We start from the raw sequence: 144,179 nt of genomic DNA on the forward strand, positions 1-144,179 counted from the left end.
CTTGTCTCCGAGTCAGGAGATTGTGCGTTTAAATTCCACTCGAGCACTGACCACAAAAATCCAGGTTGATGGCACGGTGGCACAGTGGTTAGCATTTCTGCCCCACAGCACCAGGGAACCGGGTTCAATTCTGGCCTCGGGTCACTGCCTGTGTGGAGTTTGCACTCCGTGTCTGTGTGTGTTTCTTCCAGGTGCTCCAGTTTCCTCCCACACTCCAAAGATGTGCAGGTTAGCTGGATTGGTCATAAATTACCCTGCAGTGTCAGAGGGGGCTAGCTAGGATAAATGTAAGGGGTTATGGGGATAGGACGTGGGTGGGGATTGTGTTTGTGCAGACTTGATAGCCCAAATGGTCTCTTTCTGTTTCTGGTTTCTGTGGCTATGACTCATCTTTCATTCCCTCACCCTGCAGTACAAATATCTCCCAATTTCTGTGCCTTTTAGCTTTGACAAAGGGTTATCTGGATGCAAAATATCAGCTCTTTTCTCTCCTTACAGATCTGCCAGGCATGCTGAGATTTTCCAGCATTTTCTCTTTTGGCCTCCTTCTGTACTGTAGGCATCTGATTTGACACTCCAGTGCTGCACAGAGGGAATGCTGCATTGTTGGAGATGCTGCCTTCAATTGAAACATTAAAAGTTTATTGATTAGTGTCACAAGTAGGCTTACATTAACACTGCAATGAAGTTACTGTGAGAATCCCCTAGTCATCACATTCTGGCACCTGTTCGGGTACACTGAGAGAGAATTTAACCAATGCACCTAACCAGCATGTCTTTCTGACTGTGGGAGGAAACTGAAGCACCCGGAGGAAACCTGCACAGACAGCGACCCAAGCCAGGAATCATACCCAGACCCTCGGCGCTGTGAGGCAGCAGTGCTATCCACTGTGACACCTTGCTGCTCTGAGGCTGTATCTGCTTTCTCAGGTGGAATGTGAAAGATCACATGCTCACTATTTTGAAGATGAGCAGGGAAGATATCCCCAGTGTCCTAGACAATATTTCTCCTTCAATCAAGATAGCAGAAAAGGAACTTCCGATTGTTGTAAGATAGATGTGTGTGGGAGTTTGCTGTGTGCAAATTGGCTGCAGCTTTTCCTATATCACAACCTTCACTGCACTTCAACAGTGTTTAGAATCATGAATCCCATGATTGGCTTTGGGATGTCATGAAAGGTATTATATAAACGCAAGGTTTTTTTTTAATGTTTATAACCTGTTGCACATTAATGTCTGAGAATTGTGTTTTCTTGTCCCCTCTGCTGCCCTCTCTGTTTGGGAGCTACACATACAGTTAGTTCAATAATGCCTGTCTGGATCTGAGCATGTGCAAATTTCATTCAGTGCAATACTCCTTATCCAAGAGAAATTACATCCGTATGGAGATCCAAGTACTTTTTCACACAACTTAACTGAAACAGCTGCGGCGTTGGACAACTTGCCTGACTTACTTACTTTTATCCGTTGCTCCTGCTTATTGTATCTTTCTTATATTGGATGCTTTCAGGAATCTGATTTTCTGTCATTAATTTTCAAAGGGGTAAATTTAACGCCAACCCTTCTCCAACACCTCCCCCCCCACCAAACAACCCCCATCACCTCCTGGCATATTAGAAGATTTGAAGGCAGGGTGGCATATAAGATAAAATGGCTGGCCAGTCCTGCCCTATCATCCACCCTGACTTGTCCCACATGTTATGGGGAGAAAGGAGGTGAGTAAGGTACCAAGCAACCACACCCCCACCCCCAATCTTAGGTCCATTGTCATAGAGTCATAAGAACATAAGAACATAAGAAATAGGAGCAGGAGTAGGCCATCCAGCCCTTCGAGCCTGCCCCGCCATTCAATAAGATCATGGCTGATCTGTCGCTGCTCAGTTCCACTTTCCCGCCCTCTCCCCATAACCCTTAATCCCCTCTCCTATCAAAAACCCATCAACCCGTGTCTTAAAAATATTTAAAATATTTAAAAATATTTAGAGTCATAGAATCCCCACAGTGCAGAAGGAGGCCATTTGGCCCATTGAGTCTACATCAACCGCAACCCCACCTAGGGCCTATCCCCTAAACCCAATACTTTTACCCTAGCTAATCCCCTTGACACGAAGGGGCAATTTAGCATGTCCAATCCACCTAACCCACATATCTTTGGAATGTGGGAGGAAACCAGAGCACCCTGAGGAAACCCACGCAGACACAAGGAAAATGCACAAACTCCACACAGATAGCGACCCAAGGCGGGAATCAAACCCGGGTCCCTGGAGCTGTGAGGCAGCAGTGCTAACCACTGTGCCACCGTGCTGCTCATTGAAGCCTGTAAATGGACAATTCATGGCCACTTAAGGACCTCAGTCTGCCTCAGCTGCTATAATACATCGGGCGGAAGAAATGTGGTCAACCTGCTGCTTTGGCACCTCAGACTAAAGATAGGAGGGAAGGGTAACCTCCTTTGGGAGGGTCTGCTGTACGCACCTCCCACAAGATGGAATTACCTCCCTACCAACCTCTGAGCCTTGCCCTCTTCGCCAGTCTCACACTCAACTGCCTCCCTAGCTAACTCCCCACTGGCTTCTCCAATCCAGGCTCCACCAACATGTCCAGATTTATCTTCAAGCCTAAAATCGTGATCAAAGAACAAGATTTTAAGATATGCTTTAAGGAGGGAGAGAGGGGATTAGAGACTTTGGACATTCAAGAGGGGAATTTCAGAGCTGAAGGCCTTTGCAGCTGAAGGCACGGTGGGCAGAAGGAACTGGAAGTGAGGTGGGGGGGGGGGGGTGGGGGGGGGTGGGGGGGTGCGGGGGTGGGGGGGTGGCTGGGGACAATGGGGAGGGCGGGGGGGGATGAGGATGAAGTCAGAATTGGAGGAAGGCAATAGTTCCTGGAAGCAGACTTCTCATCTGAGGAACTGGAAATTTGCTTCTTTTATGAGTTAGCGCAACATTGATTAACAACCAATCTCTGTTTGTTTTATTCATTCAAGGGATACAGCTGTCATTGGTTAGACCAGCATTCATTGCTCATTCCTAATTACCCTTGAGAAGGTGGTGGCGATCTGTCTTCTTGATCTGCTGCAGTCCATGTTATGTGGATACACCCTCAGGGCTGTTTGAAAAGGAATTCCAAGATGTTGACCCAGTGGTATCTTAGGAAGGGCGATATATTTCCAAGTCACGGTGGTGAATGGTTTGGAGGGGAACTTGCAGGTGATGGTTTCCCATGTATCTGTTGTCCTTCTTCTTCCAGATGATTGGGGTTGTGGGTTTGGATGGTGCTGCCTAAGGTGCCTTGGTGAGTTCCTACAGTGTATTTTGTAGATCGTACATACTGCTGCTACTGTGTGTCGGTGGCGGGAGAATGAATGTTTGTGGATGGAGTGCCGATCAAGTGAGCTGCTTTGTCCTGGGTAGTGTTGAGTTTCTTGAGCGCTGATGGAGCTGCAGCCATCCAGGCAAGTGAAGATTATTCCATCACACTCATGACTTGGGCTTGTAGGGGGTGAGTTACTCACAGCAGGATCTCTAGCCTCTGACCTGCTCTTCCAACCACAGTACTCATATGGTTGGTCCAGTTGAGTTTATGGTCAATGGTAACCCCCAGGGTGTTAATCGTGGAGGATTCAGTGATGGCAATACCATTGAATGTCAAAGGGTAATGGTTAGATTCTTGTTTGTTTGAGATGGTCATTGCCTGGCATTTGTAAGGCAGTCCAGAGAAGGTTGATCCCGAATATGGAGAGATTTTCTTATGAGGAGAGGTTGAATAGGTTGGGCACACACTGGAGTTTAGAAATATGATAAGCAACCCTATTGAGACATATAGCATTCTCAGGAAGCTTGGAAGGGTTGATGCTGAGAGGTTGCTTCCTCTTGTGGGAAAAAATAGGACCAGAGGACATAATTTTAGAGTAAGGGTTTGCCCTCTTAATTCAGAGATGGAGGAATTTCTTCTCTCAGGGGGAAGTGAATCTGTGGAATTCTTTATATCAAAGAGAGCTGTGGAGGTTGTGTTGTTAAATATGTCTAAGGCTGAGATAGGTTTGTAATCAGTAAGGGTATCAGAAGTTATGAGGATAAGACAGGAAAGTGGAGTTGATAATCATATCAGGTCAGTTATAGTCCCATTGAATGGTCATGCAGACTTGATGGGCAGAATGGCCTACATCTGATCCTACGTCTTACTGTCTTTTGGGATGTTACTTGCCACTTTGTCAGTCCAAGCCTGGATAATGTGCAGGTGTTGCTCCATTTGGACATGGACTGCTTCAGTATCTGGGGAGTCGCAAATAATGCTAAACATTGCACAGTCATCAACGACTCACTTTTGAGCTTATGATGGAAGGAAGCTCATTGCTGAAGCAGCTGAAGATTGGGCCCAGGACATTACCCTGGTGCTGAGATGACAGACTTACAACAACCACCGCCTTTGTGCTCGCTATGAGTCCAAACAGCAGAGTGTTTTGCCCTGATTCCTGTTGGATTGGTCAACATGTTGACTGCGGATCTCTGGTCAATGAGAAGCTGGAAGGTATTCATGTCCAATAGTTTTCTACAGGCTATTCCACTATCCAGATTTATTTAGAAATGGCATATTTCCCAGAAATGGGGAAATAACTGGAACTTAGTAACACAAGTGGCCATTTATAAATAAGAAATTCCAATCACATGAATTTGAAACAAATTTGTTTTCTGCAGCTTCTGGTAAAATCTTGGAAAGGGAAAATCTCTGGTGGTTAAAATTTGTGTAGCTAACAGGACTTGACACAACCGTTTACATATTAGCCAGAATTTTACTGGCCTGCCCGCCACAGAAATTAGAGCAGGCAAGGAGCAGAGAATGGGAAGGTCTCGGGTGGGATTTTACAGTTTCAGGACGAGCGAGGCTGTAAAATTCCTCCTCCTGTGTCAAGTGTGGCTAAGCAGGTAGAATCTCTGTCACTCCATAGGTTTGGGTACATGACCTAGTTCGAGGCTTCATCTGGGACACATCCTGAGGTACTAATTTTGGGAAGAATTGGAATTTCCTGGTCAATATTTATTCCTCAGCGCTAAAATTTTTATTATCTGGTGTTGTCACGTTGACAGCTGTACTTTTTGAGATGCCATTAAATCCATTAGACACTAAATAGGTTCTGAAATGATAATTGAAATCAGTTTGTATTCATGCTTTGAGTGAATTAGTTGGTGTTTGGTTTGATATATTGGTATTGCTGGTATGTTTGTACTTATTCTTTTTTCTGTGTCTTGCAATCACCTTTAACTAACATTTTTTTGTTCCTTGTAAACTTTCCATTAGGGTGGAACAATGATGCAGTAGTTAGCACTGGTGTCTCACAGCACCATGGACCTGGGTTCGATTCCCTCATTCCGCACCAGCAGTAAATGTTTCACTTCATTTATGGCATCAAACCCTTCACTACAAACAGGTCAGTCAGATAGTCGCTCATTCCCTTATATTCAAAGCATTGCTATCTCACAGTGCCAGGGATCCAGGTTCAATTCCTAGCTTGGATCACTGTCTGTGCAGAGTTTGCACATTGTCCCCATATCTGCTTAGGTTTCCTCCAGGCACTCCGGTTTCCTCGCACAGTCCAAAAGATGCGCTTGTTAGATGATTGGTCGTGCTAAATTCTCCCTCAGTGTACCTGGAGTGTGGCGACTGGAGGATTTTCACAGTAACTTCATTGCACTGGTAACGTAAGCCAACTTGTGACACTAATAAATAAACTTGTGACACTAAGAAATAAACTTTACACTTTAACACCAAGCATAATTGATTTGTGTGAGATGTAAGACCTTGTAATCACACAGATTGTGTGTTCATTCCTTTAAAATTCATTTGCGATTTGGGCATTGTTGCTAAGACAACATTTATTACTGATTGCTAATTGCCCTTGCAAGGCCGGTCGTGAGCTGGCCTCTTGAAACTTGGCAATCTATGTGGCCTATGTACACCCAAATTGCTGTTAGGGAGTGTATTCCAAGATTTCAGACAAACACCAATTCCAAATCGATTTTACCATCTTTCCAGCCTCGGCTCGCAGAATGGAATTCTCCATTGGTCTCGGGCAGGATTTTACGAGCCTCGCTCGAGCAAGGTTGTAAAATCCTGCAACATGTGTAATTTGACGGGAAATTTGAATCAGAATAACAAGCTGGTTATGTTACTGGACCAGGAAGCCAGAGACCTGGATGAATGATCAGAGATACTAGTTCTTAATCCCACCGTGGGATTTAAATTCATTTATCCGAATAAAATTCTGGAATAAAAGCCTAATCTCACTTTGGAATTTCTAGATTATCAGGGTGAAGCGTTGGAGGAGTGGGTGGTTGACTCAATGCCTGTATGTGCTTAAGGGTGGTGAAGTGGGGCTGGGTCAGAATTTTCCCAATGTTTGTTGGGGGGAAGGGGTGGGAGGCTAGGTGAAAATATGATCCTCTGGCCGGAATTTTACCACCTCATCCGCCCTGGCTCGCAGGATAGAAATCTCCACTGGCCTTGGGCGATATTTTACAATCTCGCCCGAGTGAGGGATTTGATTTAATTTGATTTATTCTTGTCACATGTATTAACATACAGTGAAAAGTATTGTTTCTTGCATGTTAAGCAGGCAAAACATACCATTTATAGAGAAGGAAACAAGACAGTGCAGAATGTTGTGTTATAGTCATAGCTAGGGTGTAGAGAAAGATCAACTTAATGCAAGATAAGTCTATTCAAAGGTCTGACAGCAGCAGGGAAGATGCTGTTCTCGAGTTGGATGGTACACGACCTCAGACTTTTATATCTTTTTCCCTAAGAAGGCGGAAGAGAGAATGTCCAGGGTGCACGGAGTCCTTAAATATGCTGGCTGCGTTACTGAGACAGCAGGAAGTGTAGACAAAGTCAATGGATGGGAGCTAAAAGAGAAAATGCTAGAAAATCTGCAGCATCTGTAAGGAGAGAAAAGAGCTGACGTTTCGAGTCTAGACAATCCTTTGTCAAAGTGCCCTTTGTCAATGGATGGGAGGCTGGTTTGCGTGATGGATTGGGCTACGTTCATGACCTTTTGTGGTTTGTTGTGGTCTTGGGCAGAGCAGGAGCCATACCAAACTGTGATATAACCAGAAAGAATGCTTTCTATGGTGCATCTGTATAAGTTGAGGTGCCATCAAGGGAAATGTAATATAAAAGAAGAGTACAAACTGGAAAACAAGGGAACAGCTAATGTCCAAAGAAACTTTAATAATCTGGCACACGTTTGAACATCATCCTTATTAATGTGATTCATGGTATATTCCATTGTAATCTTAACGTTGGAGCAATGTGTTCAGAATAAAAGCCACAAACTACAGGTTATACAATGTTTTATTTAACATCTTGGTTGTTGTAACTGTACTTGCCACATTTCATTTTAATTGCACTTTCAAATCTTAGTTTATTTAAATATTTGCTTCTTGAGTGTCTCATTTATATAAACCACAAACAAAGCCGGAAACTAATGACCAGTCACTAAGAAACATCAATGAGCACATAAACACACAACAAAACCTTCAGTCAATTTCACAGGAATTACGATTATTATTCAAGCGACTGCAATATTGACGATACATTTAACCTCAGAACATTCAGGAAGCATCTGCCCTTGTATTTTGCTACTGACTGTAGAAAAATAGAGGAACATTACAATCATAAAATGGCAACTGCATGACAGGAAGCCATTCAGCCCGTCATTTCTATGTCGGCTCTCTGCAAGAGTTACACAGCTAGTCCCATTCCCTTGCTTCTACCCTGTAGCCTTGCATCAAATAATTACCCAATTTCCTCTTAAATGTCATGATTGGATCTGCCTCCATCACGCTTTCAGGGAAGACATTCTTGATCCTGATCACATACTGCACACTTAGGAAGAAGAGGAGGATACTCAGCACCTTCTGCGACATTCACAGAATCCCTCCAATGCAGAATAAGACCATTGGGCCCATTGAGCCTGTACTGACTCTTACCCAGGTCCTATTCCTGTAATCCCACATATTTACCCCGCTAAGCCTCCTAATCTATACATCTTGGGGCACTAACGGGCAATTTACCATGGCTAATCCAGCTAACCTGCAAATCTTTGGACTGTGGGAGGAAACTGGAGCACCCAGAAGAAACCCACGCAGAGACGGGGAGAATGTGCAAACTCCACACAGTCACCTGAGGCTAGAACTGAACTTGGGTCCCTGGCACTGTGAGGGATCAGTGGCTAACCACTTTGCTGCCCCATGATCATGGGTCATGGCTGAAGTGCACACCATCTCAATTCAGCCACCTTTGCTCAGTGTTCCCTGATATCCTAATTTATTCAACAGAAATTTACTGATGTCAATCTTGAAGGCCCCAATTGATCCTTCTGTATTCACAGCCCATTGGGGGAAGAGAGAGAGTTCCTGAAACAAAATGACTTACAATAACAAATAAAGATAAAAAAAAATCAAAATGAGGTCACGTTAGTCATTGTAAGGAGGACATGCCAGAATCAATGATTTGGATTGTGGCGGGAAGGAGGGGAAAAGGCTCAGAATGTATTAAAATACTTAATTTCAGCTCTCAAATACTCAAACCTTCATTCAATGCCACATTGCTTCATGAAACTCAATATTGACAAATATGAGGTATTGGAAGGAGAAATGGTTATCACAATGGATGACGTGGAAGGTGAACTGGAAAGGATTTGGACCATTAAAAAATCCAGTGCTTCAATTTCTGGAGAGAAGCAAGAATGGGAACACACGCTCGGTTACATTGCTTGAGCAGTAGGGTGTAGGTCCGAGAATGCCAGGCTAAAACTATATATGCCCCAGTCAAATGACATCTTTAAGGTATTGAGGCAAGAAAGAGAAAATGCTCAGAGTTAATGTTCAGAGGATAAAGTATAACCAGCACAGCCCAGTTGAGCTGGATGGCCGGTTTCTGTGTTGTTCTTTCTATATGAAGATAGTTACCGTACACACATCAGTGCAGACCATGACATGCACCTTGCATAGTGACTGGCATGCGCACAGAGGGCTGGATCCTCTGGCTTCCCAGCCATGCGTACTTGAGATGTGGTGCTCCGCTCGCTGGGATTTTCTAGTCCCAATGCTGTCAATGGGATTTCCCATTCATTCCACTTCACACAGTCAGGAAAACAGCAGTTGTGGGGGGTGGGGGGTGGGGGGGTTGCTGTCAGCAGGACTGAAAGATTCTGCTCGCTGGAGAATTCCAGCCAATATCACAGCAAAGAGTTTGGAGAAACTGGGCTCTTTTACCCTTGAAACAAGGTAAATCTAAGGGAAAGTTACAAAACCAAACACCACATTAGATCCTAGGGGAAGTTCACAATAACCTCACTGCAGTGTTAATGTACACTTTACTTGTGGCTAATAAATAAATTTTAACCCCTGAAATTCCTTCCCAAAACTCCTTTGCATCACTATCTCTCTCCTCCATTAATATGCTCCTTAAAACCTATGACCTTGGTCAAGCAGTGTCCTAAGGAAGTCCTTGTGTGGCTCAGTGTTGAATTTAGTTTGGTAATGTTCCTGTGAAGTGCCTTGGAATGTTTAATTATATTAAAGGTGCCATATAAATGCAAGTTGTTTTAACATATGGTTAATTGGGCAAGCCAAAAAGAAAAACTAGAACAAGAGACTCTGTGTGTGGGGGGGAGGGAGGGGGGTGTGTGTGTGTGGTGGTTTCCCATCCTACCCACCAGGGGAATCATAGCCTGGTTGTGGGGAACAGACCATCCAAAGGTCTGTTGACTTTGGGCAAGAATTTCCACTTTCGGGGTGAGCGTGGCTGGAAAATCCCGCTCTGAAAATCCTGTTATGGTTTAAAACTGATGAAAGGATCTTTTATGACACTAAGGATTTCTTCATGCATAAGGAATCACCCCAGGTACAGGCTTCTTGGTAGCACTGTGAAAGGGGCACCAGCACTCAAGAAATAGGTGGAAATCAGGAATCACTCCCTTCAAAAAACTGGGAGTCAATGGAAAATGTCAAAACTGAGACTAAGATATTTGTTTGGCAACAGAATTAGGGTCACGGAAGGCAGGCAGATGGAATTAAGGTATCACATTGAAACATGGAAGATCATGAGGGGGGCTGGATCAGGTGGAGATAGGAGGCTGTTTTCTCCTGCTAGGGGAACCAGAAGTCCAGGATATAGTTTAAGAATAAGATATGGTTTAAGATTTGGAATCACGAGCTTTCGGAGCACTGCATCTTCATTAAGTGAGTGGCGCCACTCACCTGAGGAAGGAGCAGCGTTCCGTAAACTCATGATTCCAAATAAACCCTGTTGGACATTAACCTGGTGTTGTGAGACTTCTTACTGTGCCTACCCTAATCCAATGCTGGCATCTCCACACCACAGTTCAGGACACACCAGGCAAATTTGCAAAGGAGAGGACAATAATGAGAAGATCAGAACTTTCACCTTATATTAAAGCAGACCTTAATCATTTTAATGAAGAAAGTGGTTTGAGGGAATGTTGAGACTATGCAGGCGAAGCTGAGACATTTAGTAATATGCATGAATAATTTAGGTGGAGATAGAGGTTAAACAGGCACAGTTGTTTTATTAAAATTGTCTGGTTAAATTGTACTTATTTGTCAAACACTACTAATTCACCACATTAAATTGTGCGATTAGTTACAGTGAAACCTCAGGGATGGAAATAGCGTACTGCTAATCTGGGCATTCTCTCTTTCTGATGACAGAATACAGTGTCTCTCAGTTCTTACATTTTTCGACTGAGTGGCTCCTGAAGGTAGCGACAACCTAATGTCTCTTTATCTTGGAGGGACATCTTAAGGTGTGTCGAAATGTACTCTGTAGATAATTTGGGGCCTGATTCTAATCACAACTCGTTACCTAAACCCACTCAATGCAAACAGGACAGGCTATCGTGAGATAACGCGGAATAAGCCAGTGCTGAAACCCCTAGCCTTTTAGTTGGTAGGTCGGCCTTCAAAATTACTTCACAGCTTTATCTGAATGATGACACTGAAGCAACAGGTTACATTCAAGCAAGAAAGATTGTGTATCAGTTGAAATGCACTTAACATAGTCCAGTTTTGCAAACTGTATGAAATGCAATTAAGACTTATTAAGGCTAGGGGCATCGACTAGTGACGATTATGTTCAGACAAAAGTCAATTGCACAATTACACTTACGCTACATCTAAACAAAGATACATGATTCGAATACAGTGTTCTTAAAACATACAGTTCTCAACCAAAACAGTCCTCTATATAATCAGAGTGTGCATTAAAAGGCAGAATTTTGCTACTCAATCCTAATCTACATTAGTATATTAAGCCCAACGTTTTTTAAGATGTATGATACAATACTTGACGCAGAATATGACACATATTGTCAGTACAGGAAGTTGAAATTATTGCACACCTCCAGACGCTGTGTGCACGAGACATGGATTGTTGCAAAAATAAGATAATAAATATATTTAACTTTGGCTTTATGAGAACACACGAGAAGGAACGTGCAAATTTTCAGGCTAAACTGAATGTTACTGATAATATAATGGGAATCCAAAATCTGACAAGGTGCAAACATGTTCTTCAAGTAAAAAAAACCCAAACGTCCCTAGGCTAAGTGGTCCGTTCTCGTATTAACTTGTGCTGGACACAATGACTGATGTCCATGGAAGACTAGGTGCTTCTAAAGACCATAAATGCTACGCAACCTTAGTTTTTACATGTATTTTAATTTGAGGGAAGCGTGGGGTGGCAGAGTGGCACAGTGGGTCAGAGTACCATGCTGCAGTGCGAGAGAGTTTAAGCCCCTGATCTCAGTTGTGTCACTGCAGGGAGGCACTGAACGCAGATCTCTGGAGTGGAGGGGTGCCAGGCAAGAGACAAATCAGAAATTCAAAGTTGCCACAGTCCCAGTTGACAGGTGGTGATTTAACCCGAGGATCGCCACACCTCAGGCCAGGGGCAAGGTTGAGAAGGTTTGTGAGTTACCTCAGCCAGTGCGGGAACTGAACCCGCGCTGTTGGTGCTGCTCTGCATCACAAATCGGCTGTCCAGCCAACTGAGCTAAATAGAACCCCACTGGCAAATTCAAAAGGGGTTGGCCTTTTCTTGTGTGCCTCATTGCAGCTAGTTCATCAAAGTCCTGCTGGACGCCCCGTGAATAAGTTATAAACCTGCTTTCTTGGTTTCAATTTGTGCATAAAACCAGGAAAAGGAGAGCGGGAAGGAGAGACAAATTTGGTCTTGCATTTAAAAAGAGAGTTACAAGAAAATATTACTTATGTTTGAGTTTTAAGATTAATTCAAAAAAAAAGGCTTGCATGCAAATTTGTATCTCCCCGAGTATTTTGTTTTCCTGCCATAAATAATACATTTCCCTCACCATATCCTTTAGGACTGAAGGTCACTATTTTAAACTATTTTGTACTTTGTATACTCCTAGTATATTTTAGCTCGACCCCAGGTTGAGTTAGAACTAGATAAGAAAGCAAAAATAATTTAAAAACCTCTGTTGCTCCATAAATATACATATGATTTAACAAAAATATACATTTTCAAAATAAGGTATTTTGGGATTCAGGCTGTAAAAATAGTCACAAAAATGTACTCAGATTTTAGCACTAAACGCCCTCAATTGATTATATTATCAGTAACATTCTTCATGTCATCCTGACTGTGCACATTCTTCACAAGATGAGATTCCTTTCACCGGACTGCTGCAGTGGACATGAATGTAGAAAAATGTTGCTTGTGTGGTGGCAACATGTGTCCCTGCCACAACACACAGGCAAGCACAGACTCAACCTCAGACCAGTCACCGCGGACAGTTGCGCGACATGAATAAGAGCACACGGCGGATACCATTCAAGCGTTCCTGAAGTGTCGTCATTGCCAGAAAGGGAAGTTGAGCCCGACTCTCCAGCGGGAGGACAGCCAGCAGCCACCAGCACCAACCTGGGCCGTTCGGACTTGCCTGGGAGACAAAGAAAAGCACAAAACAAAAAGGTCAGCGGCCAAACAAAGTGGGCAGCCCGGTAGCACAGCGGTTAGCACTGCTACTTCACAGCTCCAGGGACCTGGGTTCGATTCCCAGCTTGGGTCACTGTCTGTGTGGAGTTTGCACATTCTCCTCGTGTCTGCGTGGGTTTCCTCCGGTTTCCTCCCACAGTCCAAAGACGTGTGGGTTAGGTTGATTGGCCATGCTAAAACTGCCCCTTAGTGTCCTGAGATGCTTAGGTTAGAGGGATTAGTGGGTAAAATATGTAGGGATATGGGGGTAGGGCCTGGGTGGGATTGTGGTCAGTGCAGACTCGATGGGCTGAATGGCCTTTTTCTGTACTGTAGGGTTTCTATGCTTTCTATGAAAGGGATCAAAGCCATGGACATGGGAGATCTGAAATCAAAACAGTAGGCGTCTGGCAGCACCAGCAGGGTTAAGACACAGAACTAAGGTTACCAGTCCCATACAACTCCTCATCGGAATGGCACGGTGGCACAATGGTTAGCACTGCTACATCATTGTGCCAGGGACCCAGGTTTGATTCCCGGCTCGGGTCACTGTCTGTGTGAAGTTTGCACATTCTCCCCGTCTGCATGAGTTTCCTCTGGGTGCTCCAGGTTGATTGGCCATGCTAAATTGCCTGTTTGTGCCAGAGTGATTAGCAGGGTAAATACATTGGGTTACAGGGAGGGATTGCTGTTGGTACAGGCTTGATGGACCAAATGGCCTCCCCCTGCACTGTTGGGATTCTATGAATTAAAGACAGGCAGAAAATACAATGGATTTTATGCTGTTGAAAAAGCGAAAAGAAACTTTTTCAACAGGTTAAAGCCAACACATTTCTGCCTCTCACCAATGGAAAGGAGAAATCAAAATAAATTCTGGTCCTGAGTTAACAACCATCCCAGATTGCCCTAGAGCCCCCAGGAATTAAACATTAACCTTTGGGACACGTCTTCAGGCAACAAAGGAGAAGAATCATAGGTCTGTATTATTCAAATCTCACAATAGGTTAGGAGTCTTTTCTCTGGAAGAAAAGGTTGATAGGTATCCTTGTGGAGATCTTTAAAATGATGAAAGAGCTCGATAGGGTTGATATGGAGATGATGTTTCCATTGGAGGTAAACCATATTACAAATGTATCTCATGGAGAGTTCAGGAGATAATTCTTGACTTGGAAAATGGGTAAAATATCTGTTTCCTTCCAGCAGAAGAGTGAGGTGAAATAACAGAAACATGTCAGGGAAGCAATAAAAGCAAATGAGAAAGAAGAAGTTTAAAGTTTATTTATTAGTGTCACATGTAGGCTTATTTTAACATTGCAATGAAGTTACTGTGAAAATCCTCTAGTTGCCACACTCTAGTGCCTATTCAGGTACACTGAAGGAGAATTTAGCATGGCTGATGTACCTAACCAGCACGTCTTTTGGACCGTGAGAGGAAACCGCAGTACCCAGGCAAAACTCACACAGACGCAGGGACAATGCGCACTCTACACACAGACAATGACCCAAGCTGGGAATCAAACCCGGGTCCCTGGCACTGTCAGTCAGCATGGCTAACCACTGTTAGCCATGGAACAGAAAATGATGTTGCTGAAATGGAGACGCCAGCGTTGGACTGGGGTAGGCACAGTAAGGAGTCTCACAACACCAGGTTAAAGTTCAGCAAGTTTATTTGAAATCACAAGATTTTGGAGAACTGCTCCTTCATCAGGTGAGTGGAGGAAGGTTCTTTGCCGTGAGTTCAAAGGGAGAAAACGTTATCGATGTAAGGCAGCTCCACTCGTCTGATGAAGGAGCAGTGCTCCGAAAGCTCATGAATCCAAATGAACCTGTTGGACTTTAACCTGGTGTTATGAGACTTCTTGATGTTGATGAAGATGGCTGAAGAGGGTTGGGAGCACTCTAGTGTGGAGCACCAATGCCAACCAGCCAAACAACCTCTTTCTTTGCTGTAAGTACATTACGAACTGCTTTTTCAAAAAAAAAATGATTGTGCTTGTTAAAACTTCTGAAACAAAATCTCTGGTACGTGTACAGTCATGAGCTAACACACCTGTATATCTGTATCCTTCCTTGGCATTGGTCCAAAGTGGCTCAGAATTCGAGTCTTCAATACTTGCTTGAGGGAGCTGAACCACATGTATGCTTGATCATACACTAAGTCATGTAGGCGAACGAGCTCAGCATAATCCTCTCCCTCTACCTGTTACGTGGAAAAGTTCATGAGATGACAGAAGAGTTAGTGACACATTGAAGAAATTCCCTGGCTGATGATCAGATAAATGGCATGTGTATATAGATACACTCATACCACCTCCACCTTCTTAATGTTTTCCTCATATTTGCCAATTGGAAAGACATCCAGAGCAGGATTGAGGAGGAATGTTTAAGAACGTAAGAACTAGGAAAAGGAGTAGGCAATTTGGCCCCTCGAGTTTGCTCCGCCATTCAGTAAGATCATGGCTGATTTCCACAGAATATCTGGAATGTGCTTTCTTAAAGGGTGCTGGAAGCAGATTTGACAGTAACTGTCAAAAGCAAATTAGATAAGAAAAATTTCTTGCAGGGCTGTGAGGAACAGCCAGAAAGTGGGGATCAAATTGGGTAGCTGTCTGAAAGAGCCAGCACAAGGACAGTGGGCCCAATGGGCTCCTTTGGTACTATACAATTCTATCAGTTTATTCACAAGTTCTCCTGTGGCATCAGAATCCTGTGAAAAATAAAGTTCAAGTGTAAAAACGGTCTTTCATATTAACTCCGTCAATAACCGCCACACAATTGTCAAAGGATCATGAAGCAAAATGCTGATATTTGACTAAAACAAGAAAATGCTAGAAAAACTCAGCATGTTTAGGCAGCATCTATGGAGACAGAAACAGTGTCAACGTTTCGAGTCTGTATGACTTCTTCAGGGTGGCACAGTGGTTAGCACTGATGCCTCACAGTGCTGGGACCCAGGTGCAATTCCTGGGTGACTATCTAGGTACAGTTTTCACTTTCTCTCCATGTCTGCGTGGTTCCTCCAGGTGCTCCGGTTTCCTCCCAACTCCAATGATGTGCAGTTTAGGTGGGTTGGCCATGATAAATTGCCGCTTAGTGTCCCAAGATGTGTGGGTTAGTCATGGGAAATCTGCAGGGTTGCGGGGATGGGGTGGAGGCGGTGGGGGGGCGGCCTGGGTATGATGCTGAGCCTGTGCAGACTTGATGGGCCAAATGGCCTCCTTCTGCACTGTAGGTATTCTATGGTTCTAGCTCTGAAGAAAAGTCATACAGGCTTGAAATGTTCATTCTGTTTCTCTGTCAAAACATAATGATTTTTCAGATTTATCCTTAGTACAGTTTCACCTTTTTATCTTCAAGGTATTCAATATCTGCAGTGCTGTAGCCATCCTTTTCACTGTGTCGCAACACCTTAAATCTTCGTCTGCCAATAGTGTCCACGACGGAACGACCATCCGAAAAGAACTCGACACTTCTGACCTCCAGCATACAGCCATAATCAGCAAAACTATGTGGGATAAAATGAACACAGTTATAATATGGGGGGAGCATGGTGGCACAGTGGTTAGTACTACTATTTCACAGCGCCAGGGACCTGGGTTTGATCCCTGTTTGGGTCACTGTCTGTGCGGACTCTGCGTGTTCTCCCCTTGTCTGCATGAGTTTCCTCCAGGTGCTCCGGTTTCTTCTCAGTCTGAAAGAAGTGCTGGTTAGATGCATTAGCCGTGCTAAACTCTCCCTCAATGCGCCCGAACAGGTCTTAAAATGGGCACACGCCAACTATGAAGAGTTCTAAGAGGCATTGAAGATGTGTGGATTAGGTGGATTGGCCATGCTAAGTTGTCCCTTCGTGTCAGGGGACTAGCGAGAGTAAATACGTGGGGTTATGGGGAGAGGGCCTGGGTGAGATTGTTGGTGCAGGCTTGATGGGCCGAATGGCCACCTTCTGCTCTGGAGAAATGCTATGAATCTTGAAGTGGCTCAATGGATAGTAATGTCCTTTCTGAGTCAGTATGCTGTGCATTCAAATCTCACTCCAGGGACTCGGAATCATGGATTCCAGCTGTTCCCTTAGTTGAACAGTCAATTATGAGGGGATACAAGTTAAAATTGAGAGGTGGGAGGTTTAAGGGGGATTTGAAGAAAAATATTTTTACCCAGAGAGCGATGAAGATCTGGAATGTGCTGCCTGGGACGGTGGTAGAGGTGGGATGCCTCACATCCTTTAAAAAGTACCTGGATGAGTACTTGGCACGCCATAATATTCATGGCTATGGGCCAAGTGTTGCAAGTGGGATTAAGTGGGCAGGTCAGGGCCTTTTATGCGTCAGTGCAGATTCGATGGGCCTCTTCTGCACTGTAGTATTCTGCGACTCTATGACTTCAGCACATGATCTAGAGCGACAAGCACGATGCGGTGCTGAGGGAATGCTGCATCTTTGGAGGTGTTGCCCTTCAGATGCAACTGAGGAAATGGCTACCTTCTCAAGTGTTTGATCCCGTGTTGTGGAGTTTGCACGTTCGCCCTGTGTTTGCGTGGGTTTCCTCCCACAGTCTGAGAGGCGTGCCGGTTAGGTGCATTGACCCAGACAGGCACCTAAGTGTGGCAACTAGGGGAATTTCACAGTAACTTCATTGCAGTGTTAATGTAAGGCTTACTTGTGACTAATAAATAAACTTTAAAACTTAAACAATCTGAAGAGCAGATGGTCTGGTCTAATTGCTATTTGTGGGAGTTTGCTGCACCTCAATTGGCCATCATACTTCCCACTTTATAAAAATATCTTACACTTCAAAAATATTTCATCAGCTGTAAAACATGTTGGAACATCCTGAAGTGGTCAACAACACAATCCAAATGCAAGATCCGTCTTTCAATAATACTGCATCAAAGAGATTCCCAATTTGAAAGCATGCATGACTAACTTTTTATTTATTTATGGTATGTGTGGAAGATTGGCCAGCTAATATTTACTGTCGATCCTTTCTGTTCTTAAGAGTCAAGTAGGCCGGAAATCTCCCGTCCCGCCTGCCACAGGAATTGTAACAGACGAGACAAAAAATTCGGCAGACTATGTAAAGACCCATTGAACTTGGGTGGGAACTTCTGGTTTTTGGGCATGCACAATTGGAGAATCCCGCCCCAGTTGTGTGGGAGCGGAGTCAAACACTCCTGTTCCTGAAGGACGCCGATGAACCAGTTGGATTTTTAATGACACTTCATTCACTTTTATTTCCAGGTACTAGCCTAGAAATTGTTACTGAATTCCATTTCAGAAATTTGGCATGGTCAGATTTGAACTCATGACCTCTATGTTGTTAAATGAGTGACGGAAGTGCTGAGCTACCACACCCATTGCATGATGCTTTGACAGCGACTTGGAAAGTTTTCACTTTGGCTCAATATCTTGTACAAAAAAAAAAGGAGCCAACTGTGAATTTCCACTTCAGAGTTACACATATCTAACAAGAGAGATAACAGCACAAAACAAACTGCACAGTCACTTCCAATATTCCTGATCTAGAAACATTATGTGTGTGTCCAATTATATCCAGATCATAAACAGAGCTAATGAGCAAGGAGATTAAATTCCTTCTGTTAACCAGCTGAAAAGTCAGCATGAACGTAGAACAGGACTCGTGACTGACCCTGCCTTAGACAGAAGGTACAGCGCAGAAACAGTCCATTCAGCCCAAGTGGTCTATGCAAGTGGTTATGCTTCACGTGAGCCTTCTCTCACCCCTCTTTATCTAACCCCAACTTTCTGTTCCTTTCTCCTGGATATGTTTCTCTAACTCCCCCTTAATGATGGTGTTTTTCAGCTCAGCTTCTCCTTATTATGATGAAGGGTATTCTCTGCACCTCCCCGTAGTGTGATTCTCACGGTGGGGGGTGGCGTGCCATTTACTGGAGGTGGGATCCTCTGGTCCCACTGCTGTCAATGGGATTTCCCAATGACTGCACTCCACACCGCTGGGAAATCCATGGCGGGGGCACGCCATTGGTGGGATCAGATAATCCAGCTGGTGCGAAGAGCCGGAAAATCTGCCTCGTACATCTCTTTTAAACCTTGCCTCTCACACCTTAAACCTACGCCCCCTAGTAAGTGACTCTTCCACCCTGGGAAAAAGTTTCTGACTTCCACTCTGTCCTTGCCTCTCATAATCTTGTAGCCATCTATCAGGTCTCCCCTCAACCTCCGTCATTCCAGTGAGAACAAACCAAGTTTCTCCAACCGCTCCTCATAGCTAATGCCCTCCATACCAGGCAACATCCTGGTAAATCTTTTCTGTACCCTGTCCAAAGCCTTCACATCCTTCTGGTAGTGTGGACAGCATTGAACACTATATTCCAAACACAACCTAAGGTTTTATAAAGCTGCAACATGACTTGCCAATTTTTAAACTCAATACCCTGGCCGATGAAGGCAAGCATGCCATATGCCTTCTCGACTACCTTCTCCACTTGCATTGTCACTTTCAGTGACTTGTGTACCTGTATACCAAGATCCCTTTGCCTATCAATACTCTTAAGAGTTCTGTCATTCACTGTGTATTTCCTATCGGTATTAGCGCTTCCAAAATGTATTACCTCACATTTGTCCGGATTAAACTCCATCTGCCATCTCTCCGCCCAAGTCTCCAACTGATCTGTATCCTGCTGTATCCTCTGATGGTCCTCATCACTATCTGCAAATCTACCAACCTTTCTGTCATCCGCAAATTTACTAATCAATCCAGTTACGTTTTCCTCCAAATCTACTATATATATTACAAAGAGCAAAGGCCCCAGCACTGATCTCTCAGGAACTCCACTTGTCACAGTCCTCCATTCAGAAACGCATCCTTCCATTGCTGCCCTCAGTCTTCTTTGACCGAGTCAGTTTTGTATCCACCTTGCCAGCTCACCTCCGATCCCATGCGGCTTCACCTTCTGCACCAATCTGCCATGAGGGACCTTGTTAAAAGCTTTGTTGAAGTCCACGTAGACAACATCCACTGCCCTACCCTCAACAATCACCTTCATCACTTCCTCGAAAAACTCGATCAAGTTCGTGAGACACAACTTTCCCTTCATAAAACCACGTTGCCTCTCACTAATACATCCATAATAGCCATAACCAAGATCACTACTTTTAATTCTTTACGTACTATTACCCCGAGATCCCACTGTTCCTTCGCCCTTTTGAATTGTTATTTTCCAAGGGGTAAATGGCTTCCTTGTCCTTCCTACTGAAATACACTTGCAAATTTTTACACCCATTCTGCAAATTTATTAGCGTTTTCTTGTATTTGTTGCAGTCTTCCTGAGTATTAACTAAAACCCCCAGTAGAGTACCTTTGTCACTCAACGAATCAAGAGAAAGAAATTCACCTAATTTCTCACAAGTTGTACTGACATTTATCTCGAACATTATAAAATAGTTTAAACCAGAAACACATTACATCTTATTTAAGATAACCAGCTCCAGAACACAGGAGAATTATGGATGGGAATAGGGCATTCAACCCATGAGACTGATCATCTCTGCTCAGTTCAGATTTTCCAGTAACTCGATCCCAAATAATAATTTCTAATAACTTTCCTGCCACAGAGGTCAGACTAATAGGTCTATAGTTTCCTGGCTTCTCTTTCACATCCTTCTTAAATAATGGAAAGACATTGATAATGTTCTAATCCACACAGATAATAATTAAACCAAGATAGTTTTAGAAGATCATGGCTAGAGTATCTGAATACTCTTCATCTGCCAAAGACCCCATTTTTGGAGATAGGCCTCAGAACAATGATCTCATCGAATGGTGGAACAGGCCAGAAGGGCTGAATGGCCTACTCTTATGTTCCTACTGTTTAGAATATCCTGGGTTGCAAACTATCAATATCTGAAGATATATCAACCTTCAGTCTCATCATTTTTTCCTATTTCATTTCTTCAAAACTGTTAAGCTCTTTCGCTTTGATTTTAGTTTGCCCTAGATCTCTGGTACTTTACAATGCTCATCCAAAAGATGATTTTAACAGGAAATAATAAAATAGAAGCTGTTAGAAATGATGCAGCAAATTAGTCAACATCCCTAAAGAGGCAGGTTTAAGTCCATGGATATTAGGCAGTGCCAGATTTAGACATGGTGAGGCCCTAAACTGTAGCTTGTTTAGCTTATAGAACATAGAAAAACTACAGCACAAAACAGGCCCTTTGGACCACAAGTTGCACCGATGATATCCATACCTATTAGGCTTACCTATAACCCTCAATTCTATTAAGTCCCATGTACTCATCCAGAAGTCTCTTGAAAGACCCTACTGAATTTGCCTCCACCACCACCATCGATAGCAGCCGATTCCACTCACCCACCACCCTCTGAGTGAAAAACTTACCCCTGATATCTCCTCTGTACCTACTCCCCAGCACCTTAAACCTGTGTCCTCTCACAGCAACCATTCCAGCCCTTGGAATAACCTCCGAGAATCCACCCGATCTATACCTCTCAACATCTTATACACTTTTATCAGGTCACCTCTCATCCTTCGTCTCTCTAAGGAGAAAAGACCTGGCTCCCTCAACCTTTCTTCAAAAGGCAGGTCACCCAATCCAGGCAACATACTTGTAAATCTCCTCTGCACCCTTTCAATAGCTTCCACATCCTTCCTGTAATGAGGCAACCAGAACTGAGCACAGTATTCCAAGACAGGTCTGACTAGGGTCTTATAAAGCTGCAACATTATCTCCTGACTCCTAAACTTATGCCTAAATCCGGCACTGGTATTAGGGGCTGGCATGGTGGCACAGTGGTTAGCACGACTGCCTCACAGCACAAGGGACCCGGGTTCAATTCCCAGCTTGGGTCGCTGCCTGTGTGGAATTGGCATGTTCTCCCCGTGTCTGTGCAGGTTTCCTCCAGGTGCTCCTGTTTCCTCCCACAGTCCAAAGATGTGCTGGTTAGGTGCATTGGCCATGTTAAATTCTCCCTCAGTGTACCGGAGTAGGGCGACTAGGGGACTTTCACAGTAACTTCACTGCAGTGTGAATGTCAGCCAACTTGGTGATTATTAAATAAACTTTAGAGACATGAAACAGCCTTTCTCTCCACAAGTGCTAAACAACCTGCCTTGTATTTCTGTTTTGATTCCAGATTTAACACAGTTTTTGGGTCAAATTAATAAGATTGGTTCTGTGAGCTTCTTTACAAATAACTCGAGGGATTTCAATAAGATCAGTGAACTCTATAACACAAATTTGAGGAAAAGTAGCAGAGCGGAGATCAGGAGTGTTTTTTAATTTCTTTCTGTAAATGCCCATTATGTTGATTTAGAATCCATTGCCTGAAAGGGTGGTGGAAGCAGATTCAATAAGATGGAGTGGTAGCTCTTTTGGGGAGCTGGCACAGGCACAATGGCCTGAATAGCCTCCTTCTGCGCTGCATACTATAAAGATATACCCTCGTTTTCAAGTACTTGCATGGCTTCACTCTTCCCTAACTCTGACCTTGGCCGACCTTACAAGCTTGAGATCTCTACACTGCTCCAATTCTAACATCTAGCATTTCAATGGGGTTACCAGTGATGGCAATAGTCCCAACTTCCTCAACTGTAAGCTGTGAAATTCCACCCCTAGGCCTTTCAACTTTTTAGTTTTCTTTGGTCGCTGTCTGTGTGGAGTCTGTGCATTCTACCCCCAGGTTCTCCGGTTTGGACTCCCACGGTCCGAAAGACATGCTAGTTCATGCTAAATTCTCTCAGTGTACTCAAACGAGTGCCAGAGTGTGGCGACGAGAGAATTTTCACAGCAACTTAACTACAGTGTTAACTTAAGCCAACTTGTGGCAGGATAAATAAAACATAGAATCATAGGGGTTTACAGTATGGAAACAGACACTTCGGCGCAACTTGTCCATGCTGCCCAGTTCTTACCAAAGTCCCAATTAAAACTTTTCAGTTATTATATTCTTTGAACCTTGCCTCTTTGGCCAAGCATTTGATTATGTCTTCATATCCTACACAGACATACGCATTAGAAGCAGGAGGCCATTCAGGCAGGTAGGAGCCCGCCCTACCTTTCAATAAGATCATGGTTGCTCAGATTGTGGCCTCAGTTCCACGTTCTGCCTACCTCTTCCGTAACTTGGTGTCAGATTTTGGGCAATTGCGATCCTGTGAAATGCCTTGGGAGATGTGACTATGTCTAAAGTGCCATTAAATGAAAATCACTGTTGCTACTCACCCTTTAACTGGATCGCTTAAGCACATTCCGAACTGCTTGTTGCCAGTCTCCATGCATCGCCGAATCATTAACCGGTAACGAGGTTCGAAGATGTGCAGTGGGCACGGGACAGTGGGGTATGCCATAGTGCAGATAAATATTGGCACAGCTTTGTTGAGACTGGAGGTAAACAAACATTTCCTAGAATTAATGGCTGAATAGTAAGGAACATCATCCACCTTATCAGCATTGTATATATTTTAATACACGTAAATACATATAAATGGCTCAGTCCGCCTTGATATGAAATTATCACTACTATGTTAAACAATCTGATCGTGCCATTCCACAATGATATTGATCTTCTAAATTATTTCTCAAATTAATCTGATCCATTCCTACATCCTTGCGAGACGCATTCTTAACTTATGATAATGTAGTTACACTGAGCTTGCGACATATTGTTGCCATTTTTGTTGTACATCAGCCCCCCTTAGACAACATCTTACAAACCATGGCGCCTACCCTCCAGAAGGACAAGGGCAGCAGATACGTGGGATGGCCACCACTCAAGTTCCCCTCCAAAGCCACTCACCATCCTGACTTGGAAATATGTCACCGTTCCTTCACTGTCGCTGGGTGGGTCAAAATCCTGGGACTCCCTCCCTTCCAGCACTGTGGGTGGACCTACATCGTATGGACTACAGTAGTTGAAGGAGGCAGCTCATCATTGCCTTTGGGAAGGCAATTAGGGATGGCAATAAATGGTGGCCCAGCCAGTGACGCCCACCTCCGAAGAATGAAAAGAAAACCTCTCTTTTGCATGAATACAAAGTCACCAGATTTGTATCAAAGTTAAACATGCAGGCTGTGATTTTATGAACTTGCTCAGGCGAGGCCCATAAAATCCCATCCAAGGGCAACAGAGAATTCCGTTCTGCGAGCCAGGTCCGCCCTGATTCCGAGGCAAGCGAGGCAGTAAAATTCCAGCAGCAGTATCAATGTGTTAAACACAGACCTTACTGTGGTGGCCTCGCCAAACTTGCCATTTGAACTATGTACATTAATTCAGCATTTTGAACCCAGTAACCTTGATTTGAACCCACTGGAAGGCAGTGAACAAAAGAGTTCAAAAAGGTCTACAGAAATTGACTGGCAACAGCAAATGCACAAGAGCAAATGCACTGTGCAGTGCGGTGGCACAGTGATTAGCACTACTACCTCACAGCGCCAGAGTCCCAGATTTAATTCCCGGCTTGGGTCACTGTCTGTGTTGAGTTTGCATGTTTTCCCCATGTCTGCGTGGGTTTCCTCTGGGTGCTCCGGTTTTCTCCCACATTCTGAAAGACGTGATGGTTAGGTGCATTGACCCAAACAGGCGCTGGAATGTGGCAACTAGGCGGATTTCACTGTAACTTCATTGCAGTGTTAATGTAAGCCTCAATTGTGACTAATAAGCTTTAACAATAACATCAAGAACAATTCTTCAATAACTTGATTTCTTCACAAATACTGATGGGGACAGCCCTTTAAAGCCAAATTAATAGTCATTTTCTTGCCATTAGTATTAGAATTGCAAAATGCAACAGGTTTACTATTGACCTACTTTGACAATTCTGCCATCTCCTCATCATTCACTCTTTTCCGGTCAGCAAGTTCCTCTGGCAGGTAATGTGCAATTAGTTCTTCTATGAGAACAGTTCCATTGTACTTTCTCAGTGCCTGATACTGCAGAAAGGAAGAGCAAGTGTGTCAGCATTTCCATTTACGATGAGAAGCCATTACACGGCATACAATTGGTGCTAATCCACAAATGGAACCACAATAGCAGTGAGAGATTTACTTACAAACAGCACACCATTCAGAACGCAACTATTCAGCGTCGGTAGCTTTTATGCGGTTATTAACAGCAGCAAGACAGGTCATTCAGTAAAAAGGTGCATATCAATAATTACATTTCACACAAGCTTCTTCCTACTCTCTTTATTCAACCCCATCAACATAATGTTCTATTCCTTTATTGGTCCCTAATGTGTTATCTTGCTTCCCCTTAGAGGCATCTATATTATTGGCCTTAATTACTCCTTGTGGGTGCAAGTTCCACATTCAAACCATTCTCTGGGTGAAAATGATTTCTCCTGGATGGATATATCAGTGACTGTTGTTATTTCTACGGCCCTGGATTATGATTTTGTAAACAAGTCAAAGCATCTTCTTTACATTTATACATTCAAACTCTTTCATAATCTTAAAGATCACCCTCCTTTATTCAAGTTTCACTCAAAATTATAACCCTTCAGTTCTGGTTTCTTCCTTTGTGTAAAGTTTTAACCATAAGCTATGTAAAGGCTTGATGTGGAGATGCCAGCATTGGACTGGGGTGGGCATAGTAAGGAGTCTCACGACATCGGGTTAAAGGGCAACAGGTCCAAAGATGTGTGGCTTAGGTTGATTGGTCATGCTAAATTGACCTTAATGTCAGGGGATTAGCAGGGTAAATATGTGGGGTTACGGGAATAGGGCCAGGATGGGATGGTGGTCACTGCAGATTCGATGGGCTAAATGGCTTCTTCCTGCACTGTAGAGATTCTATGATTCTGTGAGGTTTATTTGGAATCACAAGCTTTCGGAGCACTGCTCATTCACCTTTTGGGACTTTAACCTGGATGTTGTGAGACTTCTATGTAGAGTCTGTTACAACACACAACTGAGAGAGCACTGATCACTGTGGTTGGTCTGATATACGACATAGATTTACCTCAGGCAGGACTTCTTTACAGAGAGGGCATTTAGGACTGTGATCCATGGATCGTTCAATACATTTAAGACAAAACGTGTGTCCGCAGGGCGTGGTGATGGGCTCATAGTACAGCCTAAAAGAAACAAACAAAAAAAAAAGCAGACCACAACATCTTGCAAGAGATAAATGACCAAAATTTCTATCAGGTGTCATCACCACAAATTTAAAACCTTTATTTCATTCAAGGGGCAGCACGGTGGCACAGCAGTTAGCGCTGCTGCCTCACAGCACCAGGGATCCGGGTTCAATTCCCAGGTGGGTCACTGTCCATGCACAGTCTGCACCATCTCCCTGTCTCTGCATGAGTTTCCTCTGGGTGCTCCAGTCTCCTCCCACACTCCAAAGATGTGCAGGTTAGCTGGATTGGCCATGCTAAATTGCCCCTTCCTGTTCCGGGATGTGTAGGTTAGATGGATTAGCCATTAGTGGGGTTAGAGGAATAGGGCAGGGGAGAGGGCCTGAGTAAGATGCTCTATCAGAGAGTCGGCACAGATTCAATTGGCTGAACAGCCTCTCCTGCTCTATAGGGATTCCATGATTCTTAACAAGGTGAATGATGTTCGCGTTCAGACATTGGAAAATTCTCATTTCAGTCATCCAAGGCCCGCACCGAGCAGTCCCAGGTGAGGGGGGGGGGAAGCACAGTTAGATTTGGACCAATGCTCCCTGCTACCGCCTCAAGAGAAAATTCCTTGGTGCACCGCTGAACTTAGTCCTATTGTCTATACCCGAGTTCCAATGGTCTTGCTGTGTGAGTGTCAATTCACACAGCACTATGGACATTGTTCAGCCCATACCTGACAAGACACTGTTCAAACCCACTCTACAGGGGATAATTGCAGCAGAAACAGAGATTTCCATCCTGTAACCTTGGCTAGATCTGAGCCCCAAGTCTCAGAAATAAGAATTCACTGTCCAACCCACTGCAGGATGCTGTTTTTCTTGAAGGAACACTTCAAAAGAAGCATACAGCATTGAAATAGTGTTATATTGCAATGATGCAGTATTACAATAAGCTCTTTTGCAATGTATGACCTGAGCCACTAGTTTTGATCCATGCACTGCCTAACAATTCAATTCAGATTTGCTGCTGTTTAATCTTGAATTAATAAAGAAGATATGGTGGGAACTAAATGTGAGGCAGTCCAAAGATGTATGGGTTAGGTTGATTTGCTAAGCTAAAATTGCCCTTAGTGTCCAGAGATGCATAGTTTAAAGGGATTAATGGGTAAATATGTAGGGATAGGGGGAAGGGTCTGGGTGGGATTGTGGTCGGTGCAGACTCGATAGGCTGAATGGCCTCTTTCTATGACTCTATGCAGGACTCTGAAATGATGATATAGACACACCAATGTTCCAACAGAGACATAACTATATTTTGGCTTCTGATTGTAAACTTTAAATATAACCAAGCCTCGCTTTTTGACCTATTTTTAATATGCAAAAAGATTTTTGTATATGAATAAATAGGTCAAAAACAGGGGCATGGTTATATTTAAAGTTTACAGTGTAATACCCCTGCCTCGGACCCAAAGCTCTGTGTTCGAATCCCACCCAGAACAGGGAAGGTGCGTTCATAACACAGCCAAACGGGTTTACTATCAACCTGCAAATCCTTCCAACATGTCAACGGCAAGCGGTAAACGTGGGAGAGATTTCTGGTCAGCCGTGTGATAAAGAACATTGGAGTTCTTACGATCACTTTCCTTTGCTCCAGACTACGACATGCATGTGCGTGCTGGCATAGCAACTTGGACTTGTTGAATAAACTGTACCACAAAGAGATCAAGCCAGGACTGAAATTAGAAAGTTCTTTTGGTCACAGACAATGGGCAGTATTAATAGCACACAGGTTAAATCTCACTTTACTCCTTTTTGTATCGCATGTGACTGTATTGCAAAGGTGACTAAAGGTTCACCCATCAGTTCAGCAGCAATAATAGAGTTAAACAAATTCACTATATAAGATCATAAGAACGGGAGTCAGCCCTTTGAGCCTGCTCTACCATTTAATAAGATCATGGCTGATCTATTACTCACTACGTCCACTTTCATGCCTGAGCTCCTTAACCGTATACAAGATGATTAAAGGTATTGATAAAGTAGACATGGAGCAGATGCTTCCTCTTGTGGGGCATTCTAGGACGAGAGTTCATAGCCTTAGGGTAAGGGGTAGCAAATTTAAAAGAGTTGAGGAGAAACTGCTTCTCCCAAAGGGTTGTGGAATTCGTCACCCCACAAGGGCGGTGAATGCTGGGACAGTGAATAAATTTAATGAGGAGTTAGACAGATTTTTAATTGGTAATGGGGGTTGAAGATTATGGAGAGGAGGCAGGAAAATGGGGATCAGGAGCATATCAGCCACGATCGAATGGCAGAGCAGATTCAATGGGCTGAATGGCCTAATTCTGCTCCTATATCTTATGAACCCTCAATTCCCCTCATAATTAAAAATCTACTGACCTCAGCCTTGAAAATGTTCAAGGACTAGGCCTCCAGAGAGTCCTGCGGTAACGAATTCCAAAGATTCACCATTCTTTCAGAGAAGAAATCCTCCCTCAAATCAGTCTTAAATGAGCACCCCCATATTCAACCTCCACTTCCATACTCTCCCATGACTGGAAATATCCTCCCAATACTTACCCTTTCTAAACCCCTAGTCTGCATGCCTGTGTGAGTTTTCTGCGGGTGCTCCAGTTTCCTCTCACAGTCCAAAGATATGCGGCTTAGGTGGATTGGCCATGCTAAATTGCCATTTAGTGTGAGGGGGATTAGCTAGGGTAAATGTATAGGATAATGCGGATAGGGCCCGAGTGGGTCAGTGCAGAATCAATGGGCCAAATAGCATCTGCACTATATGATTCTATGAATCTTACATGTTTCAATCACATCATCTCTCATTCCTCTGTGAACTCCAAGGACTACAGACCCAACCTGTTTAACCAAGTCTATCGATCCTGAACAAGGCAAGCCCTAATGATTATCTGTACCCTTTTCCGTGACAAGTCACTCCTGATGTTGCCTATGCTTCCTTGGGCATTCCTCCATCTTGTTCCACCTACCTCTTACGTGCAGCGCAATAATCTAGCTGCTTCCATTCTTCACACCTACTTAAACCATTGCAGTCATTGTTCTTGGCTCTTCTGTAGAAGTGTTCTTTTTTGTCCAAGCCAAGTTGGCGTTATATCATTTATACTATGCAGTAATTGATTCAAACAAATGATTATAATTGGAAAACACATATGCTGATATTTTGGATATATTGATTTTAAGGAATATTGTTCACTTTGGCCAAAAAGCAATTTATTGCAAGGCATCATGGTAAAAGTCATTAGGGCAAAGCCATATTTCAAGAGAATATTTGGGTCTTAGAAATACACAAGTTTTATCAGTTAAACTTTTGGTTGGAAAGAACATTTAGAACACTTAATCATATTTCACGAATAGGGTTTATTCACTGTCCGGACGAGATGGACTGGTGCCCAGACATAGAACACTACAGCACAAACAGGCCCTTCTTATTTTTAGTTCCTGTCTGATCCATGTATGTAAAAACTTATAGTGCAACAGCAACTCAAACTCTTAGATGGCTCAGCTTCTGGCTCAGTTGACAGCCAGCGTGAATCAGATTCCTAGCAATAGCGCTGGGTTCAAGCCCCATTCTAGCCAGGGTGGATTTGGGACTTGACCTCCACCACTGGTCAGGGGTGAGGACAAGTACAGGAGGGCAGAGTCCAATTAAAAGATCAGGCATGATTTTGCTGCACAGCAGAACATGTTCCAAAGGTGAAATGACCTATTTCTGCTCCTATTTCTCATATCGATTATGTGATGAACTAACAATGACAATTACCTACACAGGGGCTAATCAGTATGTCCCTTTCAGTGAATGAGGAGGAATTACTTTGAGATGTGCTGAAGTCATGAAAGCTGCTCTGTAAAGGGAAGTATTGAGGTTGGTTTAGCTCAGTTGGCTAGATGGCTGGATTGTGATGCAGAGGATGCCAACAGTCCAGGTTCAATTCCCATACTGGCTAAGGTTATGAACACAGAACAAAGAAAATTACAGCATAGGAATAGGCTCTTCAGCCCTGCAAGCCTGCACTGACCATGCTGCCTGACTTAATTAAAACCCCCAACCCTTCCAGGGACCATATCCCTCTATTCCCATCCTATTCATGTATTTGTCCAGACGCCCCGTAAAACTCATCAACATCTCTGTTTTCACTATCTCTCACAGCAGCGAGTTCCAAGCACTCACCACCCTCTGTGTAAAAAAACTTGCCTTGCACATCTCCATTAAATCTTGTCCCTTGCACCTTAAACCTATGCCCCCTAGTAATTGACTCTTCCACCCTGGGAAAAAGCTTCTGACTATCACTCTGTCCATGCCCCTCATAATTTTGTAGACTTCTATCAGGTTGGCCCTCAACCTCTGCCGTTCCAGTGAGAACAAACCAAGTTTCTCCAACCTCTCCTCATAGCTAATGCCTCCATGGCAGGCAGCATCATGGTAAGTCTTTTCTGAACCCTCTCCAAAGCCTCCACATCCTCTGGTAGTGTGGTGACCAGAACTGAACACTGTATTCCAAGTATGGTCTAACTAAGATTCTATGAAGCTGCAACATGACTCGCCAATTTTTAAACTCAATGCCCCGGCCAATGAAGGCATGCATGTCGTATGCCTTCTTGACTACCTTCTCCATCTGCATTGCCACTTTCAGTGATCTGTGTAACTGTATCACATTTCAGCTTCTGGGCATTTGCTGTCTGCAAATTAGCTGCCACATCTCAACAGTGACTGCATTTTAGAAGTATTTAATTTGCTTTAACGTGTTTTGCTGTGTGGAGGTCACGAAAGGTGATATAAAAACACAAGTCATTGATTAAAAGACATAATCCAAGTAGCAAGTTAACATTAGCACTATTAGAATAGCAGGAACCACCATGTACCTCATACACAAGGAACACTCCAGGTCAAACGCATCAACGACCTTTGGTAGGACATCATGTTCTCTGCTGGGACTCAGTGATCTGGCTACATGTTTGAATAAAACATTTTAAGCAACATATATATCAAAATCTGTGGCATTCATCAGAATAGAAATTATTTCATCAAATACTAATCACTGGCAATATTTACAAAAGTCTTTGTTGGTGATACGCTGTGATATTAAACAGGTTTTACTTTAATTAAAATGAAGAAAATATCGCTACAGGAACAAGAATTTCAGCTGCTAACACAGGTAGGAATCGAAAAGGATTATTCAAGACGCCACTGATGAATGGTTTTCATGGATAAATGGATGAATTGGTAGAACATGGTCCTTAAAAATGGTGGAAAAATTCCTGGAAAATACTGTAATGTTGTATTATGAAGAAACAAAATTCGTCTTAGTCAATCTTATAAATGGAAAGGATTGCTGTGCGCCGTTTCTAACGCAATGGTAAAAATTCAGGTATCAAGAAATAAGTAAGTGCGCGCATTCAGACACCTGAACACGCACTCCACTTCTCTGGGTCTGTTTTAACCAATACTGTACCTCGCTTAATGCATTTGTTGTAGCCTTCAGTTGTTCCAGGTTTATCTTCTTTAGTAGCATTGTGTTTTGTTTTCAAAGCATTCTTCATTTCGGAAGTAGTCAAGGCTCGTTCAGTGGACAATTTTTTCAGTGTGTCTTGATTATCGCTCATCCCTTGAGCTGGCTTGGTCAAGTTACAGTAGGAGTGGGTCTTCCAATCTTGCTTGTTGTCAATGCCAGCTGTATCAACATTCACCTTTGAGGAAGAAAGGACACGTTTCTGAAAATGCAGGGGGAGAGATTCGCTGACCTCCCCTCAGCGTTTTTCCTCAGTGGCGTACCACTCGCTGATGGATGAATCTTCTGGTCCTGCCACTGACGATGGGAATTTCCACCGAAGCCTGCCCACAGCTCCGGCAAACCCCATGGCAGGCAGTGCAACACCCAAGGGGCCACAGAATCCCGCCAGCATGAACGGCTGGAGAATTCCAGCAAGAATCTCACATGGAATGAACAAAGCTCTCCACTGTTGAAACGGTACGCAATCGGAATTGTCTTTTTATGTACAAGTGCATGCAACTTTCACTTACTTAGCACTCGCTAATCCATCACTGAATTGACACAGCAAGCAAAACACTGCAAATCTAAAGTAAATACAAAAGAAGGCTGGAAACACTCTGCAGGTCAGGCAGTATCTGTGAAGAGTGAAACAGAGTTAACGTTTCAGGCTGAATACCATTTATCAACCTGAAATGTTAACTGAAATTTTATTCTCCACAGAATTGTCATGCCAGCTTCACTTATGAATAGGCTTCAGGCAAAAAGACAATTCTTCAGGACCAGTATAACAGGTTTGATAAATTCTTTTGTTTACCAACTCAGTTCAACTGGTCTTTTTATTTATTAATTCATGGGGCATGGGCGTCGCTGGCTAGCCAGCATTTATTGCCCATCCCTTGGAGACCAGTTGACAGTCAACCACATTGCTGTGGTTCTGGAGTCACATTTAGGCCAGACCATGTAAGAATGTCAGATTTCCTTCCCTAAAGGACATGAGTGAACCTGATGGGTTTTTCTGACAATGGTTTATGGTCATCAGTAGATTCTTAATTCCAGATATATTTTATTGAATTCAAATTCCACCATCTGCCATGGTGGGATTCGAACCTGGGTCCCCAGGACATTAGCTGAGTTTCTGGATTAATTGTCTAGCGATAATACCACAAGGCCATTTCCTCCCCTTGTCTTGAGATGTTTTGCCCATTTTTTTCACAAAACAAATGTGAAAATATTAATGACATTTAATGGCCCTAGATCGCCATTGCCTTGATTTTAACCTTCTCATTCCTCATCTTCAAGTTGCTCTATGGCATCAACCGTCCCTATCTCTGTAACGCCCTCCAATTGCGCAAACCTCAGGTCTCTGCACTCCTCCAATTCCAACTTTGCGTACGTCCTCCAGCTCCATCGCCCACCACTGGTAGCCATGTTGTTGACTACCTCAGTCAAGGTTCCAGAATTCTCCAGCCTAAACCTGTCACCTATCCCACCTCCTTTCAGATGCTTCTCTTTTATCGTGGAGGCCTTGTGGCACTGGACCAGAGGGTCCAGGTTCGAATCCAACAATAGGACTCGTTCGTTACAGAAGGAGGTCTCAATGTGGTTCAAAGGGCTGGTAATCAGCACAGAAACCCTTCTACCTCTTCCCCTCACTACGTAGGGTAAATAAAGTGGGTGCTAATTACAACAACCTCCGTTCTCAGGCTTTTCATCACTTTCCTATGACGTCCTTTGTTCACATTATATATTAATAATTTGAAAGAAGTAAATTGATACAAAGTTGGATGGGAGGGTGAGCTTTGAGGAGGATGCAGAGGTGCTTCAGTGAGGCCAAAACGTTGTCTGATTTAAAGAAGAAATTAGATATTGCTCTGGGGGTAAAGGGATCAAGAGATATGGGGGGAAAGGGGGATTAAGATTTTGAATTTGAAGATCAGCCGTGATCTAAATGAATGGTGAAGCAGGCTCAAAGGGCTGAATGGCCTGTTCCTGCTTCTCGTTTCTATGGGTGTAGCATGGTGGCACTGCTGCCTCACAGCGTTAGGGACCCGGGTTTGATTCCTGGCTTGGGTCACCGACAGTGTGGAGTCTGCACATTCTCACCATGTCTGCGTGGGTTCCCTCTGGGTGCTCCAGTTTCCTCCCACAGTCTGAAAGACGAGCTGGTTAGGTGCATGACCCGGACAGATGCCGAAATGTGGTGACTGGGGGAATTTCACAGTAACTTCATTGCAGTGTTAATGTAAGCCTACTTGTGACTAATAAATAAACTTTAACTTTAACTTTCTTTGGTTCAGTGTCAATCTTCTGAATATGTTCCTGTGAAACATCTTGGGATGCTTTAATATGTTAAAGCACTATATAAATGCAACTGGTTATCTTAATAAATGTAAAGTGATGAATTAGCTAGGCTGAGGTGCAAAGGAAGTTCAGTAACAGGTCTTGCCTCTAACCTTTCACAAAAGTATCAACAATATCACAATATAGTATTGCACGTACCTTACATGAATTTTCAAACACATTACTGGAATTTTTAGAATTCAGTGAGTTCAGGACAGTTCCCTTAATTCGAGAGCATGGAGACATAATTTGCATTATGTTGGGTAACTTTTGATGGATGTTTTCTTCAATGGGAGAAAGCAGATCACACAGGATCTGAAAAAAAAAGCAAAACAAAGGAAAATGGACTTAATAAGATTTATACTTTTTTTTTAAACATTGCGACATCACATCAGTTTGAGTGCTGTTACTGCCCTGCTTATAAGTTGTTCCAAGACTGAGCATTTCAATTATATGTTTGGGTGGAACAGTGGTCAGCACTGCTACCTCACAGCGCCAGGAACCCAAGTTCAATTTCGGCTTTGGGAGTCTTGCGGAATTTGCACATTCTCCCAGTGTCTGTGTGGGTTTCCTCCGGGTGCTCAGGTTTCCTCCCACAGTCCAAAGATACGCAGTTTGGTTGGATTGGCCATTCAAAATTGATCCATAGTGTCAGGGGATGAGCACAGTAAATATCTGATGCAATGGAGATAGGTAGGATTGTTGTCAGTGCAGGCTTGATGGCCTCCTTCTGCACTGTAAAGATTCTATGATTCTAACCAATTGGAAGATTTCTACCATTATAAGTTACCTTGTACCTATGAATGCACATACTCCTAAATTAGGAGTAGGCCATTTGGCCCCTTAAGCCCACTTTCCCATTTGATAATATCTTGGCTCTGATTGTAACTCTTGTGGCCTCAATTCCACATTCCCACCAATACCCTTTGACCTCCTTGTTAGTCAAGAATGTATCTAGCTCTGCATTAAAAAAAATTGTCTCTGTGGGGAAGACAAATGCACGTTCATGATGGTATGAGAGAAAACAAGAAGTCTGGTTTCCATCTTAAATAAGAGACCCTTTACTTTTAAATTGAATGCTCCAATTCTTGTTTCTCCCACAAAGGAAACATCCTTTCAGCATCCACCCTGTCAAGTCCCCTTGGGATCTTGTATGTTTCAATAAGATTCCTCTCATTCTTCTAAACTCCAACAGGTACAGGCCCAACCTGTCCAACCTTAACTCATAAGATAACCCCCTGGTCCTAGGAATCCTTCTCTGAACTTATTCCAATGCAATAATGTCATTTCTTAGATAAGGAAAACAAAAGACAACAATATCCACTAGAAGTGGTCTCAGCAATGCCCTGTGCAAATGTAGTCAATCATTCCACTGCAACAATCAACATTCCATTTGCCTTCCTCTTCATTTTCAGTATCTGCATTTTAACTTCTTGTGATCCAGGTACCAGGGCACCCAGATTCCTCTGTACTGCAGTCTGTTCTGTAATACGTTACTTTTCTATTCTTCTTGCAAAAAATGTAAGAGTTCACATTTTCCATTTTAGCTAAATTTCTTGCCCACTCATTTAACCTATCTGTATCCTTTTGCGGACACCTTTTATCCTCTGCACAATTCATTCACCATTCCCCATATGAATTCCCCAGACTCGCTCTCCAGAGCTGACTTTATTTACTAATTTTCCTTTTTAAATACCTTTTGAAACTCTTCCTGTGTTGATATTTCGAGCCATCTTTTCCCTCCTATTCTAATTTCTCTTTTATTATTCTAGTCACTCTTTGCTGTTTTTTGAATTCTGTACCTGCCATTGGGCTTTGCAAAATTGTTTGCTTTTTCTTACAATTTAATACTACCTTTAATTTTCTTAGTTAGCCATAAGGGTTTCCTACCCCGAGGGTTTTTATTCTCATTGGGATATATTTTTTTGCTGTGTGTTACGAAATATCTCCTTAAACGTCTGCCACTACCTCTCAACTAACCTATCCTTTAACTTAACTTCCCAGTTCACTTTCATCAGCTCTTGATTTTTGCAGCACAGGAAGTGGCCATTCGGCCCATCATGTCCACACCAGTCAACAACAATCTGACTACATCCCCATTTGCTGGTGCTTGGCCCGTAATCCTGGAGCTTATGGCAGCGCAAGTGAATATCTAAATACTTCTAAAGTAAGTCCCTGACCCAACCATCCTTTCAAGCAGTGAGTTCCAGATTCCCACCAGCCTCCGGGTGGAAAGATTTCTCCTCAACTCCTGTCTTAGCCTTCCATGTCTTACCTTAAATCTGTAATGACTTCAATCAGGCCACTGAAGTTGGCCTACTGGAATATGAATTCCTTGACTAAGGAGTCAATTGATGGGTCAGAATCAGGGAGTCTTTTCCTTGTATTTAACTGGGAGTGTCAGTTCCTCTGGCACTTCCGAAGGCTGACTAAAAGCACCCTGTGGATTGCTGTTGGAATTGTAAATAAAGGGATTTTGGTGAAGGGACTTCTGCCTCAGAGGACTTACTACAATCTATGCCTCCTTGTCATACCCTCATGATTGCCCTTACTTAAGTCTTAGAACCCCCTCTACTCCCCTCAAACTAAACGCAAAATTGAATCATGTTATAATCACTGCTACCTAGGGGTGCCTTCACTATGAGGCTATTAATTAATATCCTGCTTCAAGCACATTACCAGATTTAGAACAGCCTGCTCACTGATTGTCTCTAGAACATGCTGCTCTAAGAAACTGTCCTGAAAATATGAACAAATTTATCTTTGCAAATTTAATTTGTCCAATCTATAAAGGCAATATACTGTGGATGCTGTAATCTGAAGCAAAGTCAGAAAATGCTGGAGAAACTCAGCTGATCTGTTAGCATCTGTGGGGACAGAATAGAGGCAACATCTTGAGTCAGGATGTCTCTTTATCAGGACTCCGATGAAGGGCTTTTCAGACACAAAACATCGGCTCTGTCCGAGAGTTACTGTTAGGGGGTGGGGTGATGGGGGAGAGGAGGGTGGTCTATAAACTATTGCCATAAATGACTTCCCTGCTCCACTGTTTCTCATCTTTACCCAAGCTGATTGTACATCTTGATCTTTACAACTAAGGTCATCTCCCTCTAATATATACACATTTTGTTATTAATTAGCAGAGCTATCCCTCCTTTTCCGAGCTTCCTGTCCTTCTGAAATGTTATGTAACCTTGTACATCAGGTTCCAACCTGTCATCTTACAGCCATGTCACCGTAATGGCTATCAGATTAGACATATTTGTAAATGTATTTCTATTTGAACTGTCAATTCATCAATTTTGTCATACATGCTGTATGCATTCAGAGACAGAGTCTTTTGATCAGTTTTTAAAGTTCATTTGATGGACTGTGGACGTCGCTGGCTAGGCCAGCATTTGTTCCCCATTCTAAGTTGCCCCTTAAGAAGGTGGTCATGAGCTGACTTCTTGGATCACTGCAGTCCCTGTGGTGTAGGTACACACACTGCTTTTGGGGAAGGAGCCCCAGGATTTTGACCTAGTGACAATGAAGGAATGATGATTTATCTCCAGGTCAGGAATGGTGAGTGACTTGTAGGGGAACTTCCAGTGCTGTTCCATGTGTTTGCTGCCCATATCCTTCTAGGTGTTAGTGGTCACGAATATAAAAGGTGCTCTGTATGGAGACTTGGTGAGTTCCTGCAGAGGACAGTATACACTGCCGCCACTGTGCTTTGGAGATGGAGAGCGTGACTGTTTGTGGAGGTGGTGCCAATCAAATGGGCTGCTCTCTCCTGGACAGTGTCAAGTTTCTTCAGTGCTGTTGGAGCTGCACTCATCAACACAAGTGGAGAGTATTCCATTATACTCCTGACTTGTGCCTTGTAGATGGTGGACAGGCTATGGGGGTGGGGGCGCGGGGGATGGGGGTGGGGGGAGGTCAGGAGGCGAGTTACTTGTTGCAGGATTCCTAGCCTCTGACCTATTCTTTTGGCCACGGTTTTTCTTTGCGTTTCTAGCCTTATCGAATGCTGAACTCTTGAGGCTATACGTTCTATCCCTCCCTGCCATCTCTGATTATCATTCTCTCTCTTCAATTGAGTGCATTTTCCGAATCTTGATTCTTCATCCCCACTATTTAAAGTTCTCTACCGTGACTTGCCAGCACACTGGTCCCAGCAGCGTTTAGGAGTATGTCCCAATGCTACAACTCCCACTTCCCTCGTACTGATGCCAGTGCCCCACCAATCAAAACCCATTTTTTTCCCACACCAGTGTCTGAGCCACACATTTAACTCTCTAATCTCATTTACCCAAGCCAATTTGCTTGTGGCTCAGGTGGCAATCCAGAGACTATTACCTTTGCAGTTCTGCTTTTTAATTTATTTACAGCTACTCATACTCCTTAAACAGAGCTGTTTTCCTAGTCCTACTAATTGGATCACTACAACTGGATCATCCTATCCCTCTCACAGCAATTTCCTCTCCAAGCCCTAGCAGCCGGCAGGCAACACAGCCTTCCGGTCTCTTGCTCTTGGCTGCAGACCCGTGACCATGCTATCCCCTCCTAGCATTACATTCCTGTCAACTCCCCAGTTGACGGTGTCATAGTTAGTTCACTCATCCTTCCTGCAGCCCCCACTTTCAATGCACAGGCAGCAAGAACCACAGGCCGATTGGACAACTGCAAGGGTTGAAGCTCCTCCACTTCCATTTTCTCAATCTCCTTACCTGCCTCACACCCTCCTGACCGCTGACCAAATTCACAGAATCCCTACAGTGCAGGAGAAGGCCATTCGGCCCATCAAGCTTGCACCATCAATATTCCCATGCAGGCCTGATCTCCATAACCCCAGATATTTACCTTGATAATCCGCCTGACACTAAGGCCTAATTTAGCATGGCCAATCCACCTGCCCCACACATCTTTGGACTGTGGGAGGAAACCAGGGCATCCGGAGAGAACCCATGCAGACACGGGGAGAATGTGCAAATGCCACACAGACAATGACCTGAGGCCAGAACTGAAACTGGGCCCCGGCACTGAGGCAGCAGTGCTAACCACTGTGCCACTCCCAGATCTCAAGACCCTATCCTAAGACTACTTCCTGGGACAAAGTGCCCAGGGGACTTTCCCCCTCCCTGATGCATTGCAGTGTCTGCAGCTCAGCCTCCAACTCAGTGGTTCTGAGGTAAAGCTCCACTAGCTGCAGAACCTTACTGCAGATGTGTAAATTATTTTTTACTAATTTATTAATTTCTTAATTAATTTATAAACCTTCCAACTTCTACTAAGCTTTGCTACTGCCAGTAAACCTTACTAATGGAACCTTATAACTGCTAATAATTTTAGTTTTGAAAGATAGACAATCAACATATTTACCAACTAATCACTTACCTGCTTCCCTGTGATGTTACACTTTGATTTTGCTTAGAACATGGCCAGAGTAAACTTCCTAGCTCCTTTCAACTGGTCCATAGCTCTCTGCATTCTTTTAAGCTCAAAGTTAAGGTGTTTATCTGCGTGAACACCAGATTCCCAAGCTCAGACACTGTGACTAACTGCTCTCTTCTTACTTTGCGCTCTCAGCAAGATCACCTCTTTTTACACTGGCTGAAATTCTACAGAGGTGAGTCAGCACTGCTTGGTTGTCCTCAAGACTGAAAGAAACTTAAATACTAAATTCCACTTAAGTTGTAAATGCAGACTTAGATTAAGTTTGGTCAACCTTTTAACTCCATGACTAGCTGCTCCCTTAGCACTTGCTTAATTTTTACTTTAATAACAATGACAGATTTGGTTAAATTTCATACTTAAAAGCACCAACTACGATTTGGCAGAAATGCAGTCAAAAATGATTTCAATATATTCCTGATAGGAGTGTTATTTTGTCAGGGTACTGCTCAGAAAACCCAAGTGAAATCATTGAATCCCTACAGTGCAGAAGGAGGCCATTCGGCCCATCAAGCCTGCACTGACTCTCTGACAGAGCATCTTACTCAGGCCTACCCCTCTACCCCATAACCCCAGGCATTTACCCCACTAATTCCCCTAATCTATACATATTGGGACACCAGGGAGCAATTTAGCATGGCCAATCCATGTAACCAAGGCCAAGGTATATTATGAAGCCACACTAGACTCTGACAGTTTTTCTATTTCGGCATTAGAGTGAGGATAAGGTGTTTCACTCCAGGTGTGATTCTATTGATAAATTAGGAAGCTTTTATCAAAACGAACTTCATTTAACAATACAGTTTAACTACAACAAATGGATCAGCTTAACATTTAAATAATACTTAAACATGACAACATACAATTTGTAACTGCTAATCTATCTCTATCTGTACCAATTTAAGCAATATTCTTCTTACAGACTTAAAAACTCCTCTTCAAAATCAGTTAGCAAACAATAAAGGTTTATTGCTTGTACTTGTTGACAGTTCTAGAGCTTTTTGAACACCTTTGGAATGAGAATGAGCAAGCTTGAGAGCAAGCATGAGCGTGAAAGCAAGTGCGAGAGAGAGAGCAAGAGCGAGGGAAAGCGACACCTCTTTTAAAGGGCAATGGTCAGCAACTGCTCTTGATTTAAAAAATGAAACTAAAACACTTTCTTCCCTGCAAGCTTAGCTCCTTCCATGAATCACATGACTCTACCTATCAAGCTAATCAAAAACCTACTCTGAAACCCCAAGAGAAACCTAAGTAAACAAAAATGAATTAACTCTGTTTAACCAAACACATCCCTAGCTAAAAATCAGTCTTCAGTTATTAACCTGCATTCTCAATATTTGAACTGCCCGTTATCCAGACAAATCGGCACCGTATAAAACAGACCTGACTTTCAAACATACCCCTTATAAGAAACATGATAAAAATACGTTTCTTAAAGACACAGTATCATCGCAATTTGTACGTAAAAAGAGAACGAAATCCACGTCTATCGCATGCTACACCAGGAGTAAAGAAACAATGCCCAGCCTGAAAAAACTGGTCAACATTAACATAGTAAGAACTAACACAAGTGATGAGAATAAAGGAGCATAACCTTAAAACTAGTGCTAGATAAATTGTGCTGATACCACAGAAACCCTGTAGTGCAGAAGGAGGCTATTTAGCCCATCATGACTGCAATGACAACAATCCCACCTGGGCCCTATTCCCGTAATCCCACATATCTATCCCGCTAACCTACATATCTTGGGACACTAAGAAGCAATTTAGCATGGCCAATGCACCTAACGTGTACATCTTTAGACAGTGGGGGGAAACTGAAGTACCCAAAGGAAATCTATGCAGATACGGGGAGAATGTGCAAACTCCACACAGTGACCCAAGCCAGGAATCAAACCAGATCCCTGGAGCTGTGGGTCAACAGTGTTAACCAATGTGCCATCCCAATATCAGGTATCACTTTTTCATGCAAAGGACAGTTGAAATCTGTCCCTAAAGGGCTGTTGTTCAATTGAAAGTGTTAAAACAGAAATTTGTAGATTTTCATTACCTAATCTTATTAAGGGATACAAAAATACATGAGTAAACAGTTATGATAAAGATCAGCCATCATATAACTGAACGGCAGAACAGACTGAAGGGGCTGAATGGCCTCCTCCTGTTCCTAAATTGTCTTTCTTTAGGAATTTGATCTTTAGAAATTTCACTTATGAATCTAAATAGTCTTTATCATTCCAAATACATAGTACAAATGTCTAATTACCTTTTGGGCTTCCATTTTTGCTGTTTTATTTTCTGAATCCAAAGCGATACAAATTAGATACTCCGTCAAAGCTTTGTCCATTTTTTTCAGGCCAGCTAGTGCTTGTGCTTTCCTTAAGTGACCCTTAAACAAGGAAGCACATCAGGAATTTAGGACATAGATACTACTCATCTTACAACATGACTGGAACTGTTATCGTGATGATCAGATCAAGCGTTTGAGTGGTTTGAAATCTCACTTTAGGCCAGAAAGGTTGGATGCTGCAGGCTGCATTCCCATCACGTAGTGCATCTTCAAAGCATTTCATACTCGCATTGATCTGTGCACGGTTACTCCACAGCAAATGGTCTTTGGGGGCTGAAAATTAAGCACAAAAGAAATGGGAGCAAAATATTGTCACTCCAATCATCTAAAACTTCCCTGAGATCCGGGTGGCACAGAGGTTAGCACTGCTGCCTCACAGCTCCAGGGACCCGGGTTCAATTCCGAACTCCAGTAACTGTCTGTGTGGAGTTTTCACATTCTCCCTGTGTCTGCAGGGGGGATTGCTCCAGTTTCTTCCCACAGTCTAAAGATGTGCGGGTTGGGTGGATCGGCCATGCTAAATTGCCCCTTACTGCCAGGGAGATTAGCAGGGTAAATACATTGTGTTATGGGATAGGGGCTGGGTGGGATTGTTGTTGCTGCAGGCTTGATGGGCTGAATGGCTTCTTTCTGTACTGTAGGGATTCTATATGTTATAGAATTACTCATATGTGTCTGCCTCCAAGTATTATTATCTATAACTTTATTTATTAGCTTCACAAGTAGGCCTAGTGTGTTGAAGTTATAATAATAATATATAAGAAATAATAAATTAATTAAGCAATGAAGTTACTGTGAAAATCTCCTAGTCGCCGCACTTTTGCGCCTGTTGGGGTAAACTGAGGGAGAATTTAGCTTGGCCAATGCACCTAACCAGCATATCTTTCGGACTGTGGGAGGAAACCGGAGCATCCAGAGGGAACTTGTGCAGACACGGCAAGAATGTGCAAACTCCACACAGACAGTGACCCAAGCCGGGAATCAAACCCGGGTCCCTGGTGCTATGGAGATAGCAATGCTAACCACCGTGCCATCGTGTCGCCCATTGGTCAGTTTTTCTATTTTGACATTCTTGGCTAGAATAATTCAGCTCTATTCTTGCCAAGGATGCTGATGGATCAACTGTATTTTTCCAAAATTTCTTGCTCTTTGTTTAAGGATACCTCTTCTGGATGTTTCATTTGGATGTGGCTCATCACATATTCCATGGTACCACCATTTATTCTTAATGGTAAATTACATTTTCAACCTCATTCTTGCAAACTCATTGGGACTTGAAAAATAAGCATGATTAACAGGTATCCAAATCTTTGAGAATTCAACAATATCGTAAGATAGTAAGACATTAACAGAAGTATATTGGAATAGTGATTTGAGAGAGTTGGCTACATTTTGCCAGCTCTCGATATAGGTACAAAATGGGACATTGTATTCAGCCAAGTGAAGTGAGGAAGCCAATGAGGAATATTCCAGAGTGCTTCTCTTCCTTTTGGCCATGTTTTTTCTCCTGTTACAGGAGATTAAATAGCTATTACTGGAGGGCTGTCTGTAGAAGAAGTCAAAGTTAAGTGCTTCAATATGCTCAGCAATTCTGAATTTTTTGGAGACTTGATGGGCTGGTCAATTCTTTGCTTTATATCCTTTTCTGTAACTTCTGACTTGTCCTCTTCTAACTGATGTTTTCAGAAGGGCAGGACTATAACTACAGCAGCGAGAGAGAGGCATATTTTACTGTATTGCATCATTTATTTTGCTTTGGTGGGTTATAATCCTAGTCCCTTTTTAGACCATACCTAATATCAGGCTTACTGCTGTGGCGATTACTCTCAACTTCAGGTTAAGAAAGCAAACCCTAAAGGCACTGAATCAGTCTATTCCTACTCTGCCTAAAGGAAAAGAAGCAACTGACAATATTACCATCCAGATAGCTATTTCATCAGGTTTTAGATGGTTAAGTAATAACCCGGATATTGCAAGCATCCAGGAATCTCTCCACAGTAATTTACTCCACCACAAATTGAATGGATATGGGGTTCACAAGTTAGGAATACAGAAGATAATGAGACACAATATAATTTCTAAACTAAAACAAGTTTATTAAGTAACCAAACATGCAATTTCTAGCTTGGTGAGACAGTTAATCACAACATTAATAGTTCCAGCAAAAAAAAATACAACCTTAACTCTAGCAGAGAATCTAATTTTTAAATCCAAATAATATTTCAGTAAAACACTTAAGTAGGATACCCATCGATTATAAACATAGCATGTAGCTTAAACCCCAGGTTATTAGAAGGCTATAAAGTTAGTGAGATGCTTCTGACACTGCTGAGGGAAGATTTATTATCATCTTTTTCTTGGTTCTACCTTGACCAGGAGACACTGGAGTGAGCCCAGTAAATCTAAAAATCTGAACTGTGCTTCCAATATTTACACATTTCTCAAGGGTAGTTAGGGATGAGCAACAAAGGCTGGCTTTCCAACAATGTCCTCATCCCATAAGAAAAGGTTATATAACTACTTTTTTTTAAAAACATGCAGCTAATACAAAAGCAAAATACTGTGATGGCTGTAAATTTGAAAAGTTCCAGCTGATCGCAAGAGCAGAGACAAACAGAATCATTTCAGGTCAAAGGTCTTTCACTAAAACTGATGGAAAGTCATCAGTCTGAAACTTTAGCTCTGTTTCGATCCACAGATGTTGTCTGGCATGCTGAATATTTCCAGCATCCTTTTTTTTCCTCTCACTTTTGACTGTTGTGTTCCAACAAGCCCTGTATCCCTTTCATTCTCAAGTCAACTTGCTAATTTCCAGCTAAGGTCAGACCTTCTTTAATTCCTGAGAAAGTCAGCAGGCTACAAGGCTCACATTGGTCATAATTTCATGATTCATCAAACTGTGTTTCAAAATTACGTTGGGGGGGGGGGGTAAGTTATAATGTAATTTGTGCTTGGTCAGTTTTGTCATAAATTCAGTTGACTCAAGTTTAACCCTATCAGCATAAAATCGTCATCTCACATATACTTGCCACAGCTAGGAAAACTGTTTTTAACCAATGTTTTTCCCTGTGGTAAGCTTCCTGACTTTAAGAGTCATTCCTTCATATTGGAATATTAAAGGAAAATGTTGTGGGTATTGTTAAAGTTAACTTTATTTATTAGTCACAAGTAGGCTTACATTGACACTGCAATGAGTTTACTGTGAAAGTCCCCTAGTTGTCACACTCCATTTGGGTACACTGAGGGAGAATTTAGCATGGTCAAAGCACCTAACCAGCACATCTTTTGGACTGTGGGAGGAAAGCAGAGCATGTGGAGGAAACCCAGAAACGGAAAGAACATGCAAGCTAGGAATTGAACCTGGGTCCCTGGCGCTGTGAGGCAACAGTGCTAATCACTGTGCTGCCCCACCATAGATCTGAAGATCTGGAATGATAATAGAAAGTGTTGGAAAAACTCAATAGGTCTGGCAACAACTGTGGAGAGAGCAAAACAGTTAACGGCATGTTAACTGGGTTCAATTCCTGGCTTGGGTCACTATCTGAGTGGAGTTTGCTCATTCCCCTTGTGTCTGGATGGGTTTCCTCCCACAGTCGAAAGGTGTGTGGGTTAGGTTGATTGGCCATGCTAAAGTTGCCCCTTAGTTTCCTGAGATGCATAGATTAGAGGGATTAGCAGGTAAACGTGTAGGGATATTGGGGGTGGGCCTGGGTGGGATTGTGGTCGGTGCAGACTCGATGGGCGAGATGGCCTCCTTCTGCACTGTAAGGATTCTATGAATATTTCAAGTCTACTTTGGAACACCAGAGTCTTAGCAGTCCCAAAGAAATCATACTCGAAAACTTAATTCAGTATCTCTCTCTACAGGTGCTGCCAAGTTTTTAACCAGCACTGTCTGCTTCCTTCAGGAGTTCTCTCTGTGGTTCTAAGATGAGCGAACTTTTTATTTTCCTAAGGGATTTTTGTTGCTTAGGGGATGAGGTAAGTGATATTAGAAATTGAACACTGAACTTCTTAAGCTGGATTCCTTTGCATCCAATGCATGAAAAAAGGATGTGCGAGCTATAAAAACTTCAAAGTTCAAGACAATTGCAGTTACCAGTCTTTTTGTTTTAAAGTTTATTTATTAGTGTCACGAGTAGGCTTACATTAACACTGCAATGAAGTTACCATGAAAAATCTCCCAGTCGCCACACTCCGGTGCCTGTTCAGGTGCACTGAAGGACAATTTAACATGGTCAGTGCATCTAACCAGCACATCTTTCGGCCTGTGGGAGGAAACCAGAACATCCAGAGGAAACCCATGCAGACACGGGGAGAACGTGCAGACTCCGTACAGACGGTGACCCAAGCCAGGAATTGAACCTTGGGTCTCAGGCGCTTGCGAGGCAGCAGTGCCAACCACTGTGCCATTCCACTGAAAGCTGATTTAAGGGAAGATTTCAAGTGAATACAACGATACAGCTAATCTTAATCCCGACCTTTTAAATCTTTCTATCTGTATCCATTCTTACGTAAAACGCTGCACTGCAACTGAATTGCAAACTTTAAAGCTTCAGATGCGAACGTTTTTCGTTTGACCCAGTTTTTTCCATTAACGTTACACAACAGCTGATACCTAACCGGAGGACATAACGGTCAAAAGGTAGGATCTTATGCAACATGCCCTGAAATCATGTCATCGATTTAACTGTCACCTTCTAACCCATATCATTGCCACCCTCCCTCCCCCCACTGTGCCCGGACAGTCTGGAGGGCATCTCGCTCGCCTGTTAACACACAAGTTCTGTCCCACTGCCCTCGTTTCTCAACAAGACATCCTCCCCCGCCCCCCCCCAAAAAACTTTTAAAACTCCCCATCATTAGGGAGATTTTCACAGTAACTTCACTGCGATGTTAATGTAAGCCTGACTGTGACACGAATAAATAAACTTGGCTTTAGCAATTAATTCTGGACACTTTTTTCAAAAAAAAGCACACTCGGTTGCTTTGCAGACTTTTTAAAAGCACGTTTGACTACTCTGCAGACTTTTTTAAAACCACATTCAACTACTCTGCAGACAGACACAGGTTTGTTCAATAGCCCAGTTGCCAAACTACTAAGGAAAAATGAGCAGGTTAAAGAGGAAAGAATAAACAAAATAGAATAATTGCACATTACCTAATTTAATTGCTTGGTGATATTTCTCTAAGGCAGCCAGCGGTTTATTTTTCTTGTACAACACGTTCCCTTCATGTCTAAGAGCTAGGGCTCTGCTTTCTGCTGGGAAGTACTTGCCTAGGAAGCTGTTTAGGACCACATTAATTCTATAGGCGCCGGTGGTGGGGAGCTTCTCTCCGCAAAGTTTGCAGGAGGCTCTGGTGCTGTCCTGCTCCTTCTCCAGGCAGCCCCTGCAGTAAGTGTGTCCGCAGTGCAGGGTGACCGGCTCGAACAGGGTGCCGGTGCACTGGCGGCAGCTCAGCAAGCCCCCGCCCGGCGGCTCGCCCTCCTCCCAGCCCGGGCTGCCCCGCAGCCTCTGGGCCAGCTGCCCCAGCAGGAGGTCCAGGTGCTGGGCTCGCAGCCTGCCCCGCCGGGACAGCAGCCGGTACTCCTCCAGCGCTTCGCCCAGCCGCCCCGCCAGGGCCAGGCAGCGGGCTCGCCGCAGCTGCTGCTGGGTCTCCTCCGGCTCGCCGGCTCGCCGGGCCAGCTGCAGCTTCCTCGCCCGGAACGCCTCGGCCGCCAGCTCCAACATCACCTCCACCTCGCTGCCTTCTGGAGAGGAGGAGACAGAGGCTGGGGCAGTGGAAGGGATGGCAGCTTCTTCCAACACAAAGCCCAGTAAGCTGCCTCTGCCCAGACTCACACCACTCATTGTGTGTGTATATGTGAGCTAATGTGTATATGCGAACTGGTGTGTGTCTATGTGAGCTAGTGTGTGTATGTGAACTGGTATGTGTACATATAGGCTGGTTTATATGTAATCTGGTATATGTATATGTGAGCTAGTGTGTGTGTATGTATATATATGTGAGCTAGTGTGTGCATGTATGTATATGTGGGCTGGTGTGAGTGTGTGCGTTTCTCTCAATCCCTTTAAACCTCCTCTCCAATTCCGATGGAGCAGAGAAACCCTATCCACAATGGGGAGAAAAAAAATGTGTTACATAAAGCAACATCACATGAGCCTATCCTCCTCCTCCCATTGGCCTGAGTCAGACTGTTACAAAACCAGCAAGTTCTGTAGCATTTTGTTTATTTTGGAATTGTGTTTTGGAAGAAGAATTGATACACGTATCTCTGTCTCCATCTCCCTATAATCTCTGAAACTGTTTCCCCACCAGCAGACTGCAACAAGTCATTTTTAACAAGCACCAATGCACACACCCACTTTGCGAGATTTAAATATTTAATGTGCGCTTACAGACAGCCAAATATTGACACAACGCATCCTTACAATCCAGGAGCAAGGTGCCACCCCACCCTCTCTCCCAAACACACACTATATATATATATGTGTGTGTGTGTGTGTCAATAACAATGTTTCAACGCTGACCCGTCCCTTTGCAATCCCCCTTTGGAAATATTGTTCGAGGAGAAAAATGTTATTTTGTCAATTACTCTCAACAGTTTCATTACTAAAACTGAAACAGAACATTTTAATGCCCCGTAACAAATGTGAGGCACCCCCCCCCTCCCCCGCATTGCTATCGTTCTGCTAGTCTGCAATCAAAAGACACACATTTGCCAAACTGTCTTCTAATTTAATAATCGCCGGCGACAATTTTGATCCGGCGAACTTTTATTCACAGAATGTTCTCTCCGTTTGTCGAGTGTATGTGTGGTGTGTAGATTACATCACCTCTTATATAAGGTACTGACACAGTATCCGTTTACATAAAACGCCTTACTATTGTGCTGGAACTTTTTTTTGTGTGGTGGTGGGTACAAGAAAACAAAAGATAACGAGAGACGAGTGAAGGCAAAGAGGTGTTTTTTTTGTCTCTCCCGCTCTCCGGAAGAATTAGACAGTTAACAGAACGTCACAAATTAAAATCAATAAAACCGACAACGTTAACCTGTCGAATTAGTAATCTCAACACGGTTGGAATGGCTACAAGAATGTGTAAATATTCAAAAGTAAGCAGGACGGATTCCCGACAGTTCCTCATAAGTCAGCAGCTGTGTTATAATCAAATACGCGATAGTAACAAAAGCAAGGAAACACAGTTTTAAATTTCCCAATAAAAAGCCTGAGATGATCCAGTCAAAAAAGGTTGACTTTAGAAAATTGGTTACATAATTGTGTTTCTATTTTGGTTTAAGAACTTGTTATCTCTCTTTATCACACACGCAGGGCATAACAGAGAGCTCTTTTGTACCGTCATGAACAGAATTATTTAACTAATATGGCAAGGATATCCAATTTCTGAACTCAAGATGAGTAAAATGGTAATGAGATCCCAGAAATTATATGAAAATGGGAATGTTTCAAGGTGCCTCAGGCAAGGTTCCATATTGACATGTACTGTGTTGTCACGTTCCAACAGACCATTCCATTTCCCCTAGATTTTTTTAATTCATGGGTGATGGGTGTGACTGGCTGAGCCAGAATTTATTGCACGTCACTCGTTTTCCTGTTCAGAGGGCAGTTGAGAGTTAATCACATTGCTGTGAATCTGGAGTCCCATGTAGGCCAGGCCAGTTGAGGAAGGTGGATTTCCTTCCCCAAAGGACATTAGCGAATCAGATGGGCTTTTCCGGCAATCGACAACAGTTTCACGGTCATCAGCAGATTCTTAATTCCAGATTTATTTTGTATTGAATTGAAATTCCACCATCTGTCATGGCAGGATTCGAACCCAGGTCCCCAGAATATTAGCTGAGTTTCTGGATTAATCATCTAGTGATAAGACCACTAAACCATGGCCTCCCCTGAATTCTCCATAGCTATCTCTGTGTGGATCCTGGCGGGTAAGTTGATGTTTGTGAGGAAAATGTCAAGATTTTGATGGCTGATTAAGATTTGATTCTCCAAATATATCCTGTCCATCAGTGCATAGGTAGCAGGGGTAATCACAGTCAGGCCACTACAGACCCATTACCCAAACATCACCAGCAAGTCAAATAATCATTTGAAACAAGGCACTGGGGAAAAAAGATCTTAAAGCAACAAAGTGAAACAAAACAACCAGCATTTATTTCAGAAACAGTTCACATAAATCTTTTGGTAAGTTCAGCAAGGCTGCAGACATCAGCAATGACAGAACGGTAGAATCAAACTTAGCATAGAAACATAGAACATTACAGCACAGTACAGGCCCTTCGGCCCTCAATGTTGTGCCAAGCTATGTCCAAACCCAAGATCAAGCTATCCCACTCCCTATCATTCTGGTGTGCTCCATGTGCCTATCCAATAACCACATGAAAGTTCCTAATGTGTCTAACGTCACTATTGCAGCAGTCAGTGCATTCCAACCACTCTCTGAGTAAAGAATCTACCTCAGACATCCCTCCTATATCTCCCTCCATGAACCTTATACTTATGACTCCTAGTAACAGCTACATCCACCCGAGGAAATAGTCTCTGCACGTCCACTCTATCTATCCCCCTCATCATCTTATAAACCCCTATTAAGTCACCTCTCATCCTCCTCCACTCTAAAGAGAAAAGCCCCAGCTCCCTCAACCTTTCGTCATAAGACCTACCCTCCAAACCAGGCAGCATCCTGGTAAATCTCCTCTGCACTCTCTCCAATGCTTCCACATCCTTCTTATAGTGAGGTGACCAGAACTGCACAAATATTCCAAATGTAGTCTCACCAAGGTCCGGTATAGTTGCGCTATAACCCCACGGCTCTTAAATTCAAACCCCCTGTTAATAAATGCTAACACACTATAAACGTTCTTCACGGCTCTGTCCACTTGAATGGCAACCTTCAGAGATCTGTGGATATGAACCCCAAGATCTCTCTGTTTCTCCACATTCCTCAGAACCTTGCCGTTGACCCTGTAATCCACATTCAAGTTTGTCCTACCAAAATTAATCACCTCGCACTTATCAGGGTTAAATTCCATCTGCCACTTTTCAGCGCAGCTCTGCATCCTATCAATGTCTCTTTGCAGCTTAGAAGAGAACTCCACCTCATCCACTACTCCACCAATCTTGGTGTCATCAGCAAATTTACTAACTCACCCTTCAGCCCCCTCTTCCAAGTCATTGATAAAAATCACAAATAGCTGAGAACCCAGCACTGATCCCTGTGGTACACCGCTGGTAACTGGCCTCCAGTCTGAAAATTTTCCCTCCACTATCACCTTCTGGCTTCTGTGGACAGCCAGTTACTTATCCAATCAGCCAAATTTCCTTCTGTTCAACACCTCCTTATTTTCTTCATGAGCCTACCATGGGGAACTTTATCAAACACCTTACTAAAATTGATGTATACATCAGCTGCTCCACCTTCATCTACACACTTAGTTACCTCCTCAAAGAATTCAATCAAATTTGTGAGGCAGGACTTACCCCTCACGGAACCATGCTGACTATCCCGGATTAAACAGCATCTTTCCAAATGGTCATAAATCCTATCTCTCAGGACCCTTTCCATTAACTTACCAACCACCGAAGTAAGACTAACCGGCCTATAATTACCAGGGTCAATTCTATTTCCTTTCTTGAAGAGAGGAACAACATTCGCCACTCTCCAGTCCTCTGGCACGATCCCTGTGGACAGTGAGGACCCAAAGATCAAAGCTAAAGGCTCTGCAATCTCATCCCTTGCCTCCCAAAGTATCCTAGGATGTATCCCATCAGGCCTAGGGGACTTATCGACCCTCAGGCTTTTCAAAATTGCTCATACATCTTCCCTCAGAACATCTACCTCCTCCATTCTATCAGCCTGTATCACACACACATGGCCCCTCTCCTTAGTGAACATTGAAGAAAAGTGTTCATTCAAAGCCTCACCTACCTCTTCTGATTCCATGCATGAGTTCCCAATACTATCCTTAACTGGCCCTAATCTCACCCTGGTCATTCTTTTATTCCTCACACAAGAATAAAAAGCCTTGGGGTTTTCCTTTATCCGACCCGCCAAGGACATCTCATGCCCCGTGCCCACCACCGCTCCCCCCCACCCCCACCACCGCCCCAGCTCCCCAAGCCCTTTTTTTAACTCATTCCTAGCTACGTTGTAACCCTCAAGCGACCCAACTGAACCTTGTTTTTACATCCTTACATGCACTTCCTTTTTTCCTCTTGACAAGACATCCAACCTCCTTTGTGAACCATGGTTCCCTCACTCAGTCATTTCCTCCCTGCCTGCCAGGGACATACCTATCAAGGACACGCAATATTTGTTCCTTGAAAAAGTTCCACTTTTCGTTTGTGCCCATATCTGATTGTTTGGGAGCGTAACATAAACTATTTGCAAAAGGATTTATATCAGTAACTTAATTAGGCAGAAAAATGGGAGAGGGTACATGATAATGACAGATGTTTGCTAGGTAGAAATAAGGTCAGTGTGGGTAGTTGACAAAACAAGCTGTGTTATATGGTAACAGTTATGCATCTAAGTCAGAAGGCAGTGGAATGGGTTCAAACCCTGCTCCAGAGATTTTGTTACAAGTGTATTCACGGGATGTGGATAACCACTGGCAAGGCCAACATTATTGCCCAAAGCTAATTTCCATTGAGAAGATGGAGACAAGTTTCCTTTGTAAACTGCTGTAATCCATGTGCTGGTGTATGCACAGTTGCTGTTAGGAAGGATATAGCAGGATTTTGAGCCAGTAATATTGAATGAATGGCAATACAGTTCCATGTCAGGATGGTGAGTGACTTGGAGGGGAAGGTATTCCCATGCACCTGCTGTTGTTGTCCTTATCAAACATTCTTTCTGGTTGTATCACAGCTTGGCATGGCTCCTGCTCTGCCCAAGACAGCAAGGAACTACAAAAGGTCATGAATGTAGCCTAATACATCACGCAAACCAGTCTCCCATCCATTGACTCTGTCTACACGTTCTGCTGTCTCGACAAAGCAGCCAGCATAATTAAGGACCCCATGTACCACAGACATTCTCTCTTTCATCTTCTTCCTTCGGGGAAAAGATACAAAAGTCTGAGGTCATGTACCAACTGACTCAAGAACAGCTTCTTTCCTGCTGCTGTCAGACTTTTGAATGGACTTACTTTGCATTAAGTTGATCTTTCTCTACACCCCAGCTATGACTGTAACACTACATTCTGCACTCTCTCATTTCCATCTCTATGAATGGTATGTTTTGTCTGTATAGCACGCAAGAAACAATACTTTTCACTGTACGTTAATACATGCGACAATAATAAATCAAGTCAAAAATCAAATCAAATGTAAGAGGTAGAAGTTGCAGGAAAAAGCCTTGGAGAGTTCCTGCAGTACATCATGTAGGTGATTCACACTGCAGCCACTGTATGTCAATGGTGAGGGGACTAAATGTTCCCCTCTAATGGGGGACCATTAAAGGGACTAAAGTGGTGGATAGGGGGGCTAATCAAGTGGGTTGTTTTGCGTACTACTGAACCTCTTAAATGTTGTTAGAGCTGCACTCCTCCAGGCAACTGGAAAGTATTTCCATACTCTTGTGCCTTATAGATAGTGGACAATGGGAAGTCAGGAGGTGAGATGGTCACTGCAAATGTCCAGCATGTGACCTAGTCTTGTCACAGTATTATGTAGCTGGCTCAGTTCAGTTTCTGGTGAGTAGTAACCCCCAGGGTTTCAACATTGGTAAGGTTGTTGAATGTCAAGTGAAAGTGCTGGTTAGACTTTCTAATGTTGGGGGGGGGGGTAAATGTTATTTGCCACTTCTCAATCCAATGTTGTCCAGGTCTTTCTGCATGCAGCACAGATGGGGAGGTGTGAATTGAACTGAAAACTGTCACTGTCAACAAACATCTCCACTTCTAACCTTATAATGGAGGGAAAGTCATTAGTGAAGCAGCTGAAGATGGTTGGATCTAAGTCACTGCCCTCTGGAAATGCTGTAGCGATATCCTGAAGATGAAATGATTTGGCCTTGAACAACCACAGCCATCTTCCTTTGTGCCAGGTATGACTCCAGTCAGTGGAGTTTCCTCAAGTGTTACAAAACCTCACTGATGTTATGTGTGAGCACATTCCAACCTTAAACACTGGTTTCCGCTGGTTTATTTCTTTTTGGATGTTAGTGAGAAATGTTTGCAGAAACAGTGGGAACTCAGGCCTCTCTTTCATTAAACAAGCAGGAGTATTTATTAAAGAAGAAAAATAATACAACACTACAAAGAACAAGCTTATATTTCCACAAATCAATCGTAAGCACTTAGTCCCTCAAAGAATGAAAACCCAAAAGCACCTGTTTCCCTCCGTCCCTAAACTCTGCTAAGACTCCTGTTTCCCAGACAACAACTGTAAACTTGTTGGTCTAATCCAGCCAGTGATTACCACACCATACAATTCAAGTGACCAGGATTTGGAAATGGTCTTCAATTCGCCAAAGAAAACCATCTTTTTCACAAACTGGTCTTTGCCCTCAGCATTCCATCTTCAACTGTTTCCTGAATATGGCTGCCCCTGTTTCTCTCTCTTGCTGCTGCTTCTTCAACACCTTGTCTGTGTCTGAACTGTTTCCTGGCTCAGCCCTCTGACTATTGATTGGATCAATTGCAAAAACACCCTGTTCCCTATTCTTTCCTTTCCCTGCTGATTGTTTACAACAATACATGGCAGTTTGATTTTACCATATATTCATTTTAATAGCATCCTAACATCTTGCGGCATATGATTCCCATAGCCTTTAGTTTTCCTCAGGATTCCCGTTAACTTCAATTTACTTGGACTCTTTGATGTCACACTCAATTAAATCTGCTTTGATATCAAGGACAGTCACTTTCACCTCAGCTTTAAAGTTTAGTTATTTTGTCCATCTTCAAACCAAGGCTGTAATGAGATCCTAGCCAAGATTCTGGTTGCAATGACGAGCAGCTTATTACTAAGTGCCATTTTACAGCACTGTCAATGACACATTCCATCACTTTGCTGATTGAGAGCAAGCTGAAGGAACAGATTGGATTTATGTTGCTTTTTGTGAACTTAAACACATAATTCAAAGTGCTACTTCAGTGAAATACTGAGTGCTGCCCTGCTGGGGATGCTGTTTTTCAGAGGAGGCCTTCAAATTAGGCCCAAGTTTCCTCTTGGGAGAATGTAAAAGATCCTAGTGCACCATTTTCAAAAAGACCAGGACATTTCACCCCAGGCCAATATTTACCCTTCAACCTACACCTGTAAACTGATTACCTGGCTATTGACATGGGCATAAAAATCAAGGCTGATATGCCTGGTTCTGCGGGAGTGCTACGCTGTCAGAGGTCATCCCCTGTCAGAGGTCCTGCCTTTTGTACACAATGTTAAATTGATGCTTTATCTACACTCTCTTACTTATTTTGGCCTAAAAAATCCTATGGCATTTTTTCAAAGGGGAGCGTTTATTCTGACTAACATTTATTGCTCAATCAACATCAAAAATACAGATCATGTCAGAAGGTGGTTGCAGAGGGTTGTTTTTCAAACTGGAGACCTGTGACTGGCAGTGTGTCTCAGGGATGAGCGCTGGGTTCACTGTTATTTGTCATTTATTTTAATGATTTGGATGAGAATTTAGGAGGCATGTTTAGTAAGTTTGTAGATGACACCAAGACTGGTGGCATAGTGGAAAGTGAAAGTTATCTAGGATTGCAACGGGATCTTGATCAGTTGCACCACTGGACCGATAAATGGCAGATGGAGTTTAATTCAGATAAATGTGAGGTGATGCATTTTGGTGGATTGAACCAGGGCAGCACTTACTCAGTTAATGGTAGGGTGCTGGGGAGGGTTATAGAACAAAGAGAACTCAGGATACAGGTTCACAGCTCCTTGAAAATTGAATCACAGGTGGACAGAGTGGTGAAGAAAGCATTCAGCATGCTTGGTTTCATTGGTCAGAACATTGAACACAGGTGTTAAGACATCTTGTTTAAGACATTGGTAAGGCCACACCTGGACTACTGTGTGTAGTTCTGGTCACCCTATTATAGAAATGATATTATTAAACTAAAAAAGATGCAAAAAAGATTTACTAAGATGCTACCAGGACTTGATGGTCTGAGTAATAAGGAGAGGCTGGATAAACTAGAACTTTTTTCCCTGGAGCGTAGAAGGCTGAGGGGTGATCTTATGGAGATCTATAATGAGGGGCATAGATCAGCTAGATAGTTCAAAATCTTTTCCCAAAGGCAGGGGAGTCTAAAACTAGAGGGCATCGGTTTATGAGGAGAGATGCAAAAGGGTCCAGAGGGGCAAACTTTTCACACAGAAGGTGGTGAGTATCTGGAACAAGCTGCCAGAGGTAATAGTGGAGACAGGTACAATTTTGTCTTTTAAAAAGCCTTTAGACAGTTACATGGGTAAAATGGGTATAGAAGAATATGGGTCTGACGCAGGCAATTGAGACTAGCTTAGTGGTAAAAATTGGACAGTATGAACATGTTGGGCCAGAGGGCCTGTTCCCATGCTGTGAACCTCTATGACTCTGTCAATATTATCACGTAGCTATTACTATGTGCCACTTGGCTGAACTCAATCAAATTGAGTTTTTTTTTTAAAATGCAAGTGACTGGTACTTCATCAGCTGTATATTGCTTTGGAACACTTAGGAGCGTGATGACCTAGTAGTATTATCACTCGACTACTAATCCAGAAACTCAGCTAATCTGGGTTTGAATCCTCCAAGTCAACTAGTGGAATTTGAATTCAATTTAAAAAAAAACTCTGGAATTAAAAATCTACTGATGATGATGATATTGTCAATTGTCAGAAAAACCCATCTGGTTCACCAATGTCCTTTAAGGAAGGAGATCTGCCGTCTTTATCTGGTCTGGCCTACATGTGACTCCAGAGCCTGGCAACGACTCTCAACTGCTCTCAGGCTACTAGTGATGGGCAATAAATGCTGGCCAGCCAGCGACACCCATGTCCCACAAATGAATAAAAGTAAAATAAGTCCCTATGGTCGTAAACGCAAGTTTTCATTTTTGTATTTGAAGTGCTTTGAAATGTTTCAAGGAGAGGTCTAAGTTTTTCCTTCAACTCATGTTTTCTTGCCTTGCCTGTTTACTATGCTCTTTCTCAGTGATAAGTTGAAAAAAAAACTCGTTCCTGCAATCGACAGCCTCGACTCCTGCTATTGAGTCAAAAGAAACGCTGAAAGATAAACAAAACTTGGAAGTGAATGTGTGAAAGGCGAGTTGCACACCGTTGCAGGAAGTGTGATGAACTCTGCACCCTGCTAATATACTGAACAGATGAGATTGTAAACAGCAGTGCCCTACTAAATAGTACCAAGGTAAGGACAGCCAGAACTAGGTCTTTGTTTACATACATTATTATAGTGTTAGCTATCCAGCTTTTGAACAGTTTATGGATATATTTATTATTCATTCTGTATGACTGTGCATGAATGGTCAGACAGTTGACAATGATGGGGTTAAAAAAAAGGTTCATTTCAGAATTGACCCAGATACATAGCAGAGTGGGTTAGAACATCTTATCGCAATGGTCGAGGAAACAAATATTTTAAGTACCTAATGACCCATTTTGTTTCCCTTCATAGAGCAACTGCTTGATTCTTCCATTATGACATCAGTTGCTCATTCCAAAATACATGCAATCAAATCTTTCATACCAGCAAATTTATAGCTATTCATTCTTTTGATAATTTTTGAAAGGCAGCAGTGGTTACTATTTCAAAAGGAAATGGTACTAAAGTGACTCAAACCTACCAGATAATTTACTGGAACTTGATTTTTTAATTTTCCAGAATTCTCTTGTAAAGCTGGAGAAAGTCAAATGTGACAGACCTACATAACACGATAGGTCATAGTTTAGACTTCCTTCAATTATTAAACTGCTAGAGTCTGATATAGCTTTTCATAAGGCATTATGGTGTGACTCCCACACAGGGCAATTAATACACAGATAACAGCAAATGGGATTAAGCAGAATGTAGTCACAAGCTAATAGGACATATGGTAAAAGGTTACTCACCAGAATGGTGAATAGTCTGCAAGTTGGAGCTACTTGCTTCTGATAATCAAGAACAGTCCAGACTTGCACTGAATTAGTGAGTCAAAATTTTCTGTTATGTGACACATATTTGTTAGATTTATCCATTTAGATGGTTAAATGTTTTTGCATGGCTGAAAGTGTGACCAATAAGGACACAGTGGTGAAAAGAATCTACTTTAAAAACAAGAAGTTACTGATCCCTAACTAGATTGTAACAAATTGGATTGAGAAGGAAAAATAAAATTAGATTTTGTCTTTTCAAAATTCCAAAAATAGCTGGAAAAGTGGAATTCTGCATTTCCGTTTCATTGAAAGAGCAGCTGATTTGGCAATTAACACTGACCACATTATTAGAGGGTATTTAGACTTAATTGGATGAGTTTTGTGCTGTCTGGTGTGCAATTGCAGCAATGTAATACCAATGTATTTCAATGTTATGGCAGGCAGCTGGTTTTGCAGAGCTAAGTGGAGTGGCACAACCCAGACAGCAACCTTTGCACATTCATGTTTAACTGCAAACCTGTCTCTCTCAGTCCTGCATAAGTAACAGTGGCCACTGACAGTCTCACCGCTATTTTGACAGTTTATCCTGGCCCATTACTTTACAAAAACTAGGAACTTGCCTCACTCAGGTAAAGAGCTGCATGGAACAATACTGAAGACTATTTAAAAGGCTGCAAGAGCAGTTTGGTAAGCAAGCAAGGTGGGCTGGTGCGGTTTGATGTACAGAACCTTTAAAGAATAGGGAAAGGAAATATAGATTAAATATTAAGATTCTATCAAGCATTAACAGGTGCAATAGTTATTTCATTATCATACCTGTCCTTTTAAAGCTTTGATCTTTAGACGTGCACTATGAGCAACCATTTAAAAATTATAGTGGCTACTGTCTGTAGCCAAGCAATGATTCAAGTTAGTATTGCTGGAGCGCTGACAATTAATAGAGTGTTCAAAAAAGTAACAGTAGTAAAACGTCCTAAGCAAATTTCACAAACCTTCTGGATAATTAAGGTTAGCATAAAAATCTGTACATCCAACAATTTATACTTAGCCTCTTGTGAAATATTAAAATACTTGATCTGTCGGATTTAGATGAATTCTGCAACTTTAAGTATTAATTCTTAAGAACATTGGAAACAAGATCAGGGAGGCGCCATTCAGCCTCTCAAGCCTGCTACACCATTTCATAAGATCATGCCTGCTCCCCAAATAAACCTCTGACTCCTTTGCTTATCAAAAATCTGACTAACTTAGTTTTAAATAAGGGTCAATGACTAATGCGCCATTGCTCGCTGCTGAAGAGGATTTCAAACACTAACTCATCATCATCATAACCCCTTATTTTGAAACTGTATCCCTTAGTTCTAGATTTCCTGACAAGAGAACTACCAGACTAAAAACGGAATGCCAAAAGTATGATGCCTTATAGATTAATTTATACAACCTCTTGAGGTTTTATAATATTTGAAACTGAATTGCCTAAGCTAAAAGTGATCTGTAAAGGGATGGTTGTGCATAGGACACACATTTCTGTACCATGTCACATCTCTTGGATGTCCCAAAGCAGATTATATACTAATAAATTCAAATTAAGTGGAGAGATTTATATGGGTGATCACAATTTGCGCACAATGAATAGCAAGTTAGATGAATGTCAGTGTTTACTGATGGCAATTGGGGTAGAAATGTTAGTTGGGGTACTGGGACAATTCAACATTCCTTGTAGTTGGGTCAGTGATCTAGCTCTCCCTTTTCAATGCGCTGACGTGACAGCCTAGGTCCGGATTAGAATGGGAATGTTGAAGCTTCTAACTTCATTTTGACCCAAATAGGTCAAAACCAATATTTCAGTGAGGAAATAATGACACCACTATGCATGAAGAATATACACTGCATTGAGTGGCATGGTGGCAGAGTGGTTAGCACTACTGCCTTACAGTGCCAGAGAGCTAGGTTCAGTTCTGGCCTTGGGTCACTGTCAAGTTTGCACCTTTTTCCTGTGTCTGTGTGGGTTTCCTCCCACACTCCAAAGATGTGCAGGTTAGGTTGATTGGCCATGCTAAATTGCCCTAGTATTAGGGGGACTAGCAGAGTAAATAGATGAGGTTAAGGGGATAGGGCTTGGGTGTGGTTGACGCAGACTCAGTTAAATGACAGAGGTGCAATGGAATATTCCTCATGCAAGAGTTCAAGCTACTGTGAGATCAGCAGTGATAAAAAGGGAGAGAGAAGAGACAAAAAAAGTTCAAATACTTTATTTTTTTCTATTATCTCAGTTTCCATCAGTAGTTTTGGAACAGAGGCTAACACCAAAGAATTTAGACTCCAATTGACTAACGACCTGGTTCTGACAGTACAAGCCTGAAGATTTAACACCATTAATTCCTATCGAAATCCAAGTCCTTTGGATCAGGATAAATAGGGTACACATACTCTACAATGGGATAGAAACTCTGACTATCTGGATGGATTTTTCAGTGGCCTGGTTTGGAGACCCAAGTACAGTGATCAGTTTCTGCACTGGGCAGAGTCTTTCCCAGACTGAAAAATGGAATGTCAAAAGTATGCTGCTTTATATCACAAGTTATACAACTTTTGAAGTTACATTTGAAACTGAATCTGTCATTGTACCACAAGCTAAAGGTCATTCAACTCAACAGCTTACATAAAAGGGCTGATCACATTCAAACATGACCCGATTCACATTCTTTAGCCATTTACCAATTTGGATGAATACATTATTACCATCGTTTATTGCAGTTCTTGCATCCTTTCTTACATTTCACTCCACTCTGTCTCCCTCTCCTTGTCACCCGAAAAGCCAGACTTCTGCCAATATAAAGTCTCCTTTTAAATAGATGGCTGCGAAGTGGGTGTGTGACTTGGGATGATCTATCTGGCCCAGTTACAGCAGTGTTAACAGACACACAGGTTGGATTTGTAAGATCGACATGTTAAGGCTGTTGAATATTGGGAATCAATTCAAGAAGCCCATGATACTCCAGGGATCTCAGTCCATAAGTCAGTACTTGGATGACAACACGTACTAAAAATAATGAAAAATTATCTGGCCACAGCAGTTTTAATAAAGCAAGACTGTCTCCTACAGAAGATTATAGGCAAGTTCCTGGTTTGCAATTTTGTTTTAATGACATTCTGAAATACACTAATCTTGAATTTTGAGAATGCTTCTTTTTTCCAAGTCATTCATTTCCTTCAGGATCAGGGCGACGTTGTACCGCAACTCCTGGAACTTCGTAACCGGGACCTAATGGTCACAAAAGCACAGGAACATTTGAAATGGACGTATTTGCTGGTTGATTATGCTTGGAAGTAAATGGGATCCAACTTTTCTTGTGCTTACAATGTTTGCAAAAGCAGAGATTATTTACTGAACAGGATGCAGGTTCTTTCCTGTAGCAAGAAAAGACTGGGGGTTGGGGGGGGGGGAACCTGGTAGAGATTTTTAGCATTATGAAAGAGTTTGGTAAGTAAACATGAAGACAATAATTACACCTGTGTGGGAGGCTAAAATTCAGGGAAATAAATTCAAGACAATCGCAAATAAATCATGGAATCCCTACAGTGCAGGAGGCGGCCATTTGGCCCATCGGGTCTGCACCGAATACAATTCCATCCAGGCTTTATCCCTGTAATCCCATGCATTTACCCTGGTTAGTCCCCCTGACACTAAGGGCAATTTGCCATAGCCAAATACTAACCTGCACATCTTTGACTGTGGGGTGGCAAGGTGGCACAGTGGCTAGCATTGCTGCTTCACAGCACCAGGGACCCAGGTTCAATTCAGGCCTTGGGTCACTGTCTGTGTGGAGTTTGCACATTCGCCCCTCGTCTGCGTGGGTTTCCTCAGGGTGTTCTGGTTTCCTCCCACTGTCCAAAGATGTGCGGGTTAGCGACTGGCCATGCTAAATTGCTCCTTTATGTGAGGGGGACTAACTAGGGTCCGCCTAGCACAGGACCTGGCTGGGATTGTGGTCGGTGCAGGCTTGATGATCCAAGTGGCCTCCTCCTGCACAGCAGGATTCTATGAAACCGGAGTATCTGGAGGAAACCTGCGCAGATGGGGGTAAAGCATGCAGACGTGAGCCGAGGCCAGATTCGAACCTGCATCCCTGCTGCTGTGAGGCAGCTGTGCTAACCACTGTGCCAGCTTGCCGCTCTTGTCAATAGTGAATTCAAAGGCAGTGGGAACACTTTGGAATTACAACACAAAAACCGCCCGGTTAGCTTTTTAGTTACAGGACTGCTGTAGCAAATGGAACTCGAGTGTGTGTACACCTGCAACAAGCTGAAAACTTGCCCCCGCAATTTCAGGTGGCTATTTCTTGGGTTCGAGGACTGAGAAGGACTAACACCAAAACAGGCAAACAACTCTAGGATTGAAGACAGGTTCATCAGTTTTTTACCCTTTCTTTCTAGTATCAACAGATAATCTCAGTGAGATTCTGAAAAGCATTGACCTCAAAAGATCAGCAGCAGTGAAATTAGATGATGAAATGACTGAAAGGATAGTCCTGGCTGGCATTTAATTAGGCAGAAACCAAATGGATGTCAGGATACTGCTTTTCAGTTCCCAGTCCTATTAATGACAGGAGGGACTTTCAATTAATACTTGTCATATGCTTGCATCGGGCTGGCGTCTGCTAAATGAGCAGAGACCCAGAAATGCTTTCGCATCATGACCCACATCAAACAACTTTCAGAATCTGCCAGATCACATGGGATGGTATTATTCTCGATGGGTTAGCCCTCAAATGCTCGCGTTCAATCTGAATGACTGATCAATAATTCATCACTTGGAGGAAAACCTGTCTAGTGCATCAACCCAGGCACATCTTCACAGTGTTCACCAGGTATTCAACAATTTGCATTTATACAGTACCTTTCTTGAAATAAAATGTCCCACAGAGTGTCAATTTTGACACTGGGCCACATGAGCTGTGAGGTCAAGTATCAAGATGTTTTCCTTTTGAGGAATGTCTTCAGGGGAGGAAAGAGCAAGGTAGAGAGTTTCAGGAAGGGACTTCTAACACTTGGAACACAAGGGTAAATGATGAAAAGTTGGATGCTCAAGAGGCCATGATTCAATCCCACAATAAACAGTGAGAAATCCTCTCACAGCGCTGCATATTAACAGAACAGTAAGAAGTCTCACAACACCAGGTTAAAGTCCACTAGGTTTATATGGAATCATGAGCTTTTGGAGCGCTGGTTCTTCTTCACTCAGCCGAAGGAACAGTGGCTCTTCCTGGCTTGGGACACTATCTCTGTGTGAAGTCTGCACGTTCTCACCGTGTCTGCATGGGTTTCCTCCGGGTGCTCCGGTTTCCACCCACAGTCCAAAAGACAGGCTGGATAGGTGCATTGGCCATGCTAAATTCTCCCTCAGTGCACCTGAACGGGCAGAGTGTAGCAACTAGGGGATTTTCACAGTAACTTCATTGCAGTGTTAATGTTATCCTATTTCTGACATTTTGTTTAAAGTTAAAGTTACAATGTACTGAAAAATACCTTGCATTTATAAAGCACCTTTAATGCAGCATAACTTGCCAAGCTACTTCACAGTGCCATAATCAAAAATAATAGTACTGAGCAAAAATACTCAGGTTACCCAAAGCTTGGTCAAGCCGATAGGCTTTAAAGAAGGATCCTGAAAGAAAAGATGGAACTAGAGGGGCTGAGGAATTTATGGAGAGGGAATTGCAGAGCAAAGGGCTGAAGTGGCTGAAGGTATACTTGCCAATTGAAGAGCGAAGGCAGTAGCAGAATGCACAAGAGCCAGAGTCATAGTCGGAAGAATGCCTGGGGTTTGTGGATCTGGATTATGTTAGAGTTATGGAGAAATGAATCATAGAATCAAGGAAGCCATTCAGCCCATCAAGCCTGCACTGACAACAATCCCACCCAGACCTTAACCCCATAACCCCACACATCTACCCTGCTAATCCTTTGACACCGAGGAGTAATTTAGCATGGCCAATCTATCCAACCCGCACATCCTTGGAGTGGCGGGGGGAAACCAGAGCATCCAGAGGAAAACTACACAGACACGGGAAGAATATGCCGACTCCGCACAGTGACCCGAGGCCAGAATTGAACTCAGGTCCCTGGCGCATGAGGCCAAGAATGGATTTAAGCACAAGGAAAATAATTTTAACTATGGCACAGCAGGGGTCTGGGAGTCAATGTAGGTCAGGAAAGACTTTGAGTGAGTGGAACTAGGTATGAGATGCGGACAAGAAAGATTTGGATGACCTGATGTTTGCAGTAGATATAGGATAGTTAACCTGTCAGGAAGTCCTGTAATAGGCAAATGTGGAGTCATTTTTGCAGACCTTGTTCTTAATGCTCTTTAAGTTCATGGGAGAAAGTTACAATCCAGATTTAACGCTGAGTAAATGTCACAAATGCTACAAGATTAAACAGTTCTGTTTGCAGTTTGCAGCCTTTAATAGAAGTCGGTACACGAATGGGCAACAGACCAAATGTGGTTATATAACGTTTGCAATTGGCAGCAGTTCATACTTATATAAGTTTGATGCATCTCAGATTCTAATTACCATTCATTTTCAGCACTGGCCCCTCCCATGTTTACTGATTAACTCAAGTTACAAGCTGATCTTCCAAAAGCCTAACACCAGCAGCAAATTAAGGCCTGCGATTATATCTTGGCAACGCATTCACGGAGCAAAAAATGTTTCCGTTCTCTTAACCCTGGAGAAACAAAACTAAAACCTTCAGGCTTCAGTTGTTGAGCCTGCAGAATCATTGTGTCTTTCCTCCTGCTGCACTGTGTGTGTGTGTGTGTGTGTGTGTATATGTGTGTGTGACATTTCTATATCTGGTTGTACTTTTAGGCCAGGCTTGCCTTCTTGAATTTGGCAGGACTGGCAGTTTGGAAAAGTCTGTTTTCAGCATTCTGATCTCACTGGGAGTATGTTCTGAACCCGTTAATCATGGAACAAAACAGCGAATGCGTCTTTATAGATACACTACGGACTGCACTGCTTCAAGATGGTGGCTCACCACTACCTTCCCAAGGGCAATGAAGGATGAGTAACAAATGCCAGCCTTGGCAACAACACCCACATTCCCTTGCATGAGTTTATTTTTAATCATTAAATTCAAGTAAACATAAAATAAACCCTATTTTTATGTTTGTTGAAAATGTATTTGTTCTTGAGATCTGGCTGACATTGACAGCAATACTCAATAGCCTTGAGGGTATAGGCAATTAGTATGTGCATGGTTTTGATTTGATTCATTGTCACATGTATTAATATACAGTGTAAAGTATTGTTTCTTGCATGCCATACAAAGTATACCGTACATAGGGAAGGAAAGGAGAGAGTGCAAAATGTAGTGTTACAGTCATAGCTAAGGTATAGAAAAAGATAAATTTAATGTGAGGTAGGTCCATTCGAAAGTCTGATGGCAGCAAGGAAGAAGCTGTTCCTGAGTTGGTTAGTATGTGACCTCAGATTTTTGTACCTTTTTCCCGATGAAAGAAGGTGGAAGAGAGTTTCTTCAGGGTGTGTAGGGTCCTTGATTATGTTAGCTGCTTTTCCAAGGTAGTGTGAAATGTGGACAGTGTTGATGAATAGGAGGCTGGATTGAGTGATGGACTGGGGTACATTCTGGGCTCTTTGTAGCTTCTTGCAAGCTTGGACAGAGCAGGAGCCATACCAAGCTGTGATACAACCAGAAATAATGCTTTCTATGGTCAGAATCAGGGTTCCTGGAAGACACAGCAGATCTCTTGGAATTTTATGACAATCCTGCAGCTTTAATGACAATCTTCTGCTGCGTGTCCCGGAATTACTGGATTTACTGAATTCAGTTTCACCATTTGGCATTGCAAGATTTAAATTCTCGGGATTGTGGCTGTTAATCCTGTGCTTGTGCATCCATACTTAGCAAGAGGTTACCTCTTATTAACTTAGCCTCCACTTTGAAATGGTAAAGCATTAACTGAAGATGGAGGAGGATTTTAAGGAATATCTAAACCCTCCTGGGCAGGGAGACAATAATTTGTTAATCTAATTAGGAACAAGGACGGAAGAGCTGCTGAGTCCTGAAGTGCTCCATCACATCTTGGAGAAAATAAACACTAATTCATTTAAGGCTTCGCACAATCTCAAGGTGACCCAAAGTACATTTCAGCCAATACAATAGTTTTTGAAGTGTAGTCACTACTTTAGGGAAGGCAGCAGCCAATTTGTGCAGAGCAAGCTCCCACAAACAGTATTATGATGACAATCAGTTAATCTGTTTTCATGATTTGATTGAGGGATATGTATTGACATCGATAGTGCCATAGGACCCACCTGATTCGCACTGCTGCCTCACAGCACCAGGAACCCAGGTTCAATTCTGGCCTTAGGTGACTATCTGTGCAGAGTTTACACATTTTTATTTCTTTAAAGTTCTTTATTTATTAATCACAAGTTGGCTTACATTAAGACTGCAATGAAGTTACTGTGAAAATCCCCTAATTGCCAGGTCCCTGGCACTGTGAGGCAGCAGTGCTAACCATTCTTCCCGTGTCTGCGTAGGTTTCCTCCGAGTGCTCCAGTTTCCTCCCACAGACCAAAGATGCATAGGTGAGGTGGATTGACCATGCTAAATTGCCCCTTCATGTTCCAAAATGTGGTTAGATGAATTAACCATGGTAAATGAGGGGGGGTTTACGGGTATAAGGTGACGGTGAAGGGCCTGGTACTCTGACAGAGAGACTTGGTGCAGACTCAACGGGCCGAATGAATCTCCTGCATTGTAGGGTTTCTATAATTCAATGAGGGGGCCTTGGTTTAATAGCTCACCTGAAAGACAGCACCTCCAATAATAGAGCACTCCCTCAGTGCTGCACTGGAGTGTCAGCCAAAATATTTGTGCTCAAGTCCAGGAGTGGGACTTGAACCAACAACCTCATGATTCACAGGTGAGAATGCTGTCAACTGTGCCACAGCTGACACCTATCGAATGCCTAGAAATCTTACATCCCTTATGAATCAATTTGATGAAGCACGACAGGACCAAACTACAGCATCAACGTTTTATAATAACCAGCTCCAACAATTCTTCCAGGCAACCAGCCAAAGACATGCTGCTAGACAAAGTGCTGCTGAAGTTAGCACCACAAATTGTAGAATGTCACACTCTGCAGAATGCCTCATCTGCGAATTGGAAAGTCTGTAAATGTAGCAGTGATCCTGCCCAAATTCAGTCACCGAGGAAGCGCATGCCACTGCCTCAAGTCAGCTGACAAAAGTATACCAAAAAGATACTCACTTCAAAACGATGAACTTGACCATTCGCCAGTTTTAACTGCATCAGTATAGCCGGCTGCAGAGCACGGGTCAAGGAACTGCAAACATAAAGTCAATATGAGTGCCAGGGTAGAGAGGAACCATTAATTTTGGCTACCTACTGTATCTAGTCAGAAAGCTAGCAACGACCAAAGATGTGCAACTATTTTCTCCCAAAGCTATAGACACTGGAGGTCAATTGGAACTTTCAAGATTGATTTAACTTTTGTTGCATTTGGGTATCGAAAGAGAAGTGGTAGTTATTAGCCAGAGTCCACAATAGGCCACGAGAGAGAGAAAATGGGTTATGTATAGCTTGAGGGGTACGACTACGTAAGCACTGGGGAAGGTGAGGAAGCAGGACTGCATGAACTACACAAGCAGCAAAGATTGGCACAGTGGTTAGCACTGCTGCCTCTTGGTGCCAGGGACCTGGGTTCAATTCCCAGCTTGGGTGATTGTCTGTGCGGAGTCTGCACACTCTCCCCACGTCCACGTGGGTTTCCTCCGGGTGTTCTGGTTTGCTTCCACAGTCCAAAAGACGTGTGCTGGTCAGGTGCACTCCCTCACTGTACCCAAACAGGCGTCAGAGTGTGGCGACTAGGGGATTTTCATAATAACTTCATTGCAGTGTTAATGTAAGCCAACTTGTGACACTAATAAGTAAGCTTAAACTTAAAAAAAAACTGAAGTGTAAATCAGCCATGATCTGATTGAATGATGGGGCAGGGACTTGGTGGGATGAACAACTTTCTCCTGTTCTCAATACATTCATGCAGACCACTGACAGGTCAAATAGCAGTCTCATAAGCGAATCCTTTACACCCATTTTCTTATCATAGCTTTTAATACCAAATTGTGAATTCATTATAACACAAGTGGGCTTGAGCTCCATACCAGTTACAAATGACAGGTTTTTAAAAAAAATACAAGAATAACTTAGAAGCATTCAGAAACACATTACAGAGTACTAAGCTCCAAATCCAAAGATGACTATATCACATTTTGCAATAGGTTCTTCAGGATAAATCTTTCTGCAGCTCTTCAGTTTACAAACATCGAAAAATAAGTCATGTTGAAAAATTGCAACTGTCATTAAATTAATGGCCTTGTTTGGTTAGTTTCTTTTGAAAGGAATAAAGAAGACTTGCTGCAACTAAATAGAGCATTGAGGAGACCACATCTGGAGTGTTGTGTACAGTTTTGGTCTCCTTAACTAAGGAAGCAAATAGGAGCAGGAATCGGCCAACTGGTCCTTCCAGCCTGCTGGAATCCTCCATGATCATTCAATATGATCATAGCTGATCATCCAAGTTAATGACCTTGTCCCACCTTCCCCCATTTCCTTTGGCCCCCTTCACCCCAGGTGCTATATTGAACAACTTCTTGAAAATATACAATGTTTTGGCCTCAACTGCTTTCTCTGGTAGCGAATTTCACAGACTTCACACTCCTGGGTGAAGAAATTTAACTTAGTGTCACAAGTAGGTTTATATTAACACTACAATGAAGTTACTGTGAAAATTTCTGTTCATCTCAATCCTAAACGCTTTACCCCACACCCTTAGACACCTTCACCATTGGGAACATCCTTCCTGAAGCTACCCTGTCTGGTCCTGTTAGACTGTTAGAGGTTTCTACGAGATCCCCTTTCATTCTTCTGAATTCCGGTGAATAAAATGCTAACCGACTCAATCTCTCCTCATATGCAAGTCTCACTGTAACAGGATTCAGTCTGGTAAAACTTTATTGCACTCCCTCTAGAGCAAGAACATCCTACCTCGGATAAGGGGGTCAAAACCGCACACAACATTTCAAATGTGGCCTCACCAAGGCACAGTATAATTGCAGCAAGACATCCCTGCTCCTGTACTCAAATCCTCTTGTTATGAAGGCCAACATACCATCTGCCTTCTTTATTGCCTGCTGCACCTGCATATTTACCTTTAACGAATGGTGGACAAGGACACCCAGGTCTCATTGCACATTGCCCTCACTTAATTTATTGTCATTTAGCTAATAATCTGTCTCCCTATTTTTGCTACAAAATTGGATAACCTCACTTTTATCCACATTATTCTGTATCTGTCATGCATTTGCCCACTCACTCAGTTGTCCAAATCACACTGAAGTGTCTCTGCATCCTCCTCAAAGCTCACCCACCCACCTAGCTTTGTGTCATTTGAAAATTTGAAGATATGACATTTACTTTCCTCATCTAAACCATTAATGTATATTGTGAATAGCTGAGATCCTTGCACCGATCCTGTGGTACCCCAGCAGTCACTGTCTGACAGTTTGAAAAATACCTTTTCATTCCAACTCTGTTTGCCAACCAGTTTTCTATCCATCCCAGTACACTACCCCTAATCCCATGCACTTAATTTTACACACTAATCTCTTACGTGGGACTTTGTTGAAAGCCTTCTGCAAGTCCAAATAAACCATATTCACTGGTTCCTCCCTCATCAACTGGAAGAATGCCAGTAGATTTCTCAAGCACAATTTCCCTTTCATAAATCCACGTTGACTGTTCGATTCTACCAGTTTCCCCAGTGCTCTGCTATTAGATCTCAGATAATGGACTCCAGGATTTTCCCCATTCCTGACATCAGTCTGACAGCTCTATAATTCACTGTTTCCTCTCCAACTCCCGTTTTAAATAAGGAAGGATATATACTTGCCAGACGTGAAGTGCAACAAAGCTGCATCAGACTAATTCCTGGGAGAGTGGGATTTTCCTATAAGGACAGGTTGAAAAAACTGGGCCCGTATACTCTAGAGCTGAGAAAAATGAGAGGTGATCTCATCGAATCACACAGAATCCTTACAGGTCTCTACAAAGTGGATGCAGGAACAATGAGACTGTGTTCCCTAGATGAGGTCAGGAATCTGAGGACAGTCTCAGAATAAGAGGCAAGCCATTTAAGGTTAAGGAGGAATTTCTTCACTCAGAGGGCGATGAATCTTTGGAATCCTCTACTCCAGAGGACTGTGGAAGCCATCAGTTGTTAGCTTATTCAAAATGGATAGATATATTTCTAGACATTAAAGACCTCAAGAGATATGGGGATAGTGTGGGAAAATGACATTCTGGTAGATCACTTCAGATATAATTAAAAGGCGGAACAGGCTCAAGTAGTCGAATGGCGTACTCTTTCTCCTCTTTCCCATGTTTCCTCGAAAGTAATTTTTCAAATGCTTCTCATCAATTGGATGACAAAACAAGATTACAGTTACCGAAAACTGCCAATCAAGGCAGAAATAAATAAAATGGAACAGTGCTAATGCAGTTTAACATGAAAAAAATAATAATGCCGACTACATTTTAGGAGCAGATCATTGTCTGTAAAATGCTGTGAGAAGTTCTGAGGTCGCGAAAGGTACTAATATAAACGCTTGTTCTTTCTTTAACAGTAAAATGAAGCAATGTTACTTAACCTAACAAAATGAGGAAAATATTATAAGCATATAATAAAAAACAATGAGCACTTTGTAAATTTCACAGAGATTTTAACAAGTCGTGAACAATGCAGAATGGCATATGAAGCAATGAGTCAGATACTTGACACAAGTCATGACAACTTTTCCCCATGGGGTTTCACATCTCAGTAACCTCCTCCAGCTTCATAACAACTATTCTATTGTGGGTACTATCTTTGAGATGCAACATTTAACCAAGGCACCATTAGATTCTTAGGTGGATGAAAAAGATCTCAATATAATCTTCTGATGAATAGCAAGCGGGCTAAGATTTTTCCTTCAACATTACAAGAACAGATTATCTGGTCATTATCCCATTGCTGGTCGTGGGAGCTTGTTGTGTGAAATAGGTTGCTGTAATTCCTATGTGACAAGTGACTGTCCTTCAACCTTACTGATTGTAAAGTGCTTTGGGATGCTCCCAGGTCATGAAAGGTGCAGCAAAGTTGCAAGTCTTTCTATTTCCTCCTTTAAACCTACCTTTTTCTCTCGGCATTTGGTCACCTGCTCCAGCATCCCCTTTTACGTGTTTGCTTCCTTACATTCCTGTGAAACACCTCAAGAGGAGGAGATGGCCTCATGGCACAGTAGCACAGTGATTAGCACTGCTGCCTCACAGCACCAGGGACCCGGATTCAATTCCCAGCTTGGGTCACTATTGTGTGGAGTTTGCACGTTCTCCCCATGTCTGTGTGGGTTTCAAAAATGGGTGCTCTGGTGTCCTCCCACAGTCCAGAGATGTGCTGGTCAGGTGGATTGACAATGCTAAATTGCTCCTTATTGTCAGGGGGATTAGGGCCTGGGTGGGTTTGTGGTCAGTGCAGACTCAATGGGCTGAGTGGTCTCTTTCTGCACTGTAGGATTCTATGATATGATAATCACTAGGCTATTAACCCAGAAACTCAGCTAATGTTCTGGCGATGCAGATTTGAATCCTGCCACAGTAGATGATGGAATTTGAATTCAATAAAAAATAATCTGGACTTAAGAATTTACTGATGACCATGAAACCACTGTCAATTATCGGAAAAACTCATCTGGTTCACTGTTGTCCTTTAGGGAAGGAAATCTGTCATCTTTACCTGGTCTGGCCTACATGTGATTCTAGAGCCAAAGCAACATGATTGACTCTCAATTGCCCTCTGAACAAGGACAATTCGGGGTGGGCAATAAATGCCACCCCGCCAAAGACGCCCATGTTCCACGAATGCATTAAAAAGATGTCTTATAATGGTAAAGGTGCTATAGAAATGCAAATACGTCATGTTGCTCTTGCACATCTGCCAGTATCTGCAGAATTCTACACAGGAGGAGCATTAACAGAAGCTCAAGCAAGGGTTACTTGGCCAGAAAATGATGCATGTTGACAGGAGATTCAGTCAAAAACAAAGTTACTTTACCTGGAAGAAATAGCCACGTCAACGCGCCATCTGAAATCTTGAAGAGTTGGCAATCGAGTCCTGTTTTGCAAAGCTGCAGTCTCCAATACTGACCGCCTTAAATAAAAAAAAGTATTGTAATACATTGGATCATAACGTCATAAGATACTGAGCGTGAGTAGGCCATTCAGCCCCTCAAGCCTGCTTTGCTGTTCAATAAAATAATGGCTGATCTGAATGGGACCTTAACTCCATTCTCTTGCCTGCTCCCATAACTCAACTCCCCTGTAGATCTACAATCTAACCCTGCTTTGAATATACTTAATGCTCCAGAGGGTTTTGGGGCTGGTTCAAGAATTTCAAAAACTAGCAGCCCTCAGAAGAAATTTCACCTCATCTTGGTCTTAAATGAGAACTTCCTGATTTTGAAATTATGCTCCCAAGTTCTCGATTTCCCCATGAGAGGTAACCTTGTTGAGCCCCAATTGAATTTTATATATTTCAATAAGATCATCTCTCATTTTTCTAAAGATCAATGAACTTAGGCCTGACCTGCATAGCCTTTCCATCCCGGGAATTAGCCTAATGAAATGCCTCAAAATTGCAAGTAAATCAAGGAAACAGAACAAAACAGCACAGGAACAGGCTCTTCAGCCCACCAAGCCTATGCTCTCACATGACACCTCTCTAAACTAAAGACCTTTTGTCTCTATGTGGTCCATATCTGCCATTCCCTGTCTATTCATGTATCTGTTAAGATCTCTCTTAAATGTTGCTATTGTATCTGCTTCTACCACCTCCTCTGGCAGCATATTCCTGACACTTATCACTCTGTGTAAAACACCTGTCTCATATCTCCTTTAAATTTGCCCCTTTTACTTTAAACCTAAGCCTCCTAGTAATTGATATTTCTATCCTGGTAAAAAGATCCACTATCCACGCTTCTCATAATTTTGTAAATTTCTATCAGGTCGCCCTTCAGCCTCTGACGTTCATGTGAAAATAAACCAAGTTTGTCCAATCTTTCCTCAGAGCTGATGCCCTCCGAATCAGGCAACATCTGCATAAACCTTCTCTGTACCCTTACCAAAGCATCTACATCCTTCTGGTGGTGTGGTGACAAAACTTGTACACAATATTCCAGATGTGATCTGAACAAAGTTCTATACAACTGCAACATAACTTGCCAATTTTTATACTCTGTGCCCTGACCGATGAAGGCAAGCATACCATATGTCTTCTTGACCATCTTATCCTTCCTTAAATAAGGAGATCAGAACTGTATGCAATACTCTAGGTATAATCTCACCAAAACCCTGTACAGTTATAGCAGGATTTCCCCACTTTTTGTACTCCATCTTACTTGCAAGTGTTTCTCCAATCACCATTCAAATATGAGCAGCACTATGACAGGTAGCAGAATTCAGTGAGAAGTCAGAAATTTCAGAAACTAATTTTGATTACTCGTGAGTTTTTGAACACCAAGATTGGGGGAACGGCAAATTGTGCGGAGGGTGTGGAGAGTCTGCAGAAGGATCTAGATAGGCTGGGCGAATGGGCCAGGAAATGGCAAATGGAATTTAATGTTGGCAAGTGTGAGGTGGTCCACTTTGGTAGGAAGAATGGTAGGAAGGACTATTACTTACGTGGCGAAAAACTGCAGCAGGCAACGGTGCAGAGGGACCTCGGGGTCCTTGTGCATGAGTCGCAAAAACCCAGCTTGCAGGTGGTCAGGAAGGCGAATGGGATGCTGGCCTTCATAGCGAGGGGGATTGAATATAAAAGTAGGGAGGTCTTGCTGCAGCTGTATAGGGCATTGGTGAGGCCGCAGCTGGAGTACTGTGTGCAGTTTTGGGCGCCGCACCCGCGCAAAGATATTTTGGCCTTGGAGGGAGTGCAGAGGAGGTTTACTGGGCTGATACCGGAGTTGAGGGGGTTGAGCTATGAGGAGAGGCTGAATAAACTAGGCTTGTACTCGTTAGAGTTTAGAAGAATGAGGGGAGATCTCATTGAGACGTATAAGATGATGAATGGGATGGATAGGATAGAGGTGGAGAGACTCTTCCCGCTCAAAAAAGACAGTAGGACTAGGGGGCACAGCCTCAAGATAAAAGGGGGGCGTTTTAGAACGGAGTTGAGGAGGAACTTCTTCACTCAAAGGGTGGTGAATCTCTGGAATTCTCTGCCCGTTGAGGTGGTGGAGGCTGCCTCGCTAAATATTTTTAAGACGCGGGTTGATGGGTTCTTGATAAGAGAGGGGATTAAGGGTTATGGGGAGAGGGCGGGAAAGTGGAACTGAGCCACGACAGATCAGCCATGATCTTATTGAATGGCGGGGCAGGCTCGAAGGGCTAGATGGCCTACTCCTGCTCCTATTTCTTATGTTCTTATATTCTCCCGTTCCTTCAATTACCTTTTCTTAAATGGTCTTTGCTTCAATCACTAACTCCAGTAGTGACTGCATAACCTGTGCAAGACTTTCCCCAGTCAGTCCTCAGGTTCTGGCATTTAATTTCTTTTGTTCATTCGTGGGACATGGGCATCATGGGCTGACCAGCATTTATTACCCATCCCTAATTACCCAAGGACAGTTGAGAGTCAATCACATTGCTATGGCTCTGGAATCACATGTAGGCCAGAGCAGGTAACAATGGCAGATTTCCTTCCCCTTTCTATTTATTTGTGTCACAAGTAGGGTTACATTAACACTGCGGTGAAAGTCCCCGAGTTGCCACACTTTGGCACCTGTTCGGGCATACTGAGGGAGAATTTAGCATGGCCAATGCACCTAACCAGCACGTCTTTTGGACTGTGGGAGGAATTAGAGCACCCAGAGGAAACCCACACAGACACAGGAAGAACATGCAAACTCCACACAGACAGTGACCCAAAGTGGGAATTGAACCCAGGTCCCTGGCGCTGTTAAGCAGCAGTGCTAACCACTGTGCCACCCAATGGACACCAATCAAGGACATCAATTCCTAAAGGACATTGGTGAACCAGATGGGTTTTTCTGACAATCAACAATGGTTTCATGTTCATCAGTAGATCCTTAATTCCAGATACCTTTTATTGAATTCAAATTCCACTATCTGCCATGGCGGGATTCAAATCCAGGTCCCCAGAACATTAACTGGGTTTCTAGATTAATAGCAATATTACCACTAGGCTATCGCCTCTCCAGAATCTGCAGTAGACTGTGTGCAGATTGCTCAACTATATATCACAGCTGATCCAGATAACACTCTCAACCTGGTACGACGTGGAGATGCCGGCATTGGATTGAGGTAGGCACAGCAAGTAGTCTCATAACACCAGGTTAAAGTCCAACAGGTTTATTTGGTAGCATGAGCTTTCGGAGGGCTGCTCCTTCGCAGTGCTCCGGAAAGAGCAGCGTTCTGAAAGCCCATGCTCCAAATAAACCCGTTGGACTTTAACCTGGTGTTATGAGACTACTTACTGAACCTGATATTAGATGAATCCTAATAGGGGGCGATAGACTGCAATCGATATTTGACATTTTCAATTCGACTCTGGTTATGAGACCAATTCCTCTAGCACCATCCTGGGTATGATTAATTAATTTAGCATTGATTGGTAATCTGGTTTATCATACCCAAACCCTGTGGTTAAGATGTATGCAGTCATAATTCCCAACTAATCTTTTGTACATTCATATATACACTTAGGAATATAGAAATGCTTAATTGGAAAACAGCAGTCAAAGGCAAATTAATTCTATAGTCCGTCCATGCACCCTGGTTTAACTCATTAGCATTAATAATGAGAATGGGGGTGGTGTACAATTCGACTATAACTGTGAAACAACACTGTGAAAACATGATTTTGTTAGGAAGAAGTGGTAGCATAGTGGTTACGTCAATGGATTATTGAATTATTAAACTATTTTAGATAGATGGGTATAGAGGGATATGGGCCAAATGTGGACAATTGGGACTAGCTTAGGGGTTTAAAAAAAGGGCGGCACGGACAAGTTGGGCCAGAGGGCCTGTTTCCATGCTATAAACCTCTATGACTCTATCAGTAACCCAGAGGTCCAGGTTAATGCTCCGGGACGTGGGCTCAGATCTCATCTAGGGAAGTCGAATTTAAATTCAATTAATGTCAGCTGAACTTGAAAGCTTGTTTCAATAACGGTGACCACAAAACCACCGATTGTTGTCAAAGCCCATTTGGCTCACAAATGCACTTCAGTGAAGGAAAACTGCTGTCTTCATCTCATCTGGCCCACGTGTGATTCCAGATCCACAGCAATATGCGTGACTCATAACAATGCTCTGAAACGACCTAATAAGCATTTCACAGGCAACAAGGATGGGCAATAAATGCCGGCCTTGCTGACGCCTACATGTCATGGAAGAAAACAGAAAAGTTTGCAGTCAAACAGAGTGGGTTGTCAGAATACAAGGTCAATTCCCCAGTCTCAGCAGTAGTACATTTCATGTGTGTGTGTGTGTGTGTGTGTGTGTGTGTGTGTGTATGCGTGTGCGTGTGTGGGGTGTGAGCATGGGTTTCTGTTTGGGGAGGGGTGTGGGGGTGTGTGTATGTATGTGGGGAGTAAAGGGTGTGGGTGTGCATGTGTGCGTGAGATGTGTGGATGTGTGTTGTGGGGGGGGGATGTGGAGGAGGGGGAAGGGGAGAGGAAAGTGTGAGTGTGTGGGGTCTGGGGGCAGGGAGCAATGGATGGCCTAAGTGGAAGATGCACGGGGAGGGGGGGTGGGGGTCAGGGTTTGGAGGCATGCCAAGTTCTGAGAGGATTGTCAGGCTGGAAGAAGTTAAGAGTTAGGGAGGGGCAGGGTCATGGAGAAATCCAAACACTGAACGAGGTTTGTTTTTAAACTAAGGTGGTTGATGGACCGGGTGTCAGTGTAGATCAGCGATCACAGAGGTAATGGACGAACAGGACTTGGTGCGAATCATCAGAGGTTTGAAGTTTAAGGAGGGTGGACAACGGTGGGCTGGTCAGCGCAGCATTGGACTGGTCACATCTAGAAGCCACTAAAGCATGAACATGTGTTTCAGCAACAAATGAGCTGAGAGAGGAGCAGACACGGGCAACAACACAGAGACAGCAGTCATTAGTCTTTGCAATGGGAAACCACATGAAGCCGGAAGCACAGCGCAGAGCCATAAGCGAATGCTGAGATGATTCTCATCCCAGCAGTCAGGACTAGATTTGGATAGGAGAATAAGAGTCCCTACTCTGGTGTCCCAGCTCACTTTTATTTTCAATTGAACATTTATAAAGACAAAGGTAAAATCCATCAGTTTTGGATCAAATATTCACTGGCACCAAGCATTGCTTCATAGACCACAAATCAATACATGCTAAGCACAAAGCCATTACTGTACTTTCACCACAGAATATCAGGATGTCATTCCAACCAATAACATTTCTAGCCAAACAGTCTGGTTTGAGGTACTTTTCTGTCAGCTGATTAACCATAGTTTATTTAACGTCTGACTAGTTCAAAGCAATGGAATCCTTGTTATAACTCGATTCTTCACAAGACTATAATACGAAGGAAAATAAGCCACTGCTTGAAGTAATTTAGAACAGTTTCCCGTGGTATTACCAATTACTGTGGCGGGTTTCAGTGACATCACAGGAGAAATTAAAATAACCAACCTGTTACCAAACACAACACTCGCAAAGTCAGAAATAAATTCCTCTGGAATCCTGAAATACAGAAGTGTTAGAAAAACAGGTAAGTACCAAAGGTAAAAGACAGATTCCAAATGTTTCCAGTAAAATGCACTCTCCAAGTTGCGGGAAAAGGTTGTAATTTATTTTTATATTCACTTTAGTAACTCCGCCAACGGAGAGTGCAAATCGCTCACAAGAAAACAACTCTTTACAAATGTAAAATACTACAGAGTCCGGAAAGCAAAACAAAGTGCTGGAAATACTCAGCAGGTCAGAAAAAGGAGCCAAAGGCTTCAGATCATTGACCTTTTCATCAGAACAGGTTAGAGAAAGTTTGATTCTATATGGGCGGCACAGTGGTCAGCATTGCTACCACACAGCGCCAGGGACCAGGATTCATTTCTGGCCTCGGATCATTGTTTATGTGGAGTTTGCACATTCTCCCCATGCCTGTGTGGGTCTCCTCCAGGTGTTCCAGTTTCCTCCCACAGTCCAAAGACGTGTGGCGGTTAGGTGAATAGGCCGTGCTAAATTGTTCTTTAGTGTCAGGGGGATTTGCAAGGTAAATATGTGGAGTTAGGGACTGGGTGGCTCTGTTGTCAGTGCAGGCTTGATGGGCCGAATGATCTGTTCCTGCACTGTAGGGATTCTAAGATGTAATAGGGTGCGAGCAAGTAAATGGGGACGTTAGTGATGGGATGGATTGTAGAAGCATTAAGCATTCTTTTTATCTGGAATGTATCAAAGGATGGTGGAAGCAAATTCAAGAGTAACTTTCAAATTGGAATTGGATAAATTCATAAATGGGAGCTTTCAGAGCTGTGCTCCCAAAGATCGTGATACCAAATAAACGTGTTGGACTTCAACCGGATATAATGAGGCAGCATTTTCAGGACAAAGGATAACCAATAAATCCTGCACCTGCCACTGAATCCCATTTCCAGAAAGTGAATAAAAAAGTGCAAATCCTCAGAACATTGTTGCTCCACCTGACAAAATTTTAGCGACTTTTACTTCATTCAAATCAACGCTTTAAAAAGTTCAAGTATATTTGTCTTACCTGTCCTGGCCAATATTTTTCCCTCAACCCATCACAAACATGGCGCAGGGGTAAATTTTCTGATCACACCCACAGTGAAAATTGTTGTGGGCGGGACAGAAAATTTAACAGACCACTTAAAGGTCTGGTGATCTCAGGCACAAATTTCTGGTTTGGGGTGGTCATGACTGTAAAGCCCCACTCAAATTATCTTGGTGCCATGCAAGTACAATTCTTTCTTTCCTCAGAGTGAACGAAAGCACTTCATAATGGACTTATTACTTATGAAGTAAAAGGAAGGTAAAGTTGCCATAGTCCCAGATGACCATAGGTTGCTCTCTCCTTTGAGGGGGACAACTGACTGGTGGTGATTTAACCTGAGGATCACCACACCTCAGGCTAGGGGCACGGTTGAGAAGGTTAATCAACTCAGCCAATACAGGAATTGAACACGCGCTGTTGGTGTCACTCTGCATCACTAATCAGCTGTCCAGCTTACTGAGCCAGAAGTACAGTCACTGCCCTTCTGTAGCCAGATGCAATAGCTAATCCATGTCCAACAATGGTCTCACAAACAGTAATGAAATAATTATCAGTTAATCTGTTTACACAAAGTGGGGGCAAATTCTCAAAAGGAAGAAAATGATCTCATTGCAGGTAATATTTAACTGAAAGGATTACTTAATCTGGAACAGCTCACTAAATGAGGAATATTCTTTGCCGAAAGAAGCTCTCAGACTTAACATTCATTAGATTAGACACACTATAAGAGCAGGGTCTTTTTCCTGGTATAACTCAACATACAAACACTGCGAAGGTATCAGACAGATTAGTGCAAGCTGAAAGCTGCGACCAGGAAAATATTTTGCACGCTCGCGTTTTAAATCTACACAAGTCCTTATTTTAAAAACTGAAGCAATTTCTAAGTGGCACATCACTTCAAAATGTGAATGTAAACAATAGAGGAATACGAAAAGCACAGAGATTACAGAAACCCTATATAACTGGGACAGATTTACAATAGATGTGTCATTGTTTCCTTGGGTACAAACTTAAAGAGACCAGAGATGGAAATGTGCACAATATACATCATCTACACATCATTACTTTCTCAAAAGACTAAGGAAATTTGGCATGTCAGCTAAAACCCTCATCAACTTTTACAGATGCACCATAGAAAGCATTCTTTCTGGTTGTATCACAGCTTGGTATGGCTCCTGCTCTCCCAAGGCTGCAAGAAACTACAGAAGGCTGTGAATGTAGCCCAATCCATCACACAAACCTGCCTCCCATCCACTGACTCTGTCTACACTTCCCGCTGCTTCGGCAAAGTGGGCAACATAATCAAAGAACCATGCACCCCAGACATTCTCTCTTCCACCTTCTTCCATCGGGAAAAAGATACAATAGTCTGAGGTCACGTACCAACCGATTCAAGAACAGCTTCTTCCCTGCTGCTGTCAGACTTCTGGCATTAAGTCAATCTTTCTTTACACCCTAGCTATGACTCTAACACTACATTCTGCACTATCTTGTTTCCTTCTCTATGAACATACCTTTGACTTCATAGCGTGCAAGAAACAATACTTTTCACTGTACGTTAACACATACGACAGTAATAAATCAAATCATTCATTACAGACTCTACAATTCAGGGATCTCAGTAACCAAGGTAGTTGAACATTGTCAAGACTTGAGCCGTCAATGACTTAAAAACTTTTGTGCTCCGTATTTTAATGAGCATTCTTTCAATTATAATGAAAAAGTGGGGAGGATTTTCCAGCTTCCCCATGGCGCATTTGCGGCGAGGCTAGCCATTGGCTGCCAGTGAGATCTTCCAGTATCGCCACTGTCAACAGGTTTTCCCATTGTTTACATCCTGCACCGAAAATCCTGCCTGCAGGAACAGCCAGAAAATTTCACACCAGTGATTTTTTAAAAAAAGTCAGGAAACCCCGAAGTGCTTTACTACAATTAAGGACGGCATGGTGCACTGCTGCCTCACAGTGCCAGGGACCCGGATTCGATTCCGTCCCTGTGTCACTATGTGGAGTTTGCACATTCTCCCCATGTCTGCGTGGGTTTCCTCCCACACTATAAAGTTGGGCAGGTTAGGTTAATTGGCAGGATAAAAATGTGGTGTTGCGGGAATAGGACATGGGAGAGAGTGTTGTCGGTGTAGACGTGATAAGACAAATGGCCTCTTTCTGCACTGTAAGGATTGTATGATTCATCTATGAAGTATTTCTGAAGTGTCGTCAATGCTGTGATGCAGGAGACACAGAAACTAGTTTGTGTAAAGGAAAGTCTCACAGATACCAATGACACTGAAAAGTCTGGTGTTGGTTGAAGGAGAGATATTGGCGAGCATTTTTTACCAATCTTCCTTAAAATTATAAACTGGCTGTCAACTACATTTTAATCTGAAACATTTTCATTGCTGTTTTCCATTTCGCACTGAATCACAGAAGAATCACAGAATCCCGACAGTGTAGAAGAAAGCCATGTAGCCCACACTGCTTATCCCAAGACTTAACACAAATTCAATTTAAACTTAAAACCTGGTTTATTATGCAGAATTCCTCTCTCCCTTTGACCAAGCTTTTGGTCGTATCTCCTTACATGGCTTGGTTTGATGACACTCTCGTGCAGTACCCTGGGGGCTACTTGCCATGTTAAAGGCGATACATAAATATTAGTTGTTGTTGGAGATAAAATTGCAGGGCTATGGTGACTAACTCTTCCAAAGAGCTGGCACCGACAAGATGGGTCAAATGGCCTTCTGTGCTGTAACTTTCAATGATTAACGAGCAAGATTTTTTTTCAAGCCCCCGAGAAATTATTTTCCTTTGCTAAGTGATAATTGCCTGCTCTCAGGAAAGGGTGCACCATTATAAAATCTTACTAACGACTGCAGTACAGCAAACATCTTTGGTAAGCATCATTGTCTAGTTTCTTTCAAAACAAAATAATCTCATTGTTAACCGAGGGCTACAGTACATATGGTACCCCACTACTTCTGCCATCTGCTGACACTTTTGGGTAGTACAAATAAGGAACTAAGAATTGAAAAATGATAGCACTATCTGATGGATTTTTTTAAACATATTTTTACCTCTTGTTCCTTTCACCTCTTTCCTGATTTTATTGCTGATCAATCAGTCCTGACTTCCTTAAACTTATCTTTCTCGCTACAGATACTGAAAACTTCCCACAATTCATCGATCTGTGTTTCTATCATTAAACCTGTTGTATCTATAAACCTGATGGACTTTAACCTGCTGTTGTGAGACTTCTCACTGTGTCATTCCAGAAAACCCAAAGCAGAGACACCAGCGACTGCGAAAAACAAATGCAGGTTAACATTTCAAGTCGGGACCCTCTCTCTACCTGTTCTAATTAATCTTTCGGGTGCAGGTACTTTTGTCTTCCTCGATTATTTATTTATTGTTACAAGTAGGCTTACATTAACACTGCAATTAAGTTACTGTGAAAATCCCCTAGTTGTCACACTCTGTCGCCTGTTTGGGTACACTGAGGGAAATTTAGCATGGCCAATGCACCTAACCTGCAAGTCTTTCAGACTGTGGGAGGAAACCTGAGCACCCGGAGGAAACCTACGCAGACACGGGGAGAACATGCAGACCCTGCACTGAGAGTGACGCAAGCTGGGAATCGAATCTGGCACTGTGAGGCTGCAGTGCTAACCACTGTGCCACCCGTCTGTTTACAGATGCCAACAGCTGTTGTGAAACAGAAAATACTGAATGTTGATAAATGAAGTCATTTTATCTAGTGTCTGAGCAGCCTGTGATCACTAAAAATAACTGGTACATCTTTTAGATGCTGATGAGGAATAAGGATTCACAGCTTGATTGGTGAATCCTCTACACGTATGCAATTGATAAAATTAGCAACAGAATCTAAAAGAACTAGAAATGTCATCGTTTAGAAATAAAAGCTGTGTTTTTTAATTTATTTATTCATGGGATAGGCTCTTCAATTGCCCTTGAGAAGGTAGTGCTAATCCACTGCTGTAGTCTGTCGGCATAGGTAGATTCATAGCGCTGTTAGGAACGGAATTTCAGGATTTTGACCCAGTGACGGTGAAAGAATGGTGATCTATTTTCAAGTCAGGATGGTGAGTGGCTTGGACAGGAACTTGCAGGCGGTGGTGTTCCCTTGTGTCTGCTGTCCCTTGTCCTTCCAGATAGTAGAGGTCATAGCTTTAGCGGTTGCTGTCAAAGCAGCCTTGGTGAGTTGCCACAACACATCTTGTAGATGGTGCACACGGCTGTCACTGTGCTGTTCAGGATGTAAAGTTCATTGCGGCAGCATAATCTGAGCCATACTTAAAATAAAGTCATAATACGAGCAGACAAAAACAACATGCTTTTACGAAAGGAAAATTGTCTTTGGCAAATTTATTTTTTGAAGCTATTAATAGTAGGGTTAATGAGGGGGAGCCATTAGATGTAGAATAGGCCAGTGACCCTTACATCAGTGGTACGGAAATTACTGGAGAGGATTCTTTCAAACAGGATTCATTTCCACTTGAAATAAGTGAGTGTATTAGTGAGAGGCAACATGATTTTGTGAAGTGGAGGTCGTGTCTCACAACTTGATCAAAGTTTTCGAAGAAGTGACAAAGATGATTGATGAGGGTTGGGCAGTGGATGTTGTCTACATGGACTTCAGTAAGACCTTTTACATGGTCCCTCATGGCAGACTGGTGCAGAAAGTGAAGTCGCATGGGATCAGAGGTGAACTGGCAAAGTGGATACAAAACTGGTGTTGTCAAAGTAGACAGAGGGTAGCAGTCGAAGGGTGCATTTCTGAATGGAAGGCGCTCCTCAGGGTTCAGTGCTGGGACCTTTACTGTTTGTAATATATACAAATTATTGGGAGAAAAATGTAATTAGTTTGATTAGTAAGTTTGTAGGCAACAAAGGTTGGTGGATTTGCAGATAGCGATGAAGATCATCAGAGGATACAGCAGGATACATTTGGAAACTTGGGCCGAGAGATGACAGCTGGAGTTTAATCCGGACAAAAGTAAGGTAATGCATTTTGGAAGGTCTAATACAGATAGGAAATATACAGTAAATGGCAGAACCCTTAGGAGTATTGATAGGCAAAGGGATCTGGGTATACAGGTACACAGGTCACTGAAAACGGCAATCCAGGTGGAGAAGTAGTCAAGAAGGCATATGGCATGTTTACCTTCACCAGCCAGGCCACTGAGTTTAAAAATTGGCCAGTCATGTTGCAGCTTTATAGAGCCTTAGTTAGGCCGCACATGGAATATAGTTTTCAAATCTGGTCGCCACACTACTATGAGGATGTGGAGGCTTTGGAGAGGATATAGAAAAGATTAGCTATGAGGAGAGGTTGGAGATACTTGGTTTGTTCACACTGGAATGACTGAGGTTGAGGGGTGACCTGATAGAAATCTACAAGATTATGAGAGGCATGGATGGAGTGGATAGTCAGAAACTTTTGCCCAGGGTGGAAGAGTCAATTACTAGGGGGCACAGGTTTAAGGTGCAAGGGGCAATGTTTAAAGGAGATGTACGAGGCAGATTTATTTATTTTTTTACATAGAGAGTAGTGGGTGCCTGGAACTCGTTGCCAGGGGAGGTAGCGGAAGCAGATATGGTAGTGACTTTTAAGGGGCATCTTGACAAATACGTGACTAGGATGGGAATAAAGAGATATGGTCCCCGGAAGGGTAGGGGATTTTACTTCAGTTGGGCAGCATGGTCGATGCAGGCCTGAAGGGCTGAAAGGCCTGTTCCTGTGCTGTAATTTTCTTTGTTCTGTGACAGGATAAAGGTGCCACACAAAGATTGATAGGCAGGGCAAGGGCACATGCAGTTAGCGTAGCATATTAGCATGAAGAATGGATTAATCAGGGAACAAAGAGTGGGTATGAACAGGGCATTTTCAAGTTGGCAGGTCATTCTGTGAATAACGGAGTGCTGCAAGGATCAGTGCTGTGGCCTCAGCTATTCACAATTTAGATTAATGAAGAGACAGAGGGTAATGTAACTAGGTTTTATGAAGATACAAAGCTAGGTGGAAATATAGACTGTGTGGACACAAAAAGGCTGTAGAGTTATAGGTAGGCTAAGCGTGAGTACCAAGATGGCATATTGAGTAAAATGTGGGGAAGTGACAGAATATTCACTTTGATCAAGAGAAGAGCAGAGTATTTTTTAAAGTGCAGAAACTGATAAATGTTGACAGACAGAGACACTCAGGGGGCACGTGTACAAGTTAACATTGGTGCAGCAAGCAATTAGGAAGGCAAATTGCATGTTGGCTTTGTTTGGAGCACAAGAATGAGGAAGTCTTTTTACAATTGTATAGGAATAAGGTGAGATCACATCTGGAATACAGTGTGCAGCTTTGATGTCCATATTTAAGGAAAAATATGCTTACATTGGAGACAGTACAACAAAGGTTCACCAGATTGATCCCTGAGATGAGAGACTGGGTAAATTAAAGTTTATTTTCATTAGTGTCATAAGTAGGCTTACATTACATGCTGCAATGAAGTTATAGTGAAAATCCCCTGGTCGCCATACTCCGGCACCTGTCTGGGTACACAGAGAATTTAGCATGGCCAATCCATCCAACCAGCATGCCTTTTGGACTGTGGGAGGAAACCGGAGCACGTGGAGGAAACCCGTGCAGACATGGGGAGAACATGCAGACGCTGCACAGGCAGTAACCCAAGCCAAGAATTGAACCCAGATGTTCAAATTTTGCTATACGCAGACTGGGCCAACTTATTTTCTCACGTGGCAATGCATTGCAGTGAATCTAAAGACAAAACTCAGATTCGGAATGCCCATCCTTCACTGCAGCAAAAGTAGTAAACATTCTCAAAACAGGCTGAACAAGTCTTTTACTTTCTAGTGTGAGGATACTGTGCTTTTAAATGTATTTCTCACGAGAGGTACGTTTACAATTCAGCTGTGTTTACATGACGCCAATTTGTCTGCACCAGGCTGCTCCATGTTGAGAATGCAGGAGAATAACTGATTTTAGCTAACATGGTGTTTGTTTTAATCTAAGTTAATGCATTTTTGTTTATTTTTGTTTTGGTTTTCCTTCCTGGAGCTTCAGAGTAGGGTTTTGATTGGGATGATTGGCAAGAGGCAGAGTCATTTGCTAATGGGACGAGTTAAGCTCACAGGGAAAGGCGGTTAGCTTCTGCTTGGTTCTGAAAGAAGCAAGAGATGTCTCTTATGCTCTCTCTCTCTGGAGTCTGCTATTTGGGATTGCTAGAAGGAAGAGGTCTCTCTCTCCAGGGGTGTTCTGGAGCCTTAAGGACCAGAGCCCACGTACCAGCACATAAGCCTTTGTTGTTTGCCAACTGATCTTGAGGAGCTTATGAGGAATATTGCTCAAATTGGAACTAAGAGATAGATTAGCAGTTAAGAATTGTACCTTGTCATGCTAAGTATTTCAATTGGTACAAGTTAAGTTAATTCATTTGTTATTGTTACATAAAGTTTGTTTTAATAAAAGCTTCTTGGTGGATCAATAGAATCACATCTAGAGTCTTATCCTCACACTAATGCCGAAATAAAGAAATACTGATGTGACCGAGTCAAGTTTCATAAACTTTGGGGTTTCTGCTCTGGTCCCTAACACTTGGGATTTGCAGTTCCTACTGATAGGATCAAATAAACTCAATAAAGGAATATAAAAAAAACTTTTCATCAACTGATTTCACCTTAAATATATTACCTGAGGTCCCTTAGATCACTCTTAAAAACCTGAAAACAATTAAAAATATGATTAGAAAATAAGCTCTTCAGTTTATATCAGATCAACAACACTTATAGGAATGCTGCAAGTACACAAAGAAGTGGCACATCCTAAAACTGGGTAGATAACCAAAATCTGACACCTTGGTACTGAGACCATGCCAGATTTCGGACACTTGGGTTGGGTGGGATCATTTGGTTTGACTCAGAGCACGGGAGCTGGGCAAATATGTCACTGTAAACAGAGTGACTAACTGATTGCTAATCCAGTCCACTGCCACTGAGCATGAGTGCCTAGACCAACTGTCCCGGTATTTGGACTGCAAGTCCAAATTTTATTCAACTGAGCAGAGTCAGGAAATTGATCATTATCCCACAGAATATTTTTGAAAATGTCAGGTCTTCAGACAGCCAGATTTTTGAACACGTACTGATAGCCGTGAGTATTTTCATCAAATGTACAGCTCATTTAGTCTGAATTTGTTTCATTCAATGATAAGATTAACCTGAAGAACCTCACCACCTTTCAATGTGCATGTTGCAATTACAGTGGAATGTCACTTACTTCATACTTTTTTCGTTACCATTAATGAGCTTCCATACATGCATAAATCACAGCCACGTGCAGGACTGGATTTTTCCCTCATCTTATCCACTACAACAGTGTAAGTTCCACTCACCTCTTGCTTGAGGGACGTCTGTGGCAACCGCAGAGCTTCGCTGAGTAGCGTGTACATTCCTGCCAGTATGTGACTTAGCTGTTCCTCAGATAGGCTCTCTGTCTCAGCGATGCTCCTCACAGCCTCTCTGGAATCTTTTCCTTCGAGCGAGTTAATGACCGCTATGGGAGACAACTGTGCTTACTAACGACAACTATTTTCATTCAGAAAATTGGCTATTGCTAGAAGGTGTTGGCTGCACACCTTAATTTGCTTAACATTTTAAAAGGTCCTAGTACCAATTGTTTCCTGTTAACAATGTGATGTGCAGATTACACAAATGGACCCACTTAGGCTTAGAAAGAATTAAGCATTTTTAATTGCGACAATGCCTTTAAATCTACAAGATTATGAGGGGCATGGACAGAGTGGATGGTCAGCAGCTTTTTCTCAGGGTGGAAGAGTCAATTACCAGGGGGCATAGGTTTAAGTTGCGAGGGGTAACGTTTAAAGGAGATGTACAATGCATTTTTTGTTTTTACACAGAGTGGTGAGTGCCTGGAACTCGCTGTCAGAAGTAGTGGAAGCAGATACAATACTGACTTTTAAGGGGTGTCTTGACAAATACATAAATAGGATGGAAACAGAGGGATATGGTCCCTGGAAGGGTAGGGGATTTTAGTTTAGTCAGGCAGCTTGGTCGGTGCAGGGTTGGAGGGTCAAAGGGCCTACTCTTGTGCTGTAATTTTCTTTGTTCCATTACATTCCAGAAAGTATTTTTTTAAAAAGGAAAACAAAATCAAGATAAAAGCAAAATACTGCAGATGCTGGAATCTGAAACAAAAACAGAAAATGCTGGAAAATCCCAGCAGGTCTTTCAGCAACTGTGGAGAGAGTGTAGAGCCAACATTTCGAGCACATCAGAGCAGCTCTGATGAAGAGTCATCCAGAATCAAAACACTGGTTCTATTCTCTCTCCACAGATGCTAAGATTTTCCAGCATTTTCTGTAAAATCAAAATCAAAACTGAATAAGGTCACCCATGTGTAAACAGTAAGAACCTATGAGAGGAAGTGACTACCATAGGAATGGAGAGGAACAGGAGTTTAAGGAGTCCATGGTTTCGAGGCTCTGGAATGACATGAGAAGGAAGAGGTGCAATTTAGGGTGGGGGGGAGTGGGGTCTGGTGTTGTAGTGGTTATGTCACTGGGCTAGTCTAGAAACCTAGCTAATGATCTGGGGGACATAATAAGTCTGGAATATAAAGCTCGTGTCAGTGTTACCCATCTCAGTGATGGAGCCATTAAAACTAATGTAACTTAACAGTCCAAAGATGTGCGGATTAGGTTGATTGGCCATGCTAAAATTGCCCCTTAGAGTCCTGAGATGCGTAGGTTAGAGGGATTAGCGGGTAGATGTGTAGGGATATGGGGGTAGGGCCTGGGTGGGATGGTGGTCGGTGCAGACCCAATGGACTGAAAGGCCTCTTTCTGCACTGTAAGGTCTATGATATCTATGATTAACATACGAACATAACTGAAGAACTAGAAGCACAAGTAGGCAAATTAGTCCCTCTAGCCTCTTGTGGCCTCAACTCCACTTTCCTGCCCTTTCACCACAGCCCTTCTGTTGGGTCCATTCAGCCATTTGAAGAGACGAGGGGACAGCATTAGGTACGAGTTTTTAAATGGGTTTCTTCTATCGAATAAAACTTTAAAAAAAATTGACAGGAGCAGTAAAATGTGAATTTGGAGACTGGCTTCTTAGCCAGGCCCTGTATTTTACTTATACACACTGAACTCACTGAATTGAAATCCAAACGATATTCCAATCCTTATGTTGTGCTTGGAAGTGTCCTTCACGTGCTGTCTCCATCTAGAAAAACAATCCTCGGAGCTGCTGTTATGGGACTTCTTTGCCAGCGGTGTGTATCCTTCAGGAATGCAGTTAATTTCTAGCTAACCTTTCGCTTCTGATTCTACATGTAGTCAAGTTAGCAGTCAATATTTCAGCTTAGCAGAGTTAATTAACCCCTACAGTCTATCATTCAACTGCAGTTGTGCATAGGCAGAAATATCTTAAAATGAAGTCCGCACAGATGAAGGAAACAGGGCTATGCACACACTGGATCTCTCACCTTACTAATTGAAAATCTGATTTTGTAGTAAAAACCCATCTGATTCACTGATGCCCTTCTGGGAAGGAAATCTGTCATCCTTACCTGGTCTGGCCTAAAGTGACTCCAGACTTGCAATGTGGTTGATTCTCAACTGTCTTCTGAAATGGCCTAGTCAACCACTCAGATTAAAAGCAATTAGGGATGGGCAATAAAAGCTGGCCCAGACAGCAATGCCGGCACCTGAGAATTTTTAAAAAATGAACCTTGGTCCCAAAACAGTAATAGTGGAGAAAGAGATTAAACATAGAAACTAGAAGCAGGAGTAGGCCATTTGGCCCTTCGAGATTGCTTCAGCATTCATTTTGATCATGGTTGATCATCAAATTCGCTATCCTGATCTCCCTTCCTCCCACACCCCTTGATCCTTTTAGCCCTAGAGCGATGTCTAATCTCTTCTTGAAACCAGACAATGTTTTGGCCTCAACTACATTCTGTGGTAGTGAATTCCGCTCAATCACCATCCTCTGGGAGGAGAAATTTCTCCTCACTTCAGTTTTAAAAGGTTTACCCCTTATCCTTGATCTGTGACCCTTAGTTCTGGACTCCCCCACCACTAGGGGCATTCTTTCTGAATCTACCCTGTGTAACCGTTAAGAGTTTTATAAGTTTCTGAGATCCCCTCTCATTCTTCTAAATTCCAGTGAATATAATCCTAACCAATTCAGTCTCTCCTCATATGACAGATCTATCATCCCAGGAATCAGCCTGGTAAACCTTCGCTGTACTCCCTCTATAATAAGCACAGCTTTCCTCAGATAAGGACACAAAAACGGCACACAATACTGGACTTGTACTCCAGGTGTGACCTCACCAACGCCCGATATGCCATCAAGCACAAAGAAGGGAGGATTCAGAAGAATAGTAATGAGGACAACATGGATGGCATGGTGGCACAGTGCTTAGCACTGCTGGCTCAATGCCAGGGATCCAGGTTCGATTCCCAGCTTGGGTTACTGTCTGTGTGGAGTTTGCACATTCTTCCCGTATCTGCATGGGTTTCCTCCCACAGTCCAAAGATGTGCAGGTTAGTTGGATTGGCCATGCTAAATTGCTCCTTAGAGTTAGGAGGGTGGTCTACCTAGGGTAAAATGCATGGGGATAGGGCCTGGGTGGGATTGTGGCTGCTGAAGACTTGATGGCCCCCCTTTGCACTGTAGAATTTCACGATTCTATGAACATAGAGGCAGCTGCATTGGACAAACGTTTCCCATAACACAGTGTGCCAAGTTATTCCTAGCGGTGGATGAGCTTGGGACATTATGAAAAGAGAAAGGATTGTATCTATTTAGCACTTTCCACATTCTCTGGATGTCCCAAAAAACTTTATTGATCTCAGTGCTGCAGATAAAATCTCTTTAGGTAACAAAAAGAAGTGGCAGCATCTGCAGAGAAATAAAGAGATAATGAGTTGGGACTTTCCCTTCAAAAAGGGATCTTTCAAAAGCCTTAGTTGTTGGCACCTGCCCCATGTCCGCCAGTCTGACATCAGATGATCCGCCCCTTCACTTCTTTCTTTCAAGTGTTAAAAGGCCAGCAGGACAACTAGCGACCTACATTCCACTGTTCCAGCCCGAACTGACGCATTAATAATGATGGGAAAATTCCATCCAACGTTTCAGGTTGGCAATCTTTTATCAGAATTGGAGGACGTTATAGAGATCCAGAGGCTGCCTGACCTGCTTTATGCTTTCCAACATGCTTTATTTTCATTTCACATTTCCAGCATACTGCTTTCATTGCTCTGCATGATGTTGTTTAAAAAATAGACACTGGGGATAACTCTCCTGTTTGTCTGTGTAGTAGCGTTGCGGGATCTTTTATGTTAACCTGAGAAGAGAGATGGGACTTCGGCTTGTCGTCCATTTCAAAATGTGACACCTCTAATGGAACAGCTAGCTCCTGCTTAAAGACTGAAAAGTGTCAGCCTGGATTCAGAGATTAAAGCTGTCGGGAGAGAAAGCAATATCTGACATTAGCCAGCATCAAGGGCAGCAAGAACTGCTCTAACTCCTGGGAGAGAGAGAGCTGTGCAAGCATTGGATTCCTGAAACAGAGCGGCTCTTCTGTCACCATGGATTATAGATAAAGACCCAATACCACCTTGTGCTAACCTGTCAGCCATGCCCCTGGCTCCCGCACAGCCCCCCTCCTGGCTCCCCCCCACCCCTCCTCCCCCCCAAAGCAGCCTTGCCCCGGCCCCCTTTCCCAACAACCTCGCCCCTGCCCCCCGCCCTCCCCCAAGCCAAGTTCAAGGGCAGAAGGGAAGACAGCTGCAAGAGGAAATCATCAGTGGTTCTAATTCAGTGTAAGTTCCAGATACTTCCACTTGCTAACAGGGTCTGTCCCCTGTGTCAAACTGTTAAAGAGGCTCAGTACATTGAAGGCTGTTTGTGGTCTGCAAGTCTCCATGGATTCACTCTGTCCTTTTCTATATGTGCCTGCTGAGGTTTTTGTTTTGCTGATGTCTGGCTTTTAAGAGTATCTGTCTGTACAGGTTTCAGTGCATAGGTTTTGGACATAAATGCAAGAAATATATCATGACATCCAACTTTTTTCTTCGAAAAATTTAGAAAAAGTGATAAATATTAACACTCACCTTTGAGTATTTTTCGAAAGGTTTCTTTGTCTAAATCTTTCAGCTGTTTTACCATCAAGTCAACATCCATTGGTGTTCTGATTCCAAGGTAACAACTTCTGTGCGACATGCTAAAGCAAATAAGGCAACCGATTTAGAACACTTTCCACGAATAAACAAGTAAGAATAGAATAGAGACGGGAGGCCTTTCAGCCCTTCCAGTCGAATCATGCCATGGTATAGAAGGCTGATTTGTATCTCAATTCCATCTACCTACCTTGGCTCTATAGGTCTTATATCCTTACTGAACTAAAATTCACCAATCGGAGTTTAGAATTTTCCATTGAAAGCCATTCCCGCCACCCATTTTTGGAGGAACAAGCGCACATTTTCACTACCCCTCGAGCAGGATTTTCCAGCCCTTCCTGTCAGTGGGATTGTCCCCTCCCGCTGAAGGCGAGTTCACCCAGTGGTGGGGCAGGTGAGCCATACAAAATGCCACAGACTTCAGCAGGACTGGAAGTTCCCAAAAGCACCAATGGCGAGTCATTGCCGCTGGAAAACACACCATCGAGAATTTGGGGGGTGGGGGGGGGGGGGGGGGGGGGGGTGCACTCCCATTCCACCAGTCTGTCTAATGCCTTTCTCAAGTTATACATCTCCTCCTCATAGTTCAAAATTATTCTAAGATTTGCATAATCTCCAAATTTGGAAACTGTGCCTTGTACACCACCAATGTCCCCCTACACTGACACTATAGTTAAGAAAGGCCACCAAACACCTCTACTTTCTCAAAACACTAAGAAAATTTAGCATTTCCATTACGATTCTCACCATCTGAAAGCATTCTTTCTGGTTGTATCACAGCTTGGGATGGCTCCTGTTCTGCCCAAGACTGCAAGGAACTACAAACGATCGTGAACATAGTTTAATCCATTATGCAAACCAATCTGCCATCCATTGACTCTGTCTACACTTCCCGCTGCCTCGGCAAAGCAGCCAGCATAATTAAGGACACCACACACCCCGGGCATGCTCTCTTCCACCCTCTTCCCTCAGGGAAAAGAAACACAAAATTCTGAAATCGCATACCAACCAATACAAGAACAGCTTCTTCCCTGCTGCCAGACTTTTGAATGGACCTTGCATTAAGTTGATCTTTCTCTACACCCTAGCTACGACTGTAACATTACATTCTGCACTCTCTCCTTCCCTATGAATAGTATGCTTTATCTGTATAGCACTCAAGAAACAATATTTTTCACTTATACTAATACATGTGACAACAATAAAGCAAATCAAAAGCGTCTACATCATACCAGGAAGATCAGGGGCCCTGCCACCAACCGCTGAGGAACTCCACTCCAAACCTTCCTGCAGTTCTAAAGCAAGAGTTAATCACTTCTCCGTTTCCTGCAACTCAGCCAATTTCATATCCACATCACTCCTATTCCTTTTACTTCATGAGCTCAAGCTTTGCTCACCAGTATGTTGCGCTGCACTTTATCAAATGCTTTCTGGAAGTCAATGCACACCAGATCCACAGCAATGTGGTTAACATTTAACTGTCTTCTAAAGTAGCTTAGGAAAATCACTCAGCTCTGTTCAGGAAAACAGCTTATCACCACCTTCAAGAGCAATTAGGGGTGGATAGCAAATACAGATCTTGTCAACTTCACTCACATAAAACAACAGTGTAACAGCTCTAAATTCCATCAACAACTCAACCCCGCTGATAAATCATCAAAAGCACGGTGAACTGAGTCTGCCATTACCAGTCCTAACCTTTTATGGCAAAGAAACTCCATTGACGTTACACCTCCAAAAGAATGATCATTCTGAGTTGATTATTGGAGGTCTGACTATTTCGGACCTCACCTGACAGTGTCTCAGAATTCCTCATGAGCAGAATGAAGGAGGCAGCACGGTGGCACAGTGGTCAACACTTCTGCCTCTCAGCACCAGGGACCCAGGTTCAATACCCTGCTTGGATCGTTGGTCATGTGGAGTTTGTACACTCTCCTTGTGTCTGTGTGGGTTTCCTCTGGGTGCTCCGGTTTCCTCCCACAGTCCAAAGATGTGCAGGTTAGGTGGATTGACCATGCTAAATTACCCCTTAGTGTCAGAAGGACTAGCTAGGGTAAAGCATGGGTTATGGGAATAGGGCTTAGGTGGGATTGTAGTCAGTGCAGGTTCGATGGGCTGAATGGCCTTCTTCTGCACTGTATGTTTCTATGATTGACAGAACTGAGAATAACACAAATAAGTGCCTCATCACAGTCTCTCTACCACAGCGTGCATACAAGCTACACAACAACGGGCCCAACATTGAGTTTCAACAACAACCCCTTGGTTCTCTGCAACATTATCAGGGTGGACAAAGAACACCAGACTCTGGGCAATCTCTCTAAACAACTTCAATAGGTTAAGATGGTGATTAGATGGCACTCCAACTTTGGGTAAGTCAGGCAACAGTGTCACCTGATGAAAGATCACAACCAAACATTGCTATTATCAGGTCATCACAAATGCCTCAGGACACCCCAAAGAACTTTACAGCCAATGAATTGAAAGAGACAGCACTGAACCAAATTAGAGTTCCAGGCTTGCCACACGAACACCACCGGTTATGGCAAGGTCTACACGACATAACAGGCTACAAAGTGAAGGTGTGTAGAATTGCCAGCAACAATGCACATCTCCCCAACGAGCTCAATGCATTCTATATATGCTTTGAGCAAAAACTCGGTTAGAGGAGGTTCCCCGCCTCAGAATCCTCGGTCAAACCAGAATCCGAGGTTATCATTGCAGTTGCAGGTCAACGTTTTTGAAATTTAACCCGTGGAAAGCAGCTGGCCCAGATCAGGTACCCGGTCAAGCACTCAGACCCTGCACGGACCAGCTGGGCAGGGTATTCGCAGCCATCTTTAACTTCTCCTTATTCCAATCTGAGGTCCCTACCTGCTTCAAAAAGACCATCATCATCCCTGTAACAAAGAAAAGCCAGGCAGCATGCCTTAATGACTATCATCCGGTGACTGACACCCATCATTATGAAGTGCTTCGATAGGTTAGCCATGGCTTGCATCAACTCTGGTCTCCCAGACTGCCTGGATCCGCTACAGGTTGCCTATTGACGCAACAGGCCCATAACAAACACCAGCTCCCTAACATACATTCAACTCTGGAACACCTAAATAACAAAGAAACCTACATCAGGCTCCTATTTATTGTCTACAGCTCAGTATTCAACAACATTATCCCAACAAAACTAATCTCTAAACTTCATAGCCTAAGCTTTGACTTCTCCCTCTGCAAATGGATCCTAGACTTCCTAAACCGCAGAAGGCAATCAGTAAGGAAAGGCAACAACATCTCTACAAAACTGTATTCTCAGCCCCTTACTATACTCCTTAGACATCTATGACCCTGTGGCTAAATTTTACTCCAACTCCATTTTTAAGTTTGCTCATGACGCCACTGGAGTAGGACAGATCTCAAACAATGACCAGGCAGAGTACAGGAAAGAGATAGAGAATCTGGTGAACAGGAGCAACGACAACAATCTCTCCCTCAATGTCAGTAAAACAAAGGAGATTGTCATTGACTTCAGGAAGTGTGGGGGGGGAGGGGGGGGGGCGGGCACATGCCCCTGTCTACACCAATGGGGATGAAGTGGAAATGTTTGACAGCTTAGAATTTCTAGGTTTCTAGATGATCAACAATCTGTCCTGTCTCTCATGCTGACACTACAATTAAGAAAGCACACCAACACCACTACTTTCTCAGGAGGTTTAAGGAAATTCGGCACGTCCACAAGGACTCCCTCCAAATTTTACAGGTGCGCCATGGAAACCATCCTTTTTTGGACGTATCACAGTTTGGTATGGCTCCTGCTCTGCCCAAGACCACAATAAATGACAAAGGGTTATGAACGTAGCCCAGTCCATCACAAACCAGCCTCTCATCCATTGACTCTGTCCATACTTCCTCTTGCCTTGGAAAAGCAACCAGCATAATCAAGCACCCCACGCACCCTGGACATTCTCTCTTCCCCTGGTAAAAAGAGACAGAAGTCTGAGATCACAAATCAACTAACTCAAGAACAGCTTCTTCCCTGCTGCCATCAGAATTTTAAATGGACCGACCATGTAATCTGATCTTTCACTTACACCCTATGACTGTAACACTATATTCTGCACCCTCTCCTTTCCTTCTCCTCAATGTACTCCATGATGGTATGTCTGTGTAGCTCGCAAGAAGCAATACTTTTCATTGACTCCCAATACAAGTAACAATAATAATAAAGCAAATCACAACCGTTCTGAAATATCATTAAAATTTTAAAATAAGCAACACAGTAGACTATTAGAACATTGCAAGTTGTCACAAACTGCATTGCAATGAAGACTAGATAAATTTTATCCCTCAATCAACATCAAAAAATATTGAGCAGCACAGCAGGGCACAACCTGCCTGATCTTCAAAATAGTGCCCAAGGACTCACCTCTGGCAGTGCAACCCTCCCTCAGTACTGGATTTCCAATCTTAATTTTTCTACTCATGCTCGAGAGTGGGAATTAAAGCAACTGAATCAATGGGAAGAGTGTTACAGGCGGCACAGTGGTTCGCACTGCTGCCTCAGTGCCAGAGACCTGGGTTCAATTTCAGCCTTGGGCAACTATCTGTTTGGAGTTTGCACGTTCTCCCCCGTGTCTGCACGTTTCCTCCAGGTGCTCCAGTTTCCCCCCACAGTCCAAAGATATGCAAATTGAGTGGGTTGGTTATGCTAAATTACCCTTAGTGTTAGGGGGATTAGCAGGGTAAATACATGGAGCTATGGGGATAGGGCCTGGGTGGGTTTACAGTCAAAAAACAAAGTACAGCACAGGAACAGGTTTTCGGCCCTCCAACCCAGTGCCGAATATGATGCCCTAACTGAATTACAAAGAAAAACCTCTGCCCTTCTTCAGACCGCATCCCTGTATTCCCTCCCTATTCATGTACCCATCCAGATGCCTCTTAAATGTTGCTAATGTGCTTGCTTCCACCACCTCCACTGGCAGCACATTTCAGGCACCCACCACATTCTGTAATGATAAAACCTCCCCTGCACATCTCTCTTAAACTTTCCCTCTTTCACCTTGAACCTGTGTCCCCTTGTAATTGACACTTCTACCTTGGGGAAAAAGTCTCTGGCTATCCACCCCGCCTATGCCTCTCATAATTTTGTAGATCATGATTAGGCCTCCCTTCAGTCTCCATCTCGCTAGTGAAAACAATCCTAGTTTACTCAATAAAAGTAAAACACTGTGATTGCTGGAATCTGAAACAAAAACAGAAAATGCTGGAAAATCTCAGCAGGTCTGACAGCATCTGCAGGGAGAGAATGGAGCCAATGTTTTGAGTCTGGATGACCTTTTGTCAGAGCTTGAAAGCTCACCCTGGCTCAATACATTGGTTCTATTCTCTCCCCACAGATGCTGTCAGACCTACTGAGATTTTCCAGCATTTTCTGTTTTTGTCTGAGTTTACTCAATCTTTCCCATAACCAACACCCTCAAGACCAGGCACCATCCCGCTGAACCTTCTTTCCACTGTCTCCAAAGCGTCCAAATCCTTCCGGTAAGTGTGATTGTTGCAGGCTCAATGGGCTGAATGGCCTCTTTTTGCACTGTGGGGATTCTACTCTATGACACAATATGAGCCCCAGGTTCAGACTGCTCTTGCTAAAAGACCAGAACCACTATTCTCAATGTTAATCATGCAGCATGCACACACAGGCCATTCCTCTGGGTACAGTGATCCCAGGGGAATGATCTGTGAAAGAAACGAAATCAAACTCAGCCCCAACCCACAAAATTGAACTTACTCAGCTCGCCCTCACTGCCCACTAACTTCACATCCGCCCCGCTCGCTACCTCACATCCGCTCTCCAGCCCCTCCCTCATTAACAGAACGTCCGCCCCGCTGATGACTTCACATCCGTTCCAACCCCCTATCAAGATGTCACTTCCGCCCCGCTTACGCTTTCACAGCCATTCCCCCGTTCATTGATGTCACTTCTGCCCCGTTGATGACTTCACATCCGCTCCACTGTCCGCCGCTCTCTAATGGAACTTCCGCTCCGCTGATTAACTCACATCCGTTCCCCAGCCCCGACTCCCTTTGTCACTTCTGTTCCTTTCCCCAGCCAAGACGTTACATCCGCTCAGTGACACCTCGTGGGAGAAGTTTATTGAGGTCTCAGAGATGTTTTGATTATTAATTACTAATATTGCGTTAATGGTTGTTTAAGAGTTGTTGTCCTGTTTGAATGGACACATTGAGGATGTAAGGGTTTCTTTCTGCTGCCCCCCCCCCCGAGAGCGGAAGTGAGGGAGGCGGAAATGACGTAATGAGAACGCTGGCTGGAGAGAAACAGAGTGGAAACTGGTGAGAAAATCGAGAGGGAGAGAAGGGAGGGATGGGGAAGGAGGGTAAGCAGGATTGCAGGGAGGAGGAGCAGATGGGGAGGATGGAGAGAATAGGTGAAGAGGGAGGAGGTGAAGAGGGGGGGGAGAAGATTGGGAGGAGGCGGCGGGTGAGAGAGGGAGATGTGACCAAGTGTTGCTGAGGGGGTAGCTTGAGCTACGTGAGGGGAGTAGTGAGGGGGAGAGGGTCGAGTGGAGAGTGGGTGATCTGAGTGGGTGAGGGGATTGAGAGAGCAGGAGGAGAGGGAGGTGGGGAGCAAGGACGACGAGGGGAATAAGTGAGGGGGCTGGAGGCTGGTGGGGGGGAGAAGGATTGAGGAGGTGATGGATGGAAGGGGGATAGTGGGAGGCTGAGCTGAGGAATATGGATGAGATGGGAGGAATGAGGGAGAAGGAAGGGTGAGAGCTGGGGAGGGGCAGGGAATACAAGGGGATGTGAGCGTCACAGGGGATGGGGGTGAGGGAAGGGGAGGGAATTCGACAGTGGGGATAAATCAAGTTAAGGATTGTAGTAAACTGAAAGAGAAACATACAATGTGGGAAAAATTAGTGGTAAACCAACAGATTGGTTTACAAAAGCTGACCAAAGGGAGAAGATAAACAGGGTAAATTAACAACTAATATAAAACAGACAGTAAGATCTGCTTTAAATATATAAAAAGGGAGAGAGGCCAAAGTGAACACGTGCCACTTAGCTAATGAAATTGGGGAAATAATAATGGGAACCAGGAATTGCAGAGGAGTTAAATAAATATGTTTAAATCTTCACTGCAGAAAACACTAAACATTTGAAACATGTTAAATAACCAATAGACAAGCGGGGAGAGGATATCAGTAACTATCATTAGAGGAAAAGTACTAGGGAAACTAATGGGACTGAAGGCAGATAAGTTCCCTGGACCTGATGTATTGCTTCTTAGGATATCAAAGGAAGTAATTACAGAGATGGGGATACACTGATAGTAATCGTCCAAAAATCCTTAAATTCTGGAAGTGTCCCAGAGCATTTGAAAACTGCCAATGTAACCCTTGCTCGGAAAGCAAGGGAGACACAAACAGGTAATGTTAGGCCAGTTAGCTCAACATTTGTCATTGGGAAAATGTTACTGACCATCGTAAAGGGTGTAATGACGGAACACTTAGAAATGCAGAATATATTCAAACAGAGTCAATATGGCTTCTTGAAGGGGAAACTATGCCTAATAAATTGATTAGAATTCTTTTAGGTGATAGCAAACAGTAGATAAAGGGGAATCAGTAGGGGTAATGTTCTTGAATTTCCAAAAATCTTTCAATAAGGTACCACACACACAAAGCTACTTAAAAAGAGCCCGTGGTTAGCATATTGGCATGGTTAGAGGTTTGGCTAACAATTAGAAGTGTTAGTTGGGGTAAGCATGGTGTTTTCAGGATGGCAACCTGTAACAAGTGAAGTGCTGCAAGGCTCAGTGCTGGGCCATAATTATTTACAATATATGTTAATGATTTGGACATGGGAAGTGAATGTACTATTGCCAAGTTTTGGATGACGCTAAAATAGATGAGAAGGCAAGTGGTGAGGATGACAGTCAACAGAGGGATATACACAGATTAAGTGAGTGGGCAAAAACTTGGCAGATGGAATATAATGTAAGACAATGTGAAGTTATGCACTTTGGTAGGAAGAAGAAAGGAGCAGGATATTATTTAAATGGAGAATGACTGCAGCTCAGTGAGATTTGGGGGGTCCTCATTCATAAATCACAAAAAACCAGCTTGGAAGTTCAACAGACTAATAGAATGTTGTCCTTTATTTCAAAGGGAATGGAGTATAAAAATAGAGAAGTCTTGCTAGAAGTATACAAGACACTAGATAATTTTGGTAATTTTATCTAAGGAAAGATATACTGGTATTAGAGATAGTCCAGGGAAGGTTCACTAGTTTGATCCTGGGTATGGAGGGATTTTTCTTACGAGAAGAGGTTGAATAGGTTAGGCCTGTACTCACTGGAGTTTAGAAGAATGAGAGTTGACCTTATTGAGCGACACAGCCTTCTCAGGTGGCTTGACAGTGTAGATGCTGAGAGGTTGTTTCTCCTTATGGGTAAGTTTAGGACCAGAGGACATAATCGAAGAGTAAGGAATCAACTGTTTAGGACAGAGTTAAGGAGGAATTTCTTCTGAGGGTTGTGAATCTGTGGAATTCTTTACTGCAGAGGGCTGTAGAGGCTGGGTCATTTAAGTATGATGTGGAGATGCAGGCATTGGACTGAGGTAAGCACAGTAAGAAGTCTCACAACGCCAGGTTAAAGTCCAACATGATTTTTGGTAGCACAAGCTATAAGCTTTTGCGTCGATTGTCTTCTGTGGTTCCTGCATTGCACGTTCACACTTCAGAAATGCTGAATTGGTTGTGAAGTGCTCTGTAATGTCCAGGGATCATGAAAGAGACATTTTTTTATAATGTGCCGAATTCCTTGCATCATAGATTGCGCTATGAGGGAAGAGCAGATAATCAGAAAGCTGCCAGATTTTAAATGATCTACATAAGGTAAATTTCAAACCAGTAAATAAAGTAAATTTTGAGCAAGAGCCTAAGTTTAAGACAAGGAACTATTGGTGAAATGTTGTTGATAGGTCAGTTTTGGACACGTGGCATGAAGTACTCTTTCGTACAATGTGACTAATGATGGGACTGGGATTCTCATTAGGATTGTCAAAATAAAATTCTTTGTTTCGATTGCGGTTTCCTCTTGGCTGTAAGTTCTCTCTGCAAACTGAAGGCCCTCACAGGCCATGTGAAATATTTCAAGGGACCTTAAACAAAATTAGCCACACACTTCTGAAAAGGCTTGAGAAGGAATGTTAGTCGTCATGGAATTGTTTGGGCAGGATAACTGTGCATTCATGCTACTAGATAAGCTTTTTTAAAAAATTATTTCATGAGATGTGGGTGTCACTGGCAATCCAGCACTTGTTGTCTGTCCCTAATTGCCCTTGAATTGAGTAGGCTTGCTAGGCCATTTCAAGGGGGAGGTATGAGCCAACTGCATTGCTGTGGGGTCTGGAGCCACAAGTAGGCAGATTTCCTTCCGTAAACCTACAGGACATCAGTGAACTGACAAGTTTCGTGGTCACCATTACTGAGAGTGGCCCTCAATTCCAGATTTTATGAATGAACTTAAATTCCACCAGCTGCCATGTGATTTGAACCCAAGCCACCCAAGCATTAGCTTTGCCCTCTGGCTGCTCGTCCAGTAACAGTACCACTACGCCACAGTTTCTCCAAGTGCCACTGAGAGTGGCACAGTGGTTAGCACTGCTGCCTCAGCGCCAGGACCTGGGTTCAATTCCAGCCTCAGGTCACTGTTTATGTGGAGTTTGCATTTTCTCCCCGTGCTTGCATGGGTTTCCTCTGGATGCTCCAGTTTCCTCCCACAGTCCAAAGATGTACGGGTTAGGTGGATTGACCATGCTAAATTGGCCCTAATGTCCAGAGGATTAGCAGGGTAAATGAGAGTTACACGAATAGGGGCTGAGTAGGATTATGGTTGGTACAGACTTGATGGGCCCAATGGCCACTTTCTGTACTGTAGGGATTCTATGTGGCATGGCCTCTCTTATCTTGATGTACCTTGCGAGCAGCTACATTCATGTGTCCAGTCAGTCACAGGTTGTCACTTCCAAGGTTCGACAAGTTTGGCTGGCCACTGTCATCTTGTGCGTTCGGTTGTTCAGTGATTGTGATCATCTTCTTTTCCCCATTGCTAGCAGATGCTTTGTCCTGAATCCGTTTCACTTCAGAGTTGCTCCTGCCAGCCAAGGGGCTCTCTGATATAATTGATTCTCAGTCTTCTCTCTGCTGATCTCACATTCACAACTCCCCCACCCTTTCGACCACCAGCAGCCATCAGAACGTGTCAAAAAAACACCTATTCTCCCTATCCTAATGTCAGCATTTTCCTCTTGCTTCACATGTCATTACTGCCCCGCTTTGCCTGTGTCTTCCATCATTCTCTCTTCATAAAAACATAATTAGTTCCATAGCATCCCTACAGTGCAAAAGGTGGCCAGTTGGCTATGGAGTCTGCACCAACTTTCTGAAAGAGCACCCGCCCCAGGGCAAATTGACTTTGCTTTCAGCAAGATTGTGACTGATCTTCTTTCCATCCTGTCCCCAAATCCCACTGTGCCAAGCACTCTCAATCTGTTATAACTTGTTGCATTTCAAATTTTGACTTGATTTATTATCACGTATTAACATACAGTGAAATGTATTGTTTCTTGCACACTATGCAAATAAAACATACCTTATATAAAGAAGGAAGGGAGTGCAGAATGTAGTGTTACAGTCATAGCTAGGGTGTAGAGAAGGATCAACTTAATGCAAGCTAAGTCCATTCAAAAGTCTGACAGCAGCAGGGAAGAAACTGTCCTTGAGTCGGTTGGTACATGATCTCAGACGTTTGTACCTTTTTCCCAAAGGAAGAAGGTGGAAGAGAGAATTCTGAGGAGTGTGGGGTCCTTAATTATGCTAGCTGCTTTGCCGAGGCAGCAAGAAGTGTAGACAGAGTCAACAGAGACTGGTTTATGTGATGGAGTAGGCTACATTCACGACCTCTTGTAGTTTATCGCGGTCTTGGGCAGAGCAGGAGCCATACTAAGCTGTGATACAACCAGAAAGGATGTTTTCTATGGTGCATCTGTAAAAGTTGGTGTGAGTTGTAGCTAACACGCCAAATTTCCTTAGTCTTCTGAGAAAGTAGAGGCATTGATGGGCTTTCTTAACTATAGTGTCAGCGTGGGTGGACCAGGTCAGGTTGTTGGTGATCTGGACATCTAAAAACTTGAAGCTCTCGACCCTTTCTACATCACCCCATTGATGTAGATAGAGGCTTGTTCTTCTTTACGGTCCCTGAAGTCAATGACAATTTACTTCGTTTTGTTGACATTGAGGGAGAGATTATTGTTGCAGCACCAGTTCACCAGATTCTCTCTTTATCATTCCTGAATTCTGTTTCCTCTTGTTACCACTGGTTCTTTAATGTAGTAATGGATATTTAATATTCAGCTAATAAACATTATGGGAAGGTGATGGTCAAGTATTATCATAAGATTATTAATCCAGAAACTTGGCTAATACTCTAGGGATCTGGATTCGAATCCCACCATGGCAAATGGTGGAATTTGGTTTCAATGAAATATATCTGGAGTTAAGAATCTACTGATGATTGTGCAAGCATTGTGGATTGTCAGAAAAACCCAGCAGGTTCACTAATGTCCTTTAGGGAAGGAAATCTGCCATCCTTACCTGGTCTGACCTGCATGGTAAAATTTATTAGTCACAAGTAGACTTATGTTCACACTGCAATGAAGTTACTGTGAAAATCCTCTAGTTGCCACACTCCGGAGCCTGTTCGGTTACACTGAGGGAGAATTTATCGTGACCAATTCACCTAACATGCTCATCTTCGGACTGTGGGAGGAAACCCACACAGATCCGGGGAGAATGTGCAAACTCCAGACACAGTGGCCCAAGCAGAGGATCAAACCTGGGTCCCTGGCGCTGTGAGGCAGCAGTGCTAACCACTGTGCTACATGTGACTCCAAAGCTACAGCAATGTGGTTGACTCTCAGTTGCCCTCCAAGGACAACTTGGGGATCGGTAATAAATGCTGGTCAGCCACCAACGCCCATGTCCCACAAATGAATTTAAAAAATGTTCTATCTAAAAGTTGACATCTCTGACAGTGGAGCACTCCCTTTAATACTGCATTGTGGTCTCAGCCGATCAACAATCAGTCACATCTTAGTTCCTATAAGCAAGCTTAAGCACTTTTCTAATGCCGTAAAATTACAAGTCAGCAACTTCCTGTGAAATAAATGCATCGGGTATATCTTAATCATAATAGGAAAGAAATCAGTGGAAACAAGATTGTGGGATTTTCCCACAGTCTTTTGTCGTAAAGTAACAAATGTTATTGGAGTTAATGCCAACACCTTGAGGCTGCACATCAGCAGTTCCAGTATCAATGCAATGCATTAAATCGTCCTGCTTTTTTTTTTGATAGGTTTACACCTGTATGAATAATGTCAGATGATTTATATGGCAAGTTCCTGGCACCCGATGAACCATTCCCCTTGTTGCCACAAAGGGGGCACACGAGTGATGTCGCCAGTCTTGACATTAGTGATTTTGGCTGCCAGCTTTCATCATGCCATAGAACTGACCCATTGCGCAGACTCCACACCAACAGGTGGGTATCACCAAGCCAACCGTGGGGATATTTTTTCATCCACAATTGCAGTGGTTTTATTCCTCCAGTGATGGTCCATAGTGTATGTACAGATAGATTGTTATGAGCAATTTGTGATGCTCATATAAACTTGTGCAGTGCATTTACCCCTACAGAGGAGACAAGTGATCTCCATTTAGTATTTACAGAAAGTGATTAGCTGAACTTTTAGACTAAAAATGTCTTTACAAGGTGGAGTTTTTTTAATGCGTTGAGTCGATGTTTTTGGTTGCCTTTCACAATTTATTTCCTGAGAGATTATTTATGATGTGGCGATGCCGGTGTTGGACTGGGGTAAGCACAGTAAAAAGTCTTGCTACACCAGGTTAAAGTTTATTTGGCAGCACTAACTTTTGGAGTCTTAGGCTCCTTCATCAGGTGAGTGAGGACTTGTGTTCTCAAACAGGTCATATACAGACACAAACTCAATTTACAAGATAATGGTTGGAATGCGAGTCTTTACAGGTAGTCAAGTCTTAAAGGTACAGTGTGAGTGGAGAGAAGGTTAAGCACAGATTAGAGAGTGTTGTCTCCAGCCAGGACAGTTAGTGAGTTTCTGCAAGCCCAGGCAATACACAGCTCTTTAACCTATGCTTAACCCTCTCTCCACTCACATTGTCTGTACCTTTAAGACTTGATTACCTGTAAAGACTCGCATTCCAACCATTATCTCGTAAATTGAGTTTGTCTGTATCTGACCTGTTTGAGAACACTAGTCCTCACTCACCTGATGAAGGAGCCTGAGACTCTGAAAGCTAGTGCTAGTGACAAATAAACCCATTGGACTTTAACCGTGAGACTTCTTACTAAAATTATTTATGGCCCTTGAATACATATTCAACGTGACATATTTTAACTTGGTTTAAGTTTTCCCCTGCTGCCTTGTACTCTTGAATTAAAGCTGCTTTCCTGTTGATCTAAAATAAGCAAACTACTCTGAATGCTGGAACCTGAAACAAACAGAATGCTGGAGAAACTCAACAGGTTTCTGAATGGAGAAAAACAGTTGCCATTTTGAGTCTGTTTGGTTCTTCATCAGAACTGCGAAAGAGGGAAAATTTGTTCGTTGTACTGTAATTGGAAGCATTGAGACAAAAGTTTTAAAATTTAAGTTTAAAGTTTTTGAAGTGTGGCAACCTTGAGAACAAGAGATAGTTGACTAGTGGAAGGGGACGGGAGAGAGGGAAGAAGTGTTTTTGCATTCAGAGAAAAATATATCGGATATAGAAAAAGGGTTAAGATGGAGGAGAAACATTGCGCTCAACAGCTTTAGACTGTGGCCTTTTTATCTCTTGTTCTCAAGGATTTTATTGGCCTTTTGTGAATCACATTCCTTGAATCCATCTATTTATAGTTCAGTGTATTGTGTCCTGACAGCCAAGTTTTACATGCGTCAGACTGCGAGGTGCTCCAGGAATTTTTTGTATTAGTTTTGGCGGGGTGCAGTTTAACAGGAGGCCCCAGTTTCCAACAGTATTCATCATGGTTGCCAATTCAGTGTCCTTGCAAGCTCGAAGTTAATGGATGATCTCCCACGTCAAACACCATCTGCCACAGTTTTGCCCACTCACTCACTCACCTTGTATCATGATCCTTTTGCAGATCTCTGTTCCCATCTGTGCCATTTACTGTGTCAGTTAACTTATAGGTGGTGCAAAATGGTGATGTGGTGTAATCAGCTGATGGAAAGTTTCCTTTCACTGGCGTCTCTTCCACTTTGCTATCTGATGTTACCTGCATCAATAGGTCTGACCAGATCCATGCAACAAGCGCACAGGCTGGGAGCAGCCATTGATTTTATATTTTGACCTTTGTTTCATCTTTGGAGGATGGTGTCTTAGCAGTGGCATCTGGATCCAATGAGTTCACAATTGGCTTGAATAATCACTGGAAAAGGTGCACAAGGAAGCCATTCACCCCATTGAAACTGCACCAACAATAATCCCACCCAGGCCCTATCCCTGTAACCGTGCATACTTACCTTGCTAACCCCCCGACACTGCAAGGGAATTTAGCATGGCCAATCAACCAAACCCACACATCTTAAGACTGTGTGTCAGGGGTGAGGGAGGGGAACGTCAGGAGGAAACCTCATGCAGACATGAGGAGAATTACACACGTAATCACCCGAGGCTGGAATTGAACCCGGGTGACTGGCACTATGAGGCAGCAGTGCTAACTACTGTGCCACCGTGCTGCCCAAAGCTGATGAGGTAAGGAATGGCTTTTCTTTTCGGTAACTGCAAAAATATTCCCAATATTTTTCCATGCTTCTGTGGCCACTACCTGGGATGACTATGACTTGGACCTTCACTTTGGTGTCTCCTCCTTAAGGATGTAAAGATTGCCAGCAGAGTCCTGACTGAACCAGCCACAAGCTTGCTTTTGTAAAAGCAAAATATTGCAGATGCTGGAATTTGAAACAAAAACAGAAAATGCTGGAAAATCTCAGCTGGCCTGACAGCATCTGTGGGGAGAGAATAGAGCCTACATTTTGAGTCTGGATGACCCTTTGTCAGAGTAGTTCTGACAAAGGTGTCATCCAGACTCAAAGTGTTAGCTCTGTTCTCTTATTCTCTCTCTCTCCACAGATGCTGTCAGACCTACTGAAATTATCCAGCATTTTCTGTTTTCATGCAAACTAATTTATATTTTTATTTTAAAATTGAGTGGTACTGACTGCAGCACCAATAATTTGAGAAATCAAAACATTTTTCTGTTCAAACACAGATGGAACTTGACTTCCTGTGGGACAAGTGTAGCGAGCTCTGAATGCAGTGAGGAACTCTTTTCATCTGTTTCATGTGGTGATCAGGAGGACTGCTATTCCTTGTTGGACGATCAGGAATTCACTCAGAATGCATCCTTCGATCTCTTTCCAGAGGGTAGTGTTTGTAGTGACGTATCATCATCAATTAGTACCTATTGGGATTGGTCAGACAGCGAGTTTGAATGGCAGGTGAGCTGAAGTAGTTTCTCTTGTCTGCAACTGGAATTAAATCTTTGTACGGTATGGAGGGTGGCCTTTAGGCTCATTGCAGCTGTGCTCCTTGAAAGAATTGACCAGAAGTTTTTAAATATATATTCAGTGCCCTTTTTAATTGTTGCTATTCAAACAATTTTTTTAAAAACTTATTAGTGCCACAATTAGGCTTACACTAACATTGCAATGAAGTTACTGTGAAAATCACTTGTTCGCCATGCTTTGGCACCTGTTCGGGTACACTGAAGAAGAATTTAGCATGGCCAATGCACCTAGCCAGCACATCTTTGGACTGTGGGAGGAAACCAGAGCATTCAGAGGAAATCCATGCAGACAAGGCAAGAACCTGAGGACTCTGTACAGACAGTGACCCAAGCCAGTAATTGAACTCCGGTCTCTGGCACTGTGAGGCAGCAATGCTAACTACTGTGCTGCCCTTTACCATCCTTTCAACCGGTGCACAGCAATACAGTTTCTGAAGATTTTGCAGCTACAGAAAAGATTAAGCAAAGAGTGATAGTAAGAAATTATGAAGAACGGCTTGAAGATTTGATTATTTTTCATAAAGAGAGTGAAGAGAGGTCTTCCAGAAGTTCATTTTTTGGCTTAGAGGGTGGCAGCAATGTAAGAATAGGTTCCATTTCTGGCAAACCAGTAATTGAGTGGCTAAAACTTAGAATGTACATCACTATGGGGAGTTCAATAGAGGTGGTTTCATGTGATTATCAGAGCATGGAATATATTGATTCAGTAAATGAGTTAGTGCTATGCTGTGACCCTGTGAGGACTCAATAACTTCAAACGATGGATGGTGGGGGGAGGAGCAAGAGAGAAATAATATGGAAATGTCATCCATATTGCCTTTTATAAAGTAAAGGCCTGTTAGTTTAGTTCAGTTTATTTATTAGTGTCACCAATAAGCTTACATTAACACTTCGATGAAGTTACTGTGAAAATCCCCACACTCCGGTGTCTGTTCAGCTACATTAAGAGAACTTAGCACATCCAGTGCATCTAACCAGCACATCTTCTGGACTGTAGAAGGAAACCGGAGCACCTGAAGGAAATCCACGTACACGGAAAGATCATACAAGCTTCGCACAGGCAGTGACCCGAGCCTGGAATTGAACCTGGGTCCCTGGCGCTGAGAGACAGCAATGCTAACCACTGTGTCACCAACGCTGGATATGGAAGACAATCACACACCAGTCACTCTGGCATTATTTATTGAGCATGTTCCTATAAATTGCTTAAGAAGCTTACCCTTGTGATCCAAAAAGTTGGATTGCCTTAAAAATTGCTCTTTTGATCCTGTGTGCCATCTGCTATGAGTAATTCAACCATAATTTTACCATTAGTTGAGCTGATTATTGCTTTCTAGATGAAGTGCATTGTTAAGACCAAGGCCAGAAACTCCAAGGTGTTTATGAAGTTAGCCTAAGTTTTTACACTTGTTTTAGTCATTTGGGTGAACATAAGGTGCTTCACTCCAGATATTATTCAAGTGACCCACGCACACTTAACAAAAGTTTATTTAAGAGCACAGTTAAAATATAACAAGATTTAGCATAACTTTTACCAATTACAAGAATTAGCTATGATATTAGTATCAACCTTAATAGTTAGCTCTCTATGGTATTCCAAGTCAAACAACATTCCGCAAACGTACACGCCTTCTTACACTTGGCACAAAAAAGCAAGTATGCTGATGTGATGCTGGATTTTCAGCTTTTTAAACACCCACTGTGAATTGGTCCTTTGAATATTGAATCAAATCTCTGAGGCTTTCCAATCCTTGAACTTTCCAAAAGGCCAAGAGAGGGATGGGGACATTGCCTGCTTCCACTAACTTCTAGCTAGCAACTAAACCAAAACAAAAGATTGGACTTTTTGATGAGGAAAAATGTCCCCATCACCGGACCTGTCAATCATGCTCCACCCAGCAATTCCGAAAGGATCATAAATCCCCAGGACTTGCATTAGGCCAGATTAAAAATAAACATGATGTTCACTATATTGTTTCAGTAACAATTAGAGGACACTGGTTACAAACAATACAGTGTCAATAAAATGCTTAGGCCTGCTTGAAAAACCTTCAGAGAAACATGATTAAAATACATTTCTGAAAGACACAGTATCATCACTTGCGTTAAACCTAAATGCAGTCCTGATCCCAGGTTTCTGTGTGTTAGTGCTTTGTAATTATCTTGTTTTAATTTGGTCTGAACGTTTTCTGTTTCCTTTCCAAGCTGCCTGGCAGTGATTTTGCAAGTGGAAGTGACGTCTTGTCTGATGTGGTTCCCAGCATTCCAAGTTCTCCTTGCCCTGTTGTAAAGCGGAGGAGTAAACAGCACAGAAGTTTGGATGAACTTCCTTGGAGTGCAATGTCTAATGATGAGCAGGTACATGGAAGGGTGGTTGTTGACTTCCCTTTTGAAGTTTACTGTTTAGTGCAGGGATTACTCATTTCTATGTGAGATTAAATCAGCTGTACATTATTACTATGCTGTGGGGAAGACTTGATGGGCCGAATGGCCTACTTTTGCTCCTACAGCTCATGGTCAGCATTTAAAAAGAAACCTGAGCACCTTTTTTTTTAACCAACAGACACCACATGATTCCGAGGCCTACATATCCCAAACATTTCATTTGCCTTCTCTTTTCTCCCGCCAACAACTCACCCTCCCCTTAGCCTGAACCATGGAATAGAAGAAGCTAAGCAAACTAGAATATTGAGCTGATTGCAGTATTATTTAACTCCTTTGCAAATTTCACTTTTGTAGAAACATTTTGTTACAAAGACACAGAATCCTTACAGAAGGAGGCCATTCGGCCCATCAGACCTTCACCAACCACAATCCCATCCAGGCCCTGTTCCCATAACCTGACACATATTTACTCTGCTAATCCCCCAACAGAAGTGTCAGTTTAGCATGGCCAGTCAACCTAACCTGCATATCTTTGGACTGTGCGAGGAAACCCACACAGACATGGGGAGAAAATGCAAACTCCACACAGACAGTGACCTGAGGCCAGAACTGAACCCGGGTCCCTGGTGCTGTGAGGTAGTACTGCTAACCACCGTGCTGCCCACTTTGTTATATGTTTATGGGGTAGAGTTTAGTTGCTAATCGTGGTAGCTCGAGCATATCCCAGTAGCTTTTAACTAATTAAAATATTGCACCAAATCTATTGTTAAGCGAAGAACTGGGAGAGATCTGCTGTTTAGTGACTTCAAACCATGGATGAAGTTCTTGCCCACTTTTATTATCTGGGGCAATGGTTGTAAAACTAATCAATATTGTATTCATGTGTTAGCCCGTTCCCAGCACTGGTTTAAAATTCACAAGCTTGATGATTACAAAGAAAGGAAAGTCGATTATAAAAATGAAAGTTGCCGCTTCATAACTGAATGTAAATTGAATGTGTATTGAACAATTTCTGTTACTTGCAGTTGACTAAATGTTTACCTGCTTATCATTTCTATTTGTTTCAGGTTGAATATATTGAGTACCTGAGTCGTAAAGTCAGTACAGAAATGGGTCTACGGGAGCAGCTGGACATTATTAAAATTATTGATCCAAATGCTCAGATTTCACCTACAGACAGTGAATTTATAATTGAGCTGAATTGTTTGACAGATGAAAAGCTAAAACAGGTAAACCTCGATCAAAATTGTATGTGATGAAAGCCATAATAAATGTATATCCCTGTATGTGAGATTTAATATTGCATTGATAAATTTTTTTTTACTCCTCTATAAAGATGGCAACTTGCTTGTATTTGATGTGTGTGATTTTGTTCTTTGACAGTTGCATCAATTCTATAACTTAAATTTAAGTTTTAGGCGCTTGTGGTCAGCTTTTTGGAATTAATCTCTTAGCAAGTGAACGCAAATTGTACAATCTAGTACGTAATTGCATTCAGTTATCTTAAACCTAGTTTCAAATAATGAGTCATTATGTAGCTGCTATAATTTAATTTTGTCATTAATTTTTGAAGAAACCGTTGAAAATTTGTGGTTAGTCTTGTGCCTTGAGGGTATACCTGGACAGCACGGTGGTTAACACTGCTGCCTCACAGCGCCAGGAATCCAGGTTCAATTTTTGGCTTGGGTCACTGTCAGTGTGGAGTCTGTAGGCTCTCCCAGTGTCTGCGTGGGTTTCCTTCGGGTGCTCTGGTTTCCTTCCACAGTACAAAAGACGTGCTGGTTAGGTGTATTGTCCACGCTAAATTCTCCCACCGTGTAGCCAAACAGGCACTGGAGTGTGGCGACAAGGGGATTTTCATAGTAACTTCAGTGTTAATGTAAACTTACTTGTGACACTAATAAATAAACTTGAAACCAATTTTCGTCTCAAACTGAAACAGGAAAAAAAACACTATTAATGACCTGAGTCTCAGTAACATACTGCCCAATCCAGAACGATATCATTGATCACCTAGTATCATACTGTTGCTCTTGACATTACTGGGTTGCAACAGACAATGTTGCATAAATACATAGGCAATGCTAAAGGATAAAAGACCGAAGTGTATCTTTCTGACCTTATAGCACCTTGGACAATGACCAAGTAGAGTAATAGTCATTGAGGTTCAAAGCATGAAATCAAGCCCTTCGGCCCAACTTGTCCATGCTACCCAGTTTTTACCATTAAACTTGTCCCAACTGCCTGCATTTGGCCCATATCCCTCTATACACATCTCACCCGTGCTTTTTAAAAGACAAAATTGGACCTGGCTCTGCGACTGCCTCTGGCAGCTTGTTTCAGGCACTTGCCACCCTTTGAAAAAATTGCCTCTCTGGACCCTTTTGTATTTCTCCCCCCTTGCCTTGAATTCTGCATTGACCTTTATAAACATATTAAAAAATTCCCTTTGAAACATAGTTCAGCAACACATGCACTTACAAGTAGTTTGGATATGGTGTTAGAAGGCACACGTTGCACAGAATGAAGTTATCTGTTCTCAAATTACAGTTTGCAGCATATGAGTCGGGAAGCTTTGAACATTTTGCTTACATAGTGCTTTCAAGAGAATGCGTTGGTACATTGGGTTGTTGCTATGGTTGTGCATGCACTAAGGTTAATGTTTGTTTAAAGACTCAAGCAGTTTTTGTTTAAGAGGATTTTCTTGGGTGCAAGATGATGCTCTGCCTATGTCAGCTGGTGATTCAGAATCCTGTCTTTATTAAAGTTGGGGGAGCAAATCTTACATTCCTTCCCTGGTGGGAGTTTGAAGGGGATGGACAGGGTGGTGGGGGAGGGGGGTTGTTGCAGAGAGAAACCCAAAATTATCTGATTTCTGGTTCTGAACTGAAACTGAACCTCGTCTGTTCTTAATGGTGTCAGTTGTACAGGCGGCATGTTGACTCAGTGGTTGGCACTGCTGCCTCACAGCACCAGGGGACTCGGGTTCAATTCCCAGCTTGGGTCACTGTCTGTGTGGAGTTTGTACATTCTCCCCATATTTGCGTGGGTTTCCTCCAGATGCTTTGGTTTCCTCCCACATCAGAAAGTCATGCTGCTTAGGTGCATTGGCCGTCTAAATTCTCTTTCAGTGTGCCTGAATAGGTGCCAGAGTGTGGCAATCGAGGGATTTTCACAGTAATTTCATTGCAGTGTTAGTGTAAGTCTTACTTGTGGCACTAATTTAAAAAAAACTAACAAACTTGTAATTGGTATTTCACCAAAATCTTTATTGAAGGTTTTTTTTATTTTGGAGTTTCTTTTTAAGTAAAACAGTTCAATATAACTTAAAAAGCAATCAATTTAAGAGTGTGCCATTGCTGTTTAAAATTACACCTGTGTTGTTTTAACATGTAAAGCTAATTGGCTTTTTAGAAGCCACAGAAGGTTGTTAAAGAAGATGTAAGTTCTGTGCATGGTCATGGCGAAAAGTGTTAACGATCTGCTCCAATTAATGCTTTGTATCCTGTTTAGGTAAGAAATTATATCAAAGAGCATGGGGCCCGCCAGCGCTCTGTACGTGAAAGCTGGAGGCGAGGTAGTTACACTGGCTGTGGAGTCAGTGGTTTGAGTGTGGCCAGCAGTAGCAGTAGCAGCCTGGTGAGCTCGGCCAGCAGTAGTGGATCCAGTGGCTGTAACTCTGCATCTGCTTCAAGTGCCAACATGAGCCGGGCACACAGCGACAGTAACCTCTCCACGAGTGCAGCTGAGAGAATAAGAGACTCAAAGGTAAGGTGTTCCTTCATCGGAAGCAATCATATTTACAAGTTTAGATGCTGTTCAGAAGTCGTGTGTGTTTCTGATTTTAGCTGGTGCTGGATGTAACGTACAATGTGTCTCTCGACACCAGGCTAATGTGCAGTTTCTGGCACTTAGTTCTGACCAAAATTATTTAATGCTTCACTGCCTTTCATGCATCAGTACAATAGGACAAATCACAAGAGATTCTGGTGCTCAATCTGAAATCTTTTAATTGGATTGCAATGTCACTAAATCAGAGACAGTTTTTTAAAACTGGAGGAGTGGGGAGAAGAAGAGAGGGAGGGAGAGAGAGAGTTTGCTGCGTTAAAAGGATGACGTGAGCAAGTCAGAAAACGTCTCCACAGGTTATTTCTCTGTTTGCACAAATAATGCAACAAAGTTAAATCGGGAATCATTTGACGAAATTCGTTGCCTCAAAAATCTGAATCAGCATCTGCTTCTTTTGACACCAAATGCAAACACATATGCCAGTGTCACGACAAAACATTGCACTCCAAGATAGCAGTAGCACTTCCTGGTCTCCTTTTGGATGGGGAAAGCAAACCTGTTTATCAGTTTCTTTCTGAAGAAGAATGCATGGGTCTATCTGAAGGACTGATTAGTTTAGGGCGAGGCGATGGCCTAGTGGTATTATCGCTAGACTATTAATCCAGAAACTTGGCTAATGTTCTGGTGACCCGCATTTGAATCCTGCCACGGCAGATGGTGGAATTTGTATTCAATAAAAAATATCTGGAATTAAGAATCTACTGATGACCATGAAACCATTGTTGATTGTTGGAAAAACCCATCTGGTTCGCTAATGTCCCTCTCTGGAAGGAAACCTGCCATCCTTACCTGGTCTGGCCAACATGTGACTTCAGAGCCACAGCAATGTGGTTGACTCTCAACTGGTCTCCAAGAGCAACTAGGGATGGGCAATAAAAGCTGGCCAGCCAGCAATGCCCATGTCCCACAAATGAATTTAAAAAAAAGTTGTGTGCTGCACTGAAAGAAGTGATTCAAGGCAGCATGCTATCTGAGCTGAATTGGATTATAAATTTTAATAGCGACATGAACAGATCTGCGAATTGGATCAATCATGCTCTGCTTTTTATTGCCTTAATGTAAAATAACGGAATATCAAAAGACACTTTTGACAAAAGACCAAGAATGTATCTTTAAAGAAAGGATGGTGGGTATTTGGAATTCACTGCCCAAGGTGGTGGTGGAGGCAGAGACCCAATCTCTTTTTAAAAGTATCTGGCTCTCCACCTCCAGGACTTTGGGCCGGGTGCAGGATTGGAAAGGACTAGCATGGACAAGGTGGGGCCAAATGGCCTAATTGTGTGCCGTGACTTTACTCTGGTTCAGTGTGCAGGTTAGGTGTATTGGTTGTGTTAAATTGCCCCTCTGTGTCCCAAAATATGTAGGTTAGTTGGATTAGGCATGGTAAATGTGTGGGGTTACGGAGATTGGTTGGGGAAAGGGCCTGGGGTAAGGTACTTTATTGCAGGGAGCCGATGCAGACTCAATGAGCTGAGTGGCCTTCTGCTTTGTAGGGATTCTATGACTTGCATCTCTAATCCTTGCAATACTGATATACTCAGTCCGTCCAACACCCTTTGGCTGATACAACTGATAACGTAACAAATAATAAAAGTGTGGCATGATAGCTCATTTCTTCTCTTCCTACCCTTTCCTCAACCCAACCCCTGCCGATTCCTTGACAGAAACGATCCAAGCAGCGGAAGCTCCAGCAGAAAGCCATGCGGAAGCGTCAACTGAAAGAGCAGCGACAAGCAAGGAAAGAGAGGCTGAGTGGCTTATTTCTGAATGAGGAAGTGCTCTCTGTGAAGGTGGCAGAGGAAGACCATGAAGGGGATGTGGATATCTTAATGTGACCAAATGTAAAATGGCAATGTGTCTTGAATTTAAAAGAATAACGTGTAATATTAACACTAACTGCTTGAAAACTGGAGCTGAAACCTGGAGATAAAGGCTTAAAAAAAGGATGATTTCCGTTTACAACTTAACATTGTGCACCATAGTTTTTGTTTTTCGGACAACTTGGTGATTTGCTGCTGAAACACTGATTTTGTATAGAAAACTTTAAAAGTGTAGTCTGTAAGGTATCTCAATGACTTGGCAGCAATATGCCATATATATTCCTAATAGCACTAAAGGGCAGTGCACTGTTTTACCAGAAAAACATTTCACTTTTGTGTATCACTGTGTATTTGAAATATTGCCTGTGGAATAGACATATATATATATATAAAGGTATTTCATGTTTTGATTCTCTACCTACGCAAGTTATTATGCAAAATATTTGAAATATGGATTGTTTGGCAATGTTCAATAATTGTCGCCACCAGTGAAGTACTTCTCTGCCATTACCAAAATTGCATGATTAGCTCAGTCAGCTTTTACCATTTTTATAGAGATGATGCCTTGCGTTCTGGCCATGATTAATCCAAATTGCACATGTGGAATCCTCGTGTATGCAAAAGTTGGGACAAACAACACCCTTTCATCAGAGCTGATTTAATGGAGAAGGAAAGTCTAGTCACAATGTTTGTGTTATTGAAAATACCCCTTTCCCTTTCTCCTTGTAGGAGAAAAATAAGAGTTGGCACAGAGTTTTGTTTACCAAGTCACACTTCTTACAGATATGGGGGCTTTTGAAGTCAAATTTCCCTCTCACATTAGCATGGCCAGTTGCAAAAATCTGATGTGACTCAGTTGAAGACCCAGGCTTTCCTATTGGTCTACTTCAGAGCCGTTGTATATTTGCTGTTGTCAAGACATTCTGCCCCCACAGCAACCTCGTTTCCCAATGTTATTGAGACATGGGAGTGGCACTCCAAATAATTGGGAATCATAACTCCAGTAGAAAACCACGGAATGTGTGGTGTGTCATGAGGCAGGCTGAGAATGGGGACCAAATTGATGGGTTTCCCTTCCAGGAGAAGGTCAACACTTATTTAAAAGGCTAAAGAAGAAACCCTTTGATTTTCTCCCCTCCCTGGACCCTAGGTTTCCTTTCTTTTGTCACTGATAAATAAAAGGCTAACATTCTCTGTATACAATATTTGCTGTAAATATTATGGTAGATAGTTATATTTCATGCAGTGCTATACATGGAAGGACTGTAAAGTAGGTTGTGTTCTTACAACATGAAGGAAAACATGTCAAAATAAGTGATTTATATCCAATATTAAGCACACGAGTATCAAAAATTGTTCTTGCATATCTTTGTGTGAAGAAAAATATATGCAGAAGCGTTAATAGATTGCGTCAGATTTCAGTTTAAAAAAGATTATCGCTATGCTCCAAAGAGCAAAAGTTTGTGGCCTTCTTTCCCAGCTATATTGTTGTTTAAAATCTTTGCAGCCTTGTAATTTTTGGTTCAAATAGTGGACTAAACAAAATGACTTGCCAATGTGATGAGAGTGTTAGATGAGAAAAAGAACCAGACCATTTGTTTTGCAAATGGATTTGACTGCCCTGCAATCCCTCAGAAGTAGCTGGATGTACGTGAAATTCATTCTTCCTTGAAGTGGAGCTTTTTATGTTTGGATTTAAAACTTGACTAATTTCACATTTTTCTTGGGGGCAATTCTGAATGTGAAACTCGGGCCATGGATTGTGTATATATAGTTTGTGTGGAAGAGAACTGTGCAAATTTATTTGAGTGCGTGGGTGTATCGAAAGATCCAGCAGTTGACGTAGGTAGGTGCAAACTCTTGAGTGACGTTAACTTGTGAGATATATTCGTGAGCCTGGTCCCTTCAGCACTGGGTGTGAATATTCTGCTCCCAGCCCCCCAGCACAACAGAAAGCATGAGAGTTTCTTGAGTGAAATTGCAGTAACAAAAATGGTGGATATTCTGACATATATTTGGATTGTGTTTTAAAAGCCAAACCAGTACTACTTGAATGCTGCAAAATTGCTATTGCAAAAGTCTTGACTTGTGGTATAAAATAGATTGGCATGGACCTTTCATCTTGCAGGGTTGTACATAAAATTGCCTCTTGATATATTTTAATGTAATCTTTGTGCCCTATTGAGTAAGCAAAAATGTGACTGAAAATAGTGGCAATGACTTGATTGCTGTAGCATTGTTTAAAGATGGATCATTCCATGTTACTGTATCTGCTGCTTATGCCTGTTCAAATTGTACAGTGATCATAGTTTTAAAACAAATCACAAAAGGAATGCAAGTTTTTGATTTATTTTTTGCAGCGCGGAATCTTTTCTGAATTCTGCAGGTTACTGTTTTCTATTGGAGTATATTAAAATTATTTACATGTCAACAAAGGCTGTCCTGTAACATTCACTGATTTGAGGAGCTTTCCAACCATTTTGGTGTTGCATTTTAAATGCTGTCAAGAGAAAAGAGAGCCTTCAGCAATTTATTGGTTTTTTTAAAACTTGAAATTGATGAGAAGTGGCCTGTCTGAATAGGTCATACTTGAAATCTGAAATTGGTGTTAATTGTTAAGGTTGACTTTTAAGTGAGGAATTTGCAAATGGGAATTCAAATCCATAGAACTATAGAATCCCTACAGTGTAGGAGGGGGCCATTTGATCCATCTAGTTAGCATCAAATATCCTATTTCCCATCCTATCCCTGTAACCTCATGCGTTTACCATGGCTAATTCATCTAACCCTCATATTTTTGGACACTAATCAGATCCCTACAGTGCAGAAAGAGGCCTTTCGGCCCATCGCGTCTGCACCGAACACAATCCCACCCAGGCCCTACCCCCATATCCCTACATGTTTTACCCTCTGATCCCTCTAACCTACGCATCCCTGGACACTAAGGGGCAATTTCTTAGCATAGCCAATCAACCTAACCCGCACATATTTGGACTGTGGGAGGAAACCAGAGTACCCAGAGGAAACCCACGTAGACATGAGGAGAATGTGCAAACTGCACACAGACAGTGACCCAAGCCGGCATTTGGACCCAGGACCCTGGCACTGTGAAGCAGTAGTGCTAACCACTGTGCTACCATGCTGCCCCTAAACCAAGGGACAGTTTAGTATAGCCAATACATCTAACCTACCCATCTTTGGATGCTAAGAGGCAGTTTATAATGGCCAAAACACCTAATCTATACATCTTTTGGATGCTAGGGGCAATGTAGGATGGCCAATTTAGCTAACCTACACCTATTTGAACTGTGATGAAACCGGAGCACTTGAAGAAAACATGCAGGTGTAGGGAGAATGTGTGCATTCCTTGCATGAACTCCTTCCCAAGTTATTGCTGTAGCTCCTCCAGACTTTTAAACCTTGGATCTTTATGCAGTTCCAATTCTGACATCTTGCAAATTCTCAACTGGAATCTCCTCACATGCTCTGAGCTGCCTTGGCTCGAAGCTCTGGATGTCCATCTCTAAACCCGTTTCTCTATCTCTCCCCCTTTTAAGATGCTCCTCAAAGCATTTCTTTTGAGCAAGCTTTGAGCCTGATATTTCTCTTGGTAGCTTGTTGTCAATCCTTGATGATGCTCTTGTGAAGTGACTTTGAATGTTTTGCTATGTTACAGGTGCTATATTAATGCAAATTGTTGATGGGTTCTCTTCCACAACAGTCCCATTTAGTTTCTAAATCCAAAAGATGTTCAGTTCCTGTTGTATTATAGAGTCATAGAATCTCTACAGTGCAGAAGGAGGCCATTTTGCCCATTGAGCTTGCACCTATCCGTGTAACCCCATGTATTTACCCTGCTAGTCCTCCTGACACTAAGGGGCAATTTATTGTGACCAATTAACCTATCCTGCACATCTTTGGAGTATCAATAGTTAGAAATAAAAGCATGAAAGGGCATGCCCTTTATTTGACAAGAGTTGGCATTCTGCATAAGTGGTCCAATGGTTATTTAATATGCAAATACTTACCTTTAGAGTTCTTAGCTGAGTTTTAAGTGGCACATGGCTAATGCTGTGCAGATGTACAAATGAAACTGCTGAAAGTGACTACCCTGCTTTACAAAGAGAATTCTGAAATTTTACCCCTACATGTTGAATGTAAGCTTTTGCAAGCAATTAGGTGAACTAAAAACTGATTTTCTGAAATTTGCCAGTGAATTCACATTTCTAAAAGTGCAGAGTAGATGTAAATTGCAGTATTGATGCCAAATTGTCACGGCTGCCAGGTTAAGCGTGTACTTCATATGTTTTAATCCTATCTGAAATCCATGATGTAAATTGAAAAGAGCATCTATTATCCATAAAGTTTCTACATGACTAATGCGCTGCATTTGAAAGGAAAAGAGGAGTAAAAGGGTTAGCTGAAGAACTTAAGAATTAGGAACAAGAGCAGGCCACTAGGCCCCTCAAACTTGCTTCTCCATTCATTCAGGTCATAGGTGGTCTAATTGTAACTTCAACCCCACATTCCTGCATACTCTCAATAACCTTTCGCCCGCGCCCCCCGCCCCCCCCCCCCCCCCTTGTTAATCAAAAATCTGTCGAGCTCAGCCTTTTGAGGAAGAGCATTCCAGAGACTTTCGACCCTCTGAGGAAAGAAAATCCTCATTTCTTAAATGAGCGACCTCTTATTTTTAACCTTAGTGACCCTTAGTTATAGATTCTCTGACAAGAGGAGACAACCTCTCCACATGCACTCTGTCAGTACCTGTAAGGATCTTCAAAGATTTTGATCAAGTCACCTCTTACTCAACTCTAGTGGATGCAAATTTAACATCACTAACCTTTCTTCATAAGACAACCTCACCCGTTCCTGGTATCAATCTAGTAAACTTCTCTGAACTGCTAATGCATTTAGACTTTTCCTTAAATAATGTGACCAATACTGTACTCCAGATGTGGTCTCATCAATGCCCTGTACAACTGAAACAAACCTTCCTACTTTTGTAATTGACTCCCCTCACAATAAATGAAAACATTTTATTAATTTTTCTAATTCTTACTCTACCTGTATACGAGGAGGTGTGTGTAGAGAATAAGCATTGGCTTGGACTTGTTGAATCAAATAACTTGTTTATGTACAATGTTCTTTGCAATTCTGTGTAAAAACTAGATCTTGAGCATTTACTTTTTATTCATTCTTGGGACATGAGAATCAGTGGCTGGCCAGCATTTCGTCCAATACCACAGACTTCCTACAGAAACTCAGCACACATGGGGCAATTGAACCAGGAGTACTCCTTGTCATAATGGATGTCTTGGCGCTCTACACCAGCACTCCTCACAATGACGGCATTGCTGCAACTGCCTCAGCACTCAACGCCGACAACTGCCAATCTCCAAATACAATTCTACAACCCATCCGCTTCATCCTGGATGACAATATCTTCACCTTCAACAACCAGTGCTTCATCCCACACATATGGAACAGCCATGGGAACCAAATTTGCATCTCAATATGCTAACATTTTCAGGTTTGAACAAGACCTCTTCACTGCACAAGACCTTCAACCAATGCTATACACTAGATACATCGATGACATTTTCTTCCTTTGGATTCATGACAAACAATCACTGAAACAACTATATGATGACATCAACAAGTTCCATCGCACCAGCAGAGTAACCATGGACTAGTCTTTGGAATTTGTTGAATTCTTGGACACATGCATCCTCATCAAGGACGGTCACCAGTATTTCACTGCACCGCAAGCCTACGGATAACCTCATGATGCTCCACTTCTCCAGCTTCCATCCTAAACACGATAAAGAAGCCATCCCGTACGGCAAGCCCTCCGTATACACAGGATCTGCTCAGATGAGGAGGATCACAACACGCACCTACAAACACTGAAAGATGCCCTCATAAGAACATGATATGGTGCTCGACTCATCGATCAACAGTTCTGACATGCCACAGCGAATAACTGCACCAATCTCCCGAGAAGACAAACATGGGACACGGCGCACAGAGTACCCTTTGTCATCTAGTACTTTCCCCGGAGTGGAGAAACTAAGACATCTTCTCCAGAGCCTTCACCATGCCATCAATGAAGACGAACATCTCGCCAAGGCCATCCCCACATGTCCACTTCTTGCCTTCAAGCAAGTGCACTACCTCAAACAGACCATTGTCCACAGCAAACTATCCAGCCTTCAGGAGAACAGTGATCATGACACCACACAACTCTGCCACAGCAACGTCTGCAAGACATGCCATATCACCAACATGGATGCCATCATCTCATGTGAGAACACAATGCACCAGGTACATACTCTTGCGACTTGGCCAACATTGTCTACCTGATACGCTACAGGAAAGGATGTCCCGAGGCATGGTACACTGGGGAGACCATGCCAATGCTACGACAACGGATGAATGAACGCTTGACAATCATCAGGCAGGAGAGTTCTCTTCCTGTCAGGAAACACTTCAGCAATCACGAGCATTCAGCCTCTGAGCTTCAGGTAAGCGATCTCCATGACACAATGCAGAATCGCTGCGCAGAATAGTCAAGTTCCGCATACATGAGGACGGCCTCAACCAGGATCTTGGGTTCATGTCACACTATCTGTAACCCCCATGACTTGCCTGGGCTTGCAAAATCTCATTAACTGTCCTGGCTGGAGACAATACGCATCTCTGTAACCTGTGCTTAACCCTCTCTCCACTCACATTGTCTGTACCTTTAAGACTTGATTACCTGTAAAGACTTGCATTCCAACCATTGTCTTGTAAATTGAGTTTGACTATATATGCCCTGTTTGTGAACACAACTCCTCACTCACCTGATAAAGGGGCAGTGCTCCAAAAGCTTGTGCTACCAAATAAACCTGTTGGACTTTAACTTTGTGTTGTGAAACTTCTTACTGTGTCCAATGCCGGCATCTCCACATCACAGCATTTATTGCCCATCCCTAGTTACCCTTGCAAAGGTGGTTGTAACTGTCTTCTTGAATTGCTGCAGTCCACGTGCTATGGGTTGGGGAGGCATAGTGGTTACCACTGCTGCCTTAGTGCCAGGGACCCGGATTTGATTCCCAGCCTGGGTCAGTGTCTGGAATTTGCACATTTTCTCCGTGTCTGTGTGGGTTTCCTCCCACAGTCCAAAGATGTGCGGGTTAGGTGGATTGGACATGATAAATTGCCCCTTAGTGTCAGGGGGACTAGCGAGGGTAAATGCATAGGGTTATGGGGCTCAGGCCGGGTGGGATTGTGGTCAGTGCAGACTCATTGGGCTGAATGGCCACTTCCTGCACTGTAGGATGCTATGATTCTATGATACATAATACCATTAGGAGGGAATTCTAGGATTTTGACCCAGCAACTGCAAAGGAATGGTGATTGGGTCTTTTTCACCTGCAATCAGTCTACAAGTCTCCTCTGTAGCATCTAATTGTTCCTACTAACCCAGTTTTCAAATGGAAATTGAAACAACTGGCCCAGTTGAGCAGCTTCCAGTTACTTCTAGGGTTTTCCTCCCTGTAGGTCTCCAATTCTTTTGAAAAATTTGATATCAATCTTAAATTTTAACCTTTGTTCTCTTGCACTTATTTTAAATTATACTAATCCTTATTTGCCTTTCCATTCACTTCATTCTCTTGTCTACATCAGCTCTTCGGACACCTCCCTTTCCTGAGTAATTCAAATCTGTTTTATTTTCTCCTTATACCTCAGAGCCCAGACTGATGGTGCTTCTCCACACTACCTGCGCATGGATTTATTTCTTGCTGGGCCAGCTCTGACTGCAGTACTCAAGGTGTGGACTGACCTCCAATTAATCCTTTGACGTGTGCTGTACTGCTTCAGTTTTCAGGGTTAGACAGAGTTGGTTCAGAAAGAATGTTCCCAGTGGCGGGGGAGTTCAGAACTAGGGGTCATAATTTGAGAATAAGGGGTAAATCTTTTAGAAACAAGGTGGGGAGAAATTACTTCACCCAGAGGATGTTGAATATGGAATTCACTACCACTATGACAGTAACACTATATCCTGCCCTCTCTCATTTCCTTCTCTATAAATGGTATAATTTGTTTGTATAGCATGCAAGAAACAATACTTTTCACTGCATACTAATACATGTGACAATAATAAATCAAATCAAATCACTGAATGTAGCTGAGGTCAAAACGCTGTCTGGTTTTAAAAAGAAATTAGATATACCTCTTGGGACTAAAGGGAGGAAGGAGGGATCAGGATATTGAATTTGATGGTCAGCCATGATCAAATGAATGGTGGAGCAGGTTCGAAGGACCAAATGGCCCACTCCTGATCCAACTATCCCCAAAATCGGTTATCTCTGACCTGACTACTCACTCATATCTTGCCCCCTGTTCCCCTACCCACCTCATTCTCCCTCTCTGCCTCCTTCTCACCTGTTCCATAACACATCCACTAACTTTCAAAGTGGACATTTAACCTCACCATGCAGCAGCTAGTCCATAAAAAGGAGGCCTGTGCTGTCTATGTGGCTTTGACAGAGCTCTCCTGGGAATGCTGTACTGTACATTTCTGTCAAAACCATGGTCACAAAGGCTTGACCGAAATGGGCAGCAACGTTGAGTCCAGAAAACTTCAGTGAGAGGCAAATGATAGTCAATGCCTCTGCTAAGGAAGATCTGGACCCAAGTTTTTACCTTCAAACTTATGACAAGCATGAGTATCTCAGGTGCTCTGGTCAGAAATCGTCAATTTAAAGAACTTAATTTATCGGTATGCAAGAAACAAAAAGATGTGACTTGGACTCTGGGTTCAAATCCAGTAAGGGGAAAAGAAATGATCTTTCAGATGCAAACTTGGAATACCACTTTAAACAAAAGTCTGAGATCACGTACCAACCGACTCAAGAACAGCTTCTTCCCTGCTACTGTCAGACTTTTGAATGGAGTTACCTTATATTAAGTTGATCTTTCTCTACACCTTAGGTATGACTGTAATACTACATTCTGCACCATCTCCTTTCCTTCTCTATGAACAGTATGCTTTGCGTAGCATGCAAGGAACAATACTTTTCACTGTTTACTACTACATGTGACAATAATAAATGGAATCAAAATCAAATAATAATAAAAATAAAATTGATGTTTTCCCTGAAGAGGAACACTTTTTTGCACACTCAAGTAATCCTAGTGCTTTGCAGATGTAACAAAGCAGGATAATGATTATTTTATGAGTCACAACAGGGTGAGCGGTGGTGGGGATGAGTGAAGAGCAGCCGCTATGACGATGTATCATTTTGTTTTATGTGGATCTTCAATTTAGTTTGAATGTGTTTGGGATAGTGGAATAACATGATGCTCCAGAGCAAGTGTCTGTTGACTGGTTTAGCCTCATATTTACTTGCAATCAAATACCTAAATGGGAAGTCAATGTTTTGTAAATGTGAAAACATTGTATTTCGGTCAATCCTAATTTCCCTTAATTATGAAAAATTCAAAAACGCCGCGGCAGCTACTTACATTAATTTTAAGAAATAACACACATACAATGCTGTCTGTCACTCCCACACACAGCAAACAAAAGCTTAAGTGGCAAGTAATTGATCCCAGCCTTCGACTTTTCCACCAGATTAATTTTTTTTTAAAAGCTGGAATCCTCTGGACTGATTATGATTCCTTATGGGACAATATCACCTCTGTTGACACACTCATTGATTACGGAGGAAAGTCAGCATTTGATGTCAGTTGTTAATTATTTCTTAGCGTTATCTCAGCTATGACAACACATTAAGCCCAGTCTTCCCTGATTTTAATCTGAAATAGCGGCTGATAAGACAGGAATCATTTCAGACCAAATTGGCCTTTTGTCAGCCTTGCAAACGTATTAGTACATATTTCTTTTTAAAGCATATCTGCAGATTGTCTTTCAAATTGCTGTAATTTATTTTGAACACATGAATTCATGTGTATGTTTGCACAGCACAGAGATAGACCCTAAAAGTGCTTGGATATGGATTGAGATTTTTTTTTGCTTTATTGCACTCAAATTTCCTGTATACTTTGATGGTTTATGTTTAGATTTGGAGGCTCGAGATGGCATTAGCTTGAATAAACCCATTATTCCTTTGAGTTCTGTTAAGCTGATTTTTTTTCTGTAATGGAAACACGGCCTTTAGGTGTCACTTAGTAACATTGATTTTTGATCAGTCTTTACGAAATTTAAACCTGTGACTCATTCACCATTAGTACTATTATACAATGACATTTCTCCCACGTTTGTTTAACTTCATTGACCCAATATGTTCTATGTGCATAAGGAGTACATTATTTCCACTGCAGAGTAAAAGGCAAAGTCTCCCTGACACAAGTAGCGTTATTAATGCCTCTCCTTCACTCGGTTTTTGGAAACAGTAAATCTTTGCTCTGTTTACAGTCATTTTTTTGTGTGTAAGTTTTAGCAGCATCATTATGAAATCTTAAGGAATCAAAATTACAACACTGCACAGTGTAAGAAAAATGTTTATTTCAAAGGAGTGCTGTTCCATTAGTAAAAGTATTCTTTAATTTTGTTTCTGTTAAAAACACAATCCAGTTGGCAATCCATACCACAAAGGTCCTCAAACCAATATTTTCTCAATTAGTTCATCCCCTTCATTGGAAAAATTTCACGTGTAAAGGCACAAACCCTTAAGCCTTGTCTTTTTAACACTGTCTGGTGAATCATCTGATGAAGGAGCAGGACTCCGAAAGCTCGTGATTCCAAATAAACCTGTTGGACTTTAACCTGCGAGACTTCTCACTATCACTTTTCTTGTTTCCTTTCTGTCTTTCATTCTTATCCTTGTTTCCCTCTTCTCTGACGCCTTGCATAGATTCCCATCCTCCTGCCATTTCGTTTAAACCCTCCCTAACCACTCTAGCAATTCCATACCCTTGGACATCAGATGGTCAGCGTGTGGTTCAAAGTAGCCAGAGTGAGCAAACTTTACAAAATAAAATAAGCAACTCTTTGACCATGGGAGCAGGGTGAGGGAAGCCATGCTAATGATCATGAGGGGGGAACCATGAGAGTGAAGTGCATTGGGGATTGTGAGGGATGTTGTTTGTAAGCGTGAGAGTGAGGCCAGGGGAATAGTTTCAATATAAGAGGCGGTGGGGGCAGGATCTTCAGACCATTAAAGCAGGGAGACATAAAATCAGTTAAACTTGTCTTGTTGATCCACAACATTATTATCTCTTAGCTGGCTAACTCATTCCTTGCAGTCCCACTCGAATGATTCAAGCTTACCTTGGAGATGCCTAGGGGGAACAGCCCACAGGCTGTCTAAAAATAAGGGACAGAGGGTGTCCCTTAAGGAGCACAGGACAAACGGTAAAAATTATGGACAGTCCCTTAAAACAAGGGACAATTGATCACTCTGAATGTCATACCAGCAGTACAGGTTTGATTGGGACCTGCATCCTCACCTTGTTCCTCAGAGTGAAACAGCTCCCACTGACAAAAGCTGCCAAGAGAAGCTGCTCAGGATGAAGCATAAATGGACAATGAGACAAGGCAGACTTTAGGCAGAGGGCATATGTCATTTTTTTTAAATTCATTCATGGGATTTGGGTGTCGCTGGCTGGTCAGCATTTATTGCCTATCCCTAGTTGCCCAAGGGCAATTAAGCGTCAACCACATTGCTGTGGGTCTGGAGTCACATGTTGACCAAATGGCAGATTTATTCATAGAAACCCTACAGTGCAGAAGAACAGCCATTCAGCCATCGAGTCTGCACCACAACAATTCCACCCAGGCCCTATCCCTGTAACCCCACTAACCCACACATCCTGGGACACTGAACCAGATGGGTTTTTCTGATAATGGTTTCACTGTCATCAATAGATTCTTAGCTTCCGATTTTTTTTATTGAATTCAGATTCCACCATCAGCCATACTGAGATTCGAAGCCTAGTCCCCAGAATATTAGTTGAGTTACCAGATTAATAGTCTAGCAATAATACCATTAGGCCATCAGCTCTCCAAGTTACCTTACTAATTGGAAACAATAGTGTAGGAGAGAAGGTGAAGGGGAAGTCTATTTGAGGTTTTTCAAATCACAAAGATTTTTGATAGCATAAACAAGAGAGGACTGTTTCTGGGGAGAAAAGGATTAAACACACATTTATAATCATTGGTAAAAGGACCAGAAACAACACGAGCATTTTTATCATTACAGAAAGGATGTGATTGCACCGGAGAGGATGCAGAGGAGATTCACCAGGATGCTGCCTGGGATGGAGCATTTAAGTTATGAAGAGAGGTTGGATAAGCTTGGATTGTTTTCTCTGGAGCAGAGAAAACTGAGGGGTGTCCTGATTGAGGTGTTCAGGATTATGAGGGGCATGGACAGGGTGGATAGGGAGCAGCTGTTCCCCTTAGTTGAAGAGTCAGTTACAAGGGGACACAAGTTAAAAGTGAGGAGTGGGAGGTTTGGGGGGGATTTGAGGAAATATTTTTTTACCCAGGGGGTGGTGGCAGCCTGGAATGCGCTGCCTGGGAAGAGAGGGGAGGCAGGATGCCTCACATTCTTTAAGAAGTACCTGGGTGAGTACTTGGCACGCAATAACATTCAAAGCTGTGGGCCAAGTCCAGCAAGTGGGATTAGGTGGCAGGTCAGGGCCTTTCATTATGGGCTGAAAGTGTCTTCTGCACTATAGTATTCTATGGTTCTGTGATCATACAGCCAGTTGTTATGATCTGAAATGTACTGCCCAAAGAGTTGTGGTGAAAGGGGGAATAATTGCCGATGTAAGGGGCAAGAGGCAGGGGGTTGAGAAGTATTTGAATAATTCATTCAAAAATCTGGCAGAGGCATGATGGGCAGAATGGCTGTTTTCCTATGCTGTACTACACTCTTAATTATTGGTAGCTCTGTTAAAGTGCTTTGGTGTCACTGCTGCATTGAACTAGAATACCATAACAACAGTGGTGTTTAAAAGGTGGCACAGTGGTTAGCACTGCTGCTTCATAGCGGCAGGGACAAGGTTCAATTTCAGCCTTGGGTCTCTGTCTGTGTGGAGTTTGTAAGTTCTCCCCCATGTCTGCATGGGTTTCCTCCAGGTGCTCTGGTTTCCTCCCACAGTCTAAGAAGTGTAGGTTAAGTATATTGGCCATGGTGAATGGATGAGGTTGCGGGGATAGGACAGAGGAGAGGGCCTGGGTATGACATTCTGCCAGAGAGTCTGCGCAGACTTGATGGGCTGAATGGCCTCTTCTGCACAGTAAGGGTTATAGGATCGTGGAGTATCTTGCTTGCACCCAGAGTGCTCTGATCGCCAACAGAATCTCTGCTGGACAAAACAATAACACTCCATAACAAGCTGGTCACATGCACCTTTTTCCAGGCAAATTTAGTAAGGGGTCACATACTCTTTTCAAACCATTCCATTTTACTTTAAGTTAAAGGAGAAAGCTTAAAACATAACCAGCTTATAAAGTTCAATGACCATAGCATTATCCAAACAACCTTAGCCAGATTTCCCTTCTTATCTATGTAATTATCTTTGAGTTTATGATTCCTGGACTATGTCACTATCCAATTTAGTATGGCATCCAATTGTGTTAGGATCACTATTTCCCAGAGGACCTTTGACTATGAGATTACTATTTTACCCTGCCTCATTGCAAAATACTCAATCTCAAATAGTGCGTCAATTTAGGGATTTTCACAGTGACTTCCTTGCAGTGTGAATGTAAGCCTACTTGTGATTAATAAATAAACTTTAACTTTAAATATTCCTCATCAGTTTCATTATATTCTTTCAGGAAATTTTTGCAAACATATTTCACAAACTAATTTAGATTACCATTGCCAATTTGGTGCCTGAAGGTGAAGACAGAGATTGGAACCCTGAGGAAGAAATATTGTGACTTGACCTGACACTCATTGCCACCAGCATAATTATCTCATTGCAGGTACCTTAAAGGATAGTATTTGTTTCTTTGGAAAGAACTCTTCAAATGCAGACAATAAAAAATAACAAAAATTACCCCAATTTATAAATGAAAGAAAGGATTTAATAAAGAAAAAATACTCGAAACTTGGGGCTTCGCCCTAAGTCACTCCAAGCTCCCCACAATTCCGAACAGGTTCTTATTTATGGTGAGTCAGCTGGTCAGTTGACCATCACATCATTCTGCAATTGGTTCCATGGTTTACTGGGTCAGCTGACCCTTACAGCTTGTTACTGTTGGTCACATTGCATCCAATACTAAGTTGTCACCGATTACATTCTAAAAGTTTTGAGGTGAGATTTGCATGTGGTGAGTCACTGACCAAGAGATGGCTGTTGCCAGGACAGGATGAAAGGACGGTGCATGTGCCAGCACACTGGAGGTTGAAGTCACAGATAAGGGAAATGTATGGTCCGCAAAAATAGAAAAATATTTGCATGCTTACGTTTCCTAAGCAGCTCTACTGAAATGACCAATGTGTGCGGCAACCTCGAACAGTCAACGCAGCCATTTGACCATACCCCAGCGCGTTGTGAGAGATTGCTAACCGTGCCCCCTCATGATGCAGCAATTGTGGGTAGCTTGGAGCGACCTAGGGTGAAGCCCCAAGTTTGGAGTAAGTTTTCTTTATTAAATCTTGGGACCACCCATTGCGGTCCAGGTTCCAAAAGGCAGTTTTGCATTGAAAATGGGACTCCATGCTCTTGACTGAATTATGTATTTGTATTTTTTTTTGTTATTTCTTTTAAGTAGTCAATACTACTGTTAATGGCTCACTCAAACTGTAAGTTTTAAATATATTTTAATTATTGAACATGAGTATTATTTAATATGTGTCAATAAACAAATGTTTCATTGGTTTCAATTTTGTGAAAGTTCTGTTTATAGTCAGAGGTTCATAGGGGTGAAGTTTCCCATTCCACCCACCATGGGAATTGTAGCAGGCGAGGAGCAGATCGTGGAAAGGTCTATTAACTCGGGTAGGATTTTCTAATGTTGGGGCAAATGCCTACATTGCAGGAGATCATTCGGCCCATCAAGCCTGCACCGACAATAGTCCCACCCAGACCCTATTGCTGAACCCCATGAATTTGTGTTGCTAATCCCCCTGACACTAAGGGCAATTTAGCATGGCCAATCAATCTAACCTACATATCTTTGGACTGTGGGAGGAAACTGGGGCACCGGAAGGAAAACCACACAGTCACAGGGTGAATGTGCAAACTGCCTGGTATGGAGGACATTAGCTATGGGGAGAGGTTGGAGAAACATGGTTTGTTCTCACTGGAGTGACGGAGGTTGAGGGGAGACCGAAGAGAAGTCTGCAAGATTATGAAAGGCATGGACAGAGTGGATAGTCAGAAGCTTTTTCCCAGGGTGGAAGAGTCAATTACTAGGGGGCATAAGTTTAAGATGCAAGGGGCAAGGTTTAAAGGAGATGCATGAGGCAGATTTTTTACACAGAGTAGTAGGTGCCTAGAATTCATTGCTGTGAGAGGTAGTGGAAGCGGATATGGTAGTGGCTTTTAAGGGGCATCTTGAAAAGTACATGAATAGGATGGGAGTAGAGGGATACGGTCTCTTGAAGGGTAGGGAGTTTTAGTTAAGTCGAGCAGCATGGTTTGGAAGGTCAAAGGGCCTGTTCCTGTGCTGTAATTTTCTTTGTTCTTTGTTCCACACAGATAGTCACCCAAGGCCGGAATTGAATCCAGGTCCCTGGTGCTGTGAGGCAGGAGTGCTAACCACTGTGCCACCGCGCTGCCCTAAACTGCATTGTATTATTATGTACCTTCTTAATATGTGTGGCATGTGTTAGTGTGTTAATTCAAACTATGGTCAGTACTTCTTGAACCATGATTTGGATACCTGCATGAGATCGATCAAAGGTGAGCTCACACTTTGGGCTGTGGATAATCTAGATGTGTTTATTATTAGTATTCTAATAATTAATATTCTAAATAAAACATAGCTTTGCTTCCTTTATTTATAATTCTCTTATTTAACTGTTTGTATATTTCAATAAAGCATTTATATAATTTAGTTTTTAATTTTTTTCTTTCAATAAAGCATTTGTAGAATTTCATTGTTTATACATATTTATTAACAAAAATAATGCTATAAGCACAAAACTTTGATACCACGTTTACACTTTACTTCACCAGTTGCACTGACATGTTTAATTGCCTTGCCTTTTCAAGTTTTCTATAAAATATAATTCTCTAACAACAATCAATAAAATATCTCTATGTTAACACAACAATTCTGCTAAACAAGGAGGTGAGGGATGGATTTGAGGAAAGGTAAGGAGGGAAAGGGGAGAAATTGAGAGACTGGGAGAAGGGAAGGAGGGGAAGGGGAAAAGGATGGGGCAAGGAGGGAGAGGGGGAGGAAGAAAAGGAGAGAGGGAAGGGATTGGATTTTACATGACTCTTCATCAAAGTCTCAAAAAGAACTTCAGTTAAGAATCAAGTGAAAGTGGCCAAAGTTCCTGCAGAGATAGGACATGACTCCAGATTTTCAAGCTGCACTGTATTCTGTAGTACCGAGTTCACATCAACTTACAGGAGACTTGCATGTGTCACCTTAATTGGTATGCTTTCCTAAAGCATTTGAACTAGCCAAGTTGCATAAGGATCAACATTGCATGAGGAAGACTCTTAAAATAGGGAGAAACCTTCTCTTGAGGAAGAAACCTTAAGACTTGCAAATGTCGTCTTAAGGGATACATTTTCCTGAAACATTGAACTAGCCGAGTTACACAAGGGTTAACGTTGCATCAGGGAGATGCAATAAAATAGAGTTAAAAATTGCTTAAAATATATTGCAAAATCCAAATGCTGAAATTTATTCTGGACGCTGACATCCACTTTGTTATCTATGAACAAGCATTTTTAACGCAATTAGTTGTCATGACAATGTTGTAAAAAAGTTTTTAAAAATCATTTCTTTCACCTTCTGTTCTTTACTTCTATGTTCAACAACTTTTTAAAACATGTACAACAAAATAACCAGTCCAAAAAATGTCTGCTGCCTCTATACACCAGCAGTTTGCGTTGCATTCTTAGACACACACATTTTCATCAAGGGTGGTCACCTCAGCATTTTACTGTATTGCAAGCCCATGGATAACCTCATGATGCTCCATTTCTCCAGCTTCCATCCTAAAAGCATTAAAGAAACCATCCCCGACGGACAAGCCCTCCATACGCACAGGATCTGCTCAGATGAGGAGGAATGCAACAGACACCAACAGACATTGAGAGACACCCTCATAAGAACAGGATATGGCGCTTGACTCATCAATCGACAGTTCTGATGTGCCACAGTGAAAAATCGCACCAACTTCCTCAGGAGATAAACATGAGAAATAGCGGACAGTACTTCCCAGGACTGGAGAAGCTACAACATCTTCAGATCCTTCAACGTGTCATCAATGAGAAAGGCAGGCATGATGTGGAGTTGCCAGTGTTGGACTGGGGTAGGCACAGTAAGTAGTCTCACAACACCAGGTTAAAGTCCAACAGGTTTGTTTGGTAGTATGAGCTTTCGGAGCGTCTTCCGCACTCACCTGATGAAGGAGCGGTGCTCTGAAAGCTCATGCTACCAAATAAACCTGTTGAACTTTAACCTGGTATTGTGAGACTACTTACTGTTGATGAGGAAAAAATCTCATCAAGGCTATCCTTACACCCTCACTTCTTGCCTTCAAACAAGCGCACAACCTCAAACAGACCATTGTCCGCAGAAAACTATCCAGTCTTCAGGAGAACAGTGACCACGACACCACACAACCCTGCCACAGCAACCTCTGCAAGATATGCCAGATCATCGACACGGATGCCATCATCACACGTGAGAACACCGCCCACCAGGTACATGGTACATACTCTTGCAACTCAGCCAATGTTGACAACAGATATGCTGCAGGAAAGGATGACCTGAGACATGGTATTTCGGTGACACCATGCAGCCACTATGATAAAGGATGAATGGACACCGCTCGAAAATCACCGGGCAGGAGTGTTCCCTTCCTGCCGGGGAACACTTCAGCAGTCAACAGCATCCAGCCTCCGATCTTCGGGTAAATCTTCTCCAAGGCAGTCTTCAAGACACACAACAGCACACAATCACCAAGCAGAAACTGATAGCCAAGTTCTGCACACATGAGGACAGCCTCAACCAGGATCTTGGATCCATGTCATGCTACCTGTAAGCCCCACTATTTGGCCTGGACTTGTAAAATCTCACTAACTGTCCTGGCTTAAGACAATTCACACCTCTTTACTTTGTGCTTAGCCGTCTCTCTGTTCGCATTGTCTGTGCCTATAAAGACTTGATTACCTGTTCAGACTCGCATTCCACCTATTATCTTGTAATTGAGTCTGTGTCTATATATATGTCCTGTTTGTGAACCCAACTCTCCACTCACCTGATGAAGGAGCAGCACTCCTAAAGCTCGTGATACCAAATAAACCTGTTGTTCTTTAACCTGGTGTTGTGAGGCTTCTATACACTGCAGCTAAACCTAAGAATAAAAGTGCAAATAAATAAGGGCAAAGACTCACCTAACAATGGCGCAAGTGGTGGAAGTTTCGGCACTACAGCTTAGTGTTTCAGGAATGATAGCTTTCAGAACCTGGACTAGAGGTTTAAAGTTGGCATTCTTCCTCACACACACATGCATGCACCGGGACTTCCTTGATTTTGTGGTGCTCCTTATTCCAGGATTTAACCAAAAGGATATCGTGATGGTCCCTAATAGAGGGATGGAAAGTTAGGGAATGATGGAGCAATGGTGATCTGGGAATATTTTCGAGGGAATGGGATAATCATGGGCAGCCTGTGCAGACCTATGATATCCCAGACTGTGGGAGGAAACCCACGCAAGCACAGAAGAACGTGCATACTCAACACAGACAGTGACCCAAGCTGGGAATTGAACCTGGGTCCCTGGCACTGTGAGGCAGCAGTGCTAACCACTGTGCCACCATGTCATTGAACTGCTGTGCCACTATTGAACCCTGATGAATGAATGCTGCTGGCTTTCCACTTTTGTAAAGGAAAGTTTATATGCAGCTGGCTGGGTAAGTGTAGCTGCAAGTTTATTTCCACATTGAGGGAGACATTCTGAAGATTTCTTTATTGTTGATATTGATGTTGATCCGCACTCTGTCCACAAGGAGGCATGTGCGCGTTGAAAAAAAAATTGGCTGGTCATTTTATCCTATATCTCACAGTCAGACTGCAACTTGTAAATCTGACCTTTCAGGAAAGTACAAACGTCAAAAGAAGCAGGAGTTCCAACCTTTGATCCGTCTTCGAGCCTGATCACACCCGATCCAACTCCTCTAATGCCTGGGTCAATATTTAACCCCCATTCAACATTATTAAAAAAATTACAGATTATGTGAGAGCTTGCTGCATATAAATTGGCTGCCACTGCTCATACACGGTGTGGAGTTGACGGCGTTGGACTGGGTTAGGCACAGTAAGTAGTCTCACAACACCAGGTTAAAGTCTAACAGGTTTATCTGGTAGCACGAGCTTTTGGAGCGCTGCCCCTTCAGCAGGTGAGTGACTACCAAATAAACCTGTTGGACTTTAACCTGGTATTGTGAGACTAGTTACTGTTTGTACATTATAACAAAGAGACTTCACTGGGCATAAAGTGCTCTGGAACATCCTGAGGATGTGAAAAGTGCTATGCAAACGCATACCCTTTCTTTCTCCTTATTTGCGGAAGGTTGTGGTGGCATTGGAGGCAGTTCATAGGTGGTTCACCAGATTGATTCTGGGGATGAAGGGGTTGATGTATGAGGAGAGATTGAACAGTTTTGGATTGTACTCGCTGGAGTTTAAAAGGATGAGAGGGGATCTGATTGAGGTATATAAAATTTTAAAAGGGATTGATAAAGTAAATATTTAAATCAAACATTTCCTCTTATGGGGCAATCTCAAACAAGAGGTGACAGGTACAGGTTGAGAGGCAGTAGATTTAAAACTGAGATGAGGAGAAACTACTTCTCACAGAGGGTGGTGAATTTGTGGAACTCGCTGCCCCATAGTGCGGTGGAGTCTGAATCATCGAATGGTTTCAAGAAGGAGATAGAAATATTTCTCATAAATAAAGGGATATGGGGAAGAGGTGGATTCGAGACCAGGGAGAAATCAGCCATGATCTGATTGACTGGCGAAGAAAACTGAAGGACTTCATTTGCCAACTTCTGCTCCTAATTCCTATATTCTGTTTCTACGTTTCCTTACTTAGCAGCTGAGTTGTGATGGATTTATGGGCTTTTTTTTTGTACGATTGAAAATTGCACGGAATATTCATGGAATGAGTGAATGCATTAAATGCCACATGTATCCAGCTGCTCATTCTTTTGCTAAATTTGTTAATGGATTGAACCCATTTTAGCTACAAAGTTTTGTACAGCAGTGCAGGAATGTTAATTGAACGCAGGATAAAAATAGAAACCGAAATGGAGACCTGTCGCTAGCAGGCAAAAGCAATGCTAAGAGTTAACCCGACAACAAACAGAAATCAACAGTGTTCTGCTATGAGAGCATCTTCTTGACTAGAATTAGCTGATGACAATGCTAACAATGCGCTGGGCAATGCGTTCAGGTCATACTGAATGGCAGGCGGCTTGTTAGCATTCAGGTTTCCCCAGGCACTTTCATTTGCATCAGATGTCAAATGCATAAACTAAGATTACATTTACAGCATGGATGTACTGTTATTAAGACTTAACAGTAGCTTGGGAAGGACAGGCTGATTAGATGCGCGTATAATATTGTCCCGTGTCTGTGACAGTTACTTGTCAAAGCAATGATTTGATTAATTAACCACATTAATTTTGTTCGCACAAATTCACTAAAAATAATTTTCAACATTCTTTATTGGTAAGCCAATCATGTTTGACTTGAATCATGCATATCCGATTATAGGGATCAGGGAAGTAATGACAATTATTGTAGATGAAGATTAGTTTTGATTATATAAATGATTTCAAAGAATAGAATCTGTACAGTGCAGAAGGAGGTCATTCAGCTCATTGAGTCTGCATTGACTCTCCTACAGAGAATCTTACACCGGCCCTGTAACCCCACATATTTATCCCACTAATTCCCCTAACCTATACATCTTGGGACACTAACGGACAAGTTATTATGGCCAATCAACCTAACCAGCACATTTTTGGACTGTGAGAGGAAACCAGAGCACTCCATAGGAAACCCACGCAGACACAGAACAAACATGCAAATTTTACATTCACAATAAACCAAGGTCAGAATTGAACCCAGGTCCCTGGTGCTGTGAGGGAGCAGCGTTAACCACTGCACCACTGGGCCGTCCCAACAATTTGAAATTGTTTGACTGACAAGGGTGTTTCTTGTTCTTCATTTTTGAGATGTGAAGGTCGGTACTTAGGAAAGGTGTGATGATCCTAAAGTGGATGCGGAGGGGACTTACCAGAGTGGTCCAGAGATGAGTGGGTTTTAGTTATAAGGCTAGGTTGGAAAGGCTCAGAGTAATGGAGATTGGGGGGAAATTTGATGGAAGTGGACAAGATTATGTCAGGCATGGGTAAAGTAGACAAAGAAAAGCTCTTCCCAATAATTGATGGTACAAGGACCAGGGTGAAACAGATTGAAGATTTTGGACAAGAGTTAGGGGGATTTGGAAAGCATTTTTATACGGTGAGTGGTAAAGACCTGGAACTTGCTGCCCTTAGGCACGGTGTAAGTGGAAATAATCAATGGTTTCAAAAGGGAATTGGATGGGCCTTTGAAGGAAATAAACTTGCAGGGTTACAGGCACTGAGGGGGGAGTGGGATTGATTGGATTGCCCCACTGGGGGTGGGGCACATGGATTCTATAGGCTGAAAGGCTTTTTCTGTGCTGTTCCATGACCCCATGTATAAGGGCAGGACAGTGACACTTGGGAAGCACAGTGGCACAGTGGTTAGTACTGCTGCTTCACAGCACAAAGGACCCGGGTTCAATTCCAGCCTCGGGTCACTGTCTGTGCAGAGTTTGCACAGTCTTCCTGTATCTGTGTGGGTTTCCTCCGCTTTCCTCCCACAGTCCAAAATGTGTGGGTTAGATTGATTGGCCATGAGAAATTGCCCCTTAGTGTCCAAAAGCTGTGCAGGTTAGTGGGATTAATGGGGTAAATATATGGGGTTACGGGGAAAGGGCTGGGTGAGATGCTCAGTCAGAGAATTGGTGAAGACTTGATTGTTTATTGTTGCTAGTTTTTATAGTCATAGATTTTTAATACTCATTGCCAAACTGAAATTTTAGCTAAAGCTTTTGGATTATCAGTCCAGGAATACAAACCCTATTTTACTGGTATCCCGTATTAAGGGAATGAGCACAATCTTACATTTGGCAATGTCAAAAATCCAATGCCATTTTAACAAACTTTTGCACATAACATGTAGAAGAGGAATTGTGGGGTTTTTTTGAGTTATATAAACAGCTGTAAGTTATTATTGTGACAACGCCACTTTCAAACCGGCAGGTTATTACCTTGATGGGTTAAAAGCCAAGTATTCATTGGGGAGAGTATGCGATGTAAAGCAGTTAATGAGGTGCTGACTGAAAGAAGAACTCACAGTATGACTGTGATTAACACTGAGACGCTGAGGATGCTCGAGCAATAATCTTCACAAAAGTGAAAACGACAAACATCAGGCTTCAAACACCAGTGTTGACAAGGCAAGAATCCACTTACTTAGAGGAGAGGAGCATATAGATACTGCAGCTATGTAAGACAAAATGGTTGATTTCAAAGCAAAGGTTTTTTTTCTAGGTGATTTTTGTTGCTTTTTTATTCAAGTATATGATCTGATATTTTCTGGATTTGAGACCAGGGAGTGATCATCCATGATCTAATTGAATGGCGGAACAGGCTCAAAGGGCCAAATGGCCTATTCCTGCTTCTAGTTTCTATGTTTCCATGTTGCTACAAATGGTGGAGCAGACTCAAAGGGCTGAATGGCCTACCCCTGCTTCTAGTTTCTATTGCTGGAATTTTACCACCACACCTGCTCCAGCATCGAGCCGAGCGTGGCTCAGAGAACAGAATTCTCCCTTGGCCTCGGGTGGCATTTTACAAGCCTTGCTTGAGTGAGGTGGTAAAAAAACCACTATATGTTTCTATGAATGGCAGAACAGGCCCAAAGGACTGAACTTTCCTCTTCTGCTCCTAATTTCTATGTTTCTGTGTTCTGTTCTGTATACCAATGAATCGTAACAGAAATGTGGGTTGTTATACTGTAGTGTTGAAAACAAAATTGCCGTTAATTAGTGTCCTGTGCCCATCAATGCAACTCTAAATGGTGAGATACTCTAGACTCTGGTTAATCCAACACTTAGTGCTATTCCATGATTAACTGGGCAACCGTGGCTTTAAGGGATCAGGTATTTTAAGAGACAAACTGACCAAAGCTATCAAGTTCACCCCATGTTGGATGTTTGGTTGTGAGATGAGGTTCGAACACTGACCTTCTAATTCAGCATTCTCATGTTACAATCTTCAGGTCACCACTATAATGATCATACCAGGCTTCCCATTTCACGATAATGTCTGCTCAAGGCTGACTGCAGAAAGAATTGAATATTATGTACAAAAGGAGACATTTCGTAAGGATGGCGTGGTGGTGCAGTGGTTAGCACTGCTGCCTCACAGCGCCAGGGAGCCGGGTTCAATTCCCGGCTTGGGTCACTGTCTGTGTGGAGTCTGCATGTTCTCCCCAGTCAGCCATGAGCAGACAGTATCGTGAAATGGGAAGCCCAGTATGATCATTATAGCGATGAACAAGAGTACCTGGTTTCCTCCGGGTGCTCCAGTTTCCTCCCACAGTCCAAAAGACGTACTGTTAGATACATTGGACATGCTAATTCTCCCTCAGTGTGCCCAAACAGGCGCCAGAGTGTGGCGACTAGGGGATTTTCTCAATAACTTAATTGCAGTGTTAATGTAAGCCTATCATAGAATCATAGAATCCTATAGTGCAGAAGGAGGCCATTTGCACCATCAAATCTGCACTGACCACAAACCTACCCAGGCCCTATCCTGTTTGGTTATCCCATGCATTTACCCTAGCTAGTCCCTTTGACACTAAGTGGCAATTCAGCATGGCCAATCAACCTGACCCGCACATGTTTGGACTGTGGGAGGAAACCCATGCAGACATGGGGAGAATATGCAAATTCCACACAAACAGTGACCCAAGCTGGGAATTGAACCTGATATCTGGCACAGTGAGGCAGCAGAGCTGACCAATGTGCCATTGTGCTGCCTCCTGTGAGACACCTGTTCAACTTCAAAACTCCAAGGATCTCTTGCCCAGGTCCTATTTTTGAAATAGGTAAAGTTTATTCATTAGTCATAAGTAAGGCTTACAATAACACTGCAATGAAGTTACTGTGAAATTCCCCTAGTCTTCACACTCCAGTTCAACGCATATCTTTCAGACTGTTGTCGGAAGCCGGAGCACCCGGAGGAAACCCATGCAGACACGGGAAAAACGTGCAAACTCCACACAGGCAGTTACCCAAGCCAGGAATCGACCCCTGGTCCCTGGCACTGTGAAGCAGCAGTGCTAACCACTGTGCTACCATGTCACCTGTGACTGTGACTGTACAAAAGAGCAAATTTTCACCCTGACAGTGAAACAATTTCACTGCTTTGCTGCCCTACTTGAAACTAATAAATAAATAAATAAATTCAATGTCTTCCAATTCTGCTGATATTCCATATTTATCCATTTTCATTTAAGGGCAATAGCCGATGGTTTGTAGCTTGGTCACTTCACACAGTTTAAAACAAAATGAACTGATTGCATTATTTTACAGGGAAATCTGGATGACTGTTTTGATCTACAATTTGACACAGTCCTATAAAACATTGAGAAAAGAGATAAAGCCAACTTAATGTACAAAACATGTTGCTGTAATTTTGTACAATTTTTAAGTGTTTTTTTTGTAGTTCTGGGTGGTTGGAGTGTTTCTGTCCATAACATTTGACAATGTCCTATCTCTTATGCTATTAGAGTCATAGAGTCACCGAGGTTTACAGCATGGAAACAGGCCCTTTGGCCCAATTTGTCCACGCTGCCCTTTTCATTCTTAAACCTCTAAACTAGTCCCAATTGCCCACATTTGGCCTATGTCCCGCTATACCCATCTTACTCATGTAACTGAGTAAATGCTTTTTAAAAGACAAAATTGTACCCGCCTCTACTACTACCTCTGGCAGCTTATTTCAGACACTCACCACCCTCTGTGTGAAAAAATTGTCCTTCTGGACACTCTTGTATCTCTCCCCTCTCAGCTTAAACCTATACCCTCTAGTTTTAGACTCCCCTACCTTTGGGAAAAGATATTGACTATCTAGCTGATCTATGCCCCTCATTATTTTATAGACTTCTATGAGATCACCCCTCAGCCTACTGCGCTCCAGAGAAAAAAGTCCCAGCCCTTCCAGCCTCTCCTTATAACTCAAACCATCAAGTCCCGGTAGCATCCTAGCAAATCTTTTCTGAACTCTTCCTAGTTTAATGATATCTTTTCTGTAATAGGGTGACCAGAACTGTACGCAATATTCCAAGTGTGGCCTTACCAATGCCTTGTACAATTTCAGCAAGATGTCCCAACTCCTGTATGCAATGTTCTGATCGATGAAACCAAGTATGCTGAATGCCTTCTTCACCACTCTGTCCACTTGTGACTCCACTTTTAAGGAGCTATGAACATGTACCCCTAGATCTCTTTGTTCTGTAACTCTCCCCAATGCCCTATCATTAACTGAGTAAGTCCTGCCCTGGTTCAATCCACCAAAATGCATCACCTTGCATTCGTCTAAATTAAACTCCATCTGCCATTCATCAGCCCACTGGCCCAATTGATCAAGATCCTGTTGCAATCGGAGATAACTTTCTTTACTGTTATGTCACCAATCTTGGTGTCATCTGCAAACTTATTAATCATGCCTCCTATATTCTCATCCAAATCATTAATATAAATGACAAGTAACAGTGGATCCAGCACTGATCTCTGAGGCATACCACAGGTCACAGGACTCCAGTTTGAAAAACAACCCTCTACAACCATGCTCTGTATCCATTTTGTATCCGTTTACATACCTCACCCTGGATCCCATAAGATTTAACCTTATGGAACAACCTACCATGTGGTACCTTGTGAAAGGCTTTGCTAAATCCATGTAGACAACATTAATTGCACTGCCCTCATCTCCCTTCTTGGTTACCCCTTCAAAAAACTCAATTAAATTTGTGAGACATGATTTTTCACTCACAAAGCCATGCTGATTGCCCCTAATCAGTCCTTGCGTCTTTAAATGTCTGTAGATCCTGTCTCTCAAAATACCTTCCAATAATTTACCCACCACAGATGTGAGGCTCACTGGCTTGTAGTTCCCAGGCTTTTCCCTGCATCCCTTTTTAAACAAAGGCACAATATTTGCCACTCTCCAGTCTTCAGGCACCTCATCCGTGGCTATCGATGATTCAAATATCTCGGCTAGGGGACCGACAACTTCCTCCCTAGCCTCTCACAATGTTGTAGGATACACTTCGGCAGGTCCCGGGGATTTATCTACCTTGATGTGCTTTAAGACTTCTAGCACCTCTTTCTCTGTAGTTTCTTGAGACTGACTCCAGCAACACAGTCCTGGGAGGCATCATTCGGCATGGCACTAAACATCATGCTGAACAGTGTGGGTGCGAGCACACAGCCCTGTTTGACACCATTGGTGACTGGGAATGCCTCAGAGGATTCTTCGCCATCCAGTACTCTGGCCATCATGGAACTGGCGTTCCATCTGAATGAATTTGGGGGGGGCAGCCGAACTTTGACATGATCCTCCACAGGCCTTGCTGGCTGACAGTGTTGAAGGCTTTCGTGAGGTCAGCAAAGATTGTGTAGAGCTCGCAATTTTGCTCCTGACGCTTCTCCTGAAGTTGGCACGCAGCAAAAATCATGTCAATAGCCCCACGACCTTTGCGGAAGCCACACTGTGACTCTGGAAGCAGGCCCAGCTCCAGATGAGTGACCAGACGATTTAGCAGGACTCTTGCGAGGGACCTTCCTGTGATGGAGAGCGGCGAGATTCCTCGGTGGTTGTTGCATACTTGCCGATTGCCCTTCCTCTTGTAGAGGTGTACGATGGAAACATCTTTAAGTTCCTGAGGAATGGATCCTTGCTTCCAAAAGGACTAGAACAACTCGATGAGCTTCTCGATAAGTACAGGATCAGCAGCTTTGTAGATGTCTGCAGGTATGGCATCTGCTCATGGGGCTTTGCCACTGAATAGCTGACTGACAGCTTTCATGACTTTGGCTACTATCGATGGGTCATCCATGGCGCCATTGATATCGACCTGTGGAATCCTGTCAATTGCCTCATTCTTAATAGATGACGGTCGGTTGAGGACGGCTTCAAAGTGTTCAGCCCATCTCTGCAGGATCTGAGCCCTCCCTGTAATGAGAGTTGTACCATCTGTACTCAGGAGGGGGGGATTCCTGAGAGATTGAGGCCTGTAGAGAGTATTGAGGGCTTCATAGAAGTCATTTCTGTCAGTGTATCCCTGTATTTCATCTACCTTGGCACTCAGCCAGGCATCCTGCATTTTAAGCAGTTTATTCTGGACTGTCCTGCGAGCCCTGGGAAAAGCATTTTTCTTGGCAGCTGATAATGGGTTGTTCTGACAGGCCCAACGAAGGTGGAGCTTGTCAACAAGTAGAGCCTGCATCTCCTCATCATTCTCATTGAACCAGCCATGCTGCTTGCGGGTACAGGGCCTGAGCATCTTCAGTGCAGATGAATGGACAGCATCCCTGAAGCATTCCCAGTTGTCCTCAGTGCTGCCTCGAGGTGTAGGTCAGCAAGCTTAGTTTCTAAGTCTTCAACCAGTGCTGAAGCTACGCTGGGGTTCTTTAACTTGGCCACATTGATTCTTTTCATAACCTTGTTTCCTTGTGGTCGCCTCTTGGGTCTGATGCGGAGCCTCATTTTAGAGACAATGAGCCTGTGATCTGTCCAGCAGTCAGCACCACTCATGGCCTTGGTCTCTCTGACATCCTGCCTGTCTTTTCTCCTGACAATGACATAGTCGATAAGATGCCAATACTTAGAGCGGGGGTGCATCTAGGAGGTCTTGTTATGGGTAGGCAGGCGGAAGTTTGTGTTGGTGATGAGGAGGTCGTGTGCTGCACAGGTCTTCATTAAGAGTAGGCTGTTACTGTTACACTTGCCCATTCCATGCCTCCCAATGACTTCCTGCCAGATTGCAGAGTCACACCCTACTCTTGCACTGAAATTGCCATGCTTGTCGGTACTGCTCACTGCTGATAGTAGGGCATCTAGTTCTTCGTAGAGCTTGTCTTTCATCTTGT

The 144,179-nt window shown here is 42.8% G+C and overlaps 3 protein-coding genes across 5 annotated transcripts; 1 reads left to right on the forward strand and 2 right to left on the reverse strand.

Annotated features, from left to right (window-relative positions):
* Positions 1-7,207: 7,207 nt before the first annotated feature.
* On the reverse strand, positions 7,208-47,835 carry LOC145342328 (LON peptidase N-terminal domain and RING finger protein 3-like). The gene is made up of 12 exons (XM_080187817.1): positions 46,886-47,835; positions 41,879-41,997; positions 41,641-41,763; positions 34,101-34,256; positions 31,563-31,797; positions 30,973-31,057; positions 25,978-26,092; positions 24,826-24,947; positions 23,241-23,399; positions 16,363-16,525; positions 15,071-15,220; positions 7,208-12,985 (listed from the first exon to the last, which is right to left on the reverse strand). The coding sequence occupies exons 1-12, from the start codon at positions 47,574-47,576 to the stop codon at positions 12,827-12,829; spliced, it is 2,277 nt and encodes a 758-aa protein (XP_080043943.1). The 5' UTR covers positions 47,577-47,835; the 3' UTR covers positions 7,208-12,826.
* Positions 47,836-60,072: 12,237 nt separating this feature from the next.
* On the reverse strand, positions 60,073-97,863 carry commd5 (COMM domain containing 5). Its single transcript, XM_080187818.1, has 8 exons — positions 97,799-97,863; positions 91,948-92,057; positions 87,193-87,353; positions 86,493-86,521; positions 77,675-77,725; positions 72,046-72,141; positions 67,146-67,221; positions 60,073-61,101 (listed from the first exon to the last, which is right to left on the reverse strand). Exons 2-8 carry the CDS (start codon positions 92,054-92,056, stop codon positions 61,000-61,002), a joined length of 624 nt encoding a protein of 207 aa, XP_080043944.1. The 5' UTR covers position 92,057; positions 97,799-97,863; the 3' UTR covers positions 60,073-60,999.
* A 218-nt stretch (positions 97,864-98,081) lies between these two features.
* fam199x (family with sequence similarity 199, X-linked) lies at positions 98,082-118,180 on the forward strand. Of its 3 annotated transcripts, XM_080187821.1 has the most exons (8): positions 98,094-98,169; positions 100,867-100,929; positions 104,450-104,635; positions 107,405-107,633; positions 109,907-110,059; positions 111,154-111,315; positions 113,600-113,854; positions 115,600-118,180. In XM_080187821.1, the coding sequence occupies exons 3-8, from the start codon at positions 104,469-104,471 to the stop codon at positions 115,768-115,770; spliced, it is 1,137 nt and encodes a 378-aa protein (XP_080043947.1). In that variant the 5' UTR covers positions 98,094-98,169; positions 100,867-100,929; positions 104,450-104,468; the 3' UTR covers positions 115,771-118,180. The 3 variants fall into 3 exon arrangements, with proteins under 3 accessions (XP_080043946.1, XP_080043947.1, XP_080043945.1); XM_080187820.1 differs by lacking the exon at positions 100,867-100,929 and having other exon boundaries at positions 98,082-98,169; XM_080187819.1 differs by lacking the exons at positions 98,094-98,169; positions 100,867-100,929 and adding an exon at positions 98,183-98,361.
* The last annotated feature ends 25,999 nt before the right edge of the window (positions 118,181-144,179 follow it).

Source organism: Carcharhinus amblyrhynchos, chromosome 4 (assembly GCF_965287045.1).
Source record: "Carcharhinus amblyrhynchos chromosome 4, sCarAmb.v2.hapA, whole genome shotgun sequence".
Taxonomy (NCBI): domain Eukaryota; kingdom Metazoa; phylum Chordata; class Chondrichthyes; order Carcharhiniformes; family Carcharhinidae; genus Carcharhinus; species Carcharhinus amblyrhynchos.

What these genes read in the sequence shown, in the direction of transcription:
- fam199x (XM_080187820.1), top strand. Translation starts at nt 104,469, where the DNA reads ATGTCAGATGATTTATATGGCAAGTTCCTGGCACCCGATGAACCATTC. An exon ending in CGCAGACTCCACACCAACAG is followed by an intron (nt 104,636 to 107,404) that starts GTGGGTATCACC and finishes GTTCAAACACAG; the next exon opens with ATGGAACTTGACTTCCTGTG. An exon ending in CAGATGAAAAGCTAAAACAG is followed by an intron (nt 111,316 to 113,599) that starts GTAAACCTCGAT and finishes TATCCTGTTTAG; the next exon opens with GTAAGAAATTATATCAAAGA.
- commd5 (XM_080187818.1), bottom strand. Translation starts at nt 92,056, where the DNA reads ATGTCGCACAGAAGTTGTTACCTTGGAATCAGAACACCAATGGATGTT. An exon ending in GACGTGGCTATTTCTTCCAG is followed by an intron (nt 67,222 to 72,045) that starts GTAAAGTAACTT and finishes TTATGTTTGCAG; the next exon opens with TTCCTTGACCCGTGCTCTGC. An exon ending in GTCAAGTTCATCGTTTTGAA is followed by an intron (nt 61,102 to 67,145) that starts GTGAGTATCTTT and finishes TGTGACCATTAG; the next exon opens with GTCCCGGTTACGAAGTTCCA.
- LOC145342328 (XM_080187817.1), bottom strand. Translation starts at nt 47,576, where the DNA reads ATGAGTGGTGTGAGTCTGGGCAGAGGCAGCTTACTGGGCTTTGTGTTG. An exon ending in CAAAAATGGAAGCCCAAAAG is followed by an intron (nt 34,257 to 41,640) that starts GTAATTAGACAT and finishes TTTTTTTTTCAG; the next exon opens with ATCCTGTGTGATCTGCTTTC. An exon ending in GAGATGGCAGAATTGTCAAA is followed by an intron (nt 23,400 to 24,825) that starts GTAGGTCAATAG and finishes GTTTACCTCCAG; the next exon opens with TCTCAACAAAGCTGTGCCAA.